Here is a 121,537-nt window from a genome sequence, read left to right as displayed (position 1 = left end):
TGAACATGGTGAAAAAAAAAAACCCGAACAACTGTGGGATTGCAATTTTTTTCCCATTTTCTATTACACAACATGGTAAATCCAATGGTGTCATTCAAAAGTACAACTCACCCCACAAAAATCAAGCTCTCACATAGCTATTTTGACCATAAAATAAGAATGTTAAGGCTCTGGGAAGAAGGGGGGCAAAAAATGAAACTGCAAAACCAAAAATACCGCTGGTCGTTAAGGAGTTAATAAAGTGAATTTCTTTAATTATTGTATTCAAGTGAAGTTATAGTCCTGGAAAAGGCGTGTAAAATATATCATGTTCTCGGCTTCTTTGCAATCCACATTACAGGCTGCCATCAGGAGGGTTTTATGCCGACCCCCTACATGAATCAGAATATTTAATACTGATGTTCACTTCAACAAGCCTTCATTAAACAATGTCATCAATAGAACAACGTTTTGGCTCTCGGTAGGCAGGGAGGCAAGAAGGAAAGAAATAGTATAATATATTTTTTTAAGTAGGAAAAATCCTTCTATTATTTACAGTATATAGATTTTTCTTTCTATAGACCGGGTCAGATTATTAGGAGGCCAAAAAGGGAGAAGGTCCAGGGTAACGACTTAGAGGCCTTTACCAACTAGTCCTAAGTGATTCTGACCAGCCATACACCAACATTCATATGAAGCAGATATATTTCCTAATTACTTTATTTTTCAGTGTTTGGGCTTGTTCCATTAACAGTCCGGCCATCTTCTCTCCCTCAGTCGGTACCCGTGCACACTCCATGTTCTGGGCCTCGTCAATGACTGCTTCTTCCAATCCAGATAGCTTACTTTCTGCAGAGAATAAACAATAATTATATGATCTCTATACTATAAAATATAACCAATGTTTTATATATAAATTGAGTAGGTAGGTAGTTACACTTTTTGCTATAGCTTTATCCAAATAGTATTCTAAATCGCAGATTTACATCTATCACTGCCACAAAAACCCATTTAGAGTGACATTGGTATGCTAATAAAATAGGGACAGAGACCTTGGTTCCAGTGATGTGTCACTTATTGAGCTGCTTGCTGCAGATTTGATAAAATCATAGTTTTATGTGCTGCAGATCTACCAGTCCTCTGAATGCTGAGCTCTGTATAACCCAACCCACATTAGTGATTGGCAGCTTTCTGTGTACACTGTGCATAGGCAGAAAGCAGCCAATCAGTGGTGGGGAGAGTGGTCGGACTACATGAAGTTGGATTATTAGTCCTCTAGTGATAATCCCCTGCTGATCAAACAGTGATTTTATAAAAAAAAAACTACAGTAAGCAGCCCAGTAAGTGACACATCGGTGGATTCAGGACCTCTGGCTCTACATTATGCTGCAGTCAGGTTAAAAGGCAAAAAAACGGTGACAAATTCCTTTAAAAGAGGAATCCAGAGTATTGTGACATTTCAGCATACAAAAAAGTATTCTCACATATTTTAATTTTCAGTCTACATAAAGTGATCCATGTAGAAGGACTATTACGTGTACCGTTGCCTATAGTGTAGGACTATTGTGCTGCGTCCAGACTTCCTATTTCTAACTACCTACATTATTAAATAAAAAATAAATGATTATCACCTTTGGGTGAAAACGGCCTAAACAGAATAAAGGACTATACCTCGAAGTCCAAGGTAAAAAGTGTCACTTTGGTCCGGTTCGTGTAGAAGACTGGATGGAAACCATTCCAAAGCTGGTGGAGATATTGCGCTTCCTTCACAATTGAAATCAGAATTGACTAAAATCTTAAAGAAAAAGAATATGATGGCTAAAACAAAGTGTGATTTATACACGCAGGAAAATGACTTTGATCAGACATCGAATGAGCAAAAGATCTCCTGTCTCCCATTACAGAATGCCTATGGTCAGCTGCTACTGAATATTTTCAGTCATTCATGAATGATGGCTTACTGGGCCTCCCGGGTTTCAAGCTTGGTGCCAATGTGATATCGGAGCTCTTTCCTTTCATCTGACAGGCCGAGATGGATTACTAATCAGTCTTTACATGGAGGATTTGCACACAATTTAAGTTGATCAATGCCTCTTTACCTTCACATGTGACAATGACCGGAAGGGGCATTCATACAAAAGATTAGGTGATCAACGGTTCCCCCTACTGTCACACACGTTGCATCATTGCCAGCAACACATTCTATGTATAAGTAGTTAATGTGCCGTCAATCAACAATAATTTTACTGCCTTCTTAAAAAAAAAAAAAAAATGGAGATGGACATGTTGCCCAAGTTTCCCCCTTGAAGGACAACTGTATTGTTATATTGTGTAAAGTGAGTTGTGCTATGCATTCATTTGCATTAATGGTGTTAATGTGTGCTGTTTGACAGTAGGGAAAGTAAGAGTAGATGGTTGGGACTAGCCCAGAATGGGATGTGTTAAGCTGAAGGGACAAGACACAGTTCCTGTCAGAACGTCAGATAGCACCCAGTGTGCGTAGAAAAAAAGACCTAAGGGAGAGAGAGGGGGAGAGAGAGAGAGAATTTTTTTTGCCACCGCCAGAAAGGATTTCAGGGTTAAATTCCCGGCTGACTTCCTTTCACCGGGCATGCGCACTGTAAAATGCGGATCCTACAGCAAAAAAAAGTTGCATGGTCCTTCCAGGCATGCAGGTGGACGCAAACATTTTGGCGGATCCGCAAAAAAACGCATCCAACGGATGGCCATCCGTCAAGATCCGCCGGTAATGCAACTCAGTGGGGGAAAAAACGGATCCGCCAAAAAAATGGCGGATCCGTTTTTTTCAAAAACTGGCGGATTTTGACTGATGGTCAAAAACGGAAGTGTGAAAGAGGCCTAATGTGAGAGGAGACTGACAGTAAGATATTAGCAGAATGGAGAAGAGTAGCGAGTGAAGGAACAGAGTGACCGATCGGAGACGGGATGCCTAGCAGTACTGCCCAGACTTTATAACACACAGAGGTAACAAGCCAAAACAATACAGAGTATATAAGACAAAGAGATTGCCCCTGTCGGGAGTCCCAGGGCGTCAGAGACAGAAGAAAGGGACTGGCCATACTGGCGATATAGTTCCATAGAGGGGAAAGAATATGCAGACCCATGGGTTGAGAATAGAGATGAGCGAATTTGTTCGGTTTTTGTCCCCGAATCTGATTTTTACATATTCGGGCCATATTCGAACACTATTTGCGCCGAATGTATGTCCTATGATCGGTTCCGAACATATTTGGTCATTTCTATTCCCAATGACTTTAATGACGTTCAGCTGTATACAGCGAATATTGCAAAAACAATATTCGATGTATTCGGAACCAAATCTGAACAAATTCGCTCATCTCTAGTTAAGAATAGGACTCTTGCAGACTGGGCTAAAGTACTGAACTGGGCCGTGGTGAAGTAGAGAGGAACACTGAAGATAGAGGATAGGCAAGCAAAGAGGAAGGAGTTGAAACTGTGTGTGGAAAATGCTCCGCATTGTAAAGGACACGTTCATCAACTTGTGTGCCCGCTATCTACTTTACATAATTCCCCCAAGTTATTGCTGCGTAAAAAGTTTATTTTTGACTGGTGGTCAACCTCATTGAACTATTCAATATCTGGTCCTGGCCAACCCAAGTCATCGGATACAAGGGGCCTGCAAGAGCGTAGCACCCCCACAGCACAAGTCCACACACCAAGTCAGGACCCACACCTCCATGTAACGTGCCGAAGCGTAAGAGACAAGTACTTTGCCCATGGTTACCAGCCCACGCCACGTTACACATGAACGTAACTTTATTAGAACATTATGTAGATATCTTAATTTATAGGGATTGGCTCCTGATCTTTGGCAACAGTACAAAGCTCCCCAGCCTTCTGGCTACTTGCCTGCTGTGGGGAGGTGCACTTAGGAACAGTGGCATTGATGCACCACTGACATGAACTGTGAGCATTCTATCATGACACAGCTGTCTGTAGCATCGGTGAGCAGTAGCATTACAGCTGGCTGGGCTTGAGCGCTAACAACTCGCTCCACTGATCCTGGAGAGCTTTAGAGTGGCGCACATAAGCTATATAGGACAAATTAATGTAGTGGACAGCGACCTACGCAGAGAGCTATAAACGATAAAATGAAATATAACTTGTAAATTATAACATTGTTTTTTTTATGAAATTGCTTATTTTTATAATAACTTTGCTGCATTTTTTCCGATATAGAAACATTGGAATATGGAGAAACATTTTATAGAAACTTTGGACCCTTTAAAAAGTTTCATTGTAATGACAGATCTCCTTTAATTATGACATAAGTTTTATATTGTCATTACATTTTCCTGATGATCACATTACAGCAGTTGTTGTCATAAACTTCCATCACTCTCTGGGGATCTAAACCCCCAGCTTGGTCATTCCATGGTGGTTACTGCACCCTCACCTGTTGGTCTTTCTTTATTTCTCCCGGCTGTATAACAGGTTGCATGGAATCAAGGATATCTTGAATTAGAAATGATTGTCCAATTAAATTGGTAGATGTTGCGGCTCTCTTTATGGTATGACTTGGCTTAGGACTCCCATTGTCACATTTGGGAATCTTCACTTTTGGAGGCACCTTTGAAAAATCTGGAAGTTTGTAGTGAACCTGTCCTTGTCCATATTTCATCTCATATGAAGGTCGTCTGTGTGGTTCACAAGCCGGCTGCTTGATTTCTTTATCCATATCATCAGGAGGAAAGTCATCCTCTTCCACATTTTCCTGAATAGACTCACATTTATTTTCTTCATTGTTTCCTTTTGTAGAACTCTTACCTGTATCAGAGTTTGCTTGATTCGTCATGTTTTCTTGGATACTATTATTTTCTTTTCCATACATTTCCAAGTATTCCTCTTTAAAATCCTCTTGTTCTTCATAATATGGAGACTCCGGAAGCTGTGCATGACTTTTTCTGCTGATCGCTGTTTCATCGCTGCTTTCAACAATGGATATTTCTGGCATAGTCTCATAATCAATAAATTCAGAAGGATTGAGTAGATTGCCTTCAGTAATGTGCCGTAGAAGAACATCTGGGATTATTGTTGAAGTGGTTAGTAATTTTTCACTTTCCACTATGTCATCATTGGCCTGAGGATTGGAAACAGTCTCAGAAAGGCTGAGCAAGTCGCTGCTATCCAAGGAGTAAAGGGCTTCATCATTAGTAGTTTCAGTCTGTACTGGACTATAGGGAGGTGGACTTTCCTCCGTACTGAGCGGGGCCTGAAGTGAATTAATAAGCGTGCTGGTCGTGGCTACGTTATCGTGCTGTACATTTGGAACTAGATAACATTCAAGGATTCCATCATAAGGCAAGTCTTCCTGCTCATCATCAGTGGTGTCATTGGCGGGGTGATCCCATGAATCTCTGTGCTCTGATGACTTTTGTAAAAAATTGTTATCATCTGCAGAAAACTCCATGGTCGCATTCTGAAAAAAAAAAAACAAATTACTGATACATCAAGGAAAATGAAAGTTCTGCTTCCTTTATGATATTGAAATTGACCTTTCATCAGTTTTAGCAAGCTAAACTGTCCACATCATGGAATAGCGACTGCAGAGCAGCGTAAAACGCCATTTTTATTTTTGAATTTCTCATCTCGGTTGATATCAGCTTGTAAAGTTTACTCCATAGTTTCCCCTTCAACTAGGCAGAGATACTTCTTTAGGCGTGTTTTATCCCAGCTTGATGTTGAACAATCATAAGCAGATGGGGAAGAAATAAACTGCACCCAAACAATGCCAGACCTAGCTGTTTCCTGTAAGATCCCAGCCGACATGTACCGCGATTACAAGTGAGAGGAGAGCAGAGCTGTGTGCCATTACAAACACCTCTACAGTTCTCCTCTAATGTCACTGTCAGTGTGGGGGGAAGGGGTGTAGAGCAGAGCTACACTCATGGTCGAAAGTGTTGGCATCCTTGAAATTGTTCCAGAAAATGAAATATTTTTCCCAGAAACTTATTGCAATTACACATTTTATTATACACATGATTATTTACTTTGTGTATTGGAACAAAACACAAAAAAACTGAGAAAAAAGACAATGTGGACATCATTTCACACAAAACCCCATAAATGGGCAGGACAAAATTATTGACCCGCTCATCTTAATATTTGGTTGCACACCCTTTGGAATAATTAACTGCAATCAATTGCTACTTATAACCATCAACAAGCTTCTTACACCTCTCAACTGGAACTTTGGACCACTCTTCTTTTACCAACTACTCCAGGTCCCTGATATTTGAAGGGTGCCTTCTCCCAACAGCAATCTCTCCACAGGTGTTCAATGGGATTTAGATCTGCACTCATTGCTGACCACTTCAGAACTCTCGCGCGCTTAGTTTCCACCAATCTCTGGGTGCTTCTTGAAGTATGCTTGGAGACATTGTCCTGCAGAAAAACGCTTGACCTAGGACGCAAACACAGCTTTCTGACACTGGGTACTACATTGGGACCCAAAAATCATTGGCAATCTTTACATTTCATGATGCATTTCACACCCAGTGCAAAACAACCCCAAAACATCTTTGAACCTCTACTATATTTGACTGTAGGTACTGTGATCTTTTCTTTGTAGACCTCATTCTGTTATCATTAAACAGTAGAATTATGTGCTTTACCCAAAAGCCCTATCTTGGTCTCATCTGTCCACAAGATGCTTTAACAAAAGGATTAAGGTACTGTCACACTTAGCGATGTAGCAGCGATCCCGACCAGCGATATGACGCGGTCAGGATCACTGGTACATCGCTAAGTGGTCTCTAGTGAGCTGCCACATAGGCAGATCTCACTAGCGACATCGCTGGGGACGGGGATCGCTACTTACCTGTCACACCAGGCGATCCTGCGTCCTCCCGCCCGGCTCCACGCGTCGCTCGTCCTCACAGCAGGAAGCGCCACAGGAAGCAGACGACGAGAAACAGTCCTGAACGTTCTCGCGCGATCAGCGATAACCAGCGGGGGAGCCGGTCGTAGGTAAGTATCAGACACAGAGATATCGCTAGCAATATCGCTATAACGTCACTAGTTATAGCGATATTGCTAGCGATATCTCTTAGTGTGACATGGCCTTTATAGCTTGCTCATGTACATTTTAGCAAACTGCAGTTTAGCTTTTTTATGTGTGTGTTAGCAGTGGGGTCCTCCTGGGTCTTCTGCTATAGCGTTTCATATTATTCAAATGTGGACAGATAGTTTGCGCTGACACTGATACACCCTGAGCTTGAATTTACTTTGAACTTGATTGGGGTTGCTTATCCACCATCCAGACAATCCTGCATTGCAACCTTTCATCAATTTTTCTCTGCTGTCCGAGTCCAGGGAGATTAGTTACAGTGCCATGGGTGGTAAACTTCTTAGGGTGTGTGCACACGCTGCGGATTCTGCTGCGGATTGATCTGCGTGGATTTTGCAAAATCCGCAGGTCAAAAGACCTGTGGTTTATCTGCGGATTAGCCTGCGGTTTTGCCCTGCGGTTTATCACCTCTACAATTGACGAGATGGTAAACCCCAGCGGAATCCGCAGAAAGAATTGACATGTCAATTCTTTCTGCGGATTAGAAACCGCAGCAAATCCGCGCGGAAAAATCTGCACCGTCTGCACTGCGGTTTCCATTTCCCATAGGATATTATGGTACTGTACACCGCAGCAGAAACTGCTGCGGATCCGCAGGGCCAAAACCGCGGCCGGATCCGCAGCGTGTGCTCACACCCTTAATTATGTTGCGCACCATGGACAAAGGACATCAAGATCTGGACTTGTAACCTTGAGATTATTTTGCAAAAATGTTGGTTCTAAAGTCCTCAGACAGTTCTTTTGCTTAGTGTGGCACAGACAGACACACAATGCAAACAATGCCAAGATTGAGTCAACTTTTCCCCTTTTTATCTGGTTTCAAGTGTGATTTTCATATTGCCCTCACGTGTTACTTGCCACAAGTGGGTTAGAACAAGCATCACATGCTTGAAAAAAGTTTACCGACAATTTTAGAAAAGTGCAAATAATTTTGTCTGGACAATTTGGAGGTTTTGTGTGAAATGATTTCCAATTTGCCTTATTTTCTCTTTTTTTTTTTAATTGTAGGATGAATGACACATGGGCTGTGTTCTGGTATTATGAAATTCTGGAAATTTGGTCGTAACATACAGCACTGGTTTGAGGGTATGTTTGTCTATCATTATTTTTATTCTTCTCTATATGTTGGTCTGTGTTTAGACCTTTTAATGATTTGTAGTAAAAGTTATGTTTTAGGTCTGATTTGCCGATTTTCCTTTTGTTTAACTCCTGAAACTATTCCACTATCCCTTGATTAGGTATTTATTTGCTATTCTCTGTTTCAAATACTCACCTGTCCTCGTCCCCTGCTGCTGCGGCCTCCTCGGCATCTTCTGACTCTCTGTATTGTCTCAGCGCAGAGGGAGCAATGACGTCACTACAGTGTGTCCTCTGTTCCGAGCAGTGCAGAGTCAGAAGACACTGAGGAGACGGGAGCAACAGGGAAACGGGGAGAGGTGAGTATTTGATTACGGTATTATTTTTTTATGTATGGAGCCTTACATGAGGCCCATTATACTGTATGTAGCAATATATTGCGTCCATTAAACTATATGGAACATTTTATGGGGCTCATTATACTGCATGGAACATTATGTGGGTCCATTATACTGTACGGAACATTATATGGGCCCATTATACTGTATAGAGCATTACATAGGACCCATTATGTTTGAAGCTTTATATGGGGCCCATTATACTGTATGCAGCAATTTGTGGGTCCCATTCTACTGTATGGAGCAATACATAGGGTCCATTATATTGTATGTAGAATTATGTGGTGCTCATATTACTGTATGGAGGACTGTGTGGCACCCATAATATATTTCTCTGCCATATCATTCGCCCAGGGCCCACGAGACTCTGGAGCTGACCCTACCTCCAGCTTTTGATCAACATCATACTGGGAAAAAAGTAACTTCCCCCAGAGAAGAATCACTAAAGCTCCCTTGGTTAGGCCAGAGTCACACTTGCGAGTGTGATGTGAGAAACTCGTGCATCAATACCCGGCACTCGGACTGGAGTGTGCGGCTGCATGTATTTCTATGCAGCTGCACACTCTGGTCCTGAGTGCTAGTGGCAGTGCTCAGTATTGATGCGCGAGCTTCTCGCATTGTACTCACAAGTCTGACCCTGGCCTTAGAGAGGAACTTGGAATCTAAACTTTACAAGGTAATATCACTGCAACAGAAATGAGAAAATACAAAACAAAGTACTTTTAATTCAGATTTGCAGCAGCTAGTCCGTGATGTGTCTAGTTTACAGTAGCTTGCAAATCTGCTGAAAGGTCCTCATTAAAGAGGTCTAGTCACCACTCCTGATATGTATTCTAGAAATACTGGTATGCCCTATAAAATAGAAGTTCTTGATTACCTCTTCTCTATGTTGTGCCATTCTTCTCTTACTCCTTCTAGGAATTTATGAATAAATTGACAGCTAGGTGTTACCATTTCTTTTGTCACAGAGGTGGGTCTCTACACTGTCTGTCATTGCCAGCACTGATGAGACTGTGGCATAGTGTATAGGGACACGCCGTTACATAAAAACAACATGATCCAGAGTTGTTTTTTTCATTGACAATACAAGTATTTCCTAAAAGAAAACACGTAACGAGATCTGACAGGTGATCTCTAAAGAGCATGTCTACTTTGGAAAACTTACTGCCAAATACTGTAATGAGGAATAATTGAGTTTGGCTATCATCTATTAGAGCGGAGAGCAGCTACAGAGGACGGCAGCACGTACATATACACCTAACATTGAGCATTCGTACCGTCTAGTTAGTTCACTCGCACTATGGTGCAGTAGTAATTTTGTGGTCAGAAGAATTATGTATATCCTCAATAAATAAAAACATCACTTAGCTACTGAATGTTGAAAACTCCCAGATTGCTGAAAACTAATGCATTATTCAGACAGACGGGATAACAGACAAAAAATCCAACATTTCAACTATCTGGTCTTTATCATGGATATCTGCATATATACAGTATATAGCAAGAGACCGTAAAGTAGACATATACACCCCACACACATCGACCACTATATACATGTCGTACACACATAACATTGACCACTGTATATATGTCAAACACATAACATTGAGCCAAGAACTGGCCACCAAGTTAGCAATACAATATCACACTTAATTGACTACTCGTCATGGTTTGGTGATATTTTTCTTTCTTTGCATAGTGCAGTTCCTTGTGTCCATACGTTAAAAGGCAAGAAATATTAAAATAATGAAATGATCAAATGTGAAAAACTCAATGTAGAGCTGGCAGCGATCACTTACCAGGTAAATTCGGCCCCTGTGTTTCGTCTTGGTTTACTAGAGGAGGCATCTCACAGAGCACACGCTCTTCTTAGGACAATGTCTGCATCAGGTTACATGTATTGTGCGCCAGGCTACACTCTCCATCTCCGATGGCTTGTTGGAGCCTCTCTGGTGGTAACCATACACCCTCTCATTTAGCATTCTCCTTCTAGTTGTTATCCTACACATTGCCAGGACACTGTAACACAGCAACCAGGGGAGAGAAATCCTAGAATCAGCAGTAATGGAGCTGGGGGCAGAGAGCCACGCAGTGTTCAGTCCTGCTGCACTTTACGCAGAGAAGTCTCAATATTTTATCCAAGTGCAGTTCAAAAATCTTACTCAGTTCACGTTCACACATTCAGTATTTGGTCAGTATTTTACCTCAGTATTTGTAAGTCCAAACCAGAAGTGGAACAATCAGAGCAAACGTATAATAGAAACAAGTCACCCCTTCTGTATTTATCACTCACTTCTGATTTAGGCTTATACTGAGGTAAAAAACTGACCAAATACTGAAAGTGTGCACAAGGCCTTATATTAGCAAAAATGGATTATTTGGGCTGCATTTTGGGCAATTTACACATGTGCAGTTATCTTATTTCTGACTCCATGAGTGATGTCTGATAACACATGTAACAAGACCATCCTAGGAATGAAAGGTTTGCAGTTGTGCCAATTTCAGCTCTGCTGTATTATTGTTATTCTGAACTTCTTACTTGTAAAATATATTTGCCAGGTTCTCTTCAACCCCTTAACAACCAGCGTTATTTCTGTTTTTGCGTTTCTGTTTTTTGCTCCCCTTCTTCCCAGAGCCATAACTTTTTTATTTTTCCATCAAAATACGCCTTTTCCAACACGCTTTTTCTTACTTTTGATTCTGCAAAAACTCTTACTGTTTCTCTTATTTATTCATCTCGACTATTGTAACTCCCTTCTAATCGGTCTCCCTCTTACCAAACTCTCCCCCCTCCAATCTGTCTTGAATGCAGCTGCCAGGATCATATTCCTCGCCAATCGTTACACCGATGCCTCTACCTTGTGCCAGTCATTACATTGGCTACCCATCCACTCCAGAATCCAGTACAAACTTATTACCCTCACCCACAATGCTCTTCATTGCTCAGCACCACCCTACATCTCCTCCCTTGTTTCAGTATACCACCCTACCCGTGCCCTCCGTTCTGCTGATGACCTGAGGTTAGCATCCTCAATAATCAGAACCTCCCACTCCCGTCTCCAAGACTTTACACGTGCTGCGCCAATTCTTTGGAATGCACTTCCCAGGTCAATACGATTAGTCCCCAATCCCCACAATTTTAAGCGTGCCCGGAAAACGCATTTATTCAGACTGGCCTACCGCCTCAATACATTAACCTAATCTATCCCTGTGTGGCACAGCCAAAAGTTTTATACCATAACCAGGTTCCCCGCATCATGTTCCCACATGTTTTATGCATTCATTAGCCCTCTGTGTTTGTACTGTTACACACTTAACATTATGGCTAGTCCATACAATCAGGGCAACTGTTAACCTTTTGTGTCTCCCATTTTTCCTCATAGACTGTAAGCTTGCGAGCAGGGCCCTCATTCCTCTTGGCATCTGTTATGTTCTATGTGATTATTGTTATGCTGTAATGTCTATCGTCTGTACAACTCCCCTCTGAAATGTAAAGTGCTGCGGAATATGTCAGCGCTATAGAAATAAAATTTATTATTATTATTATCAAAATGCCATGTGAGGGTTTTTTTTTTGCGGGACAAGTTGTACTTTTGAACGACACTATTAGTTTTCACATATCATGTACTAGAAAAAAGGGAAAAAATCCAAATGCGGTGAAATTGCAAAAAAAAATGCAATTCCACAGTTGTTGTTTTTTCTTTTTTACCATGTTCACTAAATGCTAAAACTAACCTGCTATTATGATCCTCCTGGTCATTACAACTTCACAGACACCAAACACATCTAGGTTCTTTTTTAAGTGGTGAAAAAAAATCCAAAATTTGTTTAAAAATAAATAAAGCCATTTTCTGAGACCTGTAGCATCATAATTTTTCATGATCTGGGGCTAGCTGAGGGCTTATTTTTTGCATGCCGAGCTGACATTTCTATTGATACCATTTTGGTGTAGATACTATCTTTTGATCACTCATTATTGCAATGTAGTGTCGCCTCAAAAAATGTAATTCTGTCGCTTTATTTTTTTTCTTGCTACACTGTTTAGCAATTGGGTTAATTATTTTTTTATATTGATAGATCGGGTGATTCTGAACGCGGCAATACCAAATATGTGTATATTTGATTTTTTTTATTTTGAATGGGGCAAAAAGGGGGGTGAATTGAACTTTTATATTTTTGTAATATTTAAAAAAAAGTTTTTTTCTAAGTTTTTGCATGTTTCAATAGTCTTCATGGGATACTAGAGGCTGCAGTACTTTGGCCTCCTCTGCTACACACAGGCGATGATCAGGTCTCCTGTGTGTAGCAGAAATGCTCACTTGCTATGAGCGCTGACCACCGTGCGGCGCTCATAGCAATCTGGCAATGACAATCATAGAGGTCTGCTGGAGACCCCTAGTTGTCATGCCGACCCATCAGTGACATGCCATCATATGACGGGGTCACCGATGGACGGGATTAGTGACGCTTCCAGTAAGGGCAAGTTAAATCATGGCAACATAGGACCCAACAAACTTAAATACTCTATAATAAATAATTGAGACATCCAGACATATGTGGAGAAAAGTGGCCATGTAAACTTTATTAAGGGTTACTGAAATCCATGGGAAAAACCAAAATCCACCAAATAATTAATTCTTTAATAAATAATTCCATAAATAATTCCTTTATTAATCCGATAACCAAAATTCGCTCATTGAAAAGAGCAATCGTACCCAACTCTAATAAAGTTTTCATGACGGAAAAAGAGAGAAATACATAAAATTGGGGAGGGCGGGCGGGCATCTTCTTAACTTCAAAGTTGAAAAGTGATGAAATCACCTCAGGTTCCAGTATATATAGTCCTTTACTCCCGCCGAAAAGGCAGACCAATCAAAGCCCGTTACCGGGTCAATTCACACAACTCGATTTCTTATTGGTTAATAACCAGCCAATTAATAAAACAATTCCTCAGAACCTGAAAGCAGAAACTTAGAGACAGCATTAACCCTTAAACTACCCAACCCAAATAAAAACAGGTCCATGTTGCCATGTAACCATCGGACAAGGGTCCACTGCTTTGACATGGCAACATAGGACCCAACAAACTTAAATACTCTATAATAAATAATTGAGACATCCAGACATATGTGGAGAAAAGTGGCCATGTAAACTTTATTAAGGGTTACTGAAATCCATGGGAAAAACCAAAATCCACCAAATAATTAATTCTTTAATAAATAATTCCATAAATAATTCCTTTATTAATCCGATAACCAAAATTCGCTCATTGAAAAGAGCAATCGTACCCAAACGGGCAGACATCACGAATGGCTGACCACCCCCAAAACAACCAGCCACTGCTCCACAACCGTCTGGAGGCCCAAATTAAAGATATCGAGGCCTATGTCCCCCAGATGAACACCATCCGGACGATACAGGCCCGGCAAAAAGCCTTCCAAATCCAAATGGCGAAAAGAGAAAAAACCTAGACTAGACATGAATCTTTCCATCCTCATGTTAATCCTTTTCCCGATACGTTCACAAAACCTAACGGGCCACCATTCCAGATCAAACGGGGAACGACTTCGAAAAAACCCAGAAAAGTCCCGGGAAACATAGAACGGAGTAAATTCATATCCCTCTGCATTAACCAAAACAAATCCCAAGTCCGGATCTTACCCAAGTCGTTCCCCGAGAGATGAACAATCAACAGATCGGGAAGAGGACAGGAGGATGAGAGCTCACTAATAAGCTGGCACAGATCCCCCCAGCGCAAGCCACGAACGCCATGCCAAAAAATACGGACGGTAGCCGGATCGAAAGACAAATTGTTTGTATAAGGCCGAAAACTTGCTCTACGATGAGCCCAATGAACGTAAGAATGTCCTACTATCCATATAGTCCTTGGACCTATAACAAAAGAACAAAAATTAAACCGTGAATGCCAGGTCAGGACGAATATACAATTCTGCTCTATTAGATTCCCACCTTCCCAGACGTTTAATCCTGTCTTCTGACAGCCCAAGACGGGCCGCTTCAGTTGCGGCCCCGATCCTAAAAGAATGTGGGGTATTTCTTAGGTGTCCCAGACCCAAAAATAGCAAACATTTCTTAAGTAAAACACCAAATTGGAATTTCGTGACTGGCTCCAAAGAGCCGTGCAAAAATAATGGGCCATTGACTTTAGGGCGGAAAGAAAACCAACGTACCAAGTTTGCCTTAGGGCAAAGCGGAGAATCTGGAACGGCCCCAAGCCGAATCAACACGCCTTTACCCAGTTGATCTGTTTTGGAACGACGGAGCCTAATAATGACCGACGAAAAATAAACGGTAACGTCAGAGACCTGTAAACCTGACGGCGAAACCTTGTTCAAGGTGACCAGCTCGCAAACCCGAAACGCGCCAAAAAATGCAAAAACAAAGCACGTCCGGAATAAGCAAGTTTCGAATGAATCGAAACAGACCTTGGGCAAAGTGTCCCATAACCGCATCAGCAGGTCCACTGATATAGGCCGTCTACAGTCCGGACGAAAATTCACTTTCCTTAAACCCTTTAGAAATTGGCGCACCGGAAAAAGCCCATGTAAAGACGTCCGACCGTAAAGTTGCATGAAAAAGGAGATCCCAGACAAAATCCGATGGAGACCGGAAGAACTGACACCAGACTTTACCTTTTCTTGCAAGAAGGCTAGGGTTAAACTAGTGTCGTAGAACAAACAATGACAATTATGTACTGAACAGAACATCTTCCAATCAGACCAAGATGCTGAATAAGAACACCAAGTCGAAGGAGCCAGAGAATTACGTATCAGTGACTGGATGATATCCCCATCACACCCCATAAGGATTGCGGGCAAGGGACACTTTCTCGCTCCATCCTTGGATGTTGACACAGAAAGTCTTCCAAACGCTGTCGTGAGACAAAACCACCAAAAAATTGACCTTGCTCCTGATGCAAAGAAGCCTTTATCCAAATGTTATGCAAAAGACAGGTCAAAACCAACTCCCTCAAAACCCTAGCCATGAAACTGCATTTAGTAGCCAAAGTGTTAATCGCAAAGACCGAACCAACCAACTCCAGCCTCACCCGGACACGTTTATTAGCTAAACATTCACCCCACCACGTCAACAATACCAATACTGCGAACACTTCCAGAAGAGCAGAGCCAGAAACAATCCCAGAAGACACCCATTCCGACGGCCACGACCATGAATCCCACGTGGAACAAAAACAGATCACAAAACCAGAGGAAGGAAAAGAACGAATAAAAACCGACAATGCGTTGGAGTCCACAAAATCCTCTTGCATTACACTAATCCCATTAAAGGACACCAGGAATTTCCTCCAAACACCAAGATCCGAACGAAGCTCCGCTGTTAACCGAATATGATCGCCTGCACCATGGACTCCTTTAATACTGTCATACAGCCGACGGGAAAATGCTCTAGCCATTGGCAAGATCCTCAGGGCAAAATTCAAAGATCCCAAAAGAGATTGGAATTCTCTCAAAGTAGCTTTTTTCCTAAGCAGCAAAGAATCAATCAGGGAAACCAGTTTTTGAACTTTGTCCTGAGGAAGCCTCAATTCCATCGCGGAAGAATCTAAAATCACACCTAAGAATTCCAGACACGTACAAGGACCAACTGTTTTCTCAGGCGCCAGAGGAACACCAAAAAACTCCATTAAACGCTGAAAAGTATCCAGCAGTTTAAAGCAATCTCCCGAAATCTCCATACCGAAAAACAAAAAATCATCCAAATAATGTAAAATAAACCCGCAATTCGCTTCCTCAAAAGTCGCCCATTCCAAAAACTTCGAAAAAGATTCAAAGTAAAAACAAGAGAGCGAGAAACCCATCGGGAGGCATTTATCAAAATAAAACAAATTGTCGAACGAAAAATCCAACGAATTAAAACCCTCTGGACTGACCGGGAGAAGACGAAAAGCCGACTTGATGTCCGCCTTAGCCAAAAGAGTGAAACGGCCAAACCGACGCAGAGCGTCCACTGCTACATCAAACGGCGTGTATGAAACCGGAAACTCCGACGGATCGACTTGATCATTCAATGACGATCCTTTTGGATAAGAAAGATGATGAATCACTCTTACCGCATGCGAATCCCTCTTGGGTACGGCACCCAAAGGGGATACCCGAAAACCTGAAAACGGAGGCTCTAAAAACGGACCCGCGATCCGATCCAAAGACAACTCCTTTTCAATATGAGCCCGAACCTCAGAGGAAAACGAACGCACTGAAGTCAAATTACCTGAGACCGTACAACCAATACCAGAAAAACCAGGTACAAAAAAACAAACAAAAAACCATTACTGATTAACTCGGCCTTCTTGTGGTCGGGGTAACGGTCCAACCACGGGACCATATTTAGTACCTTCACAGGCGTCCGAGCTCTTGAAAATTGAGTCCCTCCCACCACCTTGTGGCTGCTGAGACAGCTGATTTGCCTTCTTAAAACATTTTGCGGCGCAAAAGGAGCACTCGTGGCGAAACCGACAGTTTGTCTGCCACTTACACATAGAGTCATTAAAAGCAAAGCAGAAACCCTTTTTCAAAGGCAAGCTGCTTTGCTGTTTAGGTCCTGCGGACCTCTGAGGCAGCATAAGGTTGAGCCAAAGGCCCACCTCCTTAGTACCCCACGCCAGCGAGGGGTGCACGGCCATTTTCTGACGAAACGCTTCGTCATAATGAAGCCATGCGACCCCTCCAAAGCTTTTGTAAGCCTCCAAGATAGAGTCTGAGTGCTGAAACAGCCCACTGCATAGCGAGGGATGTTTTTCCCCTAAAACAGCGGCAAAAATATTGAAGGCCTGAAGCCACATATGAAAAGATTTAAAAGTTTTCTTCTTCTCATCGCCGTCTGCTTCTTTCCTCTCAAGCCGAGAGCTATAATCCTTCCCACCAGGCAGCAATGAGAAAATGTCAACATACTCCTTATTCCATATTTTATCTTTGACTGTCTGACTGAGATGGAAGCCCAAAGGGGAGACATCGCAGGTCATAGCCTCACGGTAAAGGGATTCATCCACCCCCACAGCTCCGACAGCTGAGGGTAACATCTGAGAATTAACCCCCATTGAACTTCTAACTTCCGCCACAACCCTATTAACTAAGTCCTGAACAAAAGCAGGAGAAGCCCTATCTGCATTAAGAAAAGAAAAAGTGTCAATCTCACCCCCAGTAGCAGGTCGTTCCATGTTCGGTTCCTGTGAAGTCGAAGAGGTCCGGCACCTAGGTGGAGGCTGAACCTCAGCCTGAAGATCATGAGGCATCCACACCGCAGCCAGATCCGGGGCTTCTGATCCTCTGGGAGCCCCAGTCTGCCCTTGGCTAGAATGAGCTCGGGCGTAGCGACAAACAACTCCAACATCTCCTCTTCCCGCGGGTACTTGCAGAACCTGGGCTTGTGCTTCAGCCTGTGGCAGAACACACTCATCTCTTCTCCTCTCAATAAACCTCTCCTGAGGTTGCAATTCCCTGGCCGAACACAAGATGGCGCCAGAGTCCCGTGATAGAGAACGAGATCCTCTTCTCCTGTCATTTCTGCTTCTAGATGGGGCCCTGGCCCGCTGAGCCTCCACAGGGGACCTCTTCACTGCAGCACGGTGTCTGCGAGGGGTAGGGGGCGGTGGGGAATAAGCTTCTCTTGGCCTCCGCAACCTGGAACCACTCCTGCTTTCACCACTCTCCATGGCTTCAGCTGCAGGAACAATCACATCGGGGGCATTCTCCACAGAAGCCCCCGCAGCTGCTGAGGTATTTGATAACACAGGCTGAGATAAGCAGTCACGTAACCATGACTCCCCTACTTCTTCCCTCACACGAGATAACAGCTGTGCTAGCAGAGCGTCCATCTTCTTAACTTCAAAGTTGAAAAGTGATGAAATCACCTCAGGTTCCAGTATATATAGTCCTTTACTCCCGCCGAAAAGGCAGACCAATCAAAGCCCGTTACCGGGTCAATTCACACAACTCGATTTCTTATTGGTTAATAACCAGCCAATTAATAAAACAATTCCTCAGAACCTGAAAGAAGAAACTTAGAGACAGCATTAACCCTTAAACTACCCAACCCAAATAAAAACAGGTCCATGTTGCCATGTAACCATCGGACAAGGGTCCACTGCTTTGACATGCTGTCAGAAATTGACAGCGGCAGTTAAGTAGTTTACAGGTGGATCGTAGCTGAAAATTTGCCTTAAAAAATGCATTAACAAAAGCTGCAAAAACGCCACATGTGAATGTGGCCTAAGGGTGTGAGCACACTTTTCTGACTGGTCTGCTCCAATCCCACGAAAACCACACACTAAACCCTCTAAAGAATCAAATATGTATTTCTATGGAAAAAGTGACAGCTGTTCATGTGTTCAGGCTTCTTTAAACTCTTGTCACTGCTACAGATTACAAGAAGAGTCTGCTCTGAATCTGCTCTACACTTTATAATGGGGTGTTATTTTCAGGGATTTTACTTCAAGCACCACCAGTGGTTTCTTCATTGTTGAACAGAGTTAAAAAGAAAGACAAATCATCAGTGAAAAAAAGAAGTCAGGAAAATGCTAAAAAATGTATTAGGGTATGTGTACACGTTGCAGATTAGCCTGTGGAATTTTCTGCACAGAATCCACATCTCTTGGCAGAAAACACAGGGCAAAATGCTTGCGGATTTCTTGCGGATTGTAATGAGAGAGACACTAAAAACCGCTGCCGCAGATCCGCAAAAATACCGTATATACTCATGTATAAGCCGACCCCCCTAATTTTGCCACAAAAAACTGGGAAAACTTATTGACTCGTGTATAAGCCGAGGGTGGAATCCATATACTATGCCCCCATATGCTGCCCCATAGACTATGCCCCCATATGCTGCCCCATAGACTATGTCCTCATATACTGCTCCATAGACTATGCCCCCATATGCTGCTCCATAGACTATGCACCCATATGCTGCTCCATAGACTATGCCCCCATATGCTGCTCCATAGAATATGCCCCTCATATGATGCCCCCATATACTGCTCCATAGACTATGTCCTCATATACTGCTCCATAGACTATGCCCCCATATGCTGCCCCATAGACTATGCCCTCATATACTGCTCCATAGACTATGCCCCCATATACTGCCCATAGACTATGTCCTCATATACTGCTCCATAGACTATGCCCTCATATACTGCTCCATACACTATGCCCCCATATACCGCTCCATAGACTATGCCCTCATATACTGCTCCATAGACTATGCCCCCATATACTGCTCCATAGACTATGTCCTCATATACTGCTCCATAGACTATGCCCTCATATACTGCTCCATAGACTATGCCCCTATATACTGCCCCATAGACTATGCCCTCATATACTGCTCCATAGACTATGCCCCCCATATGCTGCCCCATAGACTATGCCCTCATATACTGCTCCATAGACTATGCCCCCATATGCTGCCCCATAGACTATGCCCTCATATACTGCTCCATAGACTATGCCCCATATACTGCTCCATAGACTATGCCCTCATATGCTGCTCCATAGATTATGCCCTCATATGCTGCTCCATAGACTATTCCCCCATATGCTGCCCCATAGAATATGCCCCAATATGCTGCTCCATAGACTATTCCCCCATATGCTGCCCCATAGAATATGCCCCATATGCTGCTCCATAGAATATGCCCCCAAATGCTGCAAAAAAAAAATGACATACTCACCTCTCCTGGGTCCATCGCCGCTGTCTGCCGCTTCTTGTGTCAGTGACTGTTCAGCCAGCAGAGGAACGGCGCGCACTAATCACGTCACCGCGCCCCCTGCTGCCTAAACGTCACTGACACAGGATACAGCGGTGAGCAGCGATGGACCGGGGGACAGGTGAATATCCCTATACTCACCCATCCTGCCGCGGTCTCTGCAGCCTCGCTCGCTTCTCAACTGTCTCCCTTCCTGTCTTCAGCGGTCACGTGGTACCGCTCATTACTACTCATGAATATGCGCATATTCATGAGTGGTAATGAGCGGGACCATGTGACCGCTGAAGACAGGAAGGGAGACAGTGAAGCGAGCGAGGCTGCAGAGACCACGGCAGGACAGGTAAGTATGATCTGACACCCCCGCTCCCCCTCCGACCCCCAGGTATATGACCCGTGTATAAGCCGAGAGGGGCACTTTCAGCCCCAAAAAATAGGCTGAAAATCTTGGCTTATACACCAGTATATACGATAATTGACATGCTGCGGAAAAAAAAGCTGCAATTCTGCGCAGATTTTTCCACAGCATGTGCACTACAATTCTTAACCCCTTAACGACCGCCAATATGGCACTGTGGAAAAAGTGTATAACACCCACAAGAGTCGGATTTTCTCCGGGGAATCGGCTCGCTTTTGCGGTCGCCGTTATTAACCGTATAACGGCAACGCAAAAAAGCCGCGATTTTGTATTAACTTTCTCTCTCCTCTGATGTGATCGCACATCAGAGGAGAGAGAAATAGGGTCCCCAATCCCCCCGGTACCTCCCGGTGGTCCTCCTGCCTCCTCCGGTGGGCGTCGACATCTTCTTCCTGGAAGATTCCATTCATTCATTGAACTTATTGTACATTTTGATCACAGTGATCAAAATAAAATAGTAAATAACCCCCCCTTTATCACCCCCTCAGTTAGGGAAATATAGAAAATATATTTATTTTCATTTTTCCATTAGGGTTAGGGTTAGAATTAGAGTTCGAATTAGGTTTTGGGTTGGAATTAGGATTGGGATTAAGGTTAGGGGTGTGTTGGTGTTAGGGTTGGAGCTAGAATTGAAGGGGTTCCACTATTTAGGCATAACAGGGGTTTCCAAACGCGACATGGCGCCACCATTGATTCCAGCCAATTTTGCGCTCAAAAAGTCAAATGGTGCTCCCTCCCGAGCCCAAACGTGTGCCCAAAGAGTGGTTTCCCTCAACATATGGGGCATCAGCGTACTCAAGACAAATTGCACACCAACTTTGGGGGTCTAATTTATCCTGTTACCCTTGGGAAAATAAAAAAAATTGGGGGCTAAAGAAATCACTTTTGTGGAAAAAAAAATGATTTTTTATTTTCACGGCTCTGCGTTATAAACTTCTGTGAAGCATTTGGGGGTTCAAAGTGCTCACCACACATCTAGATAAGCTCCTTGGGGGTCTAGTTTCCAAAATGGGTTCACTTGTGGGGGGTTTCTACTGTTTAGGCACATCAGGGGCTCTTGTTATGATTAGGTCACCGAGGAGGATAGCCGGGAAATAAGCTAGGCAACCAGAAAACCAGAAAGGTTGGTAACTAAGCGGATTGCAGACCCCTAAAACTAACAACACAACTAGAATTAGCCGTGGGACGTACCTACGATGCCCTAGATGCCTCGGCACAGCCAAAGAGTTAACTAAGCCTAAAGCAAGAAAGGGGAAGGCTAAACTGCCCTGGAGTAGAACCCCAAAGGAATAGATAACCCCCAAACATATATTGCCGGTGAGACAAGGCGAGGTACAAACACAGGCAGAAAATAGAGTAAGCAAATGATGAGGTCCAAACTGTCTAGATAGAACAGGACAGGAAAGATACTGTCTGCAATCATGCAAAAAAACCCTAAGAAAAATCCAACACGTCTGATATGCAAAAATACTGAGGCCACACGACCTCTCCCCCACTAGATCAGCATTCTGGTGTGAACTGGAAGCAAAAGAAGATACTGATATAACAGGGGACTAGCAATACTGAACAGACTGACATAAGCTGTGGCATATGGAACAGAGTCCAGCACTGGTCCAGGCAGGGAACACTGCTGAACCCACACAGCAAAGCAGAAAGCAGAGAAAAGCAAAAACTGGATCAAATGCAAAAAGATTCCAGCAAACAAATAACTTATCTGAACGATGCAGGACCAAGCAGGGGGCAAGCGGACTTCAAAATGCACAGGAAGAAAATGAAATCACCAGCAACAACTGAGGGAAGCTTGCTGAATAAAGGTACTGTCACACTTAGCGATGCACCAGCAATCCCGACCAGCGATATGACGCGGTCAGGATCGCTGGTGCATCGCTAAGTGATCGCTAGTGAGCTGCCACACAGGCAGATCACACCAGCGACATAGCAGCGGTCGGGGGTCGTTACTTACCTGTCAGATGAGGCGATCCTGACGTCCTCCCGCCCGTGTCCACGCGTCGCTCATCGGCGCCACAGGAAGCCCAGCAGGAAGCTGATGACGAGAAAAGGTCCAGGACGTTCTCGCGCGATCAGCGATAATCAGCAGGGGAGCCGGTCAGAGGTAAGTATCACACATAGCGATATCGCTAGCAATATCGCTGCACCGTCATAAAAACCAGTGATGTTATAGCGACATTGCTAGCGATATCGCTTAGTGTGACAGGCCCTTTAAATCTTCCCAGTCTGTAACACCTGACCTCCAATCATCCTCTTCAGGTGATTGACTTCTGTCAACCCGCCTAGCTCCATTACCTGCAGCAACCACCAGAGGGAGCCCAAACTCATAAGCTAGGTCAAAAGTGTTCACAACAGTACCCCCCCTTGAGAAGGGGGTCACTGAACCCTCTTCCAAGCCACCAGGCTGATCAGGATTCGCCCGGTGGAAGGCGCAAACCAATCTCTTGGCATGAATGTCAGAAGCAAACACCCAAGAATTATCCTCCTGACCATAACCTTTCCACTTGACCAAGTACTGGAGTCCCCGTCTAGTCAGACGAGAATCCAATACCTTCTCTACCTCATACTTCAGATTACCCTTAACCAATACAGGATCAGGGGGAGCAGCCATGGGAACTAATGGTTCCACAAACCTTTTCAACAAAGATTTATGAAACACGTTGTGAATCTTAAACGTTCCTGGAAGAGCCAAACGGAAAGAAACGGGATTAAGGATTTCCAAAAACTTAAAAGGTTCAATGAACCTTGGCTTGAATTTTGGAGACGCAACTTTCATAGAAATATTTTTTGAGGCCAACTAAACCATGTCACCCACTTTAAAACGGGGATCAATGGTCCTATGCCGGTTGGCAAACCATTGGGCCTTTGTCACGTGGACCCGTCCTGTGTGACACAGCTTGCAGGCCGGTAACTAAAACAACAGGACGCGGCACGTGATACTGTCCTGTGTGACACGGCTCGCAGGCCGGTAACTAAAACAACAAGACAAGGGGAAGGGAAAACAATTACAACGGTGGGCCCTGCGATAGGGAAAGAGGACGTGGAGACCTCCTGCACTCCCCTGAGTCAGTGTCCCTACCACTCCTAACGTTCCCTATGCCGGTTCCGCACCGGGCGCCGATCACGAACCTGTCGCCCTAGCACACCCTACACCTATCCCTTGCTAGGGAGCTGGGTGGCGCAGGCACTGGCCCCACCGCTGTACTAATACACACTAAGGAGAAAACACAAACGGGGAAACACAACTTAGCTTTACTCTGTTGCACTTGCTCCTGGCAACAGAGTGCACTACTAGCATGCAGCTCTCCTCCTGAATCGCTGCCACCAAGCTCTGTCAGAGCTAAGGAAATCCCCTATGACTCCTTTCACACCAGAGCTGCTCTCCAGCTCCTTCCACCACCAAGGATGGTTGAAATGAACACTATCACCAACACTGATTGCAACACCTGTGACTCTTTTATAGCAGCGTCAGCAATCACACCTGCATTATAATCATGTGCACTTAACTAAGGAAACTAGAGTGCAATGACGCTCACCACCACCGGGGGCAAACAAGAACAAAAAACACCAGAGTGCAATGACCCTAATGGCCACCGGGGGCAAAACCAACTCCGAGCACACAGCTCAAGGAAAAAAAGGTTACTTTGTGCATTTATCTGTCATGATCCAGCATGAATCATGACAGCCTTCTCCTGAGAGTGAGACAACTTATCCACTACTTGATCCCAAATCTGCTGCATTCTCTCTACAACAGAATCTATACCTGGGCAGGCCGAAGCCTCCACCTGCCCTGAAGAAAATCGAGGATGAAACCCAAAGTTGCAGAAAAAAGAAGACATCAAAGTGGCAGAACTAGCCCTATTATTTAGAGCAAATTCAGCCAAGGGAAAAAATGAGACCCAGTCATCTTGATCAGCAGATATAAAACATCTCAAATAGGTTTCCAAAGTCTGGTTTGTTCTCTCAGTCTGCCCATTGGTCTGAGGGTGTAATGCAGAGGAGAAAGACAACTGAATTTCCAGTTTAGAACAAAAAGCTCTCCAAAATCTGGAAACAAACTGGACTCCTCTGTCAGACACATTGTTCTCAGGAATACTGTGCAAAAGCACCACCTGTTGTAAAAACAAGGGCACCAACTCAGAAGAAGATGGGAACTTCGGGAGTGATACAAGATGGACCATCTTAGAAAATCTATCACAGATCACCCAGATAACCGTCATTCTCTGAGAGACAGGGAGGTCAGAAATAAAATCCATTGAGATATGGGTCCATGGCCTCCTGGGCACCAGCAGGGGCATTAACAAACCACTAGAACGAAAACAGGGTTTGGACCGAGAACAAGTCCCACAGGACTGCACAAAATTCCTGACATCAAGAGATAAAGCAGGCCACCAAAAGGACCGACTCACCAAATCTCTGGTACCAAAAATACCAGGATGACCAGCTTAATGTGGAGCAATTAATTTCAGACATTACTCTTCTCCTCCACTGGTCAGGGACATAAATTTCCCCATAGGGCATCGTTCAGGTTTGTCCTCCTGAAATTCCTCCAGGGCAAGTCTCAAATCGGGTGAAATGGCAGAAAGAACCACACCCTCATTTAGAATGGTAGTAGGCTCGGTCACATCAAGAGAATCCGCAAAGAAACTCCTAGAGAGGGCATCTGCCTTAACATTCTTAGTGCCTGGAAGAAAGGAGACCTCAAAATTAAAACGCGTGAAAAACAAGGCCCACCTAGCCTGCCTAGGATTCAATCGCTTGGCTGATTCGAGATAGATCAAGTTCTTGTGGTCGGTGAGGACAACTTGATGTCTAGCTCCCTCCAACCAATGTCTCCACTCTTCAAATGCCCACTTCATAGCCAACAATTCCTGATTCCCCACATCATAGTTACATTCAGATGGGGAAAAAAGAAGGCAGAGGGATTCATCTTAGAGGTTACCGGATCTCTTTGAGACAAAACGGCTCCTGCACCAATCTCAGAAGCATCTATCTCCTCCTGAAATGGGAGTAAAACATCAGGTTGCCGTAAGACAGGAGCAGCAGTGAATCTCCGCTTAAGCTTCTGAAACGCCGAGACTGCCTCTGGAGACCAATTCACCACATCAGCGCCCAGGCCCGGATTTAGGGGGGGCCCAAGGGGCCAAGGCCCTGGGCCACCCACCAATATAGGGATAAATATCTCAAAACATATAAAATACACGTCTCTCTTTGCTGTGAACCATTTCTAATGATAAGGAACATTTAACAAAAGAGAAACTATTGAAAGTGTAGGGACCTGGCTACGGTCCTACATCTCAGTGGCTGGCGCAGAGCGGCAGAGTCATGGCATCTGCGTCAGCATCCACTGACCTTGCTAGCCAGACTTCCTTACTACATGTACCTAATGCTTAGCTTATGGCATGCGGCAGCCTTCTCCGATCCCTACAGAAGCTTCTAGGCGCGCCGCGCTACCTATTCAGCTGTATCGCTCCCCCAGATTAGATCAGATGACAGTGTTCAGTTCAGCTACCTTCGAGGAAGGAGGCGGAGCCACGATGTCGGCACGAGAATTGGATTCTGAAGATCCAGAGTGAACTTAGTGGTTCAGTCTTCACAGTGTCGCGTTGGGTATGATCTGTGTCATGAACCAATTTTCTGCTCCACCAGTTGAGAGTTCCCCTTCCGTTCTCCCTCTGGTGGTGACAGGAGGTAGTGCGGTTGGTTTAAGTGGTAGTGATCTGCCACCTGATGAAGATAACGATTGGATCTCTGGAGTATCAGACTGGATATAAGACAGGCGACGCCCTATCCGGGTGCTGATGATCCAGTCTGCTTCTCAGGTCCTGGACTTCAACTCTCTTCCAGTCTTCTCAAGTTAAGTTTGTTTTTGGCTAATGTTCACACTTGCGCTTGTTGGCCAATTCAGTTTGTTGTGCAATCAGCCTGCCCCTGCTGGGGCTATGCTGAAATTCCACTCCTATTAATCAGTATTTGCCAATCTGCTTTTTGTCCCTTATTAGATTGGCCTCTTTTTTGCTCTGTCTCAGAATATTTCAGAGTGCTGATAGAGGTTTAGAAGTCTAGTGACTTCAGTGTTAATTTTACTGTCAGAAGTGTTGGACAATATTTTTGTAGATTATTTTTTTTACTTTATGTCATCCCCTGAAGAAGTGGTTCACACTTTGAAACGCGTTGGGAATTAAATGGTCAAATTTCTCATATTGTGATTTTATTCTGGTCAAGCAGCGCACAGTAAGCCCGAGAATAACATTATATCCATAAGGATCTGTAGATTATTTTTGGCAGATTGCAGACAGTGTCTTTCCTTTTCTGTCCTTTTTAGTTAGCCGGGCCCCATCGTTTGCTCAGCCTATTTTTCCTGCCTTTGTTTGTATTTTCATCTTGTTTCACCGTCAATACATGTGGTGGGCTGTCTTTCCTTTGGGGTCTGCTCTGGGGCAGTTAGTTTTCCTCTTTTCCTGGTTTAGGCTTATTTAGTTCTCCGGTTGTGACGAGGCGTCTAGGACCAACGTAGGAACGCTCCACGACTGCTGCTAGTTGTGCGGTTAAGATCAGGGATCTGCAATCTGCATAGTTACCAACTTCTCTGGTTTTCTGAGACTTAGCTTATAGTCTTTTCTTTTCCTCCTCGGTTTCCCTTTCATAACAGAATCACCAGCCATACCACAGATTCTAGGGTACTCAAAAGCAGGAAAGAATTGTTAGAAAGAAAGATTAAAAAAAAGTGTCAGTATTTTTTCTTTTTTATTATGTATTTTTTCCCTCTTTTTCTCTGGGGCCATAGGAAGATTTTTTTTCCTAATGGAGATTAAGCAACTGTCTGATCGTGTGGAGCAGCTTGCTGCTGAAGTACAGGGAATTTCCACCTACCTTATTCAGTCACATGCTGCTGAACCCAAGATTCCTACTCCTGATGTGTTTTCTGGGGATTGGTCTAAATTTCTGAATTTTAAGAATAATTGTAAATTATTTCTTGCTTTGAAGCCTAACTCATCGGGGAGCTCTGTGCAGCAGGTTAAAATTGTCATCTCCTTGCTGCGCGGCGATCCCCAAGATTGGGCTTTTGCTCTGACACCTGAAAATCCTATTCTGACTAATGTGGATGCTTTTTTCAGGCCTTGGGGTTGTTGTATGATGAACTTAATGCTGTTGATCAAGCTGAGAGAACCCTGTTGGCATTAAACCAGGGTCAGGATCCTGCAGAGTTGTACTGTCAAAAATTCCAAAAGTGGGCGGTCCTTACTACATGGAAAGGTTTGTCAGAGACCGTAAAAGATGTTATGGTGGGATTTCCTGTTCCCTCTGGTCTGGATGGCTCTAGGTCATTAGCCATTCAAGTTGATCGGCGTTTACGTGAACGTAAAACTACACGGGAGGCGCTGCCACCTTTTGAACAAATGTCTGAACCTATGCAATGTTTAGTTTGCTAAATTGTTTAGTTTGCAAAAGAGAAGACTGAGAGGAGACTTAATAGCTGTCTACAAATATCTAAAGGGCTGTCACATTGTAGAAGGATCAACTTTATTCTCATTTGCACAAGGAAAGACTAGAAGCATTGGGATGAAACTGAATGGAGGAGACACAGATTAGATATTAGAAAAAACTTTTTGACAGTTAGAGTGATCAATGATTGGAACAACCTGCCACGAGAAGTGGTGAGTTCTTCAAAGGAAGTCTTCAAACAGAGGCTGGACAGACATCTGACGATGATTTAGCGAATCCTGCTTTGAGCAGGGGGTTGGACCAGATGGCCCAGGAGGTCCCTTCCAACTCTACAATTCTATGATTCTAATGTGATGGGGTTTTGTCTAGGGTGCAACGTCGGGAGTTTAGAAGGCGTAATAAGCTGTGTTTTTTTCTGTGGAGACGCCTCTCATACTATTTCTGTCTGCCCTAAACGAGAGAAACGTTTTGCACACACATTTGCTGTGGGCAGTATACAACCTAAGTTCCTTTTGGCAATTACTCTGATCTGCTCCTTGTCCACATTTTCCACTAAGGCTTTTGTGGATTCAGGAGCAGCTCTGAATCTGATGGATTTGGACTTTGCTAAGCGTTGTGGTTTGTCCATGATGCCTCTGCAGACGCCCATTCCTTTGAGGGGTATTGATGCCACTCCTTTGGCGGAGAATAAACCTCAGTTTTGGACCCAGGTGACAATGCGAGTTGCCCCAGACCACCAAGAAAATTGTAAATTTTTGGTGCTGCATAATTTGCATGATACCATTGTTCTGGGGTTCCCCTGGTTGCAAACTCATAACCCAGTTTTGGATTGGAAATCTGTGTCTGTGGTGAGTTGGGGTTGTCAGTGTGTTCTTAGGGACGCTCCTGTTTTCTCCACCTCTCCTCAGTCTCATGATATTCCTGATTATCTGGCTGATTTCTCTGATGTTTTTAGTGAGAGTAAGTCTGCGTCTTTGCCTCCTCATGGGAGTTATGACCGTGCAATTGAGTTGATGCCTGGGTGTAAATTTCCCAAGGGTCGGCTTTTCAACTTATCTGTACCCGAACATGATGCTATGCGATCCTATATTAAGGAGTCGTTGGAGAAGGGTCATATTAGACCATCCTCGTCGCCCTTAGGCGCTGTTTTTTTTTTGTGGCCAAGATGGTTCATTAAGACCGTGTATTGATTATCGTTCCCTTAACAACATGACGGTTAAATATCAGTGTCCGTTACCTCTGATGTCTGATTTATTCTCCAGAGTTAAGAGCGCCTGCTGGTTTACTAAGCTTGACCTCAGGGGGCGTATAATCTTATTCGCATCAAGCACGGGGATGAATGGAAGACGGCGTTTAATACTCCGGAGGGACATCTTGAGTACCTGGTGATGCCTTTTGGGCTCTCTAATGCCCCTTCTGTCTTCCAATCCTTTATGAATATTTTCTGAGACTTTGTGGATAAGTTTTTGATCATCTATCTGGATCATCTATCTGGATGATATTTTGATCTTTTCTAGTGATTGGGATTCCCATGTGGAACATGTCCGGACTGTGTTCCGGATTTTGAGGGAGAATTCCCTGTTTGTTAAGGGATCGAAGTGCCTCTTTGGTGTACAGAAGATTTCATTTTTGGGATTTATCTTGTCTCCATCGACTATTGAAATGGACCCGGCCAAGGTACAGGCCATTTATGATTGGGTTCAGCCTACTTCTTTGAAGGCTCTCCAGAAGTTTTTGGGTTTTTCTAATTTCTATCGTAAATTTAAAGGTAATTTTTCTAGTATTGTCAAACCACTGACTGATCTGACCAAGAAGGGAGCTGATGTGCTGAATTGGTCTCCTGAGGCTGTCTCAGCATTCCAGGAGCTTAAGCGGAGATTCACTTCAGGTCCAGTTTTACGGCAACCTGATGTCTCACTTCCATTTCAAGTGGAGGTGGACGCTTCTGAGATTGGTGCAGGAGCTGTGTTGTCCCAAAAAGACCCTGTGACTTCTAAGATGAATCCCTGTGCCTTCTTTTCTCGAATGTTTTCCCCATCTGAACGCAACTATGAAGTGGGGAATCGGGAATTGTTGGCCATGAAATAGACATTTGAGGAGTGGAGACATTGGTTGGAGGGAGCTAGACATCAATTTGTGGTCCTCACCAATCACAAGAATATGATTTATCTGGAGTCGGCCAAACGCTTGAATCCTAGACAGGCTAGATGGGCCTTGTTTTTACGCATTTTAATTTTGTGGTCTCTTTTCTTCCGGGCACTAAGAATGTTAAAGCAGACGCCCTTTCTAGGAGTTTCTTTGCTGATTCTCTTAATGTGACCAAGTCTACTACTATCCTAGGTGAGGGGGTAGTTCTGCCATTTCGCCCGATTTGAGACGCGCCCTGGAGGAATTTCAGGAGGATAAACCTGAGCGTTGCCCTATGGGAAGATTGTATGTTCCTGACCAGTGGAGAAAGAGAGTGATGTCTGAAGTCCATTGCTCCGCATTGGCTGGTCATCCGGGTATTTTTGGTACCAGAGATTTGGTGAGTCGGTCGTTTTGGTGGCCTGCCTTATCTCGTGATGTCAGGAATTTTGTACAGTCCTGTGGGACTTGTTCTCGGTCTAAACCCTATTCTCGTTCTAGTGGGTTGCTGATGCCCCTGCCGGTGCCCAAGAGGCCATGGACCCATATCTCAATGGATATTATTTCTGATCTTCCTGTCTCTCAGAGAATGAATGTTATGTGGGTGATTTGTGATAGATTTTCGAAGATGGTCCATCTTGTACCACTCCCAAAGTCGCCATCTTACGCTGAGTTGGTGCCCTTGTTTTTACAACAGGTGGTTCGGTTACACGGGATTCCTGAGAACATTGTGTCCGATAGAGGGGTCCAGTTTGTTTCCAGATTCTGGAAAGCCTTTTGTTCCAATCTGGGAATTCAGTTATCCTTCTCCTCCGCGTTTCATCCCCAGACCAATGGGCAGACTGAGAGAACAAACCAGACCCTGGAGTCTTATTTAAGATGTTTAATATCTGCTGATCAGGATGATTGGGTCTCATTTTTGCCCTTGGCCGAATTTGCGCTGAACAATAGAGCTAGTTCTGTCACTCTGATGTCACCCTTTTTCTGTAATTTTGGGTTTCATCCTCGATTCTCTTCAGGGCAAGTGGAATCTTCGTCCTGCCCAGGTGTGGACACTGTGGTTGTGAGAATGCAGCAGATATGGGACCAAGTGGTGAATAAGTTGTCACTCTCTCAGGAAAAGGCCCAGCGTTTTTCCTACTGGCGTAGGACCATTGGTCCCCGGTTTAAAGTGGGTGATATGGTTTGGTTGTCGTCTAAGAATATTCCTATGAAGGTTGCATCTCCAAAATTTAAGCCAAGATTTATTGGACCTTATAAGATTTTGGAGATTCTTAATACTGTTTCTTTTCGATTGGCTCTTCCAGTTACGTTCAAAATCCATAACGTATTTCACAAGTCACTGTTGAAGAGGTTTGTTGAGCCAGTAGTTCCTGTGGTGGCACCTCCTGATGCTGTATTGGTTAAAGGCAATGTGGAATATGAGGTAGAGAAAATATTGGATTCTCGTTTGGTTAGACGGAGACTCCAGTATTTGGTCAAATAGAAGGATTATGGCCAGGAGGATAATTCTTGGGTCTCTACCTCTGATATTCATGCCAATAAATTAGTTCGTGCTTTTCACCGGGCCCATCCTGATCGGCTTGGTGGCATGGATGAGGGTTCGGTGACCCCTCCTCAAGGGGGGAGTACTGTCATGAACTCATTTTCTGCTCCACCAGTTGAGAGTTCCCCTTCCATTCTCCCTCTGGTGGTGACAGGAGGTAGTGCGGTTGGTTTAAGTGGTAGTGATCTGCCACCTGATGAGGAAGATAACAATTGGATCTCTGGAGTATCAGACTGGATATAAGACAGCCGACGCCCTATCCGGGTGCTGGTGATTCAGTCTGCTTCTCAGGTCCTGGACTTCAGCTCTCTTCCAGTCTTCTCAAGTTAAGTTTGTTTTTGGCTAATGTTCACACTTGCGCTTGTTGGTCAATTCAGTTTGTTGTGTAATCAGCCTGCCCCTGCTGGGGCTATGCTGAAATTCCACTCCTATTAATCAGTATTTGCCAATCTGCTTTTTGTCCCTTATTAGATTGGCCTCTTTTTTGCTCTGTCTCAGAGTATTTCAGAGTGCTGATATAGGTTTAGAAGTCTAGTGACTTCAGGGTTAATTTTACTGTCAGAAGTGTTGGACAATATTTTTGTAGGTTGTTTTTGGCAGATTGCAGACAGTGTCTTTCCTTTTCTGCCCTTTTTAGTTAGCCGGGCCCCATCGTTTGCTCAGCCTATTTTTCCTGCCTTTGTTTGTATTTTCATCTTGTTTCACCGTCAATACATGTGGGGGGCTGTCTTTCTTTTGGGGTCTGCTCTGGGGCAGTTAGTTTTCCTCTTTTCCTGCTTTAGGCTTATTTAGTTCTCCGGTTGTGATGAGGCGTCTAGGACCAACGTAGGAACGCTCCACGACTGCTGCTAGTTGTGCGGTTAAGATCAGGGATCTGCTATCTGCATAGTTACCAACTTCTCTGGTTTTCTGAGACTTAGCTTGTTGTCTTTTCTTTTCCTCCTCGGTTTCCCATTCATAACAGATCTGTCTGTCTGTGTGTCTGTATCTTTCTTGCAGCTCCTGTCCTACACAGTACCATACTGTATATACAGGTCCACACTATATCCTGCATTACAGTGTGTCTGTGTATACTGTATGTATAGTGTGGACCTGTTTACAGTATAGTGCTGTGTATACACTTTATACAGCCCCTCAGCCTCTATTCTATATACCCAGCCAGCACAGCAACAGCCTCTGATATATACAGCCAGGTAAACAGCCTCTGATCTACACAGCCTGGCAGCAGCCCCTCATATATATACAGCCCAGCAGCAGCTTCTAATATATACAGCCCAGCAGCAGCAGCCCCTCATATATACTGTATATACAGCCCAGCAGCAGCCCCTCATATATATACAGCCCAGCAGAAGCCTCTCATACATATATAGACAGCCCAAATTTCTACAATATATACATACATATGTACATATTTTAATCTTTAATTCCCTTTCAGGACTTCAAGGGTTGACAAGGTCACTTTGCTACTTTTAGATTACCATCTTGGACAATCGTGAAGGAGCTAGGCACAGACATCGCACAAGAATTTGGGAGTCTGCGGATTCTAAAAGACTTAAGGCAAAAGAAGCAACAATGAAATCAACAGAAAAGATAGCGAAGACAAGAAAACTGGACAAGTTTTTCACTGTTTATTCAAGGCAAGTGTCGGAAAGGAGTAACGACCTTGTAGAATCTGATCAACCTGACAATGCTTCAGTGGAAATGGTTGTTGATCCTGGCAAAGAAAAGGCTGAAGTATTAAGGTGTACAACTGAAGAACACAAAGAAAAGGAGACTGATATTGGCACATCTTATGAAGCAGGTGAAGTTGAGAGCCCACCAGGGAGCTATGACATTGGACTTTGGCCATCCATTATTTGAGAACACATGCAAGATTACTGGCTGGAAAGGGGGTATCAACAATCCAGCACTGTGATGAAAGTTTGTTCATTGCACATTCGGTTCAGCAACCTAGAAAGGACCGCAATATTCCAAGAATGTGCACACTTGGGCTTTTCCGTCATCAAAATCATAATGGAGAAGTCATAATGAGGAATTGGTTATGCTTCTCTCCCTCTAAAGGACACATTTACTGCTTCACGTGCAGATTGATGTGCTTTATTACAGCATCTGAGTCTTCTCAGCTTTCGGCTAATGGATTCTGTGATTGGAAACCTTCACAAGAATGTATAAAAAGTCATGAGCAGTCAGCGGAACATCTGAACTCTACAATTGCTTTCAATACGAGGTTAAAAAGCGATTGGGCGAATTGATTCGGAGCTAACACAACAGGTCGAGGCTCAGGAGCATTATTGGAGGTCAGTATTGAAACGAGTAATAAATGTTATTCAGTTTATTGCTGAGTGTGGCTTAGCATTTAGAGGAGATAACGAATTGATTAGATCTCCTAGAAATGGAAACTTTCTGGGCATTCTTGAACTCATTGCCCAGTACAATGACTTTCTTGCACAGCATATCAAAACTCAAGCCAATTGCGGCAAGGGTCATACAAACTACATGTCACCTACAATTATGGAAGAAATTATCAATGTAATGGGCGAACAAGTCCTCAGAGAAATTATTTCTCGAGTTGACAAATCAAAATACTACTCCATCTCTTTGGACTCCACACCCGATGCAGCTCACGTTGACCAACTAACCCTTGTATTGAGGTATATGGGGAAAGATGGTCCTGTGGAACGCTTTCTAACATTCATGGCAAACAAAGGCCATGGCGCTCAAGACATGTTCAATGCCTTGTTGGAATTTTTGAAGAGACATGACCTAGACCTGGGAAATTGCTGCGGTCAAAGTTATGACAATGAATCTGCAATGAGTGGCAAATACAAAGGCCTGCAAGCCAAAGTGAGAGAGAAGAACAATCTTGCATTCTGGATTCCTTGTACGGCACACACTTTAAATCTGGTTGCTAAAACTGCTGTAGAAAGCTGCTCGAGTGCTGTACATTGTTTTGACTTCCTTGAAAAGCTGTTCTTCTTAACAGTTTCAACGCATCGGCATCAGCTTCTGACTGAGGCTTTGAAAAATATTGACTCAGCAACAGCATAGACTCTCAAACGTGTCACAACGCGTTGGTCCTGCAGAGCTGACGCTACTAAGGCCCTTAAACATGACTATCAGCAGATTAAAGATGTACTTAAACAGATTGCTAATGACTTTGAAGAAAAAAGCTGTGTACGGTGTGAAGCATAAGGACTGTTAAGACAAATAAATCAGCTTGAAATTGGTATTAACACCACCCTCTGGAATGATATCCTGCAAAGAACAGATGCTACTAGTAAAAATCTATAACATGCAAAACTCGATCTAAACACTGCTGTGACGTCACTGACCAGCTTAAAAAACTATGTCGCATCAAAGCGTGACTCCTTCAAAATTTATGAGAAGCAAGGCGAAGAGCTGTCTGGTTCATCTGAGTATGTTCAGACGATAACTCGACACAGGTGCCGAAACGTGTGTCTCAATCCATTGGATTATGGCCATATGGAAGAAGTACAACTCAGCCCTTCTGAAAAATACAGAACAGAAACTTTCTTGCCTATCATTGATCAGTTTATCGCTTCTCTTGACCAACATCTTCAAGCATATAAAAATATATCAAGAAAATTTAGCTTTTTTAGCCATCTGAAAGAACTGTCTTCAGACGAGCTTAAGGCCACAGCAGAGCAACTCATCAGGTCTTATTCAGATGACTTGGACATTACATTTATGGATGAACTGTGTAAGTTTGTAACATTTGCCAATTTATTCACAGACGAGGAGCCAAAAGATATCAGCACTGAACTTTTCATGTACAAGCTTATCATGGAAAAGGGTGTGCAGGACACTTTCCCAAATATTGAGATAGCTCTAAGGATATATCTAATTTTGATGGTAACAAACTGCAGTGGTGAGCTTCCTTCTCAAAACTCAAATTAGTTGAAAACCGATTAAGGACATTCATGAAGCAGGAACGACTTGTAAATTTGGCTATCATGAGCATCGAGTCAGAAATACTGCGTGAATTGGACCTTAGTGACATCATTAGTAAATCTGCAGTACAAAAATCAAGGAAAGTGCCTGGATTGTAAAAAATGAATGATTTTACTTGAATTACTCTGTGTAAATGATTTTTGTAAATAAACTTGCGTTCGTTTCATTTTGTGTTTTTGCATTACCGTATTTTTTGGACTATAAGACGCACCGGACCATAAGACGCACCCCAATTTTCAGAAGGAAAATAGGGAAAAAAATAATAATGTGTCAAATGGGGGTCCGTCTTACAGTCCGAATTCAGCTTACCCGGGAAGGGATCCGGCACAGGTGAAGTAGTCACAGGGTCATTCAGTGGTCCAGGCTCGTGCGGTGGCGGCGGCTCTGTGCTGGGGCAGCTGCGCTGGGGCTGGTGGGCTGTGCTGGGGTAGGGGCAGCTGTGCTGGGGCAGGAGCAGCTGTGCTGGGGCAGCTGGGCTGTGGCAGGGGCAGGTGGGCTGGGGCAGCTGTGGCAGGGGCAGCTGTGCTGGGGCAGGGGGGCTGGGGCAGGGGCAGCTGTGCTGGGGCAGGTGGGCTGGGGCAGGGGCAGCTGTGCTGGGGCAGCTGGGCTGTGGCAGCTGTGCTGGGGCAGGTGGGCTGGGGCAGCTGTGGCAGGGGCAGCTGTGCTGGAGCAGGTGGGCTGGGGCAGCTGTGGCAGGTGGGCTGGGGCAGCTGTGGCAGGGGCAGCTGTGCTGGGGCAGGGGCAGGTGGGCTGGGGCAGCTGTGGCAGGGGCAGGTGGGCAGGGGCAGGTGGGCTCTGCGGTGGTGGCAGCGGGCGGCGCTCTGCGGTGCGGTGGTGGCAGCGGGCTGTGCTCCGATGCAGGGGCGGCGGCTCCGCCGGCGTTTCTTCGCAGCCCGGAGGCCCCCCGCACACCCCTTGCTGTGCGCCGCCATGTTGCGGTGGCCTCCGGGAGCATGGACGCCGGCAAGATGGCCGCCGGTCCGGGGACGGCGCATGCGCAGCTTCAGATCTCGTCCTGAGATCTCGGGGGACGAGATCTGAAGCTGCGCATGCGCCGTCCCCGGACCGGCGGCCATCTTGCCGGCGTCCATGCTCCCGGAGGCCACCGCAACATGGCGGCGCCCAGCAAGGGGTGTGCGGGGGGCCTCCGGGCTGCGAAGAAACGCCGGCGGAGCCGCCGCCCCTGCACCGGAGCACAGCCCGCTGCCACCACCGCACCGCAGAGCGCCGCCCGCTGCCACCACCGCACCAGGTACCGTGCATTGCGACCATAAGACGCACCCCCCACTTTCCCCCAAAATTTTTGGGGAAAAAAGTGCGTCTTATGGTCCGAGAAATACGGTACATACTGCAAAACCTTGAAAAATGGGCCTCCCTCCAAAATGGGCCCCGGGCCACCCACCTCTTAAATCCGGCCCTGTCAGCGCCCTTTTTGGTAAAATCCGTCAGTAGTTTAACAATACCAGAAAAATTACTTATGAATTTATGGTAGAAATTAGCAAAACCCAAAAACTTCTGGAGAGCCTTCAAGGAAGTGGGCTGAACCCAATCATAAATGGCCTGGACTTTGGCCGGGTCCATTTCAATAGCGGACAGGGACAAAATGAATCCCAAAAACAAAATCTTTTGTATGCCAAAGAGACATTTCGATCCCTTAACATACAGATTATTTTCTCAAAATCCGGAACACAGTCTGGACATGTTCCACAAGAGAATCCCAATCACTGGAAAAAATCAAAATATCGTCCAAATAAACGATCAAAAACATATCCACAAAGTCCCAGAAAATATAGTTCATGAAAGATTGGAAGACGGAAGGGGCATTAGTGAGCCCAAAAGGCATCACCAGGTACTCAAAATGTCCCTCAGGAGTATTAAACGCCGTCTTCCATTCATCACCATGCTTGATGCGAATAAGATTATACGCCCCCCTTAGGTCAAGCTTGGTAAACCAACTAGCACCTTTCACTCTGGAAAATAAATCAGAAATCAGGGGTAACGGATACTGATATTTAACAGTGATTTTATTAAGGAGACGATAGTCAATAAATGGCGTTAATGAGCCATCTTTCTTGGCCACAAAAAAAACCAGCACCTAAAGGCGAAGAGGACGGCCTGATATGACCCTTCTCCAATGACTCCTTGATATAAGATCGCATAGCATCATGTTCAGGAACAGATAAGTTGAAAAGCCGACCCTTGGGAAATTTACAACTGGGCACTAACTCGATCGCGCAGTCATAACTCCTATGAGGAGGCAAAGACGCAGACATACTCTCACTGAATACATCAGAAAAGTCAGCCAAATAGTCAGCAACATCATGAGACTGGGGAGAGGTGGAGAAAACAGGAGTGTCACTAAGAACACACTGACAACCCCAACTAACCACAGACACAGATTTCCAATCCAGAACAGGATTATGGGTCTGCAACCAAGGAAAACCCAGTACAATAATGTCATGTAGATTATGCAGCACCAAAAATTTACAATTCTCTTGGTGGTCCGGGGAGACCCGCATTATCACCTGGGTCAATTTGAATGGCTAATGACAGAGTCGCTAAAGGGAACCTGTCACCCGCTGCAGGCGTTTTTAAGTGAAAGAGCCACCTTGTGCAGCACTAATGCTGCATTCTGTCAAGGTGGCTCTTTTATTTAGCGTCCCTTCCACCGCCAAAATAATCGTTTTTAAAATTGGTCAGACATACCCGATATTTGTCAGGGGGGCAGGGCTTTCCCTCCTGGACACAGATGCCTCACATACGTCAGTCATGTCCAGCTTTTGAATTTGGCACCGCTTCCTCAGCGTTCATTTCTTTTTCTCATGCCTGCTGCACCGCTGCCCTGCTTAGCTCCGCCCCTACTGGTCACATGGTGCTGACGTCATCACAGGTCCTGCTGGCACCCACTGCTCTACTGAGCTCCGCCCCTACTGGTCACATGGTGTGACGTCATCACAGGTCCTGCTGGCACCACTGAAAGAATATTACAGCGCAGGTGCAAGAAAAAGAAATGAATGCTGAGGAGGCGGCTCCAAATTCAAAAGCTGGACATGACTGACGTATGTGAGGCGTCTGTGTCCAGGGGGGAAAGCCCTGCCCCCCTGTCACATATCAGGTATGTCTGACCAATTTTAAAAACGATTATTTTGGCGGGGGAAGGGACGCTACATAAAAAAGCCACCTTGACAGAATGCAGCATTAGTGCTACACAAGGTGGCTCTTTTACTTAAAAACGCCTGCAGGGGGTGACAAGTTCCCTTTAAGACCAGAGGGGACAGGAAATCCCACCATAACATCTTTTACGGTTTCTGCCAGACCTTTCCGAAAAAGAGCTGCTAGGGCGTCATCATTCCATTTAGTAACCTTAGGTTCATCATACAACAACCCCAAAGCTTAAAAAAACGCATCAACATTAGCCAGAATAGGATCCCCAGGTGTCAGAGAAAAGGCCCAATCCTGGGGATCGCAGCGCAACAGGGAGATGACAATTTTAACCTGCTGCACCGAGTTCCCCGAGGAATTAGGTTTCAAGGCAAAAAACAGCTTACAACTATTCTTAAAGTTCAAAAATTTAGACCGATCTCCAGAAAATACATCAGGAATAGGGATATCTGGTTCTACTGCAGACGATTGAGCGAGATAGGCAGAAATTCCCCGAACTTCAGCAGCGAGCTGCTCAAGACGATCGGACAATTGCTTAGTCTCCATTAAAGAAAAAATCCTCCTACGTCCCAGGAAAAAAAGAGGAAAAAATTTATAAAAAATTCTGACCTTTTTTCTTTTTTACAATTTTTCCCTTCTTTAGAGTGCCCTAGAATCTACAGTTTAGGCTGGTGATTCTGTTATGATTAGGTCACCGAGGAGGATAGCTGGGGAATAAGCTAGGCAACCAGAATACCAGAAAGGTTGGTAACTAAGCGGATTGCAGACCCCTAAAACTAACAACACAACTAGAATTAGCCGTGGGACGTACCTACGATGCCCTAGACGCCTCGGCACAGCCAAAGAGTTAACTAAGCCTAAAGCAAGAAAGGGGAAAGCTAAACTGCCCCGGAGTAGAATCCCAAAGGAATAGATAGCCCCCAAACATATATTGCCGGTGAGACAAGATGAGGTACAAACAGAGGCAGAAAATAGAGTAAGCAAATGATGGGGCCCACACTGTCTAGACAGAACAGGACAGGAAAGATACTGTCTGCAATCACGCAAAAAACCCTAAGAAAAATCCAACACGTCTGATATGCAAAAATACTGAGGCCACACGACCTCTCCCCCACTAGATCAGCATTCTGGTGTGAACTGGAAGCAAAACAAAAGATACTGATATAACTAGGGACTAGCAATACTGAACAGACTGACATAAGCTGTGGCATATGGAACGGGGTCCAGCACTGGTCCAGGCAGGGAACATTGATGAACCCACACAGCAAAGCAAAAAGTGGATAAAGGCAAAAACTGGATCAAATGCAAAAAGATTCCAGCAAATAACTTATCTGAATGATGCAGGACCAAGCGGACTTCAAAATGCACAGGAAGAAAACCAAATCACCAGCAACAACTGAGGGAAGCTTGCTGACTTAAATCTTCCCAGTCTGCAACACCTGACCTCCAATCATCCTCTTCAGGTGATTGACTTCTGTCAACCCAACCAGCTCCATTACCTGCAGCAACCACCAGAGGGAGCCCAAACTCAGAAGTCAGGTCAAAAGTGTTCACAACAGGCTCTGCAAATGAAACATGACACCCGCAGAACATTCCATCAACGTCTGCATTCCAAAACGGCGCTCCTTCCCTTCCGAGCTCTCCCATGCGCTCAAACAGTGGTCCCCCCCCACATATAGGGTAGCAGTGTACTCAGGACAAATTGCACAACAACTTTTGTGGTCCAATTTCTCCTGTTACCCTTGTGAAAATAAAAAATAGTGGGCTAAAAAATCATTTTTGAGGAAAAAGAAAGGATTTTTTTAATGATTTTTTATTTTCACGGCTCTGCTTTCTAAACTTCTGTGAAGCACTTGGGGGTTCAAAGTGCTCACCACACATCTAGATAAGCTCCTTGGGGGGGTCTAGTTTCCAAAATGGGGTCACTTGTGGGGAGTTTCAATAGTTTAGGCACATCAGGGGCTCTGCAAACGCAACATGACATCCATAGACCATTCCATCAAAGTCTGCATTCCAAAATAGCGCTCCCTCCCTTCCAAGCTCTCTCATGCACACAAACAGTGGTTCCCCCCCACATATGGGGTATCAGTGTACTCAGGACAAATTGCACAACAACTTTTGTGTTCCAATTTCTTCTGTTAGCCTTGTGAAAATAAAAAATAGCGGGCTAAAAACTCATTTATGAGTAAAAAAAATGATTTTTTTTATTTTCACTGCTCTGCGTTATAAATTTCTGTGAAGCACTTGGGGGTTCCAAGTGCTCACCACACAATTAGATAAGATCCTTGGGAGGTCTAGTTTCCAAAATGGGGTCATGTGTTGAGAGTTTCCACTGTTTGGGCACATCAGGGGCTCTCCAAACACAACATGGCGTCCGATCTAAATTCCAGCCAATTCTGCATTGAAAAAGTCAAACGGTGCTCCTTCCTTTCCAAGCCCTGCCGTGCGTCCAAAGAGTGGTTTACCCCCACATATGGGGTATCAGTGTATTCAGGAGAAATTGCACAACAAATTTTGTGGTTCATTTTCTCTTTTTACTCTTGTGAAAATAAAAAAAAATTGGTTCTGAAGTAAAATGTTTGGAAAAAAAAGTTAAATGTTAATTTTTTCCTTCCACATTGCTTCAGTTCCTGTGAAGCATCTAAAGGATTAATAAACTTCTTGAATGTGGTTTTGAGCACCTTGAAGGATGCAGTTTTTAGAATGGTGTCACTTTTGGGTATTGTCTGTCATATAGACCCCTCAAAGTGACTTCAAATGTGATGTGGTCCCTAAAAAAATGGTTTTGTAAATTTTGTTGTAAAAATGGTTCCAAAATTGTGCTAACGTAAAGTAGACATGTGGGAAATGTTATTTATTAAGTATTTTTGGTGATATTTCTCTCTGATTTAAGGGCATAAAAATTAAAAGTTTGAAAATTGCTAATTTTTTTGCCATATTTCCATTTTTTCATAACTAAAAGCATCTCATATCGAAGAAATTTTACCACTAACATGAAGTAAAATATGTCACGAAAAAACAATCTCAGAATCAGCGGGATCCGTTAAAGCGTTCCAGAGTTATAACCTCATCAAGGGACAGTGGTCAGAATTGTAAAATTTGGCCCGGTCATTAAGCTCGCCATGAAACTCGTCGATGCAAGTCTATGGATGTGAGAAAAAAACAGATTACACACGGACCAAGCGTTTGACTTGCGAGAAATAGGCACCGGTGTCCTTTACAAAAGCCGGCAATTCAGTGCGCTATACTGTAAAATCACACTGACAGGTTACAATAGAATACATGTATACACTTAGTATAGGTATATGTCATTAACACATATATACTGTATATATATATATATTTCATAGAGATATAGATAGCAGAATAGGTGAAAATTCAATTGTCGGTATCTGTACAATCATTACAGAACCCAACAGGATACGAGACATGGTTTACATACAGTAATCCATTGCATATCCGTCAGATTTATATATGTCCCTAACTAGTAATGCTAGTAGTGTATGTGTGTAAAATTTTGGAGCTGTAGGTGTTAAAGGATTAATTCACGGAAAAATCTGGCGTGGACTACTGCGTAATTTTCTCTGCCAGAGAGGGTAAGCCAGTGACTGAGGGCAGATATTAATAGCCTAGAGAGGGACCATTGTTTTTGGGCACCCCTGGCTAAAAAAAAATCTGCCCCCAACCACCCCAGAAAAGGCGCATCTATAAGATAAGCCAATTCCAGCACTTACTTATTAAAATTTTTTTTAGGGGGTGAGGGTTTTACAGGGATTTTTAATAGAGATTTTATGTATTAATAAATATCTGTTGTTTTATCCTAGTGTCTCTATGTTGCCGGACAGAAATAAAATCCTTGTCATTTTGCTCAAACACAGGCGGTTCAAGTTAATGATTTATCTTCTTTGAGAAAGTGATTAAAGGGAACCTGTCCCCCCCACCCGGGCGTTTTTCAGTTAAAGAGCCACCTTCAGCAGCACTAAGGCTGCATTCTATTCACACTGTGGGGCTGGGGCCCACGCAAGTTTTTTCCGTTAAGTAATCCTTCAATTTAACACCTACAGCTCCAAAATGTAACACGCACACACTACTAACATTAGTGAGGGACATATATAAAAATAACGGATATGCAATGGATTACTCTATGCAACCCATGTCTCTTATCCTGTCGAGTTCTGTTATGATTTTACAGATGCCGATAATTGATTTTTCACCTATTCTGCTATCTATATCTCTATGAAATATAAATATACTGCTCAAAAAAATAAAGGGAACACTAAACGGTACATTGTATAGTTTAGTGTTCCCTTTATTTTTTTGAGCAGTGTATATAGAGATATAGATATATAATGTGTGTCTCACTGACATATATATATATATATATATATACACATACATACAGTTGTGCCCAAAAGTATTGACACCCTGCAATTCTGTCAGATAATACTCAGTTTCTTCCTGAAAATGATTGCAAACACAAATTCTTTGGTATTATTATCTTCATTTAATTTGTCTTAAATGAAAACACAAAGAATTGTCCTAAAGCCAAATTGGATATAATTCCGCACCAAACATAAAAAAAGAGGGTGGACAAAAGTATTGGCACTGTTCGAAAAATCATGTGATGCTTCTCTAATTTGTGTAATTAACAGCACCTGTAACTTACCTGTGGCACCTAACAGGTGTTGGCAGGGCCGGATTAAGGTTGGTGGGGGCCTCTGGGCAGAAAATCTGGTGGGGGCCCCCATATCATTAACATTTTAGCCATAACAGTAGAGCGCGAACTGTAGCACTTAGATGTACAATCTAATCTTATCCTCTTGTTCTGCCACATTTCCACCACCACCATCATTGCATTCTCACCCACCACCCCATCATTGCCCTCTCGACCATCACCCCATCATTGTCTTCTCCCCATCACTGCCTTCTCCATCACCCCATCACTGCTTTCTCCCCATCACTCCCATCATTGCCTGCTCCATCACCCCATCATTGTCTGCTCCATCACGCCATCACTCCCATCATTGCCTTCTCCATCACCCCATCACTGCGTTCTCCATCACCCCATCACTGCCTTCCCCCATCACTCCCATCATTGCCTGCTCCATCACTCCCATCATTGCCTGCTCCATCCCCCCATCATTGCCTGCTCCATCACTGCCTTCTCCATCACCCCCATCATTGTCTGCTCCATCACCCCATCACTGCCTGCTTCATCACCCCATCACTGCCTGCTCCATCAGCCCCATCACTGCCTGCTCCATCACCCCCATCATTGCCTGCTCCATCACCCCATAACTCCCATCATTGTCTGCTCCATCACCCCATCACTGCCTGCTCCATCACTCCCATAATTGTCTGCTCCATCACCCCCATCACTCCCCTCATTGCCTGCTCCATCACCCCATCACTGCCTTCTCCATCACCCCCATCATTGTCTGCTCCATCACCCCATCACTGCCTGCTCCATCACCCCCATCATTGCCTGCTCCATCACTGCCTTCTCCATCACCCCCATCATTGTCTGCTCCATCACCCCATCACTGCCTGCTCCATCACCCCATCACTGCCTGCTCCATCACCCGGCCCCATCACTGCCTGCTCCATCACCCCCATCATTGCCTGCTCCTTCACCCCATCACTGCCTTCTAGACCATCACTCCCATGTCCCATCACTGCCTCTGCCTGCTCCATCATACACACAGATATACACACACACAGACACAGACATACATACATACACTGATACACACATACATACACACACAAGACACCACCTCTCTCCTCTCACCTGTCCTCCGCAGCATCGCCAGCGCTTCCTCCCTCACACAGCAGCAGCCGCTGAATGATGACGTGTGAAAACAGGAAGCGCGGCCTCCGGGCAGGAAGGACCCTTGCCGGCCGCTCCGTTCCTGCTATTCACTGACGGCGTCTAATATTTATCCTCGCGCTGCGTTGGCGGTCGCTGCCCAGTGGTGGGGGCCCCCTTAGAAGCTCTTGTGGTGGGGGCCCCGGGGCTGAAGCCCCGCCTGCCCCTCCTATAATCCGGCCCTGGGTGTTGGCAATAACTAAATCACACTTGCAGCCAGTTGACATGGATTAAAGTTGACTCAACCTCTGTCCTGTGTCCTTGTGTGTACCACATTGAGCATGGAGAAAAGAAAGAAGACCAAAGAACTGTCTGAGGACTTGAGAAACCAAATTGTGAGGAAGCATGAGCAATCTCAAGGCTACAAGTCCATCTCCAAAGACCTGAATGTTCCTGTGTCTACCGTGCGCAGTGTCATCAAGAAGTTTAAAGCCCATGGCACTGTGGCTAACCTCCCTAGATGTGGACGGAAAAGAAAAATTGACAAGAGATTTCAACGCAAGATTGTGCGGATGTTGGATAAAGAACCTCCACTAAGATCCAAACAAGTTCAAGCTGCCCTGCAGTTCGAGGGTACAACAGTGTCAACCCGTACTATCCGTCGGCGTCTGAGTGAAAAGGGACTGTATGGTAGGAGACCCAGGAAGACCCCACTTCTTACCCCACGACATAAAAAAGCCAGGCTGGAGTTTTCCAAAACTTACCTGAAAAAGCCTAAAATGTTTTGGAAGAATGTTCTCTGCTCAGATGAGACAAAAGTAGAGCTTTTTGGGCAAAGGCATCAATATAGAGTTTACAGGAGAAAAAAAGAGGCATTAAAAGAAAAGAACACGGTCCCTACAGTCAAACATGGCGGAGGTTCCCTGATGTTTTGGGGTTGCTTTGCTGCCTCTGGCACTGGACTGCTTGACCGTGTGCATGGCTTTATGAAGTCTGAGGACTACCAACAAATTTTGCAGCATAATGTAGGGCCCAGTGTGAGAAAGCTTGGTCTCCCTCAGAGGTCATGGGTCTTCCAGCAAGACAATAACCCAAAACACACTTCAAAAAGCACTAGAAAATGGTTTGAGAGAAAGCACTGGAGACTTCTAAGGTGGCCAGCAATGAGTCCAGACCTGAATCCCATAGAACACCTGTGGAGAGATCTAAAAATGGCAGTTTGGAGAAGGCACCCTTCAAATATCAGGGACCTGGAGTAGTTTGCCAAAGAAGAATGGTCTATAATTTCAGCAGAGCATTGTAAGAAACTCATTGATGGTTACCGGAAGCGGTTGGTCGTAGTTATTTTGGCTAAAGGTTGTGCAACCAAGTATTAGGCTGAGGGTGCCAATACTTTTGTCTGGCCCATTTTTGGAGTTTTGTGTGAAATGATCAATGTTTTGCTTTTTGCTTCATTCTCTTTTGTGTTTTTTCATTTAAGACAAATTAAATGAAGATAATAATACCAAAGAATTTGTGTTTGCAATCATTTTCAGGAAGAAACTGAATATCATCTGACAGAATTGCAGGGGTGTCAATACTTTTGGCCACAACTGTATGTATACATGTTTTCACGAATATTTGAGGCCATGGATCCATTATACGTCCATTTTGGAAGCCGGCGAGAAAATCTAGCCATACGGATCACTGTTCAGGGAACACTTCTGTGATTCTTGTCTGTAGAGAATGGAATGTATTTTTAAACGTTGTGTGTGACTCCGGCCAAAGAGAAAGACATTGTGCGGACCCCAATGCCCACCACACCCTCGGCACAGGGTCATTAACATGTAACAGTGTCCAGACCTGAGAGTGAGCGGAGACAGGTCTGCACATGTATGCTGGGTGCGGGGGCTGAGGACCCCAGGCCGCCACCTGCTGCACTGCGCCCTATAAGCCTCCATTCACACTGGCGGGAGGGGCTGCATCATGGCGTGCACGACCAGTCTCATGCACGGATGCTCATCAGGTGTTCAGGAGAGAACCTCGGCATTTACTGTCAGCCCAGAATGACTGTACAAACCAAGCACCGCCGCTCGGTGCTCCAGGGCGAGACGGTCAGTTATAGGCGCCTGCCCTCCCGCTTGGTGAAATGTGCAGCAAATCTGCAATAATCGTCCACAGCAGAAGAGTCCCCGGGATCAGGTCCGACGGAACAGAAACCAGTCTGCACCGCGGAACTCTGCTGCAGTACGGGCCCGGGGCATGCAGAGGGCCCGCCACAAGAGACCAGACTCGGAGCGCCGACCTCTAGACCGGAGCACCAATCACAGTGCAGAGCTCCTCCCCGCGCCCTGTGATTGGCTGGTACAAATGTCGCGCCCTCCTGACGCTTTCTCACAGTGAGGCGGCGGTTGCTGTTTAAATGCTGTGTGAAGGGGTGTGGCCTACGTGGTGGGCGTGGCTTTGACAGAGAGGGTGGCACTGGTGGGGGCAAGAGTACGGTAGCGGAGAGGACCGTGTGGTGAGGACGGAGGCGACCGGGCGGAGAGCACCGTGTGGTGAGCGGGTTCCCTGGCGGAGGTGAGTGCTGACCGCAGGGGGGAACTTTTCCCAAAGTTTCAGCTTGTTCTGTCAGAGTGTTTATGCCGTGTGGGGGACCCTCCACCAGGGACGAGGCGGAGCCGGCCGGAGTATGGAGCAGGAGTCTTCCTCCGCCGGGGTCGGTGACAGCTGTGACTGGCCGTGCTGTGATCAGCCGCAGGCTCCTCCATCTGCCGCTGTAGTGTAGGGCTGTGTTCTCACGGGGCGGGAGCCTGTGCTGCGGTTTTCTGCGGACGTGTTCCAGCCCCTGCTCTGTGAGGGTGTGTGCACACGCTGCGGAATGCTCTGCGGATTTTCTTCTGCAGATCTTATGGTAGCGTTGTCCAGTGTGCACAGGGGATGTGCGACACATCTCAGTGCCCCCCCCTGCACCAATTCCCCGTACACCGGGCAGAGGCGGCTCACTGTGACCGACACTGAACTTCTACGTGACAAGGAACTGTCCGGCAGCGGTGATGTCTGTCCCACAGCCACGGTGACCGATTATCGTCACATTCAGCAATCACTTTTGTAGCCTGGTCACCACCTTATGGTACTACACGTGTGGTCAAAATTGTTGGTCCCCCTCGTATAATGGCAGAAAAACACAATGGTCACAGAAATAACTTGAATCTGACAAACGTAATAAAAAATCTATGAAGATGAACAAATGAAGGTCGGACATTGCTTTTCAACCAAAGTGAATAATAAAGTAACTTGGCACTCAACTGAATAATCCTTTGCAAATTAGATTTATTTTATAATTTATTGCAGTCCTGGAAACGTTTCGGCCTATTATCGGCATGTGCAGTAGTTCTCTGCGGCTCTCATGCTCGAGGTTCCCAGCCCCGCAGTGTGAATAAATCATAAGCGACTGCGGGGCGGGATCTGTGGCCGCACGATATTAAGGCGGGGATGTGATCTGAGAGCGCGGGCAGCGCTAACTGCGCATGCCCACAAAACTATAGTACAGTGCAGGCGCCAGCATTTCAAAAGAACACTGAGGAGGCGGTGCCAAATACGAAATGAGTGATGGATGCGAGAAGTCTGTCAGAGGGGGAAAGACCTGCCTGCCTGTCAAATTTCAGGTATTTTTGAACAGTTTTAAAACGATTATTTCTGCTGTGGAAGGGACGCTAAGTAAAAGAGCCACCTTGACAGAATGCAGCATTAGTGCTGCACAAGGTGGCTCTTTTACTCAAAAACGCCTGGGGGGGGTGACAGGTTCCCTTTAAGAGCAAACTGCTCCAGTTGTCTCGTGTTTGAAGGTTGCCTTTTCCAGACTGCATGTTTCAGCTCTTTCCAAAGATGTTCAATACGATTTCGGTCAGGGCTTATAGAACGCCACTTCAGAATAGTCCAATGTTTTCCTCTTAGCCATTCTTGGGTGGTTTTAGCTGTGTGTTTTGGGTCATTATCCTGTTGCAAAACGCATGATCTGCAACTGAGACCAAGGTTTCTGACACTGGGCAGCACATTTCTCTCAAGAATCCCCTGATAGTCACGAGATTTCATTGTACCCTGCACAAATTCTAGACACTGTGCCAGATTCAGCAAAGCAGCCCCAGAACATAACAGAGCCTCTGCCATGTTTCACAGTAGGGACAGTGTTCTTTTCTTAATATGCTTCATTTTTCCATCTGTGAACAGAGCTGATGTGCCTTGCCAAAAAGTTCCATTTTTGTCTCATCTGTCCATAGGACATTCTCCCACAAGCTTTGTGGCTTGTGAACATGTAGTTTGGCAAATTCCAGTCTGGCTATTTTATGATTTTTTTTCAACAATGGTGTCCTCCTGGGTCGTCTCCTATGAAGTCCACTTTGGCTCATACAACGATGGATGGTGCGATCTGACACTGATGTTCCTTGAGCTTGAAGTTCACCTTAAGGCTGAGTTCACACGTGGCGTTTTTTTCGCGTTTCCGCGGCGGTTTTAACCGCGCGATTTTGCCGCGAAAACGCGAAAAATAAGCATCCCATGCATTCCTATGGGATTCCGCAATGCTGTGCTAATGCTGCGGTTTTTACCGCGGCGGAATCGCTTCGCGGTAAAAACCGCAGCATGCTCATTAATTTGCGGAATCGTGGCGATCCCGCACCCATAGGAATGCATTGTTCCGCTTACTTTCCGCATGTGGCTGTGCACACCATGCGGAAAGTAAGCAGAACATTTGCGGATGGTACCCACGGTCCGGAGGAGAGGAGACTGTCCACCGGGCTTTGGGTACCAGATCCCTGTAAAAAATAGAATTTAAAAATAAAAAATATTGTTATTCTCACCCTCCGACGTCCCGCGCAGTCTTCCTGCTTCTCTTCACGCTCTCGATCCCAGTAATCCTTTGCGAAAATGCACGCGATGACGTCCGTTCTCGCGGGATCGGGAAGTCCGGTCATTCGCGCGACGTCATCGCGATCCCGCGAGAACTGACGTCATCGCGGGCATTTTCGCAAAGGATTACTGGGAACGGATGCGCGGGACGTCGGAGGGTAAGAATAACAATATTTTTTATTTTTTTACATTCTATCTTTACTACTGATGCTGCATAGGCGGCCTCAGTAGTAAAAAGTTGGTCACACTTGTCAAACACTATGTTTGACGAGTGTGACCAACCTGTCAATCAGTTCTCCAAGCGATGCTACAGATCGCTTGGAGAACGCTAGCATTTTGCAAGCTAATTACGCTTGCAAAATGCTAGTTTTTCCGCGGGAAAATCGCGGGAATTTAAAATGCGATTTTCCCGCGGACTGGAATTCTGGAATTCTCGCGGTAATTTCCGCGAGAGTTCCGGTACGTGTGCACTTAGCCTTAATCGGTTTAGAAGTTTTTCTGGGCTCTTTTGTTACCATTTGTATTATTCGTCTCTTTGATTTGTCATCACTTTTCCTCCTGCAGTCACTTCCAGGGAGGTTGACTTCAGTCCCATGGAGCTTAAATTTCTGAATAATATGTGCAACTGTAGTCACAGGAACATCAAGCTGCTTGGAGATGGTCTTATAACTTTTACCTTTAACCTGTTTGTCTATAATTTTCTTTCTAATCTCCTGAGACAACTCTTTACTTCGCTTCCTCTGGTCCATGTTGAGTGTAATACTCACACACCATGTCACCAAACAGCACAGTGAGTATCTGTAGCCCTCTATACAGGCCACTCACTGATTCCAAGATTGTGGACACCTGTGATGTTATTTAGTGGACACACCGTGATTTAACATGTCCCTTTTGTCACATTATTTTCAGGGGTACCATCACTTCTGTCCAGGCCTATTTCATGAGTTTTATTTTTTTTAAATTCGGTGAAAGCATTATTGAAAAGCAATGTCTGACTTTCAGTTGTTCATTTTCATAGATTTTTTAGTTATTACTTTTGTGAGATTCAAGTTATTTCTGTGACCATTGTGGGTTTTTCTGTCATTAAACGAGGGGTACCAACAATTTTGACCAAGTGTGTATGTACATTTAGTAGTTGTCATAGAGAAGTGTCAAGAACAGGTGCATATATAGAGGCATGTAATAGTTTGTGCACCCCTGGTCAAAAGTACTATTATGGTAAACAGTTAAAGGGAATCTGTTATCAATTTTTTTGCCCTATCAGCTGCGGCCACCGGCATCAGGGGCTTATCTACAGCATTCTGTAATGCATTCTGTGCATTCTGTAATGCTGTAGATAAGCCCCCGATGTTACCTGAAAGAGAAGAAAAAAGAGAGATTATACTCACCCAGGGGCGGCTCAGGCGCACTGCTCTGCCCTGTTGAGGGATGAGCAGATTACTGCAGTGCGCCGGTAGAGGTCCTGTGCACTGCAGGGCTCTGCCCTCATCAGGGCAGAGCAGTGCGCCTGAGCCACGACGGCCAGGAATGAAGAGGACGTCATAGCTGCAAGATGGGAGGGACTGGACCGCGACTCCCTCCGGACCCGAACCTATTTGTAATTTTAAAAAATGTAAAATATGAAAATATGACACTCTCGTTAAGGGTGTGTGCACATGCTGTGGATCTGCAGCAGTTTCTGCTGCTGTGTACAGTACCATTATTCCCTATGGGAAATGGAAACCGCTGTGCAGACGCTGCGGATTTTTTCGCACGGATTATCTGCGGTTTCTAAACCGCAGAAAGAATTGACATGTCAATTCTTTCTGCGGATTCCTATCTCCACCATTGTGGAGATGGTGAAACCGCAGGGCCAAACCACAGGATAATCCGCAGATAAACCGCAGGTCTTTTGGCCTGCGGATTTTGCAACATCCGCGCAGATGACTCCGCAGCAGATTTCGCAGCGTGTGCACGTACCCTTAAGATTCTAACATACTTGTACAAACCTGTAGCTGGTACTAACCGGGGAGCTGTGTTGTGACATTACACATAGTCTTCATGGACTGGTTTAGATTAGAAGCAGCTTCAATGTAAAAATAAAGCTTAGCTCCAACGTGCACCACATCCACTGGTGCTTCAGATGTGCGCCCTGATGTTAGGGTTCTCCTCTCCTGCAGTAAGGGCCACACAACTTCTCCTCTCTGCTCCTGAATGACTGCTGTCACCATTGGAGTATGTCACGGGTTCCCATAGTCTGCAGGTTATTGTCCGCCCCCAGCAATAATCCCGCTATGTTCATTACATGCCGTATCATGCTCTTCTATCCTGGCTGCTGATGGCCTCCTGGGTGGTTTAGTTTTGTTGTAATCTCCGTTTTACAGGGAGTCTTTGAAGTCTCCCTGTATCTTGTATGAGCTTTGAGGCTTGACGCACGCATCTTTGACAGGGGTGTTCCATGCTTAATAATAATAATAATCTTTATTTCTATATATAGCGCTAACATATTCCGCAGCGCTTTACAGTTTGCACACATTATCATCACTGTCCCCAATGGGACTCACAATCTAAATTCCCTATCAGTATGTCTTTGGAATGTGGGAGGAAACCCACGCAGATACGGAGAGAACTCCTTGCAGATGTTGTCCTTGGTGGGATTCGAACCCAGGACTCCAGTGCTGCAAGGCTGCAGTGCTAACCACTGAGCCACCGTGCTGCCATATATAATATTGAAGGACAGGGCATTAACATCAGATCAGTCGCCAAGTGTAAATGAAGATTAGCTGATTGGCACGGATCTGTTCACTGTGTATTGGCCGTTCCTGAATTCTGACACTCAGTTTCTATTAAAGTGAATAGGAACTGAACCAATCATAAGAAGTCTAACATAAAAGTTGTATTCAAATCAGGCTGGAAGTGCACTGGGGGTGTGTCAGTGCAGGTGAACGGCTTCTTCCAAGTGCACAGTCACACCCCCTGTGCCCTTACAGCCTGATTTGCATACAGCTTCTATGTCAGATTTGTCATGACTGGCACATCAGATCTCTGCAAAAAAAGGTATTATTGGTTGTAGCTAGCTTTTCTTGTCATTTCTAAGAATATTATCCCTTTGTGTTTATAGGTCATCCATTAACCTTTAATTTTAGGCTTTTCTGAATGAACATGAGATCATCTATTATGTAACAATAGGCTGTAACCTATAAAAGTGTATTCGGCTCTGCAGCGTCCTCATTGTCTCCCAATGCCACTCCTTAACTAGGAGCTTGGGAGTGATTACTGTGGGGTGCTTGTGTGGGAGGGGAGGCCTGTATTTTACCGGCTGGTCAGTAAGCTACATGGGCATGAGGAGTAGAGATGGCCAAACATGTTACTTGTCATCACTCCATTCACACATGCGACTGGCACCCTTGTTCCCCAAGATCGGGGGCATCTGAACTGTTATACTCCTAACTTGTGTGTAGTAAGATCAGAAATTACCCCATAGGGGTGGGTGATAACTTCCTGATCGCTGAGGGTCTGATTACTAGGACCCCCACCTATTCCGAGAATGAGGCTCTGAAGAGGTCCAACTAAATGGGAGCAGGTGAAGCATGGTCACCTCCGCTCCATTCATGGGCCTGCTGGAGATATCCACTGACTACCCTCCGCTGTCTCCTACACTTACATAGAGGATGGAGCCGAGATGCCCATTATCTGCTTTAAGGTGGAGCTCTTCAGAGTGGTGTTCTTGGGATCAGTGAGGGTCCTAGTGGACAGACCCCCAGTGATCGGGAAGTTTTCCTCTGCTCTATGCATCTCACAACTGCTATTCTCCTCTGCCAGGAATGTACAGTGCCTACAAGTAGTATTCAACCCCCTGCACATTTAGCAGGTTTGATAAGATGCAAATAAGTTAGAGCCTTCAAACTTCACACAAGAGCAGGATTTATTAACAGATGCATAAATCTTACAAACCAAAAAGTTATGTTGCTCAGTTAAATTTTAATAAATTTTAAACATAAAAGTGTGGGTCAATTATTATTCAACCCCTAGGTTTAATATTTTGTGGAATAACCCTTGTTTGCAATTACAGCTAATAATCGTCTTTTATAAGACCTGATCAGGCCGGCACAGGTCTCTGGAGTTATCTTGGCCCACTCCTCCATGCAGATCTTCTCCAAGTTATCTAGGTTCTTTGGGTGTCTCATGTGGACTTTAATCTTGAGCTCCTTCCACAAGTTTTCAATTGGATTAAGGTCAGGAGACTGACTAGGCCACTCCAACACCTTGATTTTTTGCCTCTTGAACCAGGCCTTGGTTTTCTTGGCTGTGTGCTTTGGGTCGTTGTCTTGTTGAAAGATGAAATGACGACCCATCTTAAGATCCTTGATGGAGGAGCGGAGGTTCTTGGCCAAAATCTCCAGGTAGGCCGTGCTATCCATCTTCCCATGGATGCGGACCAGATGGCCAGGCCCCTTGGCTGAGAAACAGCCCCACAGCATGATGCTGCCACCACCATGCTTGACTGTAGGGATGGTATTCTTGGGGTCGTATGCAGTGCCATCCAGTCTCCAAACGTCACGTGTGTGGTTGGCACCAAAGATCTCGATCTTGGTCTCATCAGACCAGAGAACCTTGAACCAGTCTGTCTCAGAGTCCTCCAAGTGATCATGAGCAAACTGTAGACGAGCCTTGACATGACGCTTTGAAAGTAAAGGTACCTTACGGGCTCGTCTGGAACGGAGACCATTGCGGTGGAGTACGTTACTTATGGTATTGACTGAAACCAATGTCCCCACTGCCATGAGATCTTCCCGGAGCTCCTTCCTTGTTGTCCTTGGGTTAGCCTTGACTCTTCGGACAAGCCTGGCCTCGGCACGGGAGGAAACTTTCAAAGGCTGTCCAGGCCGTGGAAGGCTAACAGTAGTTCCATAAGCCTTCCACTTTCGGATGATGCTCCCAACAGTGGAGACAGGTAGGCCCAACTCCTTGGAAAGGGTTTTGTACCCCTTGCCAGCCTTGTGACCCTCCACGATCTTGTATCTGATGGCCTTGGAATGCTCCTTTGTCTTTCCCATGTTGACCATGTATGAGTGCTGTTCACAAGTTTGGGGAGGGTCTTAAATAGTCAGAAAAGGCTGGAAAAAGAGATAATTAATCCAAACATGTGAAGCTCATTGTTCTTTGTGCCTGAAATACTTCTTAATACTTTAGGGGAACCAAACAGAATTCTGGTGGTTTGAGGGGTTGAATAATAAATGACCCTCTGAATAAACTTTTCACAATTTAAAAAAAAATTAAACAAAGAAATAACATTCTTTTTTGCTGCAGTGCATTTCACACTTCCAGGCTGATCTACAGTCCAAATGTCACAATGCCAAGTTAATTCCGAATGTGTAAACCTGCTAAATCTGCAGGGGGTTGAATACTACTTGTAGGCACTGTATACCAGCGCTGCTGTAAACTTGTCATTTCTGCCGTAACTTATGATAAATTTGTGTGGCGTGCTTGGTCACACATCAGTATTCCCCGAGCTCCACCCAATTCAAGAAGTGGATGGCCGGAACCAGCGTCAAAATTAAGTTGTAAAATGTTTGCGACTTTTTAATCCGTTTTGTGGCAGATTTCTGGTGAACACTGCAAGATGAGTTGGGGCCAAATATTTGATTTTGTTCCAAATGATTGGAAGCCACTAGTCAAGTTCTGCTCTCTTGGGTGTATTTTTGATTTTATCTCGTTTTAGCTTTTATAATTACACAGTGAAATAGAAATTAGTGGCAATCTGTCACTGGGTTTTTGTTGCCTAATCTGAGAGCAGCATAATGTAGAGAAAGAAACCTAGATTTCAGTTGTGTGTCACTTACTGTACTGTTTGCTGTGGTTTTGATAATGACTTTTATCAGCAGGAGATTATTTCTAGAAGATTAGTAAACTTGTTGCCAGGTAGTCCATCCTGCCCCCCACCACTGATTGCCAGCTTTTTGTGCAGACTCTGCGTAGGCAGAAAGCTGCCAATCAGTGGGGTGGGCAGGGTTATACACAGCTCCGCTTTCAGAGAACTGTTAGCGCTGCAGCAGATAAGACTGATTTTACCAAAACTGCAGCAAGCAGCCCATTAAGTGACACATCCTTGGAATCAAGGTCTCTACAGGTCTGATCCTCTGATCTGCAGATCTGATCCTCATCGGTACAGGACTGTGGTTTCTTGGCATTAGTAACCCTCACCGACTGTGTCCTCGCGCATCTCTTGTAGACTGTGAGCCCTCGTGGGCAGGGTCCTCACTCCTCTACCAGCCGGTTACTTGTTCCAGGTTACTGTGCTTGTTTTTTGTAATGTATTCCTCCATTTCACTCACATGTAAAGCACCATGGAATAAACGGTGCTATAATAAATAATTGGCCTGTTCCCTGGCATCCCCTTGATGTTACTTGAGTGATGGCATAGTTCTCCCAGATCCTGGGCTTCCTTGCTGCTCTGAGAAGCCCATGGTCACGGTTGGTTAGACTACATTGCTGTTGGCCTGTTTTTAGCTTGTCTCATCGGAAAAGTAATCTCATCATATTGCTATGTGGCCCATCCCTTAATGTGACTGCTCGACCTTGACATGCAGGGTGTGAGGCTCGTGCGACTGGTTTGAGGATGATGACTTGTGAATTCTAATACAGCTTAGTTGTTTACAATTTTTGTTGGTAAACCACATATGACGCCACGAAATCGCCTCTGTCACAATGAAACGCTCTAATCTACTAATATGTAACGGATAGAAATCCCTGATTTTTCTGTGTTTAGCTGTCCAGGGGGCGGCCCTAATTAGAGACTGACAGCTATTGCTGTATAATTTCAATAACTGATTAGGACCACCCCCTGGACTTATAAACACAGAGCAGGGATTGCCAAGTCCAGGGGGCGGCCCTAATTAGTGATTGGCAGCTATTTCTGTGTAATTTCAGTCGCTGGTTAGGACCACCCCCAGTATTAATAAACATAGAAAGACCAGGGGTTCCATGTCCAGGGGGCGGTCCTACTTAGTGATTGACAACAATTTCCGTATAACTTAAAATCAATAACTAACTAGGACCACCCACCCATCCCTGCTCTGTGTTTATAAGTCCAGGGGGTGGTCCTATTCAGTGACTGAAATGATGCAGAAATAGCTGTCAGTCACTAGTTAGGACCGCCCCCTGGACTGGGAAATCCCTGCTCTTTCCCTTTGTATAAGAGCATGTTTTACATGTGTGGGGACGGGAAGAATGTAACTTGCATAATTTGACAATTGTACTTGTATCTAATATTAGTTTATTTTGAATGTAGGACTAGTCTACAATCTGGGGAGAAGAGTCCGGACGGGAAGTTGGGTATCGCAGGTAAGTAGCTGCCATTAGTGCAGCTCCTCTCATGTCTTCTCTCACATCAGACTCGCTCCAGTATCCCCAGCACTGAATCACTGTCGCCAATTACATTGGACGTCCTATAATTTATCTGAGGTTGTGAAGTGGTAGAGAAATAGAAAAGGGTGAAAATCCACACAACGACCAGTCTAACACTATGCAAATATTGGCCAAGCACCTAACTGAGCTTACAGACAGGCCCTAAATGAAATAAGTGTACTGATGATCAGTGCACAAATACTGCTGACTGGATAATATGCAGACGTAGGGACGTAGTCAGTCCCCGATTAGGACCGCCCACTGGACCAGTGACGCAGAATGAGCAGGGTGTTCATTCAATAAATGGCAGATGTCGAGATGTCTGTGTTTTCACATACGTGTTCTACCAGTTTATCTCCACCCGTAGACAATAATGGGGGTGTTTTCTATGAGGGTGTTCACATGGCCATGATTTTTTGCTGACCAAGTGGAAGCACAACTGTTTTTGATCCAAGTTATGGCTCTAACGTGCCCTTAGTGCATGGGGAGATAAAAAATAGAGCAGCATGCAGATGTCATCCAAGGCTGTCAGTTTTATCAAATGGAGCGGAGAAACGAGAATACTATATATATATATATATATATATATATATATATATATATATATATATATATATATATATATATATATATATATATATATATTATAATATTTAAATAAAGGACTGACATTGATTGAACATTGTATCCCAGCACACTGCTGATAAAGGGCTGTTGTCATCTGGATGGGGACTTCTACGAAGTCTTGTCCTACAGACCTACGTCTCAATCTGTGGATTTCCTCCTGCAGTCACATGCTATGTTCAGGTCAGATTGCATATCCAATGTAATGGGTCAGGGGACCCTCTAAGTGACCACCCTGATGGGATTACTGTGCTTTCACCTGACTGACATTGGCTGTGGTGTTGCTGCTGCTTTCACTTGTGTTTTGTAAGTGAAATTGAGCATGTGTTCCTTTGCTCCACCGGCCTCCTGCAGTTTCATAGACAATGGATTGGTGTAGCGTTATTTTTTTTTTTTTATTTTCCTCCTGAGATGTTCTTAGTACAGTTTTTGCTTTGTTTTTGGTAAATCACAGCAAATGAATGCTTTCTTGTGATGATTGTAGGAAAAAAATCCCCAATGTAGGCAATTGTATGAACACAGCCTTAGCAAAACAACAAAAGCGCAATTGTCAGATTTTATGGGGGAATACCTTAGAGACACCTAAAAGGTAAAATATGTGAAGAGATTTTTTTTTTACACTGAATGAGCCTGATTATTATAATATATTTACAGTGCGTATGGAAAGTATTCAGACCCCTTTAAATTTTTCACTTTGTTTCATTGCAGCCATTTGGTAAATTCAAAAAAGTTCATTTTTTTCTCATTAATGTACACTGCACCCCATCTTGACTGAAAAAAAAAATGTAGAAATTTTTGTAAATTTGTTAAAAAAAGAAAAACTGAAATATCACATGGTCACAAGTATTCAGACCCTTTGCTCAGTATTGAGTAGAAGCACCCTTTTGAGCTAGTACAGCCATGAGTCTTCTTGGGAATGATGCCACAAGTTTTTCACACCTGGATTTGGGGATCCTCTGCCATTCTTCCTTGCAGATCCTCTTCAGTTCCATCAGGGTGGATGGTGAGTGTTGGTGGACTGCCATTTTCAGGTCTCTCCAGAGATGCTCAATTGGGTTTAGGTCAGGGCTCTGGCTGGGGCAGTCAAGAATGGTCACAGAGTTGTTCTGAAGCCACTCCTTTATTATTTTAGCTGTGTGCTTAGGGTCATTGATTTGTTGGAAGGTGAACCTTCAGCCAAGTGTGATCTCCAGAACACTCTGGAAGAGGATTTCATCCAGGATATCTCTGTACTTGGCCGCACTCATGTTTCCTTCGATTGCAACCAGTTGTTCTGTCCCTGCAGCTGAAAACACCCCCATAGCATGATACTGCAACCACCATGTTTCACTGTTGGGATTGTATTGGGCAGGTGATGAGCAGTGCCTGGTTTTCTCCACTCATACCACTTAGAATTATCACCAAAAAGTTCTATCTACGTCTCATCAGACCAGAGAATCTTATTTCTCATAGTCTGGGATTCCTTCATGTGTTTTTTAGCAAACTCTATGCGGGCTTTCATATGTCTGGCACTGAGGAGAGCCTTCTGTCGGGCCACTCTGCCATAAAAGCCCGACTGGTGGAGGGCTGCAGTGATAGTTGACTTTGTGATACTTTCTCCCATCTTCCTACTGCATCTGTGGAGCTCAGCCACAGTGATATTGGGGTTCTTCTTTCCCTCTCTTATCAAGGCTCTTCTCCCACGATTGCTCAGCTTGGCTGGACGGCCAGGTCTAGGAAGACTTCTGGTGGTCCCAAACTTCTTCCATTTAAGGATTATGGAGGCCACTGTGCTCTTAGGAAGCTTGAGTACTGTAGAAATTCTTTTGTACCCTTGGCCACCTGGCCAAGGTTACAATTGTGTGCCTTGCCAAAAATCTGTCTCTGAGCGCTTTGGCCAGTGCCTTTGACCTCATGATTCTCATTTGGTCTGACATGCACTGTGAGGTCTTATATAGACAGGTGTGTGCCTTTACAAATCAAGTCCTATCAGTTTAATTAAACACAGCTGGACTCCAATGAAGGAGTAGAACCATCTCAAGGAGGATCACAAGGAAATGGACAGCATGTGATTTAAATATGAGTGTCTGAGCAAAGGGTCTGAATACTTATGACCATGTGACATTTTGATTTTTCTTTAAGTAGGCTGTGTGCCCACGATGCGATTTTTAAGCGTTTTTTCGGCGCAAAAACATTTAAAAATCGTGTACAGAACTCCCCCCATGCATTCCTATGGCATTCCGCACATGCTGTGCTAATGCTGCGCTTTTTTCCGCGGCGGAAACGCATCGCGGAAAAAAACGCAGCATGCTCATTCTTTTGTGCGGAATCGCAAAGAATTGCTGCGATTCCGCTCCCATAGGAATGCATGAGAATCGCTTACTTCCCGCATGTGGCTATGCCCACCATGCGGGAAGTTAAGCGTCCCATTGTGCGGTTGGTAACCACGGTGTGGAGGAGAGGAGACTGTCCTCCAGGCCCTGGGAACCATACCCCTGTAAAAAAAAGAACAAAAAATAAAAAATCGGGGTATATTTACCTTCCGGCGTCCCGCGCTGCATTCCCAGCCTCAGCGTTCCCAGTAATGCCTTGCGGCAAGGTCCTGTGATGACGTGGTCTCGCGAGATCGCTATAGTAACGCGAGACCAACGTCATCACAGGTCTCGCAAGGCATTACTGGGAACGCTGATGCCCAGGATGGCAGCGCGGGACGCCGGAAGGTAAATATACCCCGATTTTTTTATTTTTTATTTTTTCATCATTTTTCACATTCTATCTTTTACTATTGATGCCGCATAGGCAGCCTCAATAGTAAAAAGCTGGTCACGCTTGTCAAACACTATGTTTGACGAGTGTGACCAACCTGTCAAGCACTTTCCAAGCGATGCTTCAAATCGCTTGGAAAGTGCTTGAGAAAATCGCGGTGAAATCGCGTGGAAAAAAACGTGTGATTTCTGGGAAGGAGTCCGGTTTTCAGTGTGCGTTTTAAAATGCAACGTGGGCACATAGCCTAAATTTGCTAAAACTTCTACATTTTCTGTTTTTTTTTCCAGTCAAGATGGGGTACAGAGTATATATTAATGAGAAAAAAAATGAACTTTTTTGAAATTACCAAATGGCTGCAATGAAACAGAGTGAAAAATTGAAAGGGGTCTGAATACTTTCCGTACCCACTGTATGTGTCCTGAATTGATATTGGTTCATAATGTCTTTAGTGCCACAGCCCGCTACTGCTAGTGACAGGTCTACGTAGAGGATTTTCCCCCACTAGCACTTTTTTTTCCTTTAATCTTGGGTGGGCAGTGTTTGAATATGTCTTATGAATGCAATTAAACGGGTTTTCGCAACTAAAAAGAAAAGTCTGCCGTCACTCTGTGACCACAGATTGCTGGGTTGTGATACTGTGCAATGCGCACACTGTCACGATTCCCCTGTATTATTTGCCACCTGCAGTCACGTGCTGTCTGGATTCTCACCTGGGTCTCTCAATGTTCAGTTGAGAGGAGCGGATAATAATCTAGCCGGCACGTGAGCATGAGTATGGAAATCGCACTATGAATACAGAGGAATGCCGACTTTTCTGTTGCGACAGCTTCTTGAACAGTCTGGTTGTTCCTTATGGCAGTGTCTACCAGAGCCGCAGGTCAGGGCCATACCTTCTACTCTGAGCACTATAGTGTAGTGGAGCCACTACATATAGTCCGCGCATTAATGTAACTGGACATAGCCTAAAAAAAATTAAAAAAAATGAGCGACTTTAACAGAGGCAATGTGTGCCCGAGCACAGATACGGGTTTTATCAGATTCCATTGGAAGTGTTGGGTGGGGAAGTGCGGAGCACCTTCTGGTGCACAGATGTAATGTCTGGGGGCTTCTCCCTACAGAAGGATTTGTGCTGATTGCTTTATGTCTTGTGAAGAGCATTGGTAGCTCAGTGCCAAAGATAAGCTCCCATACACACTGCAGTGGCTGAGCCCCTTATTATACATGAAGTGGTGTATTACAGGCCTAGGCGCGTTATGTGATGCACCAGTTCATGCCTAGCAGCAATGCCTGTGTGATCTGACGAAACGCTGCATGATTTGTTATGACCTGGGCGGCCCTCGGAGCTGCAGTATAGACTTTATGTGGGCGCTTTTGGCTTTAGCGGATCTCTTTTGATATAAGGAATATGGATTTATTTTTTTCCACAGCTGCTCATGTGTAATGTGAGACATTCTGTATTTATTAAAGAATTACAATATAAGTTAATATCTAAGGCAGAAGATGGAGGTCGTGTTTTGCCATATACTTATAGGCAACCTGTTTCCTTAGGAATGCCTAAGTGATGGTAGGGTGGTCTGCAGGCTACAGTGAGGGCAGTAGAAAATGCTCCATCTGCTCTGCGGTCATCTGTGGTGGAGTGCGGCAGTGAGCAGTCACCGCCAACCTTCCAACCATACCCACTTCCACTTGGCACAATCACGGGCTAAGCAGGATGTCCGCCAGGTGAATAGTGGGCACGATTAGAAGAATGGCAGCACCTGCTCAGTGCTGTGCCCAGCTGGCAGTAACAGGGTTCAGTGTGACTATAACATTATTTTCTCTGTTCTGTTGCTACTACCTTTAAACTATAACTTCTAGATCATTAATAAAGTAATATTATACTCCTGTCTGCCCTAGCAGCAATGCTAAGGCTACAGGTTCCCTCCAGATAGTGAGTTCCTGTACCATATAAGGCCTATAATGCGGAGCTGCTTCTGAGGAACAAATTAGCCCCTTATCTGGGACAGGTTTCAGAAGTTCTACTTGACCAAGAACAAGGAGTCCTGAACGTTAAATCTTCTCCAACGTTCATTCCCCATAGATCTCGGCTTGTGCCACTGTTCCGTACAAAGGCTTGTATGTGTCTGTGAGTTATGTTCGTGGTGACAGGTAGAAAAACCTGAATGTTGGTGTTCTACGAATTGTGAGCGTCCGTGTATCATTGTGCAGCAGACAGATGGCAATCACTGACTCGTGAAGCAGCTGTCCCAGCTCCTGATGAAGTCACACCTGAGTCAGTGTTTTGACGGCTTTACGATCAGACGTTATAAAATGCTCACCCGACAAGCAGCTGATCTTTACCAGGAAAGCCACAGACAGCCCAGCATCTGCCGGGTGGCCGCTTTGTAGGATCATACGGCCGCGTCCAGCCATGTGTGTAATAAGAGAGTCCCCGAGAAAGCCAGTGACTATAATGGAGCCACTTGTTCTTTTAGTGCATAGAGGGGTCCTGAGAGCGGCATACATGCTATAATGTCATTCTGCACAAATGGGGCATTTGGACAGGGTCCCACTTTAACCCTTTACCCTTTTTAATGATAATGTACTAAACTGTATCATTGGAATAAATGTGGCGGTCCAATAACTGGACAACCACTTCTTAAACGAGGTACAGTAGTCTTCTTGCAAAATAAAAATGACATCTCCTCATTCCTCCCACCTACACCGGGTCGCCCAAGATGTTGTTATCCCGGGGGGGTCCTGGTGCCAGTCCGTGGCCGTTATTGGGCTGCTGTGCTCTCCCTTCCTGAGATCAAGCCTTGGGTGAGTGGAAGAAGTGAGAGCGCAGCAGCCCAATACCGGCCGCGGACTGACTGCAGCGCTTACATGACGTAACAACGTCACAGCTGCCTTTGAGACCCAGCGCAGACCTTGCTGGAAAAGGAGGGGAGAATCTGTTATTCTTATTTTACAAGGGGGACCTCTTCTCATGCAATGATTGTTTTGTAATGATATCTTTATATATAAGAATAAATCCGTTTATTTCCTGACCGCTTTCTTTGTCTGTGCACTATATGCTTATCTGCTACCAATCATTTTCATGTGAATAATCTCCAGCTGATCATCTTTCTTCCCTGCACAATCAAAATGTCTGGTGTGTGGCTCCTGCTCACTTCGGGTGCCAATGCTCGGCTTCCATGTTGCTGGCGTGTCGCTTGAACACGTTCTGACATCATTGCTAATGATATAATCCACAGCTAAGGTGATTCCAAAGAGCTTTGATGCAATCTGATACCCCTCTAAAACTTGGCCGGCATGCTGCCTGCACCACAAGCGATTGCCTTCCGCCTCTCGAGCCTTGCTTGCCTCCGTTACCATAGCTGCGGAGCGACTCCTGCCTCTAAGTCATTGCCTGCTCCGTCAGCATGGCTCACGCTGCTTTTTCCACCCTCTAAGTGCTGCTTTGGTCTGCTGATGGAAATACAAAAGTGAGACCTGAAGCAAAGCATCTTGTCTTCTCCTGCAGAATGGGGGCCGGACGCATCCGGACTTGCTCCAGGAAGGAGGAACTTACCCGGACACTAGTTCTCCCATAGACAAAAGAAGACCTGGGGCCACTAACGCGGACTGTCCTCTATTCTTTGGATCTATTCCTCCCATCATAGAGACATATATTTTTGGTGACCAGACATTTTAGCAGACTTTTCTTTGTTACTTTTTGATGTAACTGAGAATGCGTCTTGATGGAGGGGACTGATGTGTTAATCAGCCTGCGCGAGGACCCTAGCTTTCATGTGCGCTACAGGTAAGACCATTGCCGTTCTTTTTCTAGTCGTCCTGCCCTAGAAGCTGCATTCTGTAGGGAGGGCAGGGAGAATAACAAGGCCACATAGATGATTCCCACATCTGCTGTCACACAGATCGGGGCCAATGACCTGTGCTATTTTTACCCTAGGGACAGCTCTATGAAAAATGTTTGATACTTATGGACCTGGAATGTCCAATGTTCTTCTGTTGTTTTTTTTGTTTTTATTGCTTTTTTTTGTTTTGTTTTTCTTTATCAAGAACCGTCAATTATAGAAATTTTCTGGATTACTGGGGCAAAAGGTATTGGCTATTCCTCACAAATAGTCACTGTATGAAATATTCTGCACGTGTATAATTGCCATTTCTCAAAAAGGGAAAAAAATAATTGAAATCTGTTAGTATCTAATTTGCTGGAGAGTGTTTTGGGCTCCGCTCACACTGCCATTCAGAGGCTCCATTTCCTTTTCTCATATTTGTAATGAAGTCCACCTAACTCTGACCCAATAAAAATGGATGACGTGTTCTCCTGTCTGCCAATGGATCCAGCACGGCCACCAATGCCACGGTGTATAATTGGAATCTATGGTACGAGGGTGAACCAAGTCTCCTAGTAAATGTTCCCGCGCTGGGCCCCTGTGCCGGGATACTCCGACCCTACAAGTCACCTCTGACCACAATCTAGAAATGTCTCTACTTTCAGGATTGTGGATCTAATGAAATAGTATTTCATCTTCTATAGGTGATATATATGATCCTGTATAGGTGGATTCCGATATAATGTCGGTGCAATAAATCTGAACTTGTAGATGGAATAATTATGGACAGCTGGTGATGAATGTTGTGGTCACAGTCATGGTACTTGCTGCGTGTGTGATCCCCCTCCTGTAGTGATCTGTGTCTCATATCCTTATAGTGGGGGATTACCATTGAGAAATGTCCCCTATATAGCGGCTGGGCATGAAGGGAATTACTGATGCCCAGATGTGTATATGTGGCTGATGGCGGCTTTCCTACACGGTATACTGGTTGTACAATTGTACTAGTTGTGAAACGTTAGCGGATTTGATGAGGATCTAGGCCCGAATATTCTCAGATCAAGACTTTTTTTTATAGCCTTCCACAGATATTTATCTTACCATGTAGCATGAATGTCATCACCTGGTCCTGTTTTACCACTTTTGCCAAATAAAGTGGCTATCTCATACTGTGTCACCATTCTATATGCCTTTTCAAGAGCTATGGAAGTCAGAAGAGACTTTTCTGTTTATGGCTCTATTAGCCAGAGTGGAGGGTTGTTCTTCAATATTTGTGTACTACTAAGGCCAGATTCACATGGCTCGGATTGGAAGACCTGTCCCGACTGCTGGGTCTCCATCCTGATATTAAGGCTTCATATATGAGGATGAAGCAGTTGGCGCAGGTGTGGAGATCCTGTGATCGGGCCAGGTCTTCTGATGTGTGAGTGGTCTGTGTTTCGTGGCCTTATTCTAGGAGCCTGAGTAAAGTAAGTAGCCTGTCTTCGTAGATGATGGGAAATACTGTTTGCGCTTTCCAATCGTTACTATTAATGTGTTCTTGGAAAATGGATACAACTGCTGCTCCATTAATGTATATGAAAGGCACATGAAGTGTCTGGTTTAGGTCAAAGCGCTATTACTTGTAATTACCTGTAAGCCCCCACAATGTGTGGGAGTCACAGCCATGACCAGATCACCAGTGCATGAGACCTGTCTGAGCTAATTATGATTCGCAAAAAGCTTGTGACGTCTCATAAACCCAGCGATTACCCCACCTTGCAGAGTGCCGATATGGGTGGTCGGCATCCTTCCAGCTGCCTGCCGAGCGAGACACTCTTGGGAAATGAATATTATTGATGCTAATTGGCTGTGTCACTTAACATGTGGTGGTCAGAGCAGCCGGCCTAGGAGGGGATTAGCTGTGATTACCCAGCTAGTGTTTTTAATCTTAACCCAGTTCCCAATGGCACAGCATATATTGAAAACCATGCCAGTGCTTACCTCGTACATGGGCACGAACATCTGCCGGATGGCGTTATACCCGTTACCCCCTCTCCTGCTGAAGACGTGCAGCTGAAAGGGGCATGGATGATTTATTAGGATTCCTGGGCACCCGTGGCATTTACGCTACCAAAGAGACCTCCAGCTCGCCGTGCTGATCATGTCAATCATGACTTTCTGTTTAGGTTGCAGAAAATCTCCAAGGTATTAAATGTTGTGTAGACTTTGTTTTTCTGTTTTACTTTAACTTTTTTAGCCATTGAGTCCATATTTTATGCCGTCCTCTCCGACATATAGAAAGTCCCTCCTGTGGTGGCAGTCGGATCTTGAAGAGGCGCCTGGCAGTCATGTAATATACACTGGATGTAGCCACTTGTGGTTTACAGTGGTTGGAGATCTGGATGTCTCCTACACAAGGAGGTGTTGGCTTCGGGTTTTTCTTTAGTCCTTTGCATGGGTGACGGTTGCCGCATTCTTCCAAGCGCCGGTTTGCTAGCAGCCCGTGATATTAGTTCTGCACACGATGTGTGTGAGGCCTCGCCCGATCCTCTGTTCTACTTTTCAGAAGGTTGATTGCTGCAATTTATTAATTCATGCCCTTTTGTAAGGGAAGATCCCACTGTTTCACAGCTGAGGCCTCATAAATCATTCAGATCCTTACACAAATCCAGTAGTCTACCGGCTTTAACCCATTTGTTGCTGTTGTTACTGAGCCTAATGGTGTGCACGGTTGTATGCTTGTTTAATATGCCTTCCTTCCCTTGGTCTCCTAAACACCACGATTCTCTTCTAAGAATGGAGGCGTCCTGTCTGGAGCTGGCCCTAGAAGGAGAACGGTTGTGTAAAGCTGGGGACTGTCGAGCTGGCGTGTCCTTCTTCGAGGCAGCAGTGCAGGTGGGCACCGAAGATCTGAAAACTCTCAGTGCCATATACAGTCAGCTGGGCAATGCCTATTTTTACCTGCATGAATACAACAAGGCATTGGAATACCACCACTACGACCTAACCTTAGCAAGGTAAGATGACGGGTAGCACTATGGGTCTGTTTACTCTGGGTTGGGCCAGTGCTAATAAAAGGTTATCGCTTTTTAGGCTTATTTTTTTTTAATCTGATTTATATGGTTGGGAACAGATATGATGACGCTTAAAGGAGACCTGCCACTTGCTCAAAAAATGGTGTTAAATACCTTGTAAAATTCCCTGAGCTCCCTTCTGCCGCTCTTTTCTTTTTAGCACTGTGTCACTCAATTACAGAGTCATATTTGTTTCTTTTGGAGCACAATATGTGAAATCTCTGCTTTGCAGTCCCACTGAACATTTCTTCTGAGTCTTCTCTGGCTGTGAGCTTTCAGCCCTTCCCTCCCTGACCACCATGTTCCGAAACCCATAACTCTTTAAATTTGTGTTCAATGGATCTATGTGAGGGTTTGTTTTTGTTTTTTTTTGTACCTAAAGCCAACATATTTATTGATACCATTTTAGGGCAGATATGATTGCCTCTTATTTGCTTATTTTAATTTATTTATTTTTTTGGGGGGGAATTCTGCATTGGCTGAAAAGTAAACAACAACAAAAAACACAATGCAATACTGTTTTAAAACCGTGCATCCGCCTGCCGGCACGCTGTGACTGCTGCTGTCAAAGATGGACAACAGCATTTGACAGGTTTACAGCTACGGGTGGCACTCCGCTCTGTGCCCGGCTGTTAGAGGCATGTGATTGCTGAATATTGCAGCCATGATCTGCCAGGAAAGAGGTGATATCATAAGGCAGGGAGCCTCAATGGGATGTAACTGTATGCAGAGATTTCACATATTGTGCTCTAGAAGGAACAAGTGTGAATATCTATGTAATGGAGTGACGCAGCGCAGAATGGAAACGAGTAGCAGAATCAAGGGGAGCTCAGGGATTTTTACAAGGTATTTAACTCTCCTTTTTACTTTCTTTCAATTTTCACAAGTTACACGGCCTTTTTTTTTTTTTTTTTTTAATGTTTCTGCCTTTAATCAATGCCCCAACAGAGCAGGCAATGGCCCCGTTATTCTAATGGTTTTGTTGCCTTTTCTTTTGTAATACAGTACTATTGGTGACCGTCTTGGAGAAGCAAAAGCTAGTGGGAATCTTGGTAATACGCTGAAGGTTTTGGGCAATTTTGATGAAGCAGTAGTATGTTGTGAGCGGCATTTAGAGATCTCTCGGGAGTTGGATGATAAGGTAAAATAAAAGCATGTGAGAGGACGCCCAGATGTGCCGGCTTTACTCTTGGCTTATCGTTGATGTTTCCTTCCTGACCAGTGCTGTTTTCATATCTGATTACAGTTCGCCTGCAGGATCACACACGTTACAGACGAGCAATACTGTCTGAAATATGAGCATTATTTCCTATTACATTACTGTGAATTGCATGCTTACTGATCGTTTATATATGTTCCTGTAGGACCTGGAGAAAAGTAAACTAAGGCTGGAGTCACACATAGCGACTTACCAGCGATCCCGACAATGATATCAACGTGTCAGGATCGCTGGTGAGTCGCTATGTGATCGCTGATGAGCTGTCACACAGGCAGCTTCACCAGCGATCAGCACAGCGATGCCGTGCTCGTTAGCGCTGATGCCATGGCTCCATGTAAAAAATAGAATTAAAATAAAAAATATTGTTGTTCTCACCTTCCGACGTCCTGCGGAGCCTTCCCTCCTCTCTCCACGCTCTGGTCCCAGTAATCCTTTGCAAGAATTACCGCAATGACGGCCGTTCTCGCAGGATCGCGAAGTCTTGCGGTCATTCTTGCAAAGGCTTACTGGGACCGGAGCGTGGAGAGAGGCGGGAATGCTGCGCGGGACGCCGGAAGGTGAGAATAATAACAATATTTTTTTATTATTATTATTTTACACCTGATCGCTGGTCTCCCGCCTGTCACACGCAGAGATGCGTGCTGGCCAGCGGGAGATCAGCGATGAAAGAAATGTCCAGAGGTTTCTTGCAGCGATCAGTGACACCGGCAGGGGGGCTCCGCAGCGATCTCGCTAGCGAGATCGCTATGTGTGACTGGGCCTTAACCTGCTCACCCCTCTACACCATTACTTTATGAAAATGCGTTGTGTCCTTCTCTCCATACAGGTTGGCGAGGCCAGAGCGCTATATAACCTCGGCAATGTGTACCACTCCAAGGGTAAGAGCCTGGCATGTACCGGGACTAGAGACCCCGGAGAGTTTCCAGAAGAGGTGAAAGTCGCTTTACAGAAAGCCGTGGATTATTATGAGTAAGTCTGATCTATATTTTCCATTGTCCCTCATAGTGATCGATCGATATCCACTGGGGAACATTTAAATCTGCATCTAGTGACTAAAATGCACAAGTCGAGTGATATTTCAAGTAATCTGATATCGTCTACGTTTCAGCATTAATCTCTCGCATAGACTATTTAGTCTTTAAAAATGTCGGCAGTCAGTAGGGAGTTTCTGATCTTAAACTCAATCTGTCAGCGGGTTTTTCTATGTAATCTGAGAGCATTATAATATAGGGCAAGAGAACCTGATTCCAGTGATGTCACTTGCTGGACTGTTTGATGTAGTTTTAATTACAGTCAGTTTTATCATCAGGAGATTCCCTACAGGACAGTTGGCCTTGTGCAGTGTAGTCCTGCCTCCTCCCAGCACTGATTGGCAGCTTTGTCTGTACACAGTCAGAATCTGCCAATCAGGATTGTGGGTGGGGTCATACACAGCTCTGCATTTGAGCACTGCTACATCAACAGCAGGGAAAACAAGGATTCCAGAAAACGGCACCAAGCAGCCCTGTAAGTGTCACGTTGCTGGAATTAGGGTCTCAGGCCCTACACTATGCGGCTCTCAAATAGCATAGCTAAAATCTAGTGACAGTGTCCCTTTTACACTGTGTCTTGATTAGTTCTACAACTTTCTAATATACTTTAGCCCTTCATTCGTTATAATTTTAGGTCTTTTCTCTTGTTTCGGTGTTGGTGTTTTTTGTTTGCCTCTTGTTCTTTTAATTTACGCCTTTTTTAAAGTCTATCTTATATGTTTTTAAATTGTCCTACCCAACTAGCGAACAAAAATGATAGTCCTATAAAATTTACTTCAGTCCCCTCCTGGAGGAATTTTTATACCTGTCTGAAAATTTTTTTCCCCCAAGTTTTGCGACATTTTAGCAGAACGTGATTTTCTGCACTTGAAAGTCACAAAGTTTAGGCAAGGATTGATTTTGTGCTAAATTCTTGAAACACATGCACCATTTTGCAAGAATATGGCGCAAAAAAACAAAACGAGTAACACGACAAAAAGAGTGACTTTAAAAAAAACCCTCAAATTATGAATCGGGCCCTTTTGTCTTTGAATTCCTTACCTTTTTCAGGATCTTTTAAATATCATCCTTAGCAATATTGTTTTCATTCACAGAGGGCAAACCGAGAACTAGATGATGATCACCTCTTTGCATAATGTCAGAAAACCCCGGCTGTCCTGGTCAGCTGCACAAGGCGGAAAAGTAATCTGCAGAAAGGGTTGTGTCAAGTAACAATGCTCATTTGTTTTCTGTGTGAACAGGGCCAACTTATTAATTATAACGGAGCTGGGGGACCGACCCGCTCAAGGTCGGGCGTATGGAAACCTGGGAAACACTCATTATTTACTTGGAAATTTTCGGAAAGCTGTCATGTCCCATGAGCAGGTACTCTCTCACAGACGTCTCATCCTTGCTACTTCATTAGTCTATGTTCACACACTATGTGTTTGCAGCAATTGTTATTTACACTTTTTTATGCAAATTCCTTACAAGCAAAGCTGAGAGTTCAGAAATCTCTTGCCTCAGCTTGTTTTTTTTCCTGACTGCACTTGAGAACTGTATCACTTTTGAAACCTGCAGATTGTCAGTACTTTTACCGTTTTTGTAATGTTTTTTCACCGATTTAGAAAGCAATGAAAAAGTGCAAAACCTGCAGAGTTTTTACTGCCCAGAGAACCGTTTTTGGCTGCAGGGACAAGCGCTGCGTGTGAACATGCCCAAAAGGGGAATTAATACCCACAAAAAACCATGTGCACTTGGAGTTTTTTTTCAAAGGAGTCTTTTGCAAAGGTTTCACTCCAAAAATAAAAACTAACTTGAAAGATCATCCAAAACAATGCTTACTATTGCCTTGACTTCAGTTTTTGAACTTCACTTCAGTCTCACATCTCAGCCGCTCTAGTGGTATTGTGCTCTGGAGGATTTCCACAGACATTCTCGGGGTGGAAATTTGGCAGCCTATTTGCTATGTAGGAATGTAGCCATAGGGCAGCGGTGGCAGATTTTCTGTGAGCTTTCTTTATCTGAGCCATATATCTGAGTGGAGTTTACAGAAATCCAGGCAATTGTTCCAGGAACGGCACCATCCAGGCTCAGAAGTGTCTGCAAACCTCAGTGAAATTGTCAGCTTAATTAATGCATAATTAATTTAACTCCTGGAAAGTCGTCATTGTGTTTTGCGTGAGCTTCCTCCGGGTTTTTCAGTTTCCTTCTATGCTACAAAGACATGTTTATAGGGAGTTTAGATTGTGAGCTCCAATGGGGACAGTGCTGACCACGTAAATTGCTGCTGAGTATGACTAGAGATGGGTGAACCCGAACAGTAAAGTTCGGCGTCTGTACCGAACACCCACTGTTCAGGCAGGGACACCGAACACGGACTTTACCAGGAAGTCCGTGTTACTGTTTGAGTTTGGCTGCCCGAACACCGGGTGTTTGTCGTGCTGTCATGTGCATGCCAGCGCAGCAAGCACCGCTTCTGATCGGTGTTGAAATCATCCCAGCTGGTCAAAGAGCCGCGGTTCCCACACTGTCAAAAGTCAGCGTGAGCGCTCAGCTGTGATCGCAGGTATAAAGCTTACCTCCAGTCACTGGTATCAGCTGATGGGACTACTGCACCCATCATCCGACACCTACAGCCGCTAATAACAGTGAGAGGAGGAGCGGCGGATGGGAGTATTCATTAGGAAGGGAGTATTCCTGCGTTGGATGGGAGAATTCATTAGGAAGGGAGTATTCCTGCGTTGGTTGAAATAAAATTTTGTGCAGCACAGAAGATCATCATTCTTTCTGTGAAAGCCAGACTTGCACTGCTGAGACCAGTGTCATCCTATGTGGTCTGAGGGGTTTATTATTGATCTGTGTGCCCGTATATACAGGATATTAAATGACTGTCAATCAGCAGTAAATTAATGCTGCTGGTCAGTCTGTGTAAACGGACCCTTACTGAGCTGTTGCTGTAGTTTTGATCACTGTTTTATCAGCAGGAGATTATCACAAGAGGACTCTCAAAGCTGCTGGCAAGTAGTCCTCCTTATTCATGAGCTGTGCTTAACCAAACCCCACCACTTATTGGCAGATTTCTGTCTGTGCACAGTGTACACCGCTCTGCATTCAGAGAACTGGTAGATCTGGAGCAGGTAACAGTGATTTTAACAAAACTGTAGCAAACAGCCCAGTAAGTGACACATTGCTGGAATTGGAGTATTTGTCCATGCATCATGCTGCTCTCAAATGGGGTTTGATTCGTGCACCACGTGGTTTGGGCAGCATGAATCTGATGACCGGTTCCCTTTTATATCCAGAATAACTTCAGGACTGACCTGTTTATTCCCTTGCAGGCTTTCCAGTACCAGGAGTAATGAAACTTCACTCTTCCTTAACTTACAGCGGCTGTTAATTGCCCGGGAGTTTGGTGACAGATCTGCAGAAAGAAGAGCGTACAGTAATCTTGGAAATGCCTTTATCTTCCTGGGTGAATTTGAGATGGCAGCCGAGTACTATAAGTAAGAATTTAGGAGTTTTGATTAAAAGACGTGTGCAAAGACCTAGGTGTTTTTTTTTACTACTTTTAATTGCTTATTTTTCATTTAAGTTTATATCATTGATTAATTATAATCAGTCTATGTAAACACTTTCATGTCCAAAAAAAAAGTATTCTCGAAGCGATACCTTTCCCACGATTTGACACTGCATATTTTTGCAGCATCAGACACAGTGTCTTACAGCTCCAGCAATGTGGACGGGATTTATAGAAATCTCATGCCCACTGTGCTTCTTTGTAACGCAGCATGAACTGACCCGCGGTGCGTGCTTCAAATCCACAACATGCCCACTTGCGGGTACGCTGAGCTTTCTATACAGAATTTTCCCATTGACTTGCATTAGATGCCAACATTCTGCAGGTAAAAAACACACATGCGTTCTTGCGGCGGAAATGCTTCAAAAACGCATTTAATCCTCACCCAAGCATATCAATAAAAATATGTCAAAGCAAAACACCAGGAAGTATCAGTACCATGACACAGCAGACACGTACAAAAACGCATGTTAAAAAATAAGCTTTCAGAGCACGGCGGCTCCTTCTCTGGGGGCGCGGCGGCGGCTCCTTCTCTGGGGGCGCGGCGGCGGCTCCTTCTCTGGGGGCGCGGCGGCGGCTCCTTCTCTGGGGGCGCGGCGGCGGCTCCTTCTCTGGGGGCGCGGCGGCGGCTCCTTCTCTGGGGGCGCGGCGGCGGCTCCTTCTCTGGGGGCGCGGCGGCGGCTCCTTCTCTGGGGTGGCGGCGGCGGCTCCTTCTCTGGGGTGGCGGCGGCGGCTCCTTCTCTGGGGCGGCGGCGGCGGCGGCTCCTTCTCTGGGGCGGCGGCGGCGGCGGCTCCTTCTCTGGGGCGGCGGCGGCGGCTCCTTCTCTTTGATCTGAAAGCTTGCAAATATGATTTCTCTGGTTTGCCAATAAAGGTATCACTCATAGAACTTTTTATATTTTTGGGGAATAAAAATATTTTAATTTGATTTTTGCTTGCAATCATGGTATCACAATAACAGGATTTTTGGGTTGCTTACCGTAAAATCTGTTTCTCGGAGCCTTCATTGGGGGACACAGAGACCATGGGTGTATGCTGCTGCCACTAGGAGGCTGACACTATGCACAAAAAAAGGTTAGCTCCTCCTCCGCAGTATACACCCCACCAACCGGCAGGAATTTCCTCAGTTAGTGAGAAAGCAGTAGGAGAAGTAACAGAATAGATTGAAACAGAACAGACAACTCAACTGTACATAACCAACAACATAAGAACAGGAGTTGTAGAACATGGGAGGGTGCTGTGTCCCCCAATGAAGGCTCCGAGAAACCGATTTTACGGTAAGCAACCCAAAAATCCTGTTTTCTCGTTCGCCTTATTGGGGGACACAGAGACCATGGGACTTTTTGACAGTTAGAGTGATCAATGAGTGGAACAGGCTGCCACGAGAAGTGGTGAGTTCTCCTTCAATGGAAGTCTTCAAACAGAGGCTGGACAGACATCTGACTGGGATGATTTAGCGAATCCTGCTTTGAGCAGGGGGTTGGACCAGATGGCCCAGGAGGTCCCTTCCAACTCTACGATTCTATGATTCTATGATTCTATGATTCTATGACGTCCCAAAGCAGTCTCTGGGGTGGGAAACAAACTTCCATCAGGCCAGTGGACTCACCACCGCTGCCTGCAGGATCCTTCTACCTAGGCTGGCCTCCGCCGAAGCGTAGGTGTGGACCTTCTAGAATGTCACAAACGTGTGAACAGATGACCAGGTTGCAGCTTTGCAAAGTTGCAGCGCGGAAGCTCTGTGGCGCACCGCCCAGGAGGCACCCACTGCCCGGGTAGAGTGAGCTCTAATTCCCTGAGGGGCCACTCGATGCTTGATCCAGTAGGCCTCCAAAATTGCCGACCTGATCCAGCGAGCAATAGTAGCTTTGGATGCTGGCTGACCTCTCCGCGCCCCATCTGGAATGATGAAAAGAGAGTCTGACTCCCTCAAACGAGTCGTTCTAGCTAGGTAGACCTTCTTTGCCCTGACCAAGTCCAGCTTGTTCAAGGAGCGCTCCCAAGGGTGAGTTGGACCCGGACAAAGGACGGGAGAACAATATCCTCATCCAGGTGGAAAGTGGACACCACCTTAGGAAGGAAAGAAGGCGGAGTCCGCAGAACTACCTTGTCCTGGTGGAGCACCAAGAAAAGGGAACGACAAGAAATGGCTGCCAAATCCGACACACGCCGGATGGAGGTGACGGCTACTAGGAAGGCTACTTTCCATGAAAGGATAGGGAAACTTCCCTGAGAGGTTCAAAGGGAGGACCTTGCAGAACCTCGAGAACCAGATTAAGATCCAATGGATGTACCGGCCCACGGTAGGAGGAGCCGCATGAGCCACTCCCTGAAGGAAGGTCTTGACCCGAGGACGGGAGGCCAGTGTGTTCTGGAACAAAATGGATAGCGCCGAGACTTGACCTTTTAAAGAGCTGAGGGCAAGGCCCGCATCAAGGCCTGCATGAAGAAACGCCAGAACAGAAAGGGGAGAAAATGACATGGGCGGAATGTTATTGGCCTCTCACCAAGTGAAATAGGCTTTCTGGCCCAGATCATGGTATGAATAACCTGATCGCTTCAAAACCTTGGACTCAATAGCCACGCCGTCAAATTGGGCGGCCGAGAATTGAGGTGGCAAATCGGGCCCGGAGACCGCAGATCTGCGCTGTCTGGAACCTTCCAGGAGGAGTCCGCGAGAAGGTTGACGATGTCCGCGAACCAAGACCTTCTGGGCCATTTCGGGGCGATGAGGATGACTGGACTTCCTTCTGCTTTGATTTTCTTCAACAGCTTGGGAAGAAGGGGAAGGGGAGGGAACAGGTAGGGGAGCTCGAACTAAGACCAAGGAATGGTCAGAGCATCGGCGCCCCTGGCGAGAGGATCTCGAGCCCTGGATACAAACTGTGGGACTTTCCTGTTGAGGGGAGACGCCAGCAGGTCAACGTCCGGAGTTCCCGAACGACGGCAAAGCTGATGAAATACATCCGGATGTAAGGACCACTCTCCCGCCGCGGGACTCCCGCGGCTGAGAAAATCGGCAGCCCAGTTGTCCATGCCGGGAATGTGCACCGCGGATATTGGTGGAACTGAAACCTCTGCCGAGTGAAGAATTTTGGACACTTCCGCTAGGGCTGAGGCACTCCGTGTCCCCCACTGGTGGTTGATATCTGCCACCGCTGTGGCAGTCTGTCTGAATATGGATTGGCAGGCCCCTGAGAAGTCTCTCCCAGTGAACGAGAGACAGATCGCCCGTATCTCGATGACGTTGATCGGCAGAGCTGTCTCTATTCGACCACCGACCCTGAACAGTGTGATTGCGAAATATTGCCCCCCCCAGCCGAGGAGGCTGGCATCCGTTGTCACAATCTGCCAGTGAATGAGAAGGAATGACCGTCCTAGGGCAATGAGAGGTGACGTCCGCCACCAAATGAGGGACTGCCTGACCTGGTATGAAAGGCGAATTGGACGATCCAGGGAATGAACAGACCTGTTCCACCGAGACAGGATGGCCTGTTGGAGGGGTCTGGAGTGAAATTGAGCAAAGGGAATCGCTTCTGTCAACGCCACCATCCTTCCTAGAACTTTCATGGTTGTTCGGAGAGATGGAAGTCGTGTGATCTGCAGCGACCGTACATCTCGCTGCAGAGAAACAATCTTCTCCTCTGGGAGAAAAACCGTCGATCGACGAGTGTCGAACAATAGGCCCAGAAACACCAGACGTTGTGTCGGAACAAGGCAGGACTTCTTTTTGTTGACGAGCCACCCAAAATTGGACAGGGTGTAGAGGACGATGGTAAGATTTTGGCGAGCCTGGTGAAAAGACGGAGCTTTGATCAGAATGTCGTCGAGGTACGGAAAAAGAACGAGACCTCTCATCCTCAACAAGGCCATCAACGCCGCCATGATCTTTGTAAAAACTCTGGGTGCGGTGGCGAGACCGAAACAGCAGTGCAACGAACTGGTAGTGGTCCTGGTGAATCGCAAAACGCAGGAATCTCTGATGCCCGGGAAAGATGGGAACATGTAGATAGGCATCTTGAATGTCTATTGAACACATGAACTCCTGCGCCTCCATGGAAGCGATTACCGACCGAAGAGACTCCATCCTGAAATGACGCAATCGGACCCTGTTGTTCAGTAACTTGAGATCCAGGATGGGACGAACTGCACCATCTTTTTTCCACAGTACAAACAGGTTTGAATAAAACCCTGTGAAACGTTCTGATTCGGGAGCGGACAAAATCACCCCGGAACTGAGAGAGGTGATGGATGCGAAGAAACCCGGACTAAGGCAGGGTCTTTTGGATGGACTCGAAGAAACGATCCCGGGGACGAGAAACAAACTATCTTGTATCCTGGGGATACAACTTCCCTGACCCAAGCGTCCTCTACTGAGGCAAGCCAGACGTCTCTGTAGAAAAGGAGTCGACCGCCCAGTTGGGAAGGACCCTCAGGACTTCCTTGATAGTCATGCTGCTGTGGACCAACCAGATCTGGACCTGGAGGATCTGCCCTGGGATGAGTGAGATCGCCAGGAGGGAGTGGGTCTGAAGGAGACCTTCTTTCTATCCTGGCGTGCCTGCGGCCTCTGTTGGTAGACCGAAAGGGCCGAAACTGACGCCTTAGCGGAGGCCTACAAGGCTTGGACTGAGGAAGGAGGGAACTTGTGCCTCCAGTGGTGTCCCTAATAATCTGGTCCAGCTGGGATCTAAAGAGACGCGCTCCCTGAAAAGGCAGATTGGTAAGGGACTCTTTGAAGACAAATCCGCCTGCCAAGCCTTGAGCCAAATTGTACGCCGGATTGTCATCACGTTGCTGGACGTCTGAGCCGCCCAAGACGCGGCATCCAAGGAGGCAGAGAGCAGATAATCCCCTGCATGGGAGATCTGGTTAGCCAGTTTGGCCGATTGCTCCGGTTGGGCTTTATCTAGGATGCCCTTGCGGAGATCCTCCGCCCAAGTAGCTATGGCCTTTGCTACCCAAGATGAAGCAAAGGCTGGGCTTAGCGCCGCCGCTTCGAATACTGACTTTGCTAGGGATTCTATAATTCTGCCATTAGAATCCTTTAGCGACGTCACACCTGAAATCGGAAGGACCGTGTTGATAAGATAGTCTGGACACGGGAGAGTCTACAGAGGAGGAAGCCGACCAGTTGTCGGTGAGCTCTTTTGAAAATGGATAGAGCACGCCGAGACGCTTCCCTCTTTGAAAGCGTCTGGTCAGATTTTCTCTCTCTCCCTGGTAAGCATCTCACCAAACTCAGAGTGGGAGGTGAAGACTCTGGAAGGTGTTACTGCCCGTCTGAACGAAACCTCCTGATCCGAGCGTTTCGCAGGGGAGTCTGTATTTCGAAGGTGTGGTTAATCGCAGCAATGAGGTTCTGTACCGAAACCTTCATGTCCGCGTCCTGGTCCGAATCCAGCTCTAAAATCTCTTCGGATGACGCATTCGAGAACGCTTCACCTGACTCGGGTGAGGAGGCACGGGAAGGCGACTGCTGGGAAGGACAATGTGGAGAGACCAGGCCAGGAGAGGATTCCGGCCGGAGATTCTGCCTGGGTCTTTTGCGGCTTCTGCTGGCTGGCTCAGATGGAACCCCTTGCGACCTGCTGGACCTTGCGGAAGTGTCCAGGAGCAACTTATCAAGAACGGCCACTATGGACAGACACCCTGGTGAGGTCCGCCACTGATTGTGATAAAGAGGCCTAGCCAGGAATGGGGTGGTCCACACTCATGTGGCGCAATAGATGGTTCCTGGACGGCATCGGGCTGAATTGCAGTCTAAACCGAGGGGAGTGGGAAAGTTCTCTGTGCTGGCGGACGGGCACGTTCCGGGAGAAAGAACCCCGAGGAGATGCCGGAAGGTTGAGGGAAAGAAGGCAGAGGAGGGTGTCAGTCTGCAGTTGCAGAGCTACTCACAGTCCGGTGGCCCGAAAGGCGATGTGCCCAGCTCGTCTGAGATGCATGGCCGCAGTAGAGGATAACGAGGAACCCCTTTCCGCTGCCCGGTGTCTTCCAAGGCGTCCGGCTGACAGGCTGCAAAGATGGCGGCAGCCTGAGGTAAAAGGAAAGCGCGGTTAAGGAGAGAAGGGCGGAGCTAGCCGCCTGACCCAGAGAGAAGACCGCCCGCTGCCCAGCTACAGACTAGGAGGGTGGGTGGTCCTAGAACGGGCGGGAGAGCAGCCCGCCTATAACAGAGGGCGGGGGGCGTGGCCGTGACGGCCGAGTAGGCCCGAAATGAAGCCAGGGACTAAATTAGTATCGGCGGCCGCCTGTCAGCGCGGGGCGGCGCGGAAGTCCTGCAGCGCTGCCACGGCCGCCCAAGAAGAAACCGCCGCCCGAAAAAAGCCCTCAGGATAGAATGAGGAGGGCGGCGGTGGCGGCGGGTGGGGGGGACAAGGCCTGCGCCGCAGCCGGGGCCTGGCATGTGGCGCAACAGAAAGTGCGGCGGCTGCCGGGAGGCGCAGGCAGCTGAGGACCCTGCGGCACTGCCCTGTGCCGCTCCGAAGAATCCTCCAGTGGTGTCTTCAATAAAGGTACCTTGTAAATCCAACGCTGTCTGAGTCTATTTTCCCAGTGTCCGCGCCTCGTCCAACCGACAGGCTCTGGTAGGCGAGTGGGTGGGAGGCGGGGGAGCAAGGACCATCCATATAGCTGGCACGCACCTGTGCAAAGCTCCTGGTCCTGCTGCGGAGAGCTATGAGGATACGGGGTGGCAGTACACGCCGTACTCATAGTCTCTTGTGGGACTACAGATGTGACTATTCACTCTGTATCCCTCCGGGACCCTGAAAAGGAACGACGCACGACGAGGTAGATATGGGTCTAATGAAAGACCCGTGTCCACCTCCTACTGACACGAAGCTAAACTGGGGAAATTCCTGCCGGTTGGTGGGGTGTATACTGCGGAGGAGGAGCTAACCTTTTTTTGTGCATAGTGTCAGCCTCCTAGTGGCAGCAGCATACACCCATGGTCTCTGTGTCCCCCAATAAGGCGAACGAGAAATAACTTTTTATTGTGCATAGATCTAACAGTCTATAATTATTGACTGTCTGTAGATGTATTCTTCTCTGATACTTGGATTATTAAATAAGTCTGACATGTATACATTGATATGTGCGGGAAGATGTCGCTCCAGAGAGCCCCATTTATATGTATGCATACAGCACCTCTGCAAGTTACTACACTGTGTTCCAAATTATTATGCAAAAAATATTTCCTCAGATTTTCTCTAAATTACCTATATGAATTGCAGTCATTGTTATTTTCCAGTCATCTAATATTCTAGTATAATTGCAATGTTTTTGAACAAACTGCCTATGAAAACAGTATATTTTTTTAAACATAATAAACACTCAAAATGCATGTTCCAAATTATTATGCACAGCAGAGTTTTCAACCTTTTTATTTTGAACAAAAAAATGGTCAATTGTGAAATTATAAGCATTATCAGCTTATTACAAAATGAAATCAAACAGTTTTCAAGTCAAAACTTTATTCTAGGTGATGTTACATTTGCACATAGGACCCCTTGTTCGAAAGAAGCTTCTGAACTCTCTCGTCCATTGAATTTGTCAGTTTTTGGATGGTTTGGGCTTCAATTGTTTTGCATGTGGACAGAATACCCTCCCAGAGCTGTTGCTTAGATGTGAGCTGCCTCCCGCCATCATAGACACTCCTTTTGATGATGCTCCAGAGGTTCTCAATGGGGTTGAGGTCAGGGGAAGATGGTGGCCACACCATAAGTTTGTCCTCCCATAGCAGGCAGAGATGCAGATGTGTTATTTGCAGCATGAGACGGTGCATTATCATGCATGAAAATGATCTTGCTGCGGAAAGCACAGTTCTTCCTCTTGAACCATGGCAGGAAGTGCTGGTTTAGAAACTCCACATAGATTATGGAGTTCATCTTTACCCCTTCAGGGATCCTAAAGGGGCCGACAATCTCTCTCCCCATGATTCCAGCCCAAAACATTACTCCACCTCCTCCTTGTTGGCGCCTTAGCCGTCTTTTCATGGGGTGTCCATCAACCAGTCATCCTCCACTCCATCCATCTGGACCATCGAGCGCTGCACGGCACTCATCGGTGAACAAAACAGTTTGGAAGTCAGTCTTCATGTATCGCTTGGCCCACTGGAGCCGTTTCTGCTTGTGTGCAGTGGATAGAGGTGGTCGACAGGATGGCTTACGCACAGCTGCAAACCTCTGAAGGACCCTGCATCTTGTTGTTCGGGGGACGTTGGAGGCACCAGCAGCTTCAAAAACTTGTCTGCTGCTATGACAAGGCATTTTTGCAGCTGCTCTTTTAACCTGACGCAATTGACTGTTGGAAAGAGTCCTCAATTTTTCCTTTTCAGCACGCACACGTGTGTGCTGGGAATCCGCTACATACTTCTTGATTTGTGCGATGATCACGATGAAGTGTCTTGGCAATGTTGATTGTAGTCATGCCTTGGCCTAAATACTCCACAATTTGTTGCTTCTCAGCAGCCGACACATCCTTTTTCTTTCCCATTTTGGCAAAAAATGTAGGCTGCTTAATAATGTGGAACAGTCTTCTTAAGTAGTCTTGCCTTTATTTGGACACACCTGCCAAACTAATTTGCACAGGTATCTGCAATTGCTTTCAGTGATATAATGAGCCCTGACACACATCACCATCAATGAGTTTAAATGACAAACAAAAAATTCTAACCTTATCACTCCTAAACTCTTTTTGCATAATAATTTGGAACACAGTACAGTTCAGATCTGAAAGATTCCTTCGTGTGTGACTACAGCTTGGGGTCTGAGTCGGACTCTTCCCTGTATCGGCATCTGGTCTGAGCTGTGGTTAGTAGCTTGCCCCCTTGCTTGTCATGGTGAATGCATCGATGGAGAAGGTGGCAAAATTAGGGCTTGAATGCGCAGTTAGCCAGCCCCCTTCACAAATAAAAAGCCTGAATAATGTCCTACTTTTGGACAGGATAGGTGTAACCTCTGACTGTAAACTATGAAATGGTGATTAAACCTAGCCTCGAAGAAACTCCGATAACTTTTCCGCACCGGCCTGGAGTAATGCGTGTTGTTTTCTGCAGGCGTACCCTACAGCTGGCACGGCAACTGAAGGACCGGGCAGTGGAGGCGCAGAGCTGCTATAGCTTGGGGAACACCTACACTCTACTTCAGGACTATGAAAAGGCCATTGATTATCATCTCAAGCATCTCGTCATCGCGAAGGAGCTTAATGACAGGTCACAGCTTGAATACATTTTTCTTTGTAACCTGTTTAGTGCAGCATGTCGGAGTGGGTTATTGGGGCAGCTGTGTGTGGGCGGCTCCGCTCTGCACAACAAGCTCCTTCACTAATGTCTATTAGTCATCGGGTCATAATAAAACACTGTTGTAGCACATGCTTGTCTGACAGTGTTTTATTAGGATCTGGAACAAATAAATGACACTTTATAATGATGTGTTCTCTTTGAAATGTATAGGAATGAGTTACACGGACCGACTGGCAGCACTAAGCAACCTCCGACCGGCCGGATTACACAGGCAGACGCGTACTGTAATAGATGGTTCAGTGACCTCTGCTGGCATTGTCCTCTGCAGCACAGGTCCTGTTTACACCAGAGCTTGCACCACTAAAATCTGTTTTTAGGCAAGCTTAAGAATAATTTCCCCCAATAAATAAGCATTTTGCGCGTTCATTTGGTGACCAGTAGCACCTTTTTATTTTTGTTATCAGATTTATTTTTTAAACAGATACAAATAAAACAAAATTGACATCAGTTATCTAATTATACGGTTTAGTACATGTGACCAGCAGCCTCTTTACATGAAAGTCTTTTTAGAGTTTCTAGGAACGCTCCGTCATGATTATCTTTTGGTATAAATGCACCTTAACCATTATAATGATCAAAGTCAAGTTAAAATAATACTGGGGACCACTGAATTATCAAAAAGTTCCTAGTCCTCGAGTTATGAAAATCAAACTTGTGTACAACTCTGATGTAAAAGAAAAAAAACAAACCACCTAACACTCGCACTCTCGTCATTGCTCCACTGCCCTCCGTCCAGTCCTCTTCTTTCCACCTCTGCACGCCACATCCCCGGCCTCTCCACTGTAGGCCAGACCTTGGAGGTTACTGTGTCTTAAAGTCATGACGTTAAGACTTGCTCCATGATCTTACAATGCACAGTGATGTCCGAGACCTGGATGCAGCCAGAAGTCCCGGTCGGAGATGCATCATGCGACGGTGGAAAGAGGAGGAGTGATCTGCAGAAGGTGAGTGATGAGGTGACTAGTAGATTTTATACCATTTGCCGGCCCTGTACCTTTTCCGACTGGCATACAAACTCAACTTCCAAACATAACTACAGAACCTATCTGGTTTATAACTCAGGGACCACCTGTATACTTAGATTACAGCTATCTGAAGAAATGCGGGCGAAAAGTAAATCTTAAAATGTCCCCCATCTGCTCTACAACATGGTTAGAAGAATGAGAAGAGGGCTGTAGGGTTTTCTAAGGCCGCTCTCTTCCTAGTGGTAAAAGTATTGGTATCAATTAAAAGAAAAAAATGTCGTCATATCCAGCGTGATAAAAAGGTAGGTAATTCCAAACAAAGGGCCGTCTACACTCGCCCACTTAAGCCCCAGGGGTGTTGGACCCACAATAGATATAAAAAAAAAATGCTAAACTCACAAGAAATATACAAGGTATGCTACACTTGACGCTTTTCTCCTCAAAGTAGGCTCATCAGGCGCACATACTATGCAGGATCATAAAGCAGAGTATATGAGAACATTGGGTCGCTGCACATGCTGCATGGTGGGGCTGACTTTTCCTGCCACTGGGCGAGACTTCCACCCATTATTGCACATTGCATCCAGAGCATCCTCGAGGCACTTTATTGATAAGGCCATCACTATCTTCATGAGATGTCGCTTTGTGATACCGGTTTCACACTATATAATGCTGTCAGTTATTTATTCAGCACATCTGTTACTTTGCAGCAAGATGATTGTTGTACATCATGTATAGTATTTGCTTAGTACAACTTGCTACAGTATTGAATATTGCATAACCGGTGTATAAAAAAGCTTATGGTTACCGGCCTTTTGGGGTATACCATACAATTTTCTGTATGGAGTGTGCCTTGGTGCCATGCTTTTTCGCCACCAGCTATATACATAGATTTTGTATGGCACGATCTTTGTGCTTAGTTTAAGTCTGTTTGGATCATTGCCCAGATTAAGTGTTTGGCTCTGTAGCATCCCCGTATGCCTTATTTACAAGTTTTCTTTTACTCTCCTTGATACGTCATTCTGATAGGGTCTCATAGGGACCCTCAGGGAGAGCCGTCGGTGAGCGCGGGCGCCATTTGCTTTTCAAGGGGGTGCCAAGCTCTCCTGATAGGTAGGGATGAGGTTTGTGGACAGCATAGGGTTACGGCCCTTTTGTCTTGAACTACCTACCTTTTTTATTATCACTTTGGATATGGTCACATTTTTTGGTGGGGGGGGGATTTTATTTTTGTATATTTTTAATTATTACCAATAAATAGTGATTTTGTGTGTTTGATCTGTGAACATAGTAATTGTATGCACCTTTCCCATTGACTAATCAGTGATTAGTAGTAACGGTATACAGGATTGGATATTGGCGATCAGATGAGAAGCAATGAATGTCAGTATTCTTGTTATTGTACATAAGATGCTATATTCAGATGTGTCTCTGTATTGTAGGGTGGGAGAGGGTCGGGCATGTTGGAGTTTGGGGAATGCGTACACTGCCTTAGGAAACCACGACCAAGCTGTGCACTTTGCAGAGAGGCATCTGGATATCTCGCGAGAGGTAAGAAAGGCTTGTGTGACAGAACATGGCGATGCCTCTGTATTGTCTGTGCTGGTGTCCAGCTTACCTGTTACTTGTCGTATCTAGAACTAGATGAACTCCTCTTTCGGAGACACATGGATACACAGGTGCTCAAAACCGCTCCAGCAACTGGAATTACTGTACCTACCGGCATTGTTACATGTCATCTGTTCCACCATTTTAACAAAGAACTTTTTAATTCCTGTTTATTTTAATGCAAATTATTCTGATTGCAAGTTCCATCAGTTGTCTTCCCATTCTCCTGGGCTCCCATCGTTGTTGGCAGCCAGCAAAGCCTAGTGTGCGGTCTTATTCTAATTAGTATAAATGGAATATGATCTTATCAGTCAACAGGAAACTATAATATTATGTTTCGTTGCCTAAATGTGCCCCAGAAACTGAAGCCTTGGTGTCAGTGTGAACAGGGCCTTATCCACAAGCTTCATTACATGGAGTACAAAGCATGATCTCCAGAGGGCCCACTTCACTGTAAGCCTGCCGCACGTATTAGATTATCACTCCGATTGCTGGTAAATACCACTTATATTTTTGTTATGACAGCTTCCCTCTAATGTTGTGCTCATGTATGTATATGCAGGCTTGCCATATAGAACAACACTTGACTTGTGACCTATAAAACTTTTTTCTATGTCTCCACAGTTGGGAGATCGTAATGGAGAACTGACGGCACAACTGAACCTGTCGGACCTACAGATGGTGCTGGGGCTGAGCTATAGCACCAATACTTCTGTGTTGTCCGAGGTGCCAGATTCAGAAAGCAGTTCACTTGGTAAGGAAAATAAACAAACTACTTGTATCTTTCCCTGCCCATTGTTCATTTACAACTTATACATAATAGCAAAGAAGTTTTCACCTCCAGGCCCTGACGGACACAGAAAAGAGCCCCTGTGCAAGAACAATAATTGGGCCCTTTGCAGCCCAAGAGCCCCTAAAAATGAAAAATTGCACCTGTTTTGGAGAAATGGCCCCCCTTACCTCTTGGGCCCCTGTGGGGCCGCACAGGTTATGCAAATGCTATGTCTGCCTGCAGGATAACAGTACGTAGAGGCAAATCCTTGCTATAGTAAAAAGATCTGCTGAAATGTAATGTCCCAGAGCTGCAAATCTGCTTATGTCACTCATTGTGGGAAACAAGGATCCAAGTGATTCCCCAAAGCTTCCTGGAGATGAGCAGCATCCGATGTGCCTGGCAGCTAATACAAGTGAGGGAACATTGACTCTGGCCCCAGCGTGTGTGCTTCTATATATTAGCTAACGTCCTAAAATAAAAACTCCTATTCTTAGTGGTTATTGTTTCCTTCACTACAAATAAAGAGAACAGCAAAGTTTCTCACCCGGATCAACAGGGAACTGGTGTCAGACTCTCAAATGTAGAAATATCTATTATCATCTTATGTACCTGGCATTGTTTAGCAGGTGCTCGACCACGTTTGAGCAGACGTCACAGCATGGAGAACCTCGAGCTCGTGAAGCTAACGCCAGATAAGGTGATTGCCCTGAATGTCTCATTTATGTGTCTTCTGGAACTTTGCATTGTGGGAAAATGTATTGCCATATACTTGTATTATTACAGGCTAGCAAAAGAAATGCCATCAGGAGTCATTCTGCCAACAGATTGCATAGGACAGGTTGTCCTCTACATAGACGAGCCCTCCTGAATCCCTATGTTTCCCCCAGTAAAATAACACCTACACTCTCCTCCGGTGCAATTCCAGCGGCGTCTGCACTGACTCTCCCAGGGCTTGCTTGTAGTTGTTGTCACATAATTTTTGAGCCACTCAACACTGGCTTTACTCTCCCTTCCTTTGGGCAAATCAGGACATCCGAAGGAAATGACATGTGGCTGCTCTCACCTACTCTGGATGTCAATTACACGCGCAAGAGGGGAGAGTGAAGCCAGTGCTGATTGGCTGTAGGGATTGCATGACATTATGTCACGCAAGCTCTAGGAGAGCCAATGCTGACACCGGTGCAACAGCAGCGGAGGTGAGTGGTATTATTTTACTGGTAACATAGGAAGGGGTTGTCTGCGTAGTGGAGAACCTCTTCAACTGCACTCCTCCATATTCCTGCCTGTGATACAGATATTACTTCCACCAGTTCAGCACTTTTTTACCTGCTTATTATATATTGTGCAGGCCTAAGATATTCAGACTGCTAATCATTACTGCATATCCTTCTCCAGTAACATCTAGACTCATGTGACCATTTACAGTCATGGCCAAAAGTATTGACACCCCTGCAATTCTGTCAGATAATACTCAGTTTCTTCCTGAAAATGATTGCAAACACAAATTCTTTGTTATTATTATCTTCATTTAATTTGTCTTAAATGAAAAAACACAAAAAGAATTGTCCTAAAGCCAAATTGGATATAATTCCACACCAAACATAACAAAGAGGGTGGACAAAAGTATTGGCACTGTTCGAAAAATCATGTGATGCTTCTCTAATTTGTGTAATTAACAGCACCTGTAACTTACCTGTGGCACCTAACAGGTGTTGGCAATAACTAAATCACACTTGCAGCCAGTTGACATGGATTAAAGTTGACTCAACCTCTGTCCTGTGTCCTTGTGCGTACCACATTGAGCATGGAGAAAAGAAAGAAGACCAAAGAACTGTCTGAGGACTTGAGAAACCAAATTGTGAGGAAGTATGAGCAATCTCAAGGCTACAAGTCCATCTCCAAAGACCAGAATGTTCCTGTGTCTACCGTGCGCAGTGTCATCAAGAAGTTTAAAGCCCATGGCACTGTGGCTAACCTCCCTAGATGTGGACGGAAAAGAAAAATTGACAAGAGATTTCAACGCAAGATTGTGCGGATGTTGGATAAAGAACCTCCACTAACATCCAAACAAGTTCAAGCTGCCCTGCAGTCCGAGAGTACAACGGTGTCAACCCGTACTATCCGTCGGCATCTGAATGAAAAGGGACTGTATGGTAGGAGACCCAGGAAGACTTCACTTCTTACCCCGAGACATAAAAAAGCCAAGCTGGAGTTTGCCAAAACTTACCTGAAAAAGCCTAAAACATTTTGGAAGAATGTTCTCTGGTCAGATGAGACAAAAGTAGAGCTTTTAGGGCAAAAGCATCAACATAGAGTTTACAGGAGAAAAAAGAGGCATTCAAAGAAAAGTACACGGTCCCTACAGTCAAACATGGCGGAGGTTCCCTGATGTTTTGGGGTTGCTTTGCTGCCTCTGGCACTGGACTGCTTGACCGTGTGCATGGCATTATGAAGTCAGAAGACTACCAACAAATTTTGCAGCATAATTTAGGGCCCAGTGTGAGAAAGCTGGGTCTACCTCAGAGGTCATGGGTCTTCCAGCAGGACAATAACCCAAAACACACTTCAAAAAGCACTAGAAAATGGTTTGAGAGAAAGCACTGGAGACTTCTAAGGTGGCCAGCAATGAGTCCAGACCTGAATCCCATAGAACACCTGTGGAGAGATCTAAAAATGGCAGTTTGGAGAAGGCACCCTTCAAATATCAGGGACCTGGAGTAGTTTGCCAAAGAAGAATGGTCTAAAATTCCAGCAGAGCATTGTAAGAAACTCATTGATGGTTACTGGAAGCGGTTGGTCGCAGTTATTTTGGCTAAAGGTTGTGCAACCAAGTATTAGGCTGAGGGTGCCAATACTTTTGTCCGGCCCATTTTTGGAGTTTTGTGTGAAATGATCAATGTTTTGCTTTTTGCTTCATTCTCTTTTGTGTTTTTTTCATTTAAGACAAATTACTTGAAGATAATAATACCAAAGAATTTGTGTTTGCAATCATTTTCAGGAAGAAACTGAATATTATCTGACAGAATTGCAGGGGTGTCAATACTTTTGGCCATGACTGTAGCTGCCATTCAAAGGTGCAAGTGTGATGCAGAACTATTACTAGGCTCCTAAAACTTGTGAACATGGGATCCATAGGTGATCAGATGATTGTTCTGAGTTTGACCCCTGCAGCTACACTTCTCCACCTCAGTCTTCTCAATTTTTGTGGCCACTATTACATGAGGACATAACCAGGGTCTATATTTGTCTCTAAATTGTTACCTTCAGGTTCAGAACTGGAACAGTGAGATCCTAGTAAAGCAGAAATCTCTTCTATCCAAACCGTCTGCCAAGCTCATGTTTGTCAATAGACTCAAGGGCAAGAAGTTTAAGAACAGTGCATCCAAAGTCCTGCAAGATGCCAGTAACTCTTCAGATGCCAACAGGAAGATGTCCAATTCCCAGCGGGTACGGGTTTTGTTTTTTTTTAAGTGTATTAAAGGGTATCTGTCAACAGAGAAAAACGCTATAAACCTGCATATTCGGGGTACATCTGCAGGTGAATAGCGTTAATAACCTGCTTGGCCCCTTCACTTACCCAAACATTGCAGGGAGAAAATGAACTTTATTCCCCCGGCAGCATTCAGTTTCAGACACAAGGACTGCGTCAGCCCCGGTTCAGTCACGGCTCTGAGTATAAAGAGCGGCATCTGTAACCGAGCCACCGTCCTGACTGTTACTGGCACTGCATTGTAGCCAGCTGTTCATATGATGTGTGACGTAACGTCCCATAAGGGAGCGGGAGCAGCTACAGTGTCACAGAATTGCAGCTACTGTGAAGATGGGAAACTGCACTAGTAATGTTATCCCAATTGTTTATGAAGATATGAGCGTGACGATAATTTATTTCCCCAGCGTGCCCATTTAATGCCATGCTTACACAGGTGCTCCTTACAAAATTAGAATATCATCAAAAAGTTAATCTATATCAGTTGTTCAATATAAAAAGTGAAACTCATGCATTATATAGTCATTACAGAGTGATCTATTTCACGTGTTTATTTCTGTTAATGTTGATGATTATGGCTTACAGCCAATGAAAACCCAAAAGTCATTATCTCAGTAAATTAGAATACTTTAAACACCAGCTTGAAAAATGATTTTAAACTCTGAAATGTTGGCCTACTGAAATGTATGTTCAGTAAATGCACTCAATACTTGGTCTGGGCTCTCTTTCAATCAATTACTGCATCAGTGTGGTGTGGCATGGAGGCGATCAGCCTATGGCACTGCTGAGGTGTTATGGAAGCCCAGGTTGCTTTGATAGCAGCCTTCAGCTCGTCTACATTGTTGGGTCTGGTGTCTCTCATCTTCCTATTGATAATACCCCATAGATTTTCTATGGGGTTAAGGTCAGGAGAGTTTGCTGGCCAATCAAGCACAGTGATACTGTTGTATTTAAACCAGGTATTGGTACTTTTGGTAGTGTTGACAGGTGCCAAGTCCTGCTGGAGAATGAAGTTTCCATCTCCAAAAAGCTTGTCGGCAGAGGGAAGCATGAAGTGCTCTAAAATTACCTGGTAGGTGGCTGCGCTGACTTTGGTCTTGATAAAACACAGTGGACCTACACCAGCAGATGACATGGCTCCCAAAACCATCACCAATGGTGGAAACTTCACATTAGACCTCAAGCATCTTGGATTGAGGCCTCTCCACTCTTCCTCCAGACTCTGGGACCTTGATTTCCAAATGAAATGCAAAATTTACTTTCGTGTGAAAACAACACCTTGGACCACTGTGCAACAGTCCAGATCTTTTTCTCCTTGGCCCAGGTAAGACGCTTCTGGCATTGTCTATTGGTCACGAGTGGCTTGACACAAGGAATGCGACACTTGTAGCCTATGTCCTGGATACATCTGTGTGTGGTGGCTCTTGAAGCAATGACTCCAGCAGCAGTCCACTCCTTGTGAATCTCCCTCAAATTTTTGAATGGCCTTTTCTTAACAATCCTTTCCAGGCTGCGGTTATCCTGGTTGCATGTGCACCTTTTTCTACCACACTTTTTCCTGCCATTCAACTTTCCATTAATATGCCTGGATACAGCACACTGTGAACAGCCATCTTCTTTAGCAATGACCTTTTGTGGCTTACCCTCCTTGTGGAGTGTGTCAGTGACTGCCTTCTGGATATCAGTCAGTCGGCAGTCTTCCCCATGATTGTGGAGCCTACTGACACAGATTAAGGGACCTTTTTAAATGCTTAGGAAGCCTTTGCAGGTGTTTTTGTTAATTATTGTAATTTACTGAGATAATGACTTTTGGGTTTTTGTGGGGGGCCAGGGTACAGCCGAGAGGAAGCTGAAACCCGCACCACCCTTGTGACTGAAAGACCAAGCCTGTTAGGTGGAATAAAGTTAATTTCCTCCTGGTAGCAGGGCTCTTAGTGCAGCGACGGCACATTGTGGGACCTGCAGATTACCCCCATATTTGCAGTTTACTAGCGTTTCTTTGCATAACAAGTTCCCTTTAAGCCTGGCAGAATGCACACTCCATGCTTGCTGGAGTACAGACACCTGACTCATTAAGTGTTGTATGCCGCTTCTAGCACCCAATGTGCGTGTCCGCTATAAATGTACACCGTCTTGCCTAGATTGATGTGCCTGTCTGGGAGTGGTGTGTAAACACCAAATGTTGTAATATTTTTGTGCAGTTTCAGATTTGCACAAAAATATTGAGTTAAGTTCTTGACCTCCGATTTCTGGTGTAAGCACCTGATTGATTCAGCCCCTATAGGTGTAATTGTTACCCAGCAGGTGCTGTGGTCTTCTTCATAGACACTAATATGGCAAGAGGCTGTCCTATCAAGTCGGCCCCTGACCTCACTGCTGGTTGAGGCAAGCGGCATATATACTATTATAATGTGGGTGGTGTCAAGCAGTTTGCCCATTTGTCCACAGGGGGCGTTGCTCTCTCCTCTGGTTAATGGCTATGCCAAGGCACCTTGATTTATAGTCTGTATGGAAAGTTGATATGTGAAAACTCCATAGGTTTATCTCCTGAAATGTAATTACTAGTAAATGTGTTACCAAGTCCTGATTTGCAAATCTCCTTTGTGATGCAGAAATCTGTTACTTAAAGGCAGTTTGCACAAATGACTGGTGAAACAAACTAAGCATCGCACCTTGTAGGGGCGTTAAAGGTAACCTTGATCATATCTTCAGTGTCCAAATTCATCACTGGGTTTGTTCTTTAAGCAAATATGCTAATGAGGTGCTTGGTGCACTCTAGGCGTACCCGAGTAATTCAGTTGCACCTTCCCATCTACTTGTTTTGCATCCATTTCCGAACCCTCTTCCTTGATTGACATCTCTGACTATTGGAGTCGAGGGATTAGATATATATGGGAAAACAAGTATGTGGGAAGGTGCAGTGACCTGCTTGGCCACACCCAGGGTGCACTGAGCACATCATTAGCATCTTTAAATAAAGGACGTCTGACAAACACTGCAGTAGATTTGGGAAACTAAAGGTACAATTGGTCCGGCTACTGCCCCGCTGTCTGGCATTGGACGTATACCTGATGTTGTGTAGACAACGCGGCCGGCAGCCAATCCGTGAGCTCAGCGGTTCGGCCATGTAGCTGGAACACAAAGCTGCTCGGCTGACTGACTGCCGCTCTGTTAATGTGATGTCCACCACAAAGCGAATCAGTGAGCTCAGCGGCTCGCTGCGTAATGAACTAATAAATTGTGTAATGTTGACGTTTTTTTCCCACAGCTGTGACTGATGACCATTGTCCTTTATTGCTGGTACACCGCCTAGGTCCTGTAGTGATATGCGTTGCTCAATAGAACCGTCCGCAGTTTGCCCACTGTGCAGTGACTGCCGTTTCAAGAATTATATTCCGAAGAAGGTCCAGTGTGATAAATCCCAGTAGTTGGATTTTGTAATGGTGACGTTTGGTAATGGCCATCTCCCTAATAGATTTTTTTCTTAAAATAGATTATATCACCAGTTTGAGCATGTTAAACTGGCCACATCATGGGCAAGTGGCTGCAGAGCTGAATAAAATGTACATTTTACTTTTCATGTATGTTGTGGAGATATTAGCAAAAATTAGTAGCTTGTAAAGTTAAGATTGTAAGAGCGCATTAAAGATTCTTCTTTGGGGAGTGTACTTTTTTATTTCACCTTGTCTGATGATGACGACGATGACAAATCATAAGCAGGTGTTTGTAACAGGCTTGCTCTATGTTTGACATGTAATGACACACAGCTCTTACCAGTCTCACTGCCAGGACTGGCTGTGATGGGGGAAGGGAATACATCAGTCATGAGAAACAGCTCTGCAGCTCTCAACTGACCACACAGTTCTACTTTACACCCCCTAAGTGCACACGGACAGTGCCATGAAATAAGAGCTGCAGGAGGTGTTTACCATGACACACAGCTCTGCTCATCTCTCCTCCTACACTTGTAAGCACTGATGACAGACAGTGCCATGAAATAAGAGCTGCAGGAGGTGTTTACCATGACACAGCTCTGCTCATCTCTCCTCCTACACTTGTAAGCACTGATGACAGACAGTGCCATGAAATAAGAGCTGCAGGAGGTGTTTACCATGACACACAGCTCTGCTCATCTCTCCTCCTACACTTGTAAGCACTGATGACGGCAGTGAGATCAGCGATGAGAGCAGGACTGTGTGTCATTGCATGTCTCACACAGAGAAAATCTGTTCTAAGCTTTTTGAAGGCATGTTATCCCCCCCACCCCCCATGACCTCTTTGGCTTATCATTGGGAAATATCATGCAGGGGAAAAGGTACCCCCCCTCCCAAAGACTTTCTGCTAATGCCCCCTCTGTCATAGTGGAAATTTGAATCTAAACTTTATAAGCTAATATCTCTACATCAGACATTGGAAATCACAATGTTTCTTCAACTCTGCAGTCCATATTCCATGGTGGGGCCGGATTCACCTGCCCATGCCGGGGAAGGTCCTCTGCACTTGTGTTACCTTTCTGTTGCTCTGTAAACAGTTGGTGGCTAAAATGAATTAAAGGCCAGCTTGTTGGGTTCAGTGTATTTTGCACCGTTCCATGGACCGGTTTGTGTTGTACTAACTGATATTCTTTATTTCCAGAAGTCTGCCGCTCCAGACAGTATTGGAGATGAAGGATTCTTTGATCTTTTGAGTCGATTTCAAAGCAACCGAATGGATGATCAGAGGTGCAATTTGCAGGGCAGAAACCTCATGACTGTGCCCACAGCTACATCAACACCTCCCAAATCCATGAGAAAATGTAAGTTTATGAGGAACAATCTGTAATGTTGCACTTCTATATCACAGGTCTCATTTCTTCCAGCACACCGAAATTGTGTCTGTACTCTCCCATCACTTGGTGATTATAATGTTATTACATATAGACGGCCTTCAATATTTATGTTCCTGATATAACAAAAAAAGCATAATGGTATCAAGAGATTGGATACCTTGTTTTACTACGTGGTACTAAAATAACACATCCACATAATAGAGGCGAATTGATGACCTCCAAAGACCCTGTTCACACTGGTGTCATTTCGATTATATGTACAGAATGTGTCTATTAGGCTTTGCTCCTTTTCCTTTAACTTGGGGATCAGGTTTCTTTTTTCAGGCTGTAAGAGAAAAAAAGTGTTGTAGCTGTATTGTTCTGACCTAAAATTAGATTGCAGGATCACCAGTGAAACCAAATTGTGGAAATATTAACCCTTCTATATCACAAGCCTAAAGCATTTGCCTCCAGCGAGAGCACATTATAGGCTTGCTGCTGTCAGCTGAAATGTTTTACTCTATCTCAGTCTTGGAGCCAATGCCAGAAGTGGAGCATAAAGGGAATGGGCAGACTCTACTTTTTAACCGCCTGGTCACTGATTTGTGGTTAATTTTTTCTGCAGCCTTATCTGCGTCTGCTGTATCCCCTCGTACGGATGAGTTTCTGGACCTACTAGCCAGCTCCCAGAGTCGGAGGCTGGATGACCAGAGGGCCAACTTCAGCAATCTACCTGGTCTGAGAATCAGCCAGCAGCACAGTAAGTCCGTGCTGGGCCACCTGATGACCACTGAGAACATAGAGCCAGATGACGATTTCTTTGACATGCTGGTCAAATGCCAGGTAAATAGATCATATAGAACAATGATATTTAACTCCTGCAATAAGAGTCAGTGATAAGCGGTCATAAAGGAGCGCTTAGGAAGCAACCCAGGGGCAGACAAGGATGTCAGGTCTCCACCGCAGATCCAGCCGAAAACCTCCAATGGAGGATAGGAGCAATGAGAAAATGGAAAACTGTCTTAGGAGCGCAGTAAAGAGACTCTGACAAGAGATGGGTTTAAACCACAATGCGTTTCGACGGAGGATCCGTCTTCATCAGGTGGAACTTCCACCTGATGAAGATGGATACTCCGTTGAAACGCGTTGTGGTTTAAACCCATCTCTTGTCGGAGTCTCGTTCCTGCGCTCCTAACACTGTTTTCCATTTTCTCATTTAACTCCTGCAAGTCATTTTTAATGTCCTTAGGCTTGATCTTGAGCCATGGCGACTTGATAGATGAATGATCTGTAGGAAGATCGATCTTGTGCAACCCTAGATCATAGTCTTCTCCTCAGTTACCTTGATAGTATCAAGCCATCGGGTTGGTGGTCTTCCTCTCCGCCTTGTTCCTTATATTTTTCTAACCTGCAAGTCTATATGATCACAAACTCCCTTATAAGCACTGTCTTATTCTTTTAATTTCTGAAGATTGTTTGTTCTTTGTTCATAATGGGGAAAGGGGCGCAATGAGGGAGGGCAAAACTTCATTAAGAAATACCAGCACAAACTGCTCGGAAACGGTGGCCATTCCCTTTTCCCTTTCAGCGGAGGAGAAATTCTTTACCTTATCTTGACGTTGACTTACCATCAAATCCTCATGATATCTATAAATTAAATGTTCAGCCTCTTATTTCTGTAGTTATACAAGAAATTCAATCCTGGAAATCCCTTAAATTGTCCTTTGCAGGTAAAGCCTATCTAATTAAATTAAAATGATCTCTTTCCCTAAAATACTCTTTCAGACATCTTCCACATGCCAGGCGATATATAGTTGTTTCCCGCTCACCAACTGGTATATGACAGAGCAGCTTGCCGGTAATATCCCTGTCAGACTGGATTGAAATTGTGTTACGAAGTTATGGCGTCTGCCCTGGTTAGTGGCGGAGGGGGGGGGGGGGGGTTATAGTTGAAAAAGGCAGTCTAATGTCAGTAATATTGCATAAATGTTCTTCTGTTATGTTATTGGACATTATATGTATACTTTGTATTACACTCAATAAAGACGGTTTAAAAAAACAAAACAGCACCCCCTCGGGCGGTAAAGTAACTCTGCCAAAAGACATTGCTTCTGCCTTTAAAGGGAACCTGTCACCCCCCCCCCCCCCCCCAGGGCGTTTTTAAGTGAAAGAGCCACCTTCAGCAGTACTAAGGCTGCATTCTGTGAAGGTGGCTCTTCTGTTTCTGACCCCTAGTAATGCTGAAATATTGACTTTTATAAATAGGTCCTCATACCTGTAATGTGTCCCATACTGTAGGTATGGTGTGTCTCCCCTGTATCAGCCGCCTGCCAACCGTCAATCGTGCCTCTGTTGTGTCTGGGCACCGCCTCCTCCTGTGTAGTATGTCTGTGCTGTGACAACTCTAGCTGCAGCTTCCCCCATCCCCCTCCTCCTCTTGCTTTTTCCCGCTCAGCACACAAGCAGCTCAGCTTATCAGATGCTGTCTGCTGAGGGAGTAAAAAGAAAGAGGAAGAGGGGGATGGCAGGTATTTCCTGATGAAGGGGGCATGAGACCCCTGAAACGCGTTGAATAAAACCACTGCAATCATACAGCATTCTCCTGGAATTTGTCTCAGCGGCAGCGCGGAATATAACTACGAACTCCCTTTGGATATATAATTTCTTCTGGTCACTAAGGACCTGTGGATCTGCAGCAGCCGCTACCTACATGCTCTTATCTCAAGAAAAAACAAAAAAACTGAACTGAAGTAGAATTGAATGACATGCATGATGTAAAAGCATGTTCACATTGGCCATAAAAGCAAGCAAAACCAAAGGAAAAAACAATGTGTGCATATACCCTAATAAAAATAAATAAGTAAAAAAGCAAGTGCATTAAATAACATAGGGTACTTGGTAAACACTATTTTGATCAAAATAGTGTTTACCAAGTACCCTATGTTATTTAATGCACTTGCTTTTTTACTTATTTATTTTTATTAGGGTATATGCACACATCGTTTTTTCCTTTGGTTTTGCATGCTCTTATCTCATCCTAACCAGGTGAGCAAATTTCATGATATACTCTATCCTTTGTGACGTGGATAAGACCATATTGCGCTTTTTGTCTCCCCCCCCCCCCCCCCCTTTTTTTTTTGCCCTAGAGTTTAAAATTGCAATCAATAATACTCCTTCAGGTAAAGCCCCAGGTCCAGATGGTCTCCTCCTGATCTATTACAACAAACTCAACTCCTACATATTCTCTCCCTTCTTGTCTGCCATCAGTAATATCTGCTGGCTCGGTATCTCCACTTTCCAAAGATGCACTAACTGCCAACATTACGATTATGCATAAAGTAGGTAAAGATCCTGTGCTCCAGCTATCGCCCAGTATCTTTACTTAATGTAGATTTGTAACTTTTTACCAAGATTCTAGCAACCAGACCTGCGTCCTTGCTCGGAGACATTATTCACCCTGGGATTTATTTCTGGCAGAAAAGTGAGGGACAACACCACTGAGGCCTTGAATCTCATTTATAGAGCCAAATTAGATGACACTCCTTTGATGCTCTAATCCACATATGCTGAAAAGGCCTTTGATCGGGTCAACTGGGTGTTCATGGAAAAGGTGTTGAAATCTATTGGGTTGCAGAGCTCCATGCTAAAGTGGATCAGTTCTCCCTATAGTACTCCCTTCGCCTGTGTGCGGGTGAATGGTGTTTTCACCGAGAAGTTTCCAATTGCAAATGGCACTCGGCAGGGCTGCTTCCCTCTCTCCCCTAATTTTTATCCTCACGCTTGATCCCTTCCTTCAGTGTATCCAGTCCAACCCAGATATTATGGGTCTAAAGATTCAAAATATCACTTAAAAAAATTGTGGCTCCAGCGGTTGACCTATTCTTCATTACTAACCCGATTGTATCTCTCCCTAGCTTGATGTTGGAATTTTTAAAAAGAAAATGCAGTTTTGTCTAATTTTAAAATTAACTTAACGAAGTCGGAGGCTTTGAATATAAATCTCCATTTGAAATTAGTTTCCTCATTACATAATTCATTTAAATTTCGTTGGTCATCTCAGTCCTTGAAGTATTTAGGCATTAGGCTGGAGTCACACTAACCTGCGCAAAATACGGTCAGTATTTTACATGCGTAATACGGATGACAGACCCCTAAATAGTGCTCCGTATGTCATCCGTAATCAAGGTGTGGTCGCGTATTTTGCGCATGTCAGCATCCGTATGTAATCCGTATGGTGAGATTTTCTCGCAGGCTTGCAAAATTGACATATAATGGAGCCCTATGACAGTTTTAATAAAGAAATGAAAGAATAGATATAGACACATAGAATACATATATATATATATATATTTTATATATATATATATATATATATATATATTATGTATTCTATGTGTCTATATCTATTCTTTCTATCTTTATTAAACCTGTCAGTGTGAGTTTACTATATCGCGCACTGAATTGCCGGCTTTGCTCAAAGATACCGGGTGCGTATTTCTCGCAAGTCACACGTATGGTCCGTGTGTAATCCGTATTTTTTGCGCACCCATAGACTTGCATTGGCGTATTACGGGCGTAGTACGCTGACAATCGCAGCATGCTGCGAGTGGCACGGAGCGTAGAATACAGATGAGAAATATACGGCTAGTGCGAGGGACCCCATAGAGAATCATTGGTCCGTGTCTAATGCGTGCTTTTTGCGCCAATCACTCTCCCGTATTCCTCGCCAGTGTGACCCCGGCCTTATTCTCTTCTCCACTGATATTAATTCCATCTTCAAACTTAATCTTTTACCATTGCTCCAGAACATTAAAGTTGATTGATCATTACTTGGTTTGGCAAATGTGAAATTCTTAAAATGAATGTTCTCCTTCGCATATTACACTGGGTTCCAAATTATTATGCAAATGATATTTTTCTATGATTTTCCTAAATAGTCGGTACAAATGACAGTCAGTCTAATAAAAGTCATCACCGGTTAGATTATACATCGAATTTTATTGAAGAAACCTCCCAATGATAACAGTATAATCTCCAAAATGAATAAAAACTCAAATTGCACTGTTCCAAAATATTAGGCACAGTAGAATTTCTAAACATTTGATATGTTTTAACCCCTTCACTACCAAGGGTGGTTTGCACGTCAACTCCCAGGCCAATTTTTACAATTCTGACCACTGTCCCTTTATGAGGTCATAACTCTGAAACGCTTCCATGGATCCCGGTGATTGACATTGTTTTCTCGTGACATACTGTACTTCATGTTAGTGGTAAAATTTCATTCAAATAACTTGCGTTTATTTGTGAAATAAAATGGAAATTTGGCGAAAATTTTGAAAATTTCGCAATTTTCCAACTTTGAATTTTTATGCCCTTAAATCACAGAGATACGGCACACAAAAAACTTAATAAATAACATTTCCCACATATTTACTTTACATCAGCACAATTTTGGAACCAAAATTTTTTTTTGTTAGGAAGTTATAAGGGTTAAAAATTGACCAGCGATTTCTCATTTTTGCAACACCATTTTATTTTTAGAGACCACATCACATTTGAAGCTACTTTGAGGGGTCTATATGATAGAAAATACCCAAAAGTGACACCATTCTAAAAACTGCACCCCTTAAGGTGCTCAAAACCACATTCAAGAAGTTTATTAACCCTTTAGGTGCGTCACAGGAATTTTTTGAATGTTTGAAAAAAAAAAATTAACATTTAACTTTTTTTCACAAAAAAAATACTTCAGGTTCAATTTTTTTTATTTTACCAATGGTAACAGGAGAAATTGGACTGCAAAAGTTAATGTGCAATTTGTCCTGAGTACGCTGATATGTGATATGTGGGGGGGAACCACTGTTTCGGCGCATGGCAGACCTCAGTAGGGAAGGAGCGCCGTTTGACTTTCTCCTTCGCCTTATTGGGGGACACAGAGACCATGGGTGTATGCTTTGCTGCCACTAGGAGGCTGACACTATGCACAAAAAAAGTTAGCTCCTCCTCCGCAGTATACACCCCACCGACTGGCACCAATTTCCTCAGTTTAGCTTAGTGTCAGTAGGAGGTGGACACGGGTCTTTCATTAGACCCATATCTACCTCGTCGTGCGTCGTTCCTTTACAGGTTCTACGGAGGGATACAGAGTGAAAAGTCACATCTGTACTCCCACATGGAGTCTGCGAGTACGGCGTGTACTGCCACCCCGTATCCTTGCAGTTCTCCGCGGCAGGACCAGCCAGACGGACGCCGACACCAAGACGTGCCAGCGACTCCAGGGGTCCTTGTCGCCAGTCTCCCTCCCACTCGCCTACCAGAGCCTGTCGGTTGGATGGGACGCAGGACTTCTTCAGACCCAGGTAACGGATCGGGGATGGGTGAGTATAGATTTTTATTACCTGGCTGCTCATTCCCGGCGGACAGGGGGCCTCTTCAATGGCACAGGGATGCGGGCGCTCGCAGTCGCCCTACATCTATAGGCACACCATGCTCTTTTTTGCTGGCCCCGCATTTCCCCCCCCCCCCTCCCCCTTTCTGGAGACAGGGAGCACAGGGCCTTTTTCCTTTCCTCCCCTTGAGAGCGGCTTGCGGCTGTGGCGTCCCCTTCTTCCGACCTCCGCGCCGACCCCCTGCTGACAGGTGGCCACCGCAACTAATTTAGGCCCCGGCTTCACTTCGGGCCTACCGCTGCGTCGCGGCCATGCCCCCCGCCCCTTTCTTCTAAGCGGGCTTCTCTCCCGCTCTTCCCAGGCCCTCCCACCGCCTGTCCTTCACCTGCCCAGCCTGCTATTGGCTAGAGGGCGGTGAATTTTAACCCTGCAATGTGCTCCGCCCTCCCTCCTCTCCTGGACGCGCGCTCTTTCTCAGGCAGGCGCCATTTTACCAGCCTGTTAGCCGGACACCAGCTCGTCACCGGATCATCTTCTGCCAGCTGTTTTTTTCGTTCAGGAGGGTCTATCGGCCGGATTTCGCTCTGACCTGCATCCACTGACAGGTCGCAGAGCATCGCTTCTGGGGACACCGGACCGTGAGTAGCTCTGCACTGCAGACTGACCCTTCTCCGCCCTCTGTCCCCCAACCTTCCGGCATTACCTCAGCTTTTCACTATGTCTACCTCTAAGTCTGATCGTACCCGCTCTACTGCCCCCCCCCTGCACTTTAGTCAAGTTCTTTGCATGTTCTTCGTGCAATCGCAAACTTCCAACAGGCCAGTCCACTCCCCTCTGCCTGGATTGTAGCATCCCAATTCAGCCTGACGCCGTCCAGGAGCCATCTACGGCTCCAGGTGAGAGTGAACCCCCCATGCCTGGCTGGGCCTCCTCGCTATCTCAATCAGTGGCAGACCTCACCAAGGTGTCTCAGTCCCTGGTGGCCGTTCTTGATAAGTTGCCCCTGGACTCTTCAGCAGGGCCAAGCAGGTCCCAAATTGTTCCATCTGAGTCAGCCAGCGTTAGTCGCAAAAGACCCAGGCAAGATGCCCAGCCGGATTCCTCTCCTCGTCCCATCTCACCGCATAGCCCTTCTCAGCAGCCTCCCTCTCGGGCCTCCTCTCCCGAGTCAGGTGAAGCGCTTTTGGACAGGTCATCTGAGGGGATTTTAGAGCTGGATTCAGACCAGGATGCAAACATGAAGGTCACAGTGCAGAACCTCATTGCAGCGATCCATCATACTTTCGATATTGCTGACTCCCCTGCGAAATCCTCAGGTCAGGAGGTTTCGTTCAGACGGGCAGAAACTCCCTCCAGGGTTTTTCCTTTCCATTCCGAGTTTGGGAAAATTTTTACCAAGGAAAGAGAGGATCCGACCAGACGCTTTCAAAGAGGAAAACGTCTAGGCGTACTCTACCCATTTGCTAAGGAGCTCACGGACAACTGGTCGGCCTCTCCCTCGGTGGATCCGCCTGTGTCCAGGCTTTCCAATAACACGGTTCTCCCGCTTTCAGGCGTGGCGTCCCTAAAGGATTCTAATGACAGGATTATAGAATCCCTGGCGAAGACAGCCTTTGAAGCGGCTTCAGCGGCTGTGTGCCCAATCTTTGCTTCATCCTGGGCAGCAAAGGCCATAGCCACGTGGGCAGACTACCTTCGTCAAGGCGTCTTAGATAAGGCGCAACCGGAGCGTTTGACCGATCTCGCCAATCAGATCTCCCATGCTGGGGACTATCTTCTTTCCGCTTCCTTGGATGCCGCATCCTGTGCAGTTCAGGCGTCAAGCAACGTAGTTGCAATTCGACGTACAGTTTGGCTAAAGGCCTGGCAAGCGGACTTGTCTTCTAAAAAGTCCCTCACTAACCTGCCTTTTCAGGGGGTGCGCCTCTTTGGGTCCCAATTGGACCAGATTATTAAGGATGCCACCGGAGGCACGAGTTCACTTCTCCCTCAGTCCAATCCTCGCAGACCTCCACTAAGGCCTCAGTTTTGACCCTTTCGGACTTTCCGCCGTTTCAATACGGCGGACAACTCCTCCAGCCAACAGAGACCGCATGCTCGCCAGGAGAGAAAGAAAGTTTCCTTCAGACCCACTCCTTCCTGGCGATCCCACTCTTCCCAGGGCAGACCGTCCAGATCTGGATCTGGACGGTCTACTTCAGCATGACTATCGTCGGAAACGCGAGGCGCCTTTCCAATTGGGAGGCCGACTTCCTTCCTTCAGGGACGTTTGGCTGGCCTCCGTAGAGGACGCTTGGGTCAGGGAGGTCGTATCCTCAGGATACAAGATACAGTTAGTCTCTCTCCCACGGGATCGTTTCTTCGAATCCCGGCCTCCAAAGGATCCAGCCTTGGTCCCGGGGTTCTCTACGACTATCGCCTCTCTCCTCAGACAGCACCACTACCAGCTCGTCGCATGGCCCTTCGGTCTTGCCACCGCTCCCAGACTCTTCACGAAGATCGTGGCTGCGTTGATGGCTTTGTTGAGAGTCAGAGGTCTCGTTCTTTTCCCGTACCTAAACGATATTCTGATCAGGGCTCCCTCATTTCAACAGGCTCACCAAAGTTTGTCAATAGTCCTGGACACTCTTTCCGATTTCGGGTGGATCGTCAACAGGGAAAAAGTCCTGTCTGGTTCCTACCCAACGCCTGGTCTTTCTAGGCCTTCTGTTCGACACTCGTCAGTCAAGGGTCTTTCTCCCACAAGAGAAGATTCTCTCTCTGCAGCAGGAAGTACGATCGCTGCAGATCTCACGATTCCCGTCCCTCCGTACAGCCAGGAGGGTCCTGGGAAAGATGGTCGCGGCGATAGAGGCAGTTCCCTTTGCCCAATTTCACGCCAGACCTCTCCAGCAGGCCATTCTGTCGAAGTGGAACAGGTCGCCTCGGTCCCTGGATCGCCCTGTTCCTCCTTCTTACCGGATCAAGCGGTCCCTCAACTGGTGGTTGTCGTCACCTCTCATTCTATCGGGTCGATTCTTCCTTCCCATTCGCTGGCAGATAGTAACCACAGATGCCAGTCTCCTCGGTTGGGGTGCAGTGTTCCGCAACCACACTGTTCAGGGTCGATGGTCGGATCGGGAATCAGTACCGATCAACATTCTGGAGATTCGAGCTATCCATCTTGCTCTCGTTCACTGGGAAAGGCTCCTCAAGGGACTGCCGGTACGGATTCAGACAGACATCGCCACAGCGGTGGCATATGTCTACCGCCAAGGGAGAACACGGAGTGTCTCAGCCCTGGCGGAGGGGTCCAAGATTGTTCGTTGGGCGGAGATTTCCGTTCCGACAATTTCCGCGGTGCACATTCCCGGCGTAGACAACTGGGCCGACGATTTTCTCAGCCGCAAGGGTCTCGCGGCGGGAGAGTGGTCCCTCCATCCGGAGGTGTTTCATCTGCTCTGCCTTCGGTGGGGAACCCCGGATGTAGACCTCCTGGCGTCTTGCCTCAACAGGAAAGTCCCACAATTCGTGTCCAGGTCTCGGGACCCTCTGGCAGTGGGCGCCGACGCCCTGGCCGTTCCTTGGTCCCAGTTCGACCTTCCCTACCTGTTCCATCCTCTGCCTCTTCTTCCCAACCTGTTGAAAAAGATCAAGGCAGAAGGAATTCCAGTCATTCTCATCGCCCCGAATTGGCCCAGAAGGTCTTGGTTCGCGGACATTGTCAACCTTTTCGCGGACGCCCCCTGGAAGCTTCCAGACAGAACAGATCTGTCTCAGGGACCGATTTGCCACCCCAATTCTCGGCCGCTCAATTTAACGGCGTGGCTGTTGAGACCGAGGTTCTGAAACGGGCAGGATTTTCCGACCAGGTAGTTCAGACCATGATCCGAGCCAGAAAGCCATCATCTTCCAAGATCTACTACCGTACTTGGAAGGCCTATTTCACTTGGTGTGAGACCAATGCCATCGCGCCCATGTCCTTTTCGCTCCCTTCAGTCCTAGCGTTTCTTCAGGCAGGATTGGATGCGGGCCTTGCCCTCCGTTCCCTGAAGGGTCAAGTTTCGGCGCTGTCCATTCTATTTCAGAAAACATTGGCTTCCCGTCCTCAGGTTCAGACCTTTCTTCAGGGCGTGGCTCACACGGTTCCGCCGTACCGGGCGCCCGTGGATCCATGGGATCTTAATCTGGTTCTTGAGGTTCTGCAAGGTCCTCCCTTTGAACCCCTCAGGGATATTTCCCTTTCTCTCCTTTCTTGGAAGGTAGCCTTTCTGGTGGCCATCACCTCCGTCCAGCGCGTGTCGGAATTGGCAGCTCTTTCGTGCCGCTCCCCTTTTCTGGTGCTCCACCAGGATAAGGTAGTTCTGCGGCCTCCGCCCTCTTTCCTGCAGAAGGTGGTGTCCTCGTTTCACCTCAACGAGGATATCGTGCTACCATCCTTTCGTCCGTATCCAACTCATCCCCGAGAGCGGTCCTTGAACAAGCTGGACCTGGTTAGGGCGATAAGAGTCTATCTGTCTAGGACGACTTCCTTGCGAAAGACAGAGTCTCTTTTCATTATCCCTGATGGGGCGCGGAAAGGCCACTCGGCGTCAAAGGCCACTATTGCTCGCTGGATCAGATCGGCAATTTTGGAAGCCTACCGAGTTAAGCGTCGCGGAGCCCCTCCGGGGATCAGGGCCCACTCTACTCGGGCAGTGGGTGCCTCCTGGGCGGTGCGCCACAGAGCTTCCGCGCTGCAGCTTTGCAAAGCTGCAACATGGTCATCGGTTCACACGTTTGTGAAATTCTACAGAGTCCACACCTACGCTTCGGCGGACGCCAGCCTAGGTAGACGGATTCTGCAGGCCGCGGTGGTGAGTCCGCTGGCCTGATGGAAGTTTGTTTCCCACCCCAGGGACTGCTTTGGGACGTCCCATGGTCTCTGTGTCCCCCAATAAGGCGAACGAGAAAACAGGATTTTTTGGGTTGCTTACCGTAAAATCTGTTTCTCGGAGCCTTCATTGGGGGACACAGCACCCTCCCATGTTTTACAACTCCTGTTCTTATGGTTGTCGGTTGGTTACAGTTGAGTTGTCTGTTCTGTTTTCATTCTGTTTTGTTACTTCTACTGCTTTCTCACTAACTGAGGAAATTGGTGCCGGTCGGTGGGGTGTATACTGCGGAGGAGGAGCTAACATTTTTTTGTGCATAGTGGCAGCAAAGCATACACCCATGGTCTCTGTGTCCCCCAATGAAGGCTCCGAGAAACAGATTTTACGGTAAGCAACCCAAAAAATCCTGTCTTTTCAGTGCAAAATTGGCTGGAATTCAGATCGGACGCCATGTCGCGTTTGGAGAGCCCCTGATGTACCTAAACAGGTGACCCCATTTTGGAAACTAGACCCCCCAAGGAACTTATCTAGATATGTGGTGAGAACTTTGAACCCACAAGGGCTTCACAGAAGTTTATAACGTACAGCGGTACAATTAAAAAATCATTTTTTCCTCAAAAATTGATCTTTTCACCCCCAATTTTTATTTTCCCAAGGGTAACAGGACCCTAAAAGTTATTGTGCAATTTGTCCTGAGTATGCTGATACCCCATATGTGGGTGTAAATGACTATTTGGGCGCATAGCAGAGCTCGGAAGGGAAGCAGCACCATTTGACGTTTTTGGCTAGAATTGAGATCGGACACCATGTCGCGATTGGAAAACCCCTGATGTACCAAAACAGTGGAAACCCCCCACAAATGACACCATTTTGGAATCTAGACCCCCCAAGGAACTTATCTAGATGTGTGGTGAGAACTTTGAACCCCCAAGGGCTTCACAGAAGTTTATAACATACAGCCGTACAATTAAAAAATCATATTTTTTCCACAAAAATGATCTTTTCACCCTCAATTCTTATTTTTCCAAGGGTAACAGGACCCTAAAAGATATTGTGCAATTTATCCTGAGTGCGCTGATACCCCACATGTGGGGGTAAACCACTATTTGGGCGCATGGCAGAGCTCTGAAGGGAAGCAGCACCATTTGACGTTTTTGGCTGGAATTGAGATCGGACACCATGTCGCGTTTGGAAAGCCCCTGATGTACCAAAACAGTAGAAACCCCCCACAAATGACACCATTTTGGAAACTAGACCCCCCAAGAAACTTATCTAGATGTGTGGTGAGCACTTTGAACCCCCCCCAGTGCTTCACAGAAGTTTATAACGCCCGGGCGTGAAAATAAAAAAATCGTATTTTTTCCACAAACATCATCTTTTAGTCCCCATTTTTTTTTATTTTCCCAAGGGTAACAGGAGAAATTGGACCCCAAAAGTTGTTGTCCAATTTGTCCTGAGTACGCTGACACCCCATATGTGGGAGAAAACTACTGTATGGGGACACGTCGGGGCTCGGAAGGGAAGTAGTAACGTTTTGGAATGCAGATTTTGATGGAATGGTCTGCGGGTGTCATGTTGCCTTTGGAGAGCCCCTGATGTACCTAAACAATTGAAACTCCCCACAAGTGACCCCATTTTGGAAACTAGACCCCCCACGGAACTTATCTAGATGTTTGGTGAGCACTTTGAACCCCTAAGTGCTTCACAGAAGTTTATAACGCCTGGGCGTGAAAATAAAAAAATCATTTTTTTCCGCAAAAATGATATTTTTGCCCCCAATTTTTTATTTTCCTAAGGGTAACAGGAGAAATTGGACCCCAAAAGTTGTTTTGTAATTTGTCCTGAGTAGGCTGATACCCCATATGTGGGGGTAAAAACTGTTTGGGCGCATGGCAGAGCTTGGAAGGGACGGAGCACCATTTGACTTTTTCAACGCAGAATTGGCTGGAATTGAGATCAGACGTCATGTTGCATTTGGAGAGCACCTGATGTGCCCAAACAGTGGAAACCCCACAATTATAACTCCAACCCTAACCCCATCACACCCCTAACCCTAATCTAAGCCCTAACCCTAATGGGAAAATGGAAATAAATACATTTTCTTTTAGTTTTATTATTTTTCCCTAACTAAGGGGGTGATAACGGGGGGTTTGATTTACTATTTATGGCGGTTTTTATGTTTGGCGGCTGTCACACGCTAAAAGACGCTTTTTATTGTAAAAATAGTTTTTGCATCACCACATATTGAGAGCTATAATTTTTCAGTATTTTGACCCACCGAGTCATGTGAGGTCTTATTTTTTGCGGGATGAGTTGACCTTTTCATTGGTACCATTTTCGGGCACGTGACATTTTTTGATCGCGTTTGATCGCGGTGTACAAGGGGTTAACGTGTCGGGGCACATGACACATTGTACCGGGTGTCAGCTGACCCGGCCGCGACCAGCGGCGCTCACCATGTGGGCGCCGCTGATCACTGTGACGTAATATTCCGTCCATGGTAATTAGGTCAAGGGTCACATGGACGGAATATTACGTCCATTGTAGGTAAGGGGTTAAATTTGCAGCATTAGGAGGTCACATTCACTGAACAAAAAAGCTATTTAACTCCAAAACATCCTAACAGGCCAAGTTATATGTTAACATAGGAATCCTTTGATATCACCTTCACAATTCTTGCATCCATTGAAATTGTGAGGTTTTTGGAGAGTTTCTGCTTTTATTTCTTTGCATGAAGTCAGAATAGCCTCCCAGAGCTGCTGTCTTGATGTGAACTGCCTTCCACCCTCATAGATCTTTTGCTTGATGATACTCCAAAGGTTTTCTATAGGGTTCAGGTCAGGGGAAGATGGTGGCCACACCATGAGTTTATCTCCTTTTATGCCCATAGCAGCCAATGACTCAGAGGTATTCTTTGCAGCATGAGATGGTGCATTGTCATGCATGAAAATGATTTTGCTCCTGAAGGCACATTTCTGCTTCTTATACCATGGAAGACAGCTGTCAATCAGAAACTCGATATACTTTGCAGAGGTCATTTTCACACCTTCAGGAACCTTAAAGAGCCCTACCAGCTGTTTCCCCATGATTCCGGCCCAAAACATGACTCTTCCACCTCCTTGCTGATGTCGCAGCCTTGTTGGGACATGGTGGCCATCCACCAACCATCCACTACTCCATCCATCTGGACCATCCAGGGTTGCTCGACACTCATCAGTAAACAAGACTGTATGAAAATTAGTCTTCATGTATGTCTGGGCCCACTGCAACCATTTCTGCTTGTGAACACTGTTTAGGGGTGGCTGAATAGTAGGTTTATGCACCACAGCAAGCCTTTGAAGGATCCTACACCATGAGGTTCGAGGGACCCCAGAGGCACCAGCAGCTTTAAATATCTGTTTGCTGGTTTGTAATGGCTTTTTAGCAGCCGCTCTCTTAAACCGATGAACTTGCCTGGCAGAAACCTTCCTCATTCTGCCTTTATCAGCACAAACATGTCTGTGCTCAGAATCAACCACAAATCTCTTAACAGTACGATGATCACGTTTAAATTTTTGGGAAATATCTAATGTTTTCATCTCTTGACCAAGGCATTGCACTATTTGATGCTTTTCAGCAGCAGAGAGATCCTTTTTCTTTCCTAAATTCCTTGAAACCTGTGCCCTGCTTAATAATGTGGAACATCATTCTTAAGTAGCTTTCCTTTAATTGGGCTCACCTGGTAAACTAATTATCACAGGCGTTTGAGATTGATTTCAGTGATCCAAAGAGCCCTGATACACAATACCATCTATGAGTTTATTAGAAAAACAAAAAATTACATCTTTATGACACTTGAATCCAATTTGCATAATAATTTGGAACACAGTATATATCTTTTTCAAACTCTTCACATTAAAGTGCCTAGCTTTAAATCTATAGTGTCCATACAAGTAGGTTTCCTATGGGCTATTAAACCAGTTAGACTCCAGTGATCCCTCCTATGTAGTCCAAAAGTCTAGGTCGATTGGGCCTTCCAGATATGAAAACTTATTATGTCTAGAGTTATAAATTGATGCAGGCACACTTCGGTGAAGCCATGGGTACAAATAGAACAAAAAGCTTTTCAGAGGTCACTATAGCTGCTCTTCCCTGGTGACCTTCCATTTCCCAAACTTAGTTGAAATCTCATCCTACAAGAGGTGCTACACGCTATTGCTGCTCTAGACCAGAGATAAGCAAACTTCTCCTTCTCATTCCATCTCCTTTATTGCCTATTATCGGGTCTCTGGACTTCTCCCCTGATCTGTCAGACCCTGTTTTCAGACTTTGGATCTCTCAGGGATAGTATAGGGCCTTCTAGATTGGCGTAGATAATGATTGGCCTTCATTTGAGGCACTTCAAGCTATTATTGACCCCTTGCCACTGGGAACATGGTGTTCTCTCCAACGCCGTCACTTTGATGTCTCACTTCCAAACTATGCTCAATACATACAAACCCTTTCCCCTTTTAAAACTTGTGTGGGTGAGAGGGTGATTCTCATGCTTTTTCCTCTGTCCACGCAATGCTAACTAACCCAATGGATCAGCCTTCTCCCTAGATTTTTAATACAATGGGAAGAGGACTTGGGCCTCACTCTCTCCATGGAACAAAGGGAAAGGGTGTTGTCTTTGGCGCATAAATCTTTGATAAATTCTCGGCTTCAGGGTGGTTTTACACTTACCGTATTTTTGCAGCCCGCAAAATTCAATTGTGTGCCGTACGGCCGTGAGGGCCGTATATACGGCTGTGAAAAAATAGCGAGCTTGCTCGATATTTTTCACGGCGTACAGACACGGCAACTATTTAAATCAATGGGGCCGCAAAAACAAACTGGAAGATTGTTTTTGCGGCACACCGTCGCTTCTGATTTTGCGATACGCAAACATTTTTTGCGGCCTGTTATTGTGGTACACCACAAAAAATGTGGCGATATGGGCCGCAATAATGGACCGCAAAAAATGCGGTAAGTGTAAAACCGCTCTCAGGAAGCGAATGTCAAAATTCTTTCATAGTGGTACAGGGTTAAACAAAATGTTCCCCTCTATTGACCCTAAGAGATGTGCTCAGGTGAGGGAAATTTTCTTCCTATCTTTTGGTCCTGTCTGGTTTTACAACCATTCTGGACTAAAGTGAAAACCATTATCAGGTCGATTACAGGCGTTTCATCTGAAATGAGTACTGAGCTATTCCTTCTACATCTCTGTGAGGCTTCCGTTTCCTCCTAAAAATTATCTCTAGTAAGATTTTTGGTGATAGCTGCCAGAGCTTGTATTCTGCCATTATGGAAGAAAGCCAATCCACCTAGCCCGTCCCTCTGCATTTCTAAGGTCAATATTTTAATGTACATGGATGGAATTCAAGCACTCCAATGAATATGGTAGCCTTGTGTAACTTAACCCTCAGACTTGAATGTCATTTGGGTTTTTGTTCAAATGGATGCCTGGATCGGGGTAAATCTCTCCACCCTCCTAGCCCCCCCCCCTTTTTTTTTTCTTCACACTTTTATTTCTCCCCGTCATCTCTTCCTTTTTGTCTTCATTCCTGAAGTTCTACTCTTCTCTCTCTGCTCTCCTTCCTATGTTAATGAAAATTGGACAAAACGAGGTCACAGTGTGGATTCTTGTTCATGATACAGTTGTTTTTTGGAAAATATGTCTAATCTATGGCTTTGTCTAAATATTTGTTTTTGTTTCGTTCCTAAATTAAAAAATAAATACCAGCAGTTTCCTAAATTGTCCATTTATGTGATTTAATACCATGATGCATGGTTAATTTGTACTACACACAAAAAAAGTACCTTTAGCATTAAATTAATGTCCAGGTGCACAAATATCCTGTGTGGTCAATGTACAAACATATTGCATACATTATGCACCAACAAGTAATAAATAGATGAACTCCAATGTTGTAGTTTTCGTTCTGACCAAAGTCAGATATGCCAGATCACCAGTGAGGCCGAATTATGAGTTTACGCCCTTAATTTACAAGCGCTTGGAGACAAAAGAGACTGCTTACACGGGCCGTGGGCGAATCACTTTATCTGACGTAATGAAACACAAGGCAATCTTTTATACCATTTACAACAATATGTAATTCTATGGAGCTCATGTGGCCCCCACCATCACCTCAGGGTCATACCTTGTTTATATTGTACCCAGAACACGTTGTGGCTGACTATTGAGAACATATGAGATAAGAAGCGTATTTCCCTTAAAGAGGAGACAGCCAAAACTGCAGTGTCATAAGAATTAAATGAAAGGCAAATGAATAATTAAAGGCAGTTAGGCATTTAAAGGCAAATCATTAACCCTTCTATATCACCAATATTGCTGCAAAGGTTAACAATGCAAAGGTATTTTGTTAGCGTTTTTAGAGTGTGTGCACACGTTGCGGATCCGCAGCGGATTTGGTCCTGCGGATCCGCAGCAGTACCATTATAATCAATGGAAAATGAAATCCGCAGTGCACACGGTGTGGAATTTTCTGCCCGGATTTGCTGCGGTTTCAAATGCGCAACATGTCAGTTCTTTGTGTGGATTCTGCTGCGGTTTGGCACCTCCATGGCAGGTGTCAAACCGTAGAGGAAACCCGCAGGGTAAACCGCAGAAAATCTGCAGATAAACCACAGGTCTTTTGACCTGCGGTTTTACCTACTAATTTTCACAAATCCGCGCGGAAAATTCCACAGCAGAATCCGCAGCGTGTGCACACACCCTTAGAGAATAAAAGCCATTCAATCACATCAAGGTGATCTTTTAATATTGATGGTCCCTAAACACATTAAATGTCTTACCCCTCCATGTGCAAAACCAGCCTTATGAGAATTTGGAGTAAAAAAAAGACCAGACGTAGCTCGCAGTTAAGACCTTATGTGGGAAAGATAGGTGGACAAGAGTGCTGAGCCCTGAAGGGGGTCACAACCCGTGATATGTACTACACAAAAGAAAAAATAGGACCCACACATAGAGAGGTAAGACGTTTAGTGACCATCCATTTTGAAAGGTCACCTTGACGTGGTTGGATGGCTAAGTAACTTGGGTTATTAACGTTTGCTGCAATATTGGAGATCATGTACTCATTAGTCACGGAGAGCTGACACATTGCGAATGTTTGTAATCCTTTTACTAATGTTTTCCTTCAATGCTTTGCTTTTTTCAAGGGATCTCGATTAGATGACCAACGTTGTGCTCCTCCTCCACCACCCAAAAAAGGTCCTACAGTCCCAGATGAAGACTTCTTCAGTCTTATTCTGCGTGCACAGGCCAAGCGCATGGATGAACAGAGGGTGACCTTATCCTCACACCAAAAGAGACCGAACTCAAACTAGGGGATAAGTTTTCATACTGCGCCCTAAGCTGCAATCTGCTATTGATGGATAAAAAAATAAAATATAACGAACAATCAGGGTTTTCATAGTACTGTAATGTGTATACTCTTCTGTAAAATAGAACCATTGCAAGGTACCTTTTCTACCTAATGTGTTTGGGCATTTCCAGTGTTATAGTTCCCTCCAGTCATTAGAAGGCGCAACACTAACCTGAAACACTGCCATTGTGTGATGAAGCTTCGGACAAATGCTACAGATTGGCTAGCATCTCTAATGTCTGGGCTACCAGGGCCTCAGATCCTCTAGGTGTACATACATAGTGTCTCCTATGGTGCAGACAACCTCGCCTGCTCAGTACTGTACCGCTCTCCTTTGTGGACGGTTGTATTTCTATGTCTGTATCTGTATATATTTGTGTGTATTTTATTAATTGTTCTAAACTATGCCTTTACAAAACGGGTGGGGGGGGGGGTTGGGGCTTGGATCTTTGGGGTGAAAGCCTGGCACAGTTAGTTTTGTGCTAGACCATTGCACTTCGTGGAAAATTTAGACCATAAAGTAAACTAAAGCACTAAAGACTATTATGTAAATATATATTCTTTTCTGGCGTTTTTAGAAGCAGTTTCAATCTTTTTTTTTTTTTTTTTTTTTTTTACTTTTAATACCTGCTGTGCTCATTGAGTGCCACCTTGAGGCAAAACCATGGTACTGACTTTGGGATTATGAAAACGGCATGAGACCTGAAAATTCATGGTGGTTAATATCCAGCTAATTGAGCTGATCCATAGACGCTGACAATGTCAACTAAGTGTGTCTAATTTAGAGAGAATCTTTCAGTAGGACGACCCCCCCCAAACTATTTCTATGCATGTAGCTCTTCCAAAGACCAGTCCACCAATGCCTTTACATGACTAGTCTGTCAGCATTAGAATGGATATGCCAGTGAGGCTGAAGACATGATAGATTCCCTATAAGACAGGTAGCCGTCCTACAAGTGTTGCGTGACATCACACTGTGGGCAACGTAATTGTCTATGTTGAAAAAAAAAGCTGTTCTTGATGCCCTGAAATGTCTACCCCCACTGCATGACTGCACTCTGGTGTCATCACTTCTACCAACAGGTACACTTTGTTCAGTAAAATCTCCTCTTTTATAGCTTATTCGCCTTTGCTTAGGGAAATGATGGTACTGTCAGTGTTCTGCCTGGTCCGGGTTTTAATCTCTGGTTGTGTAATAATGTTTTCATGCAATTTTGAGCTGAAAAAGAAAAAAAAAATGGTAAAACCTTGATTTGCTTTTTTATGTACCTTTTTTCAAATCATGTGGACCAGGAATAAAAACCTAGTTTATTGAACACTAATCCTGTGCAGACTTTTTTATTGTCTAATTTATTTTCTCCTAATGCTAAACAATCACAAGAAAAAAATCAGACTATTTCATGCTAGAAAAAGTAGGAAGGTTTTTGGTGTTATGGACACACTGGTATTATACGAGAGTGTACAAATAACAGAAAAACTGGCGGCACATCAAGAACTAGTGTGAATAGGTGCATACCAAAAAACAGCTTGCATATCAAAATAAGAAAAATGGTTGCACTCAATTGCATTAAGGCATGTCAATATGAAATATCTGAAGTGTGAATGGCATAATGGCTTTTGAAATTTAGAAAGAACACATGAGATGCTTGGCTCAAAATTTGTCCAAAAAATGTGAGCCCATTCACCAACGTCAAGGTAATCCTATGATCGAATGGGTCCCTGAGAGTGAACATTCATTAGAGGGAAGCTATAATCAGAAAATGCCCTATTTCTTAACACTCCCCCCAAGTGGTTTGCACATTAATGGCCAGGCCAGTTTTTACAATTCCGATCACTGTCTCTTTATCAAGTAATAACTGTGGAACTCTTCAATGGATCCCACCGATTCTGAGAATGTTTTTACGTGACAAATTGTACTTCATGATAGTGGTAACATTTCTTCGATATGACATGCGTTTTTAGGGGCAAAAAAAATGAAAATTTGGCAAAAATTTTGCAACTTTCAAACAGAATTCTTATGCCTTTAAAACAGAGAAATATGTTACAGAAAATAGTTAATAAATAACATTTCCCACATGTCTACTTTAAATCAGCACAATTTTTGAAACAGTTTTTTTTGTTAGGAAGTTATAAAGTTGTCCATGATTTTCTCAGTTTTCAAACAAAATTTACAAAACCATTTTTTTTAGGGACCACCTCCCATTTGAAGTGACTTTGAGGGGTCTATATGACAGAAAATACTCAAAAGTGACACCATTCTAAAAACTGCACCCCTCAAGGTTCTCAAAACCACATTCAAGAAGTTTATTAACCCTTCAGGTTAAAAAAAAAACCATTAACTCTTTTCACAAAAATTTTACTTTAGACCCAATTTTTTATTTTTGCAATGTCACCAAGGAGGGGAAAAAAAAAAAAAACGGGTTTTTCAATGTATCCGCGCTGACCACACAAGGACAGGATTATTCTTCAAAGCTTTATTGGGCGTTTCGTGGCAAATTTGCCACTTCCTCAGGGCCAAAGTATATAATACTTATATAAAACTTATATAAAATACTTTGGCCCTGAGGAAGTGGCAAATTTGACACGAAACACGTCGGCACAATAAAGCTTTGAAGAATAAACCTGTCCTTGTGTGGTCAGCGCGGATACATTGTGTACATATTAAGACCAGGTTTTTCAATCTGTAGCCTTTATGCCCCGAATAAGAAACATTTGAAGTGGCTTCTAGCAACCTTTGGGAAAATAGAAGAATATAGGGAAAGTACACTGGTCATAGGGGGAGACCTAAATGTAGCACTAGATCCTCAAATAGACTCTACAAAAAAAGAAAAGCTCAATATCTCTAAGAGATCTGACTAGGATTAAAACAAAAATTAGGTCACAGCAGATGATAGATATTTGGAGGTATTTACAACCAGGTGACAAGGACTTCACTTACTACTCCCACCCCCACAAGACCTATCATAGACTGGACTATATACTAATCCCGAGAAGATTACTCCCCAACACCCTGACCTCAAAAATACTCCCAAATGTTCACTCTGACCACTCTATAGTTACACTTAAAATGACACTACCCAAGCCTTTTTCCCTTACAAGAACATGGCAACTAAATGAGTCAATTCTGACTGACCCAGAAATTTGTACCCGCATATCCAAAACACTATTTTACACAAAATGACACAGAAGAGGTTACAGCCCGTTTTGTGGGAAGCGCATAAATCAGTAATAAGAGGAGAACTAATCTCAATCACTTCGTACCTTAATAAAAAGCGGCAACATGAAATAAACACGTTACATGGAGAGATATTCGAATTAGAGACCCTACATAAGAAACAACCAGACACAAAATGGTTAAATGAGCTAACCAAAAAGACAACAAATCAAAGATTTTCTAAACAAAAAATCAGCAAAATGGTACGCCTCATGGCAAAATAGAATGCACATGGGGACAAAGCTTCTAAATTTATGCTCTCACGCATAAGAAAGCGCCAAAACCGCACATATATACATTCAATCAAAAAATCAGGAGGACTAAGCACGCAAAATTACGCGCAAATAGAGTCAGAGTTCCTAGAATATTACAAGCAACTATATAACATCCGCTCGACAGAATCAAATGTAGAACAACAAAAAAGAAAAAGGACAATAGGGAGAGTTCTAGCCCGACTGAAATTACCTCAATTAACTGAAACACAGCAAACTCAACTAATTAAGCCATTTCGGATGGATGAGCTCCGGTCTGCCCTGTCGAAGAGCCCAAAGGGGAAAACACCCGGACCAGATGGCCTACCAATAACTTACTATAAGACCTCCCTAATCCTCAGCTCACACCTGTTGGGAATGTGTAATGCTATAATGGACAGAGATCAGTTCCCTGCCCAAGCTTTGGAAGCTAAAATATCAATATACAAAGAAGGCAATGATAAGGAACAATGTAGTAGCTACAGACCAATATCACTACTTAATGTCGACCTGAAGCTATTTGCAAAAATGCTGGCATGCAGACTAGCAAAGATCTTGCCGACTGTAATATCTTTAAATCAAACAGGTTTTGTGGGGGGGAGGGAAGGGAGAGATAATGCATACAAGATTATACATCTTATGCAACACGCGAAAAGGAGTAAACTCCCTCTGGTCTTACTAGGCACAGATGCGGAAAAGGCCTTCGACAGGGTGGACTGGACTTATTTAGAGGAAACGTTGTTGGGATTCGAATTCCCACGCCAGTTAGTTCTAACCATAATGAAATTCTACAAAAACCCGAAGGCCCGCATTGACATTAATGGCTCGCTCACAGACACGTTCACCATAGGAAATGGCCCACGCCAGGGATGCCCGCTGTCACCACTGCTTTTTGTGTTGACGATGGAGCCTCTCCTACTTGCAATACAGCAATGTCCAGAAATAGAAGGGGTAAAAATTGGGAAGCAAAATTACAAGACTGCGGCCTTCGCCGATGATTTACTCATCATAATGACGAAACCACATAGGAGCTTTCCAGTCCTCAAAAGACTACTAGATGAATCAAACTTTATGGTGAACGTGTCTAAATCGGAGGCATTAGACCTAAACGTCCCAGCCCACACCCTTGGCAAACTGAAAAAGGAATATCCGTTCACCTGGCCCAAAAATTATATTACGTATTTAGGAGTTAAAATAGGTAGAACAGAAAAAGAATTGATAAAGTACAATTATGATCCATTGATAGAACACGCAGTAACTACAATGGGAGCATGGAGAGATTCGTTCCTATCATGGACAGGGAGAAAAAATCTTCTAAAGAGTCTGATATTACCAAAATTCACCCATATGTTCCAAATGCTACCTATCCAGGTACCAGATTCCTATTTGGCTAGAGTAAGGCTAGTTTCACACTTGCTTTTTTTTGCAGCGCGTTTTTCCCGCAAAAAAACGCATTGAAAAAACGCATACATAAGCATACAACTGCTGCGTTTTTTTCAAGCATTTTTATGAGCATGCATGAAAAAAACGCAGCGTTTTTATGCGTTTGTATGCGTTTTTAGCGCGTTTTTACCGCGTTTGCGTTTTTTTCCAACATTTTTAGGTGGCCCCTCACACTACCCAAACCATGACTTTACTAACCCTAACCCTAACCCTAACCCTAACCCTGACCCTAACCCTTAACCAAATCATACTTAACCCTAACCCAAACCCTAAACCCTAACTAACCCTAACCCTAACCCTGACCCTAACCCTAACCCTGACCCTAACCCTGACCCTAACCCTGACCCTAACCCTAACCCTGACCCTAACCCTTAACAAAACCATACTTAACCCTAACCCTAACCCTGACCCTAACCCTAACCCTAACCCTAACCCTGACCCTAACCCTTAACAAAACCATACTTAACCCTAATCCTGACCCTAACCCTGACCCTAATCCTTAACAAAACAATACTTAACCCTAACCCTGACCCTAACCCTGACCCTAACCCTAACCCTGACCCTAACCCTAACCCTAACCCTTAACAAAACCATACTTAACCCTAATCCTGACCCTAACCCTGACCCTAATCCTTAACAAAACCATACTTAACCCTAACCCTAACCCTGACCCTAACCCTAACCCTGACCCTAACCCTTAACAAAACCATACTTAACCCTAATCCTGACCCTAACCCTTAACCAAACCATACTAAACCCTAACCCTGACCCAAAACCCAACCCTAACCCTGACCCTAACCCTAACCCTAAACCCCCTTAACTAACCCTAACTCTAACTCAAACCCCTAAATTCCATGGTTAAAAAAAAAAAACGCATATGCAAAAAAACGCTTACATGAGCATGCCAGTGCGCACATATGCGCATCCATAGGCTATAATGGCCCTTTTTAGCGCAAAACGTGCGCATATGTGCGCATGCGCTTTTTTGCAGGGCCAAAAAATGCAACATGATGCGTCTGGAAAATCCAATCGCACACCCCAAAAAAACGCAGCGCATGAAAATCGCATACATGCGCTTACAAGCGCGCAAGTATGCGCACCCATGTTAAAGATAGGGGAAAAAACGCATGCGCAGGTTAGCGTTTTTTTCCAGCGCTAAAAAACGCAAATGTGAAACCAGCCTTAACTCCCTTTTTTCAAAATATATGTGGAACAAAATGAAACCACGAATAGCTTTTCACACGCTGACCCTGACTAGGGCAAGGGGGGAATGGGTGCCCCTGACATAAGAAAGTACTATTATGCCTCGGTGCTAACACGTTCAGTACACTTGATCCGAGGATCACAAGACAAGCAATGGGTGGCAATAGAAAAGGAGCTCTCACCCAAAACCCATCAGACAGCTCTTATTGACCTATTCTGGAGGGACCCCCCATCCTCCCTCTCCAAATTTACTTACACGCCCTTTGCTAAAGGTGTGGGCAAAAGCATACAACATTCTGATGCCCCCCTCATCACCAATATTAACGCTATCAGACATTTTAGCTCATTCCCTTGTCACATCGACTGAAGAAGCTCTGCCGGGACTGAAAATTACAATAGACCAGCTGCTAACAGACGGAATGCTCCCACCACTCCAAGAACTGTGCAAATTGCCCAGGCTAGCAAATATCAATTTTTTACAATATTCCACAATAAAAAAGACACTGGAAAGAATACACTATTACGCAGACCTAACGCGCAAACCCACATCCTTCGAGACTCTATGCTCCAAATCAAACAAACCCACAAAAATACTATCCATTATATACAATGAGCTACTTCTTGTGAAACATTGCCTTAAGCGTGCCTATATAGCAAAGTGGGAAAATGACCTAGGCTAAACATTTTCGCAAGAACAGGTACTTCATATATATAAACATTCCCACGGTCCGACTAAATGCGTTAAAACCCAAGAAAACTCATAAGATAGTGTCCAGATGGTACATCTCGCAAACACAATACCAGGCCTGGCGGGTGAATCACCACACGAAATGCTGGAGATGTGGTACTGGAGATGGCAACTACCTCCATTTATGGTGGTCCTGTCCAGTTATAAAACGCTTCTGGGCACTCACTGAAAATGTCATTCAAGAGGTAACTGGAAAGACAGTAACCCTAGCGCCTGAAACATCACTATTGAATTTTCCGGTGTGGCCGGGTAACAAGAAATTATCCATATTAGTCCACAACATAATAGCGGCAGCCAAACTTTTAATACCCACTTATTGGAAAACTGAGAATAACCCCACACGCCAGCAATTGCTCTATAAGATAGATCAACTGTATCACATAGCTGAGTTGGTGGCACACGTGAATCTCTCTTTAACGCTGTTCCAGGACTCCTGGAAACCTTGGATTCTTTTCAGATCAAACATCCACTCGGATTCTATGCAGGACGCCACACAGTGAAGACTCATTCCCCCCCCCCCCATCCCTTCTCACTCTTTGTCTGTCCTATTTCTCTTCTCTTACTTGGTTCGCTGTTGTCCCAGATAGCTATATTGAAAAGGCCAAGTGTTGGATTGAACCTGGGACTCTTAGTTCGATACTATGCATTATGGTATTTTGAATTCTTCAGTTGTCAAAACACTCTCTTCAATTTGGCTGCATAATGCTAGCCATAAGTAAATGACGTTCACTACAATGGTTTTGACTAGCCAACTATATGTATGTATATATGTTAAGCGCTGAAACTTGAAAATGTAATACTGTTCTATTACATTTGATGTTATGCTTTAAAAATTTAATAAAAAGAACATTGAAAAGAAAAGAAAAACCTGGTCTTTTTTTTTTTTTTCCTCCTTGGTGACATTGGTATCTACGAGAGTCTGCAGCAACCACTGGTTCCTTTTCCATTCTGCAAGGGGTTGACTCTTCACAACCTGTAAAGGTGAGTGCACTAACCGTGTATTGTCACCCAAAATATCACTTTTATCGCCCTATGTGCGCTGTCTTTCCTTATTTTTGCAATGGTAACAGGAAAAAAAATGGACCCCAGAATCTGCTTTTCAATTTCTCCTGAGCATGCCAATACCCCATATATGGGAAAAACCCACTATTTGGGTGCGCATCAGAGCTCAGAAGGGAAGGAGTGCCACTTGACTTTTTGTTCCAGCAAATTTTGTATTCAATCAGTGAACAACACCATGTCGTGTTTGGAGAGACCCTGAAGTGCCTAAACAGTGAATATCCACTGCAAATGACACCATTTTGGAAACTAGAATCCTCAGGGAACTTATCTAGATGTTTGAGTACATTGAACCCCCAGGTGTTTCACAGAAGTTTATAACAATGAGCCGTGAAAATTAAAAAAATTAATTTTTCCCACAAAAATGTTTTTTTAACCCCAAATTTTGCATTTTCATAAGGGTAACATGATAATTTGCACTTTGTGCAATTTCTCCTGAGTACGCCAATACCCCATATGAGGGAGAAAACTACTGTTTTGGTGCAGGGCTTGAAAGGGAAGGAGCGTCATTTCACTTTTTGAAAGCCAATCTCCTGGAATAATTAGCGAACGCCATGTCCCATTTGGAGAGCCCCTGATGTGCCTAAACAGTGAAAACTCCCCCCCCCCCCCCCCCCCCACAGGTGACCAGATTTTGGAAACTAAACCCCTCAAGGAATGTATTTAGATGTGTTAAGCACCCTGAAGCCCCAACATTGAGCCATGAAAATAAAAAAAATAACATTTTCCCCACAAAAATGGTATTGTAGCCCCGTATGAAAAGTCTCACGATGCTTTAGGCTGTGTGCCCACATTGCGTTTCCGCAGCGCTCTTAGACGTGCGTTTCTGCTATGGAAATGCTTAAGAAAAGCATCCCATACAATCATAATTGAATCCGCACATGTGCTAATGGTGCGTTTTTTTCCGCTGCGGAAACG

At 45.0% G+C, this 121,537-nt stretch overlaps 1 protein-coding gene across 5 annotated transcripts; it reads left to right on the top strand.

Annotated features, from left to right (window-relative positions):
- The first annotated feature begins 47,155 nt into the window (after positions 1-47,155).
- On the top strand, positions 47,156-114,023 carry GPSM2 (G protein signaling modulator 2). Of its 5 annotated transcripts, none has more exons than XM_073582858.1 (16): positions 47,156-47,356; positions 56,955-57,007; positions 63,945-64,223; positions 67,038-67,259; positions 68,322-68,457; positions 69,362-69,504; positions 70,808-70,931; positions 72,936-73,051; positions 82,187-82,342; positions 84,840-84,948; positions 85,630-85,759; positions 86,407-86,477; positions 89,048-89,227; positions 93,906-94,062; positions 94,700-94,917; positions 112,496-114,023. In XM_073582858.1, exons 3-16 carry the CDS (start codon positions 64,162-64,164, stop codon positions 112,661-112,663), a joined length of 1,992 nt encoding a protein of 663 aa, XP_073438959.1. In that variant the 5' UTR covers positions 47,156-47,356; positions 56,955-57,007; positions 63,945-64,161; the 3' UTR covers positions 112,664-114,023. The 5 variants fall into 5 exon arrangements, with proteins under 5 accessions (XP_073438959.1, XP_073438958.1, XP_073438957.1 ...); XM_073582857.1 differs by having other exon boundaries at positions 47,159-47,356; positions 93,903-94,062; XM_073582856.1 differs by having other exon boundaries at positions 47,159-47,356; positions 86,404-86,477.
- The last annotated feature ends 7,514 nt before the right edge of the window (positions 114,024-121,537 follow it).

The sequence above is a fragment of the Dendrobates tinctorius genome, unplaced genomic scaffold (genome assembly GCF_039654945.1).
Source record: "Dendrobates tinctorius isolate UK_male_01 unplaced genomic scaffold, ASM3965494v1 ptg000074l, whole genome shotgun sequence".
In the NCBI taxonomy this organism is placed as follows: domain Eukaryota; kingdom Metazoa; phylum Chordata; class Amphibia; order Anura; family Dendrobatidae; genus Dendrobates; species Dendrobates tinctorius.
This window is presented reverse-complemented; position numbering and strand designations above follow the sequence as displayed.

Bases quoted from the DNA above. Each gene is read 5' to 3' on its own strand.
- GPSM2 (XM_073582855.1), top strand. From the start codon at position 64,162: ATGGAGGGGACTGATGTGTTAATCAGCCTGCGCGAGGACCCTAGCTTT. The intron at 84,949-85,629 runs GTAAGAAAGGCT...ATGTCTCCACAG, and splicing joins ATCTGGATATCTCGCGAGAG to TTGGGAGATCGTAATGGAGA. The intron at 94,918-112,495 runs GTAAATAGATCA...GCTTTTTTCAAG, and splicing joins ACATGCTGGTCAAATGCCAG to GGATCTCGATTAGATGACCA.